The sequence below is a fragment of the Balaenoptera musculus genome, chromosome 7 (genome assembly GCF_009873245.2).
Source record: "Balaenoptera musculus isolate JJ_BM4_2016_0621 chromosome 7, mBalMus1.pri.v3, whole genome shotgun sequence".
NCBI lineage: Eukaryota > Metazoa > Chordata > Mammalia > Artiodactyla > Balaenopteridae > Balaenoptera > Balaenoptera musculus.
The window spans coordinates 105,311,945-105,455,378 of record NC_045791.1 but is presented as its reverse complement, the minus strand read 5'-3'; the positions used below and the strand labels follow the sequence as shown (position 1 = coordinate 105,455,378).

Below are 143,434 nucleotides of genomic sequence, written 5' to 3'. Positions count from 1 at the left end.
ACTCTGTTTTCCATCTGGGTTTCCCTCCTCTTTCTTTTCTCTCCTCCTGCCTGCCGGGTCTCCTTTCCCAGCTCAGCACAGACTTTTCCTTCTCCAGGAAGCCTGCCCTGCTAGCCCAAGCTGGGGAAGCTGTCCTCCCTCCCTGCCATTGTCTTTTTGGCCTACAAAGCTAGTGCCTGCTGCCTGGGTGGAGGGAGGTCTTCCCTGCCAGGATGGAACCCCACAGGCTGCACGGATGCTCAGTGAATACTTGGGGAATCAGTGGATGGATAATTGACAAATGACAAGATTCCCTACAGAACTGCCAGGCTCCTAAGGCCCAGTGGCCTTTTCTCTCTCCTTTGCCATTAGGAGGAGTTTTCACACTGAGCATTCAATAAAGTGCCACAAACAGCTCATGTTCAGCTGCTCAGTGGGTCCAACTTTCCCAGGCCTGGCCCCTGCAGAGCAAGAAGGAGCAAACCTCATGAGTGAAAAGCAGGAAGAAGTGACCTGAGTCCCCAGTCTAGGCCTAGGGGAAAGAGAGAACCTTCTCTGCAGCTTCCTGGGCAAAGAAACCGAGGAGGAGGTGAAACCTTCAGTTGCCAAGGCGGTCATGCGCTGACTCTCTCCTTCCCTGAAGGTGCCTCCAGCATCATCCATCCCACCTCCCAAGCCCCAGCTAAGCAGGAGCTGCTCCATGGTCTGCCCCAGGGAAGCCTCATGCCGCAGTTAGCTCTTCCAAGATCTGATCTGCCCCAAATGACCACAGGCCAGTGGTCAGAAGTGAGGGTTCACCAGAAGATTCCTCTTCCAAAGAGGGGAGGTAGATTCCCAGGTGTTGGTTCTGTCCACACTGGGGTGGGGTCAGTTTATTGTATTTAGTCTCAAAGCTCAGAGAGGAGACCTAGATGGTTACCCAGCTGTCACCAAGAAGACAGGAAGAACCAGCCTGCAGATATTCGGACAGAAGGAGGTGCCCATGGGACACTGGAAGCTTCCAACCTGTCCTCAATAAGGGGTTTCAGAGGATGGACCTCTTGCTCCCTGGAAGCCAGTCCAGTGCCTGGCTCAAGAATCAATCCGGGGCTTCCCTGGTGGCACAGTGGTTGAGAATCCGCCTGCCAGTGCAGGGGACACGGGTTCGATCCCTGGTTTGGGAGGGTCCCACATGCCACGGAGCAACAAAGTCCCTGCACCACAACTACTGAGCCTGCGCTCTAGAGCCCACGAGCCACAACTACTGAAGCCCACAAGCCACAACTACTGAAACCCATGTGCCACAACTACTGAAGCCCATGTGCCACAACTACTGAAGCCCGCTCGCTCTAAGGCCCGTGCTCTGCAACAAGAGAAGCCACCGCAATGAGAAGCCTGCGCACCGCAACGAAGAGTAGCCCCCAGTCACCACAACTAGAGAAAGCCTGCGGGCAGCAACGAAGACCCAACACAGCCATAAATAAATAAATAAATAAATTTATTAATAAAACAAAAAAAAGAATCAATCTGCCTGGCTCCTTAAACCTGTATAAACAAAGCAAGTCTCAAAGAAGTTCCAGATTGGTAACATTCCTCTTTGTCCAGTAGACAAAGAGGAGAGGGGACTTCCATCGTCCACCTGGAGCTCCCTCCCTCTTCCCCTTCTTATACCTCTTCCTTTCTCCTCTAATGAAAGACTGGTGCCCCTCTATGGGTGTTACCATGCGGAGGCAATCAGGCTGGCTGCCCCGAGGTGATGAGTCAACTCACCAGAATACAAAGGATGCCCTGCTGATGCCTGGATCATCTTGGAGTTCAGGAGATTCTGCTACCCCACACTCAGGCCTCAGGTGTAGGTTATTTCCTAAACAAAGGGACCTCCACTTTCCGGCACAGAATGCCAGGGTGGGAAAGAGAAAGCAGAGGGTTTGGCATTGCCTCCCGGCTCTGGGCTCAGGCTTTGCTGTGGGATCCACCGCATGACACTTGGTTCTCCTGGCCCCTCTTGATTCCTGTGGCGTTCCCGCCGGGGGTGCAGCTTCCTTTCCCCGAAAAAGGTCGTGCCTTTTGGGTGCCTCCAACCCTCAGGGTAGTCTTGGCGCTTGGGGTCCACAAGCGCTCCCCTACTCTCCGCTCTCCAGCCGAGTCCCCTGCTCCGGAGGCAGGGGAGTCATAGATTCCTGCATCTCACTCAATTCTTATGGTTCTCTGCCTCTGCGGCCCATCCCGAAGGACTCCTCTGAACCCGAGGGACCGGGACGCCCTGCCCAATGAGAGGGAATCGTGAGCAGCAGCGATACTTGGGCGTGTTCCCACAACTATGGTAGGGACCACTCTGCGGCAGAAAACGCGAAGGCGACCACCTGTCACGGCTCACAGAAACCAGACTGGGCTCGGCGCTGGGTAAAGCTCCCTCCCCAGACTGTGCAGGTGCACAGGCCACTGGAGCGGACAGCCCCACGCTGCGGATCCTCGAGTGGGTGCAGTCAAGGTCAGGCGCGCACCCGTCGGTGCAGAAGGAAGCCATCTGGCGGGTCAGACCCGGGGACGTTCTGTAGGGCCGGCCCGGGCTGAGGGCGCACTTAGAGCCACAGCGGCGGGACCAAGATGCTGCCGCACACACGCATGAACACTCGCATCTCGTTCGCGTTTCGCTCCCACACACACCCGCAGGCGAAAAGCTCGCACTCTCCGGCGAAGGACTTGCGCTCTCCCCTGCGGCCCCGGGCAAACCCCGCTCTCTCTGTGCCTACCTCCCGGACCTCCGGCCCCATCCTCTGCCTCCCCAACCTAAAGGCGTCGGTGCGATCTGAATTACTGTCCCGGCGAGCAGGTGAAAGGTGGAGCCGCAGCGCCAGGCCTCGCGCCTGTCAGGTGCCCCGGGAAGAGATTGGCAACAAGGCAGATCTGCGTGGATTTCGGGCTGTGCCAACTTTCTGGCTGTGTGACTTTGGGCAAGTTACTTAATTCCTCTGAGCCTGTCTTTGCACTTGCAAAGAGGGAAACTGATCCTTTCCAGGAAGAGCGTGTGTGCTGAGGTCCAACCTTGTGCGCAGGGCAGCGGGCGCACGAACGCTTGGCATGCCAGGGCGCGCTCCCTGCAGTTCGAGTTCCCTTGTGCGCGCCGCTTTGCAGCTTGGAGCGCAGTCAGGAGAGAGCCCGCCGAGCCGCGGGATCCCTCCGGGGTGGGATGAGGGTGGGGGCAGAGGGGGAGCCCCCGCGGACCCCTCCCGGCCCTCGGCGCGAGTGCCATTGGCCCGGGCTGCCCTGTGGGCGGGAGGATGACATCAGCGGCAGGTTGGATTATAAAGGCGCGAGCGGAGCCGCGGGCTCAGAGCGCACCCAGCAGGCGCTGCGCAGCACTGGGATCCGCACCCGCGTCGCAGCCCGGCCAGCCTGCTCCGCGCTCGCCTGCCCGTCTGCCCGCCGGCCCCGCGCACCCTTGCTGCCGCCGGTCTGCGCCCAGCCACCCCACGGGCACCATGCACCTCTCCCAGCTGCTGGCCTGCGCCCTGCTGCTCGCGCTACTCTCGCTCCGGCCCTCCGAAGCCAAGCCCGGGGCGCCGCCGAAGGTGGGTGCTGTCGCAGGGACGTCGGAACTGTGAGGGGCGGTGGTAGGGCTAGGGGGTCTAGGAGGGTGTGGCCCGCCGGAGGGAGCAGAGGGGGCGGGAAGGCGGCTCTCTCCCTCCCCTGAGATGTGCGCGGGTGAGAGCTGGGGAGCCCTCGAAGCCCGGACTCGGGAGAGCATCGACAAAAGCGCAGCCTCTGCCTCAGTGTGGTCAGCCCGGAAAGGGGCAAAGGAGAGGAGGGCAAGGGGCTCCCCGAAGGAGCGGACAACGGCGGCCGCGTGGCAGGTGGATGCAGGGCCGAGCCGTCCGGCACCTCTGGGGGCGCGCTCAGGACTCGAAAGGGACAAACCGCGCTGGCCCGAGTGTCGGGCTGGAGCACCAGCGGCCCCGCAAAGTCCCCCGCGCTGCCGCGGTGCGTCCCTTCACCTGCGCGTTCTTTCCTTCGGACAGGTCCCGCGCACTCCGCCAGGGGAGGAGGTGGCCGAGCCCCAGGCTGCGGGCGGAGGTCAGAAGAAGGGCGACAAGACTCCCGGGGGCGGCGGCGCCAATCCCAAGGGCGACCGGTCGCGACTGCTCCGGGACCTGCGCGTGGACACCAAGTCTCGGGCGGCGTGGGCCCGTCTTCTGCAAGAGCACCCCAACGCGCGCAAATACAAGGGAGGCAACAAGAAGGGTTTGTCCAAGGGCTGCTTCGGCCTCAAGCTGGACAGGATCGGCTCCATGAGCGGCCTGGGATGTTAGTGCGGCGACCCCTGGCGGCGGTGAGTACCACCAACCCCGGCCGCCGGGAGCTCTTGCACACCCAGCTTCCCGTGAAGCCCCCCAGAACCAAGCCTGCACCCCCTCCCGCAGGCCGGCTCCTCTCTGATCCCCTGGACCTTTCCGCCTCCCAGCCAGACCATCTGGGCACAAGATTGAGTGTGTGTGCTAGACATTTGCCCCCAACACCATTTATCATCCCATTTTACAGAGGGAGAAAGTGAGGGATAAAGTGGTCAGGGAACTTTGGCAAGGTCAGAAATGGCTCAGCATGGATGAACCCACCTGGCTCCCTCTGGAGAAACAGAGACAGCTTGGAAGGGGGGTCTCACCCACCCCAGGACCATAAGGCAACCAGCAACACTGGCCCCAGTTCTCCAACTGGGGGGATTGAGGGCTGATCCTGGGTTAGTGGGAGCAGAGGAGGAAAGGCATACATACAAGTCAAGGGTACGTTGATCTGCTAGCCACTGCATCATGGTGCTGGGCAGTGAGCAGCCCAGTGGTCAGGACAGCTCCCTGGGTCTGTTGTCCCTGTAATGGGACGGACTTGGAGCGATACCTGCCGCCTCACAGTAGGGAGAACAGCCATTTGTTAGCATCACCCGGGAGCATTTCTGCCCCAGAGCATTCTGATTCTTGTCCCTTCTCTAAACCATGGCCATGGGCAAACTGGTCTGTCCAGGGTCCTGACGCTGCTGCAATCCGTGTGACTTCAGGATCGAACCTCAGTGTTCGTGGCACTATTCTAGGGCAAGGAAAAAGAAACGAAAATAAATCCATGTTTTTGCCCCAACCTGAAACTCAACATGTCCCAAACTGAGCCCCGCCCCCCCCCTCCCCCCCCTCCCCCCCCACCCCCACCCCCACCATGCCTAGACTCCATACCTGGGTTTCTGGCATGGCCTCCTCTGCCTCCACCAGGCTGGAAACCCCTGTGCTACCTTCAGCCCCTGCCGGGTGCTGCACCCCTGGCAAGGTAGTGCGGCCAATGTCCTTCCCTCCTTTCCCCACTCCTCTCCATTCCTGCTGCCCATCAGTACCCATGGAGAAACAACATCCCAACCTCTGGAACTGACATTCAGGTGATTTCGAATCTGACCTCCTGGTGTCCAGCCTTGCCTGCAGCCAACTGCTGTCATTCCCTGTCCCACCGTCTTTCTGTCCCACTGCAGGCCAAGCTGTTCTCTCACCCCAGAAGCCTTATCAGTGTCTACACTGTCTTCCCCCAAAAGACAAGAGCGCCCATCTTTGAAGGTCTCCAGTGCAATGCCTGAGCCTTTTTTACTACACAGAAAACTTTTTCACCTGAGCTATGGTTGTTTGTGAACCTATTTACCTCCCCAAATTAACTCATGAGCAACTTAAGGGCCGGACACTAGCCTAAGGTGATCTGGGGCCTGCAGGATACCCAAAGGGGCTCTTTAAAATGTCTGTCAATGACCCGGAAAACCTGCCCCTCCCAGCTTAGGAGCACTCCTCGCCCGCCTGCCCTAGCATTTAGCTGGTGTCCTTCCTCTCTGCAGCCAGACTTGGCCAGGCTGTGTGCTCCTCCTTCAGGGGCTTCGTTTGTCTGAGATCTTGACTTGCCATGATTTTTGCACTAGTGGACCAGCCTTTAGAAGCTACCATTGTGATGGGTTTGTTCTATTCCCTCCTGTCTCAACAATGAAGAGATGGAGCCACAGGCGTCAAATTTTCAATTTGTGAGTTAAGCACCAAGTTCAAACTTCAGAATCCAAACAAATGTTATTCTATGAGTTAGCAGGAGATGAGGTCCTGGCAAATGCCTGGCATGCACGTCCCCATAGACCCCTTGTTCTTGGATGAGACTGTCTGTGGGTACCAGGTGTTCGTGGAGAGAGGTACTCCGCAGGGGGAATCCAGGTTGCTAAGACTTCTTGACCCCTTTGGCCAGGGAAGTTTGTCAACCTCCTGGAAGTTCTCTTTTTGCTGAATGCCCACCTCCAACACCTTTAACCTTCTCCACCCCACCCTCACCCCCAGCCCCGTGAGAAGGCAGAGCATCCTTCCTGCCGCCTGCAACCTCCTAGTGGAGATGCCTAGGGTATCTCACTGGGCTTAAAAGAGAAAGACAGCTTAGGGTTTTCCCATTAATGAAAGCTGTTCCGAGGCTGTGGCCATTTCTCTACACAGGAGCTGACTTTGGCTCTAACCAGCTGCCATAATGACTGTCGCTGATGGTTATAGCCTTGATTATAAAATGCTAATGGCAGGGATGAGGTGTGGAGGATGCCTGGATGAACACGTTGCCCATGGGGCCCAGGGACATCACAGACATCTGTCCTCTGCTTAAACATATGGGACGGCAGAGAAGGGGGTTGGGGAAGAGTTCATCAAGGCCTTGAGGCCCAGGGTCCCTCTGCCCGGACTGTCCTCTGGGAGGGCACCCCCCTGTCTCAGGAGGAAGCCTTCCTCTGGCCCCCGAGCACCCACACACCCATTAGCAGAGACTGGGTGCAGCCCTCAACAAATGACTCTGCCAACTCACGAGCCAGCAAACCCAGCACGACCACTCATTTCCCCAGGGCCGGTGTGACACACCATTTCCTCTGATTCTGAAGGGGACCCTTTCTGAGGAGAAGCCAGCTGGGGAAGGAAGTGCTATTTATGGGCAGCTGTGACCCAGACACTCTGCCAATGCCCAGTGCGTGGCCCACTGTTGAATCTTAAAGCCAGCCCTGGGAGGTGGCTATTATCCCATTTTATGGTTGAGGAAAGCGATACTCAAAGCTATGCAGGGCCATCCAGGAAGTAACATTCAGAGTTGGGATTTGAGCCCAGATTTCCCAAATCTTCAGATGCTTCTCTCCCCCTTCCCTCCGCCATCCCCCAGACACGTAAAGCACCTGACGGAGGGTTTGTATTGTAGCAAAAAACAGAGCTGGGCCGGGGCAGGGGGCAGGGTGCATTTTCCATTCCCTTTCCCTCACTGTGTCTCACTGAGAGCCAAGGGCAAGGCCTGCACTTAGCCAGAGGGGGAGGAGGGCTGGCTGACTCTCTGGTTCCACCTGTGCTGAGGCAGGAAGTGCCAAGGACACAGCAGGCGATGGATGAGGACCTGGAGAGGCGCTGAGTGGAAGGGCCCTTTTTCCTCTGCAGGAAGGCCTTCGTCAGGGCCTGTAGGGCAAATGTGGAGGGATTTTGCCTCCCGCTACAGCAGGAAAGGGAGGAAGGTTCTAGAAGTGCCGTGCAGGCTGGGCTGTCTCAGCTGAGTGTCCCTTGGCCCCTCTGTGTTTCAGGATTGGGAACTTGCTCCGTTTTGCTGAGGTCATCCTTGGTCATCAGCCTCCCAGCATCTGGAAGCACCTCCAGCGCAATGTGGCTTTTACATTTCTTTTTTTTTTTTTCCTGGTACTGGGAATACACAACACCAGCTGTTTTATTATTATTTAGGGAGGGGGGTATGACTTTATTGTTTGTTTTTTTTTAATGAAAAATAAAAAGTTATATATTATATATATTATATACACAAAACACACACACCTACACCGACGTGATGACAAGGGACAGTTTTTAAGAGACTGACAAAACCAGCTGTAAAACATTGCTGTTTGTAAATTCATGTCATGCATAAATGTATTTATGTTGTAAAGCTATTTATATTGTTTATAAAGAGATATTTATAAAAATTTTATTTATGTAACTAAATGAAAGAAGTCAATCATTGTAATGTTTTTGTCTTAACTAGTTGAAAAATGTAAAAAAAAAGTCATTCCATGAACATCTTGAAAGCTGTCTTTATTTACTCATTGCACCTTTTTTTTAAGAATTAGTCTGAGGAGGAGGGAGAACGCGGAGACAAGGCTTTTGCCTCTAAATAGATCTAGCAGCCGGTTCCCGATTCTGGGTTGATTTGTATCAGAATCCCCCGGGAATCTTGTTAAAAATACAGATTCCTGCCCCTATCCACCCTCTGATCTACTGACTCCGACCTCCAGGGATAGGATTGGCCATGTGGCTTTTGTCCCAAGTGATTCTGACCAGCTCGGCCAGGTCAGGAAGCTGCTCAGAGCACGGGACAGCTGAGAAGTCAGATGCGGTGAATTAAATTAAAATTGAATTTAGCTGACTGAGGGCCTCTAATTCTACTCCATCTTCTCTCTGTTATTAAAGGAAACAACTCACTGAAAACCTCCTTTCTGCTTTGGGGAGATTTAGAAGGTTTCCATATATCTTGCGGAATCTGGTCTGGTTACCTTATGAATCTCAGCTCCGGGAAGCATGGGACGGGTCGTTTTTCCTCGTAGCGAGGACCAGGCTCAGTGGGGGCCTGAGGCCAAGGATTTCAGAAAGAAAGAGGACGTATTATCAGGTTTCCTATTTGCATAGTGCAGTGTGCTTTTCGAGGGGGTTGTGTTTTCTTTTCACCTGAAGCTGCTAACAATTATGGTTCCTGAGGAGTCTTGCATGAGAAATTATGACTATTTAGAATCTCTTTTCCTGAAACCAGCAGGAAACTTAAATAATTCCGAGCTAATCTCACTCCGTCCTTCGTACGTGGCTCTCCTGTGCAGCTCCCCCTCTGTCTTCTGTCCCTCGTTTGCTGAAAACAAGGACTAAAAGAGCCTTTGGGGCTGGTTCCACCAGGTGAGCACGACCCCTCCCAGGGGGATTGGGAGCAGTGTGGCCCCAAAGACATGGGGTCAGCAGGCCTAGCCGAGTATCTCCAGAGGAAATTTGGCTCTGGTGGGAGGGGAGGTGGCCAGTGGCACCTGGCTTTTCTGCTGGCATCCGAGCCCCTGACCTCTCTTCCCTCAGCAGCAGGTTCTCAGGTGGGTCAGCGGCCGACACAGTGACCTCACCTGGGTGAGGAAACAGCTTTGAAGACATGTTCCAGCTGGGGAAGACGCGCCCTTCCCACTCCTCAGCTTCCGCCACTGCCCCAGGGCCCTTCTTTGGGCTGAGCTCTCTACTGCGTGGCTATCTTCCTTCTCTCACCCCGCTTCTGTGGCTCAGAACTCAGGTGCCAGGTCAATGAGGGCGAGGGCCCCCAGCACCCAGGGCTCGCCAGTGCCTCAGTTCACTGTGCTGTCTGTAGACCCCGTGCCAGGGGATGCTGAGGGGCGTTGCAGGAGCAGGAAGGCGGTGGGCACTCTGTGGGCTTTGCTGATGGTGAGGCAGGCACATCTTCCAAAGCCCAGAGGCAAAAGGGGCAGAGAATTCTGGGATTCAGGGAGCCGCCACCAGAAGCTAAATCTTTTCTCCATGGACAGTACCTGGGTTGCCAGGATCCTCAGGCCCAAGCGACACATGCTCTCCTCCCAAGTAGCTCTCATCCCTGAATTAGCTGCAAACAACATGCACGACTCTCTGTTGCCAGTTCAGCCTCCCGCTGGTGGAGGCCAGCCCCTCAACCTGTTGGCGTAGGACGTCGCCAGAAGGCAAGTCCTCCTTGACATCCAAACCTGAAGTCCTCCGACGGCTTCCTCGGCAGCTACGGGGACACGTCATCCCAGCCACGAGTTTCTGCTGGAAAGCCGGGGAAGGACCAACAGAGAGTCCATCAGTACCAGGAAAAGTTTTGAAACCTCCAGAGATTACCCGGGTGGTGGTACTGCCCAAGGCTTCCAGTAGCTCCGGGCTGTATCTTGGGCTCGTCCCTCTGCACGAGCAACTCGCCTCCAGAGCTGCTGGAGACCCTGCAGCTTCTCTCACCGGGGTGAGCACAGCAGCCCCGACCAGCTCAGGGGATGGGCCTCACTGGAGCCCTGGTCCTCGGGACGGGGCCGGTACCCCTGCACTGTTAGATGGTTCACTGCGAAAGGCCAACAGGGTTAGGCAGAGGCGAAGAGAGATACAGGTGCTGGAAGGCCTCAGGCCTGGGGGTGTTCCGGAGGAAGCCACTCCCTTCCCCGAAGCACTCGGTTATTGGGGAGTCAGGCTGGGGAATGGGGGAGTCTGCCTGGTGCTACAGCTGGTGGCACGGAGGAGCCTGGCTCGGCAGGACTGGGCCCAGGAACCCCACCTCGGGCTCCCGAACACACCTGCAGGAGAGGCCCCGTCTCTCGAGCCCGTGCCAGGGAGGTACCACCCTGCGCCCACCATGGAGGTGAGGCAGAGCTTCCAGGTCCTCCGCCAGGCAGCTTCCAGGAGTCTGCCTTCCCTCCTCTGCCTGAGATAGGAGAGGTCCTCCCCTGGTGCCAAACGCGTGGTCCAAAATGGGGCTGCGCACAAGCAGGGGAGGCTCTGGGGGTGATCAGAGGGGCCACGATATCCGGACACAGCCAGAGCCTTGCTCTTCCATAGGAAGAGCTCTTCACCCAGGCGGGTGGTGGGGAACGGACTGAGGAGCCCCAACCCCAGTTAGGGAGGGAGAAAAGTCAGGGTCCCATCAGAAATGTGATTTGACTCAGACGGTTTACATGAAGAGGCTTAACCGAAGGGACCATCTACAGAGGTGTGGGCCGGTGTGACGGAGGAGCTGGTGGGAAGCCCGGGATGAAGGGAGAAACTGTCCTGGGGTTGGAACTGTGCCACGGTGCAGGGTGGAATAAGGGAGAAATACCCCAACTTCTCTCCCCACCCCCCCAGCCTCTCGCTTATGCCTCCAATTGGCTAAACCCACCAGGAGCCAGGCAGCAGGGGAACCCGGGTCAGGTGGCCTGCAGGAGTCGCCTGCCAGGGTGGGTAAGGTGGGAGGCAAACAGAATCACAAAGCACAAGAGGGATTTGACTTGAGGCAGGGGTCCGGCACCTTCCTCTAGCAGGGATGAGGAAGACCTGCAGCAGGTATGGGGGCTGATATCACCTCCCTGGAGGCAGCTGATTCTCTTGATTGCAGGAGACAAAGGATTGACTGAGTCCGAAGTGTGGGCACTGTGTGAGTGGCAGCTCCTGTTCTAGGAGTTGCCCCACATTCACACCTTTACTGAGCTTGGCTGGAGGGTCACTGGTGCTCCCTCCATACCACCTACACCATCCACGTCCCTCCCTCCATGCCCCACTGAAGACTGATAATGATGTTGGAAAAATACGATTTTTTTCTATTTATCCTTATAGTTTTTCTTTTTATTGTTATTATTCTTTATAATTGACTTACAATATTATATTCATCCCAGGTGTACAACATAGTGATTTGATATTCTTATACATTACAAAATGATCACCACAATACGTCTAGTTACCATCTGTCATCCTACAAAACGATTACAATATCACTGACCATATTCCTTATGCTGTATATTACATCCCTGTTAATTATTTATTTTATAGCTGGAAGTTTGTACCTCTTAATCTCCCTCACCTATTTCACTCATCCCCCCACAGCCCTCCCCACCAGCAACCACCAGTTTGTCCTCCATATCTATGAGTCTGTTTCTGTTTGTTGCGTTTATTCGTTTATTTTTGAGATTCCACATATAAGTGAAATCATACAGTATTTATTTATCTTTATATTTTGGGCTTCCCTGGTGGCGCAGTGGTTGAGAGTCTGCCTGCCAATGCAGGGGACACGGGTTCGAGCCATGGTCTGGGAAGATCCCACATGCCGTGGAGCAACTAGGCCCGTGAGCCACAATTACTGAGCCTGCGCGTCTGGAGCCTGTGCTCCGCAACAAGAGAGGCCGCGATAGTGAAGGGCCCGCGCTCCGCGATGAAGAGTGGCCCCCACTTGCCGCAACTAGAGAAGGCCCTTGCACAGAAACGAAGACCCAACACAGCCAAAAAAAATTAAATTAAATTAAAAAAAAAAAGCTATCTTTATATTTTAATAGTCATATAGTTGTTATTTATTCAGTGCATAAAGGTTCAGTATTAATATAGGTATTAGATAGGAAATGTGAGGTTATGCTGCAGTAACAAACAACAGCCAAAATGCAGTGGCTTAAAATATTTATTTCCTGCTTGCACAAAGTCTGTTACGGAGCTGAGCAGTCCTTCAGGGCAACTCCTTACCATACAATGGCTCAGTGCTGCACCTCCAAATCAAGGAATTTTTCTTCAGTTGATGCGACATGGAAGAGAGCCTGCTGGGAGGTCAAGCAACCAGGGGCTTCTACCCAGACAGGATGCCCGAGACTTATAGTCACACTTAATTGGCCAAAGCAAGTCACGTGACCATGCCCTACTTTGAGGGGCTGAGGAAGTGCAGTCCTCCCTCGTGCCCAGAAATGGAGGAGACCTGCACTTTAGCGAGCAGGAGCGAGCACCTACACCCACACGTAGCCAACACTTAGAGTTCCTTCGCTGTGTGCCATACACTCCCTAGGAAATTCTCCTTTACCTGATGTGAACGTTATCAGCCCTACTTTATTTTTATTTGTGCTTGATATCCTTGCCCAAGCTTTGATTCTTTCCCTCTCTGGTATTTTTTTTTTTAATTTAGATGTGTTTGTAATGCATTGGATTAAAATATATGTAATTTGAGACGTTCTGCCTTTTCATAAGAAAACTAGATTGTTCACATTTATTGTCATTATTGCTCACGCTTGGCCCAACTTCTTTATCTGAATTTTGACTTTGTGTTTTTAAGGTTCTTTAATTTTTTTGTTCCTTTTAATTGAATTTTTTTTCTTCTGTAGACTATGGTGCTTGCTTTAATCTTCTGCAATGATTTGGAAAGTAGACATCCTGTTTTTAATTCTGTTAGTGGTTCCATTTAGTTTTTCATGAAAATTATTAAACCCACATTTATATTATTACCAGAATCAAAATCACAAACAATAACTTTGAGCTCCTCCACAAGAGAGACAAAGAATTTAGCCCATTTGCTTCTCCCCTGACCTCTTCTGCCCTTTCTGGGTCTCCATTAACATAATCTGAGGACAGTCTCCTTAACTGGACTGTTACAACTACCAAAACAACCTCACTCCAAAATACCTCCAGCTTTCTTTTTGTTCCCCCATGTCCATCAGATATTTTGACTTTCCACCCTAACGCCCTTCTCCAGACACGGCCCCACTGCACACGTCTTAGTCTGGGCTGGCTTCTTGCCCCCTGCCTGTTCTCCGTGGCTGCCCGGGCCCCTCCCACGGGTGTGAGGTTTGAATTTCAGCCCCTGTGTTGGGTGTGTGTGTGCGTGTGTGTGTGTCGGGCCAGTGTGGGCGCTGTGCAATACACGGGGCAGCATACGTGCGCTTCCTCCCCAGAGTTTGCCCACCCTTTCATTTCCCGAGCGGCAGTGCAGGCACCGGCTCTGCGCTGCGCTCCCGAGAGGCAAACGGAGCTGCCGCGCATCCTTCTCTGGACGACGAGCCGCAGATCCGGAGCTGGAGAATGGACAGACCTGTCCTCTCTGGGGCTGGCCGGCTCTCCGAGGCATCTCTCCGAGGTCTTCTCTCGCTTTGTCTCATCTGCTGGGGCCTTAAGGCTTCGGCTATGAGCAGGACAGAAACAGGGTTCCAGGGGTCCTAGTTGTTTGATCCAAGAGGGTCAGAGAAGGCGCTCCACTCGTATGGACACCAGGGGGCGCGACAGCGCTGGGAGCATCAAGGGCTCCCCTGGGACAAAGTCAGACAAGCCTGAGGGTGCTGGCGAGAAAGGCTGGGCATCAGAGTGCCGCGTGGAGCGTGTGTCGATGGGGGCAGATGGACCCCAGGCTTGGGTGCGCAGGCTGAGATAGGGGACCCCGGGTGGGCTTTGAGCCCTGGAAAGCGCTGCGGGGCTCCCTCTCCCGGCTTACTGCTCGGGTCAGTTGGTCTGTGGACACCGGTACTGGTGTGAATTCCGGGTGTGAGCAAAGAAAGGCGAGGCAGGCGAGCCGCAGCCGCCGCCAGGGCTCAGGCAGCAAGGAGAACTGGGAGCTTTAGACAGCCTCCTGCGGAAGGATCTACCTCTGCTCGGATCTACCTCCTTTTCATGACTGAAAGCACCCCATCAGTAAAAACTTGGGTATAATTAGGTATCTGAACATTAAGTACAAGCACGTCTGTGTTAATAAAAGTATGATAGTATTATATACACACATACTTTCTTCCCAGGCCCTGGGATGCACCCACACCCCCTCCACACCCCCTCCACACCCCCAGTGGAGAGAATTGGCCCAAAGAGCCCTCAGCATCTTTCCATGGAAGGCCTGGGGTTGGGGGGGGGCTGCTGTCAGCCTCCTGCATGATCCATGACCCATGAGAGTGGAGGAAGCTGGGCCCAAACTCAAAGAAACGGTTTAGATCATTTCTGAGGCTTGAAATGGGATGACATCTGGCAGGATGTTGGCCAAATGGTGACAACAATTACCTCGAGATGAGGGATTTCAGGTGGCTCTGACTTTTTATTTCTTGTACTTTTTGGTTGTTCTTGCCTTGTTTGCAATGAAGAGGTATGTATACATGTACATATGCGTGTCTATATATGTATGTACATGTATATATACACATAGAGATGTTCACAGCAGCGTTATTCATAATTCATAACCAAAAAGTGATAACAACCCAAATGTCCATCAACTAGTGAATGGATAAATAAAATGTGGTCTAGCCACACAACAGAATACTATTTGGCAATAAAAAGAAACAAGGTACTGATACATGCCATAACATAGATGAACCTTCGAAACATTATGCGAAGTGAAAGAAGCCAGACACAAAAGTCACATATTGTATGGTTCCATGTACATGAAAGGCCCAGAACATGCAAATCTACAGAAGCAGAAAATATATTCTGAGTGATTGTCTAGGGCTGGAGTGGGAGGGTGAGGGGAAATAGGGAATGATTGCTAATGGGTATGAGATTTCTTTTGGGGGGTTAAGAGAACAGTCTAAAATTGATTGTGGTGATGGTTACACCACTCTGAATATACTGAAAACCATTGAATGTACATTTTAAATGGGTGAAGTGAGTAGTATGTGAATTATATCTCAATAAATCTGTTATATAGAAAACAATAAGGTTATTTCAAAAGGGAGAAGAATTTCAAAAACTCCAAGAAAGGAAACTCTTAAAATAAAATCAGGCTCTCAGAACCCAGCCCTGTGCTTGGCTGGACCTTTTCCAGGAGGGGCGTTTCCTAAGCTGCATGCAGAGGGGGGTGGACCAGCACCAGATGTCAGCTGACCTGGGCCCCTTTCCTGGCACCATCCCCTCCAGCTGGGAGGCTTGGGCAAATGAAACCTCAGCATCCTCTTCTGTAAAATGGGAGCAATAATAGTCCTACCTCGTGCGGCTACTGTGAGGATGACCTGAGATGATGCGTGTCAGGGTCTTTGCTCTTTGCCTGGCACATGAAGAGCTACGATTACTAAAAGACAAGGTGTATGCACACTCCACCACCTGAGTGCCTGGCTTCCCAAACTGCAAACAAAAGCCCAGTCCCATGAACAGTGATGCCCAAATTACCACAGCCTGTAGGATGGTGCCTCCTGCCACAATCACCCCACTAATTTCAGGGAAACCCCAGAGGCACCACACACTTTCTTTCCTTGTCCTCCAGGTGGACAGTCGATGGCACACAAGCCCTCAAAGGGGACACTGGCCAAGCCATGCTGTCGAAGCCCCCCCAGGAATGCTGCTTTGTTGGGCACAGAAACCCGCCACTGAGGCCACCTGAGCTCTCTGGGGCTGGGGTCGGGGAGGCCCCGGTCCCTGAGCAATGCTGCTGGGTCAGATCTTCGTGAGCTGCTCCTTCAGCTGCTGCCACCAGCCTCTCTGGCCTTTCGGCCTTGAGGTCAATCCATGTGGGGAGGGGCAGGGGTGGAGGGTGACAAGTGACCCCAGGCCATCCCCTCCTTCCTCATCACACCATTCTGTCCGTCCTTTGCTTTGTCCTTAACAGCCAGTCCAACACCTCCCAACACTCCCCCAAAAATCCTTTCTCCTTCAGCCAAGCAGCAAAGGTCTTTGTGCCTATTGACACCTACTAATGGGTGGCCAGAGGGGTCATTAGCTCCCCGGTCCACAAGAGCAATCCCATTTGGGCAGAACCAAGATGCTCCCCCAAGGTGGTTGCGAGTTTCTCAAGGGCAGGGATGAGGTCTTTCTTGTTCCAATGTTCCCAGCAACTAGCCCAGTTACTGGCACATCACAGATGCTCAGCGAAAGTTTGTGGCAGCGAAGGGCAAGCTGAAGGCTCCTGTGCTGATCCCTGCAGATGGGAAGTTCAGTGACTCTCCTGGGTGAGACCCCTGGGGTGACTCTGGGGGGCCACTCACTGAAGGGACGGGGGCTGTGAGCAGGCCGCATTCTGTTATCAGTAAATGAAGCCAAAGTGGCTGGCCTGGGGGTGTGAGCTTCTGTCCCTTGAGATGGTCCCGGAATCACAGAGTGCTCAGGGCGGCTCTCATGCAAAGCACGTGGTAAAGGAGAGAGGCCTCCAGGAAAAGCCCTTCTCAGAACTGGGCTTACTCCTTGTCCATCTCTGCTCAAAAGCAAGAGAAATGGCTGCTCAATCTCTGTCATTGCCGCCATCAAAGTTTTAAGACTTCCTTTATCACCCTGAGAAGCCCATTTTCCCTGGCTCACGGCTTCCATCTGTCTTCTGGCAATGTTCCCACTCTGTGGTCTTTTCCTGTGATGAGAAAGTCTCTCTGACCCTTTGCACTTATGACAAACATCTTTGGAGATGTGTGGTTAAACAAATATCTTTGCCCCTCTGAGCCTCAGTTTCTTAATCTGTAAAATGGGGATAATACCTAATTCATAGGGCTGTGAGAAGACTGGATGCCCTAGTAATGTCTTACCTGTTGTCTCAGTTAATACTTAATAAATGGCAAGAATAGCAATAAAACGTGCATGGGCTACTCTGCTAAAGTGCATTGAATACAGGGGTGAATATGAAGCTATAGTCTTTCCTAGGTGATAATTATTCCAAGTAAAAACATATTTCATAGAAACAGAATTTTAAGAAGTGTACCTTAAACCACCTCAGTAGAGAGGTTTTAATTGATCTAATGCAGAAGCAAATGCTGTCGAATCTACTTTATAAGGACATCCTCGATCTCACCACATCTTGCCCCTCCTCTGCTCCCACTCTGCTCAAACCACCTCTGTCTCATGCCTGGACAACCACAAGAGACTCCTAGTGGGTTTCCCTGCTTCTAATATTACTCCCCTCTCTTCTCCATAGAAGCCCAAGTAATATTCCCACCCCAGGGCCTTTGCATTTGCTGTTCTCTCTGCCTAGACAGCCATTTCCCCAGATATTCTCATGATATATTCACTTATTATTCAGATCTCTGCTCAAATGCCAACTTCTCAGCCAGACCTTCCCAACCATCTTTTCTGGAATAACTTCCCATCTTACCACCCACACACTGGTTACCCCCTCACCCTGCTTTATTTTTCTTCTGACATTATATTATGTGGTTCTTTGTTTATTGCTTGCCTTTCCCACTAGAATGTAAATTTTGTAGGGGCAAGGTTTGTTTGGTTAACACTGAAAGTCTAGCATCTAGACTCTAGAACATGATAAGTACTCAATAAATATTTGTCAAATGAGTAAATCATGTGTACTGCTGAGTCCTAGATAACTATTCAGTTACAAGCAAGTTTAAAAAATACATAACTTAATGGAAGTGCCTTTTAGCCAGTCCTGAAAATATAGACTGCTCTTTTACGTGTACATCCTATTAAAAACCCTTCAAAGCCCTACGAAGAGGAAGAGTGTCTGGGTATACCAGGGAGGTGTCTGGGGGTTTTGCAAACTACTCAGAGAAACTGCTGAGGTATGAATCGTTCTCAGGAAAGGGAACTCAGGGTCATGAGGGAGAAAGCTGAATGCTCCTGGGAGGTGTCAGAAAGCTCAATCCACCAAGTCATCACTGGACCCCTGTCCTTCTATGGGAAGCTCTAACAGGGCACCTCCAAGAAAGCCTTCCCTGCTTGGAGCCCACTGTTCTGAAGGTGGGTTCAGACGCCCTCAGGTGCCATAACAGCAGCCAAACACTCTTTTTGAAGGGAGATCGAAAGGGAGGCAAATAACTGGGTCTATTAGAAGTTTCTTTTTTTAAAAAATCAATGGGCGGGGGGAGGGGGCTACTTCCCTGGGGGCGCAGTGGTTAAGAATCCGCCTGCCAATGTAGGGGACACGGGTTCAAGCCCTGGTGCGGGAAGATCGCCCACGCGCTGCAACTACTGAGCCCATGCGTCACAACTACTGAAGCCCGCACGCTCTAGGGCCTATGTGCCGCAACTACTGAGCCCATGTGCTACAAATGCTGAAGCCTGCACACCTAGAGCCTGGGCTCCGCAACAAGAGAAGCCACTGCTATGAGAAGCCTGCGCACCGCAAAGAAGAGTAGCCCCCGCTCGCCACAACTAGAGAAAGCCCGCGCACAGCAATGAAGACCCAACGCAGCCAAAAATAAATAAAAAATTAAAAAATAAAAAAATCAATGGGGGTGGTGGCTACATTTGTCAAAATGTATTGACTTTAACTCATCGGACACTTCCAGTGGATAGACTTATCATATGTAAATTATACCTCAGTGCATTTGACTGGAAAATAACAACAAGAAAAAAACAGGTAGGGCTTCCCTGGTGGCGCAGTAGTTGAGAATCCACCTGCCAATTCAGGGTACATGGGTTCGATCCCTGGTCCGGGAGGATCCCACATGCCGTGGAGCAACTAAGCCCGTGTGCCACAACTACTGAGCCCATGTCGCTGCAACTACTGAAGCCCGCGCGCCTAGAGCCCGTGCTCCACAACGAGAGAAGCCACCGCAGTGAGAAGCCCGCTCACTGCAACGAAGAGTAGCCCCTGCTCACCGCAATTAGAGAAAGCCCATGCGGGGCAACGAAGACCCAACACAGCCAAAAATAAATAAATAGAATAAATAAATTTATAAAATAAAATAAATAAATAAATAAGAAAACAAGAGGTAACCAGAGGGAGGTGGGGGAGGAGAGACACTGATGACAGGCAGGCTCTCATCCCAGGGGCCCCGCCCGTGGACTTCAGGAGAAGGGAAAGGGAGGCGCTGTCTCCTGCTTTCTATAGAATACAAACTTTCCTTAGGAGATAATCTTTGTTGCTGGCCCATATGCTTTTGCATTTCTTTATGTTCCAAACAAAATAAGTGCTGTGAAGGGACTTCCCTGGTGGTCCAGTAGTTAAGACTTCACCTTCCAATGCAGGGGGTGCAGGTTCGATCCCTGGTCAGGGAGCTAAGATCCCACTATGCCTCGTGGCCAAAAAACAAAACATAAAACAGAAGCAATATTGTAACAAATTCAATAAAGACTTTAAAAGTGGCCCACATCAAAAAACAATTTTTTTAAATAAGTGCTGTCAAGTACATTCTACCACCGCCACAACACTGGGTCGACAGGTAAGCAGGGACTGGAACAACGGTACAATTTGGCCCAAACATGGTGGCATTTAAGGTTAGCCAATAATTCCCAACATATCATCAGTCTTTCCTTATTCCAATAAAAAAACGAAAGAAAAAGAAAAAAAGAAAGTGTAGAGGGGTCTCAATGTCTGTTGCAGGTCCTTAGAGAATGGAAAAAAAGCTGGCAAAGGCAGGGGGAAACCGCAGCCTGCTGGTGCCCTCTGGCGGTAAAGTGGCAGGACTGCATGGGATTACAAAGGTGTAAACCAATGGTTCCCCAACTAGAGCTCATCGGATCTGTTAAAGCAGAGCTGGCTGGGCTCCACCCCCGTTTCTAACTTGGAAGGGTGAGTGGGGCCTGAGAATCAGCGTTTCTAACAAGTTTCCAGATGACACTGCCACTGCTGCTGCTGTTCCTGAGGCCACACTTTGAGAATCACTGGTTTAGGTTTATCCACCCTAACACCTTGCTTGTATAATACTAAACTGCACGCTAGGAAATTAATTAAAACAGCATTTTTCAACATCTCAATAGTAGTTTATGGGTGAATTTTTGGTGGTTTTCAATCTTCCAAATTTTGTAATGTGGCTGTAACTTTTTTTTTTTTTTAATTTTAGCAAAACAAAAAGACCCAAAGCACATCACTCTTGTTGGAGAATTGTTACATCGCTCTTCCAAGAGGCAGGCACAGGCCACTTTTGTGAAGATGGACTGGGCACTTCATAGCTTGGCCCTTCTTGGCCACTCTAATAGCCTTCTGTCTAAGGCTCTGTTCTTGCAAGGGCCCTACTGGGTGGATGAGGGTTGTACCCCAACCCTGTGGGGCTGGCTCCACAAATACAGGCCGGGTCCCTGGAGGAGCCACCTCTCCCTCTGAGCCACCTCTCACCCTCTGCCTGGGGCACTCCAGACCCCTCTCCTCTTGCTGCCCCCAGGCCGTTGCTCTAGGCTTCTCCCCGCTGCTCCTCCAGGAGCTCTTGAGCCCCAGGCCCAGTCTGCTGATGGTCAGGTTTGGGCTACAGATGAGGAGACTCTCAGTTCTCACTGGCTCTGCAGAAGGAGACCGCTCAGCACCTCAGGGACTGGCAGAAGACGGGCTGTAGGGGCAGGGGCGGGGCTTGGAATCAGCACCGCCAAGGCCACAGGGACTTTCTCTATCAGTCCTCTGGCTCTCTCTAAGGGTCGGCGTGTTCTCTCAGACCTGCTAGGACCATGAGCGTGGCAGTTCCCATACCTTTCCCCTCCCAGCTCAACCATCAGAGAAGGTCTGGGGGCTTGGGCGGGGGGCACTCAGGAAGGAAGACTCTGAGGGTCAAAGACCCACCTCGGGCCAGTTGATTGTGGCCGGATTTCAGAGGTCTTTCAGAGGTCTGTGCCTCGGGATGGGGCAGACAAAGAGTGTCCCAGCAGCTGGGTGGGAGTGGCACACAACTCCCCTGGCTCCCAGGAGTTGGAGCTTGAATTCAGTCCAACGGCAGCGCCCGAGCCAAGGCCCAGTCTCCCTCCGTGGCTGGCTGTTCCTCCGGCTGTGGCTGACATGAGCTGACTGGGCTCTGCACACGGCTGCATGGCCCCTTCTCGCAGCAGGTGGGGTGCTCAAGAATGGGTGCCTCCAGGTGCTCTACGCCACCTGACCAGAGCTGAGGGGCCCCTCCCTCTGCGGGTGCTGGAGGGAGTGGAGGATCCCAGCCGGAGGACAGAGCTCTCGGGGGGCCTCAAGTGGCCAAAATATGGAACTGTCGCCCATCCCTACCTCTTCCTCACCAGGAGCTGCCATGGAATTTAAAATTTTTTGCAGCAGTTTCATTGAGGTATCATACAATTTGCCATTTAAAGTGTAAAATTCACCGTAGAATTTTAAGGGTTACTTTACAACCTCTGGAAGTGGCTTCCACCTTTTAATCTCTGAAATACCCATCATTAACAAACTCCAAGCACATCTCCAGAGGCTTATGTAAGATATTTTTGCAACTTATCAGTGGTTATTAAATAAACAGCTGATGTCAAACAGTTCATCCTTGTCCCGTTGTGCCTCCCGATTCAGAGGTTCAGCGTTAGGTGAAAGGAAGTGAACTGGTTCTCAGCTTAACAGCTGGCAGCAGAGATCCCCTTGGGAGAGGCACTGCCTTTGTCGAGAAAAACACCTTGATATTTTGAGAGAAAGGTGAGATTTGAGAACATGGAAGGCGTCAGGCATCCGGGCAGCAGAGCTGGCTGAGTCGTTCTGTCCGCGGTGGGGACCACGGCAGGGGGAACAAGGAGGGACACTGACGCAAAGCGGCATCCAAGGGTCAGTTTGAAGTTGTCCTGCTGACACGTAAGTCCTCCTCCTGCGGCTCGGCTTTTGGGGGGAATGGGGGATTAAGGAAAGGCCAGGGTCCACGCTCAGCAGTGACCTGGGGAAAGCAGGCCCCATTGGATGCTGCAGGAATCTAGCGCAGACCCCTCAGAAAGTCCTCAGCATGTGGAATGCGCCCCGAGTTGAGCTCATATCAAGTCCAAGGGGCGAAGGGCACCGCCACCTGATGCACATGCACACCCCCTGCAAGCTCACGTGTACTTGGATACAGATGGGGACAGGTCTGTAACATTCTAGGTGTGTCACACAGCTGTTTGCCTTCCTTGAGCCAATCATTAGCATCCGTGTCAAAAAAGACAATGTTTTAAATCACCAAGTAACCGGTGTCCTCCCAGCTCCCTTCCGTGTCTCCCTCCTGTGGCCCGATGTCCCCACACCCCTAGCATCTACTCCCCTCCATGTGGTCCCTGAGACCGTCAAGTGCTGGGGTGTGACTGGGCTTGAGCCCCGGGCCCGCTGCTCTGGGAGCCTGGAGGGCACCGTGTCCTGCAGCAACAGCCAGGGGTGCAGAGGCACGGGCTGCTGATGGGACTGGGCATGGAAGGCAGGAGCCGGGTCTGGAGACCTGGCTGGCACCTCCTCAAGCCAGCAGAGCCCCCTCAGGCAGGCCTCCGTCTGGGGCACATGCTCGACCACACCCCCCGGGCGAGCTGGCCCAGGACTCCCAGTCAGAGCTGTCCTGAAGCCAATTTCCCAGAAGCCCCACAACTAACGTCCTCTGTTTCTCAGGGATTCTCCAAGGCGTTGGTCAGATTTTTTTCTTTTAAACCTTTGAAACAAGAGGGTCTGATTACCTTCCGCTTTGCCCAGGCCATTGTCATGTTCTCTTCTCCAAGGTCAGAGCCCTGGCCCCTCTCCTCCTGCAAACTCAGTCAAGGGACACAGGTGTCCTTTCCTGCTCTCCTAAGGTGGGTGGGCGCTGCCCTCAATGAGTCTAAGGAGGTTTTCTGATACCTTCTTAAGAAGAAGAGGAACAAAATATAAACATAACTTCTAGCAGGGAACCCTGACATTCCTATAATTCTAAGTTTAATTTTCAGGCAAAAATGGAGAACATTTTTGTGTATTTTAAACTACAGTTTGTGTTTATTAAATTATCTGCTTTTTATACCGTTTGGATTATTTAAAACATTGCAGTTGTCGTATATTTTATACTTAAACTAGCACAAACATTACTTTGTCATATGTGAAAAATAAATTTAGAACCCCAGATCCACGCAGGCAGGGAATTTTGTCTATCTTGCTCATCTCTGCGTCCCCAGTGTCAAGAAAAGAGCCTTGTCGCATAGCAGTGGATTAATTGGTTAATCCACTCCTTCAATACATATTTGTTGAAGGAGTGGAGTAACCAATTAGTTAATCAATTTCACAAATTTAAAATACCTTTGACACCATAACTCACAGCTTCCTTGCCATACTAAAGAAGTAATACAATGCAGTCATTCTCACATTCTTTTTAAGACGTTTTATCTATCAGTGTGTCTTACCTTAAATGGATGTAATGTTTTATTAAGAATCAAGATTGTAAATTCTTATGGCATTAAATTTATCTTCCCTGAAATGAGAGCATAATATATTAGCATTAATAATTCTGAAACTTTTGAACTGATGAAAATTCACTGGAGAAAAATCTAACCAGGTTGGCTCTAAGAAAACCGCGATGTAATAAACATTCAAAAAACTACAAGTGAACCCCTGATTTTATCACTTACTATCTCTGTGACATCTCACTGAACCTAGGGCTCCTTATTTGTAAAATCAATAACATAAGACCTCACCTTCCTACTAAATGGAGCTGCTAAAGATCAAGTAGGGTCACACAGGAGAGCATTTTGTAAAACACCACTCAAAACTAAGCCTCCCAAAGAATATGTACGGGTATCTGAATCTGCATACAAAAAATGGATGTCTTAATTTTTTTTTAAATCAATCAGATAGTTAAAAAATAATTAGATATTAAACCATTGCTATCGTTTGTATTTCTTTGAACCTCACTGCTTGTTTATTGGCCCTTTATATTTCTTCCTCAGTGAATGATCTGTTCTTATTCTTTGCTTGTTTTCCTCTTGGGTATTTGCCTCCTAACTGATTTCAGTAGCTTTTAAGCTGTTTAGCATATTTACTCCTTATCTGTCATGTATGTTGCAATTATTTTCCCCAGGTGATTTAATTTACCAGATGAATGTTTCAGATTTTTATATAGGTCAAGTTTATCAATCTTACATATATATAGGCTTTTGATCAATGCTTAAAGAAAGATCTCCAAATTCAAGATTATAAAGTATTTTCCTTATATTTTTGATAGATTTAGTTTTATTTTTAAATATTTAATCCATCTGTCATTTATTTCAGCAAAAGATGAACAGTAGGGAATCTAACCTCATTTTCCCTCAGTGATGAGCCAGTCATCCCCAGGTCATTAATTGGCTAATCCGTACTTTCCAGACTAATCTGAATTGCCACCTTTTTATCTCCTAAATTCCCACTTGAACTTGGAGTCAGATCTGGACTCTGTTCTATTCTGTTGATCAATCTGTTTATTTCTATGCTAGTATGACACTTTTGATTTCTATAGGCTCAGTAAATTATTTTAATATCTGATAGAGGGTGAATCTCACAGACATCAATCACGCTGATTGAAAGGAGCTAGGCACAGAAGAGAACTTTCTGTAAGATTCTACTCAGATTAAATTCCAGAGCAGGTGAAACTAAACTCATCTATAGTGACAGATCAGCGGTTGCCTGTGTCAGGTCTAGTGTGGGAGGAGGGGGGATTTGGGGGAAGGTTAACTCTAAAGGGGCATAAGGGAACCTTCTGGGGAGACAGAATGTTCTATATTTTGTCTGGGTTGCAAGAGTATACATTTGTCAAAACTCATTCAATTGTGCATTTAAAATGTAAATTATATCTCAGTTAAAAATACATGACAGGGCAAGTCTCCTCCTTATTTCATTGCTATTTCCAAAAATTGCTTTTCTATGCTCTTATAATTATTCTTCCAGGTGAATTTTAGAATACCTATATAAAATTAAAATTTTTTTCACTGGGCTCTTGATAGGAATTGTGTTAAATGTAGTTATCAATTTGGGGTAGAACGGACATCCACAAAGACTTTCCATCCACAAAAAGGATACATCTCTTCATTTATTCAAGTCTTCTTTGGTAATTTTTTGCCATTTTGGTAAAAGTTTTTTTGGTCAGGTTTTGGTATTGGGGCTGCCTCAGGGGTTATGGCTCCATATTCATTCCTAATTCTGCAGACTTTTTCTTTGTAAAACTTGCCCACAAGTTTCATCATGTCAAGGAATGAGCCTCTTTTCCCCTTTATTATGTATTGACACCATATGCAACCTGAAGTCTATTTTGAAAAAAACGAATCTATTGGAACTGTCTCTTTTTTTAACCATTTCACACTGTTTTAATTATTGTAGCTCTACGAAGTATTTTAGTATCTCTTACCAAGAGATTCTGGTAAATCCGTTGAGCATTCTAAAACTCCTCTTTTCTCCCTACCTTCCCTGCTCCCTCCGGGCATCTGGTAGAATGTCAGGAGATAATGACATCATTTCGGAAAGGTTTCTCTGTGCGCCACTCAGTTGGTTGGCAGCTGTTTGCTGTGTAGGTATGAGGGCCTCCAGTCTGTCAGGCCTGAAACACATTTACCTTAATAAATGTCTTTACCACATGCTGAGGAATCCTGAAGAGGAGCCTGGGACTCTGGGACCAACTCAGCCAAGAACACTCTGTTCCATCTTCCATCTTAATAACGAAACGCTGACTGCCTGCTAATAGACGCACATTTATTTTAAATATATGAATAGGATGATTGTTTAAAGAGACCTCCAGCTGGTTAAATTTTGGTTCCTGCAATAAAACTCTCCTCCAGCACATTCTCTGGCTTTGGGCCCTGGAGGGCTGCAGGTTCTCTCGACTGCACTGCTGACTGTGGTCTCGAGTGTTCAGGTTTTCCGGTGGTGGTTTCCATGCTCTGAGGCAGGGCGTCAGGAGCTGCGTTGGCCTCAAGAGGACTTCCTCCATGATCCGAATGCTCCACTTTTAAAGCACTCTTGCCAGATAGGAAAATTTTTATTCGGTAAAATATTTTCAATGAAACATTGGGCTATTTTCCTTTGCCATGATCAGGCAGTTCCTCTCTCCCCCTCTCCTTTGAATGCGTTGACTTCTTGATGCCCACCTGCCAGTGAAAGAAAGGGCTTCAAGAGCTCTAAGTCACCACCAGGCGTCGAGGCAGGGCTTTCCCAGGCCTCCTCCAGCAGGCTCTCAGGTTCAGTTAGCAGGCATGGCCTGGCATCCAGGTTGGTCTTGTCAAAGCTCCCAGACCACTGGGCCTCTTCTCTTTGTCTTGGTGGTCCCTTTGAGGGCTTTTCCCCTTGGCTTCCAACATCCTCTCCTCCGTACCAGGAGTCACCTGGGTCCTGTTAACATGAGGATGGACCAGAGAGAGTGCCTAGTGGTGGCATGGGGGTGATGCAGGGCAGCCAGGACTGTGCAACAGAGGAATCTGGGTAAGGAGCAGGTAGGGCTGTGCCAGACACTGCTTCTAACACAGAAGGATGGAGGACCCAGGACGGGGCAACAGGGTGAGGGAGAGTGTGAGAGTGTGGAAGCATCGCTGAGCAATCTGCTCTCTGAAGACCCGAGTTCAGAGGAAGGAGGGATGAATGGGACTGGGTTGGTTGTCTTCATGAGGTCTGGGACTTAACTAGGTGGAGTAGAGGGGCTCAGGTGGGAATGTGCAGGTGGTTCAGATGTGGCTGGAATGGAAGGTTGGCAGAGAAAAGAAGAGGGAGATGAGGTTGAAGAATTGGTTGCAGTTCAGGTGAGAGGAGCCTTCACTCCAGAGCCAAGGAGAGTGGACTTCACTACACAGACTCACTCCTGCTGAGTCCTGCTGGGTGACAAACACCTTCAGAAATCTCAGTGGCTTAGAACAGCAGCCATCTAGTTCACATTCACAGGTCTGCAAGTTGGTTGCAGCAGCTCTACTTCAAGCTCTGGATTGTGTTTAGTTCTCCTCCGTGTCTCTCATTCTGGAACCAGTGGCCACCTGGGGTATGTTCTTTCCATGATAAATAGCAGAAAGTGCAAGAGGGGTGGGTGGCAACACATATGCTCTTTGGAACTGACTTCTGCCCACATTCCAATGGTCAAAGCAAGTCACATGGCCAACCCCAACAGCCATAGAGCAGAGAATCACACTTTGCCTACTCTAGTTGGGGGCAACTCAGCATCTCCCTGCAAAGGGCATGAGTCAGAGACTGGAAACAAAGATCTCATTACTGCCATCACCAACCTACCTTCTTCAACAACTTTAGCTCCTGGTTCATGAGTGGCCATGTGGCATAATAAAAGGAATGCCTAGGGAGGTCTGGGGTCCTGTATTCTAACTCCAGCTCAGCAAATCATTTCGTCTTCAGGACCCTCCATTTCCCTCCTCCTCCACATAAGATGTTGTTTTGGTTGGTTCCCAAGATCTCCTCCATCTCTAGCCATCATGAGTCTGCAATACTCAGATAGTTCCATCTGCCACAAGCCTGATGGCTTTGGATCAGATAGAGACCAGAGGCGGGAGACCTGTGAGATGAACGTGCAGGAGTGCAGGCATGGAATGGAAAGAGAGGAGTGAGTTTGCAAAGTGTCAGGAAGGAAGAATAAAGCTGGGTGTTAAGGAAATTCTAACTTTTTTAAAAAATTTATTTATTTAATTTATTTATTTTTGGCTGCGTTGGGTCTTTGTTGCTGCGCGCGGGTTTTCTCTAGTTGCGGTGAGCAGGGGCTACTCTTTGTTGCAGTGCGCAGGCTTCTCACTGCGGTGTCTTCTCTTGTTGCAGAGCACAGGCTTCAGTAGTTGTGGTGCACGGGCTTAGTTGCTCCTTGGCATGTGGGATCTTCCCGGACCAGGGCTCGAACCCGCGTCCCCTGCATCAGCAGGCGGATTCTTAACCACTGCACCACCAGGGAAGCCCTAAGGAGAGTCTTATACTTATCTTATTCTTATACTTATCCCCCTCTTACAGATGAGAAAAACAAGGCATGTACCCTAGTTCACTAGGCTGATGAGAATTAGAATAGGGATTCAAACCCAGATAGCCTTGGTCGAAATCTAATATTTCCATGAACATTCCTTCTTCCAAAGAGGTTGCCACGGGAACTTAGGATAAATACTCAGGGGTCTGAATCAAGGGAAACTGGGACCATTTTGCAGGTGCCTGGAACAGGAAGTAACCATGAGACCAAAGGAAGAGAAAGAGATTGGGAGAAAACAGTTTTTAAAATTCAGAAAATAAAACAAAAGGGTGGAAAGCTTTAAAAACCCTTGAGGATTTCTCTGAAGTGTTGAACTATGGAGAGTTGAGAGAGCTGCTGATATCATTTCATCCCCACTTCAGCTCCTACCCGGCGAGGGACTCGCGTTTGCTGTGGGTTCCCGGGATGGTCTGTACTCTGTTCCTGACTCTCCTCTCACACGGACAGGCCCGTGTGTGGGGCCAGGTGTGGAGCCTGAGCACAGCTGGCTCTAATCTGAGGGGCCTTCTGCCATTTTAAGATGACCTCACCCCATTCCCTTGACTTTTCAATATGCAATTCACGACGCTTTTCCAAAATTCGGGTAATGATTTATTGGTGTTTTTTCTTGCAGTGTGAGGTTTTTTGTTTGTTTAGGGGCTTAGGTAACTGTTCTTGATAGGGGCGTTGTAAACGTATCTACTAAAGGAGGGAATCAAAAATATCACTTTCTTATTTCTACCTTTCTGGCTGTACTTCAGTCTTGGCCGAAGAATTCCTCTCCACCCTCCTGTATCTCCCACGTCTACCTTTGAAAGACCAGTGGAGAATGAGGGGCCGATGGCTTAAGTTGTTTTGGCGGGAGCATGCCTGGATTTGAAGCTTGCCTCTGATACTTAATAGCTATATGAATAGGAGAGTGTACTACACGGTCAATCCCAGGAGCAGCAGGGAACCCTGTTCCTGTTCTAAGGGGAATACCCACTCCCTCGGTCCTTTCTGAAAGAAGCAGTTCCTAGTAAGGGTGGCCATGTGCTGTGCTACCCTGGCCACAGCTGATTGGCCAGGGTGGGCATCTGACCCATGAGTGCCGGGCACGAGAGTGGAAATTCATTAAGCCAATCAGATTTCCTTTCAGAAATCTTAACTGGGGGACTTCCCTGGTGGCACAGTGGTTAAGAATCTGCCTGCCAATGCAGGGGACACAGGTTCGAGCCCTGGTCCGGGAAGATCCCACATGCTGCGTAGCAACTAAGCCCGTGCGCCACAACTACTGAAGCCCATGCGCCTAGAGCCCGTGCTCCGCAACAAGAGAAGCCACCGCGATGAGAAGCCCACGCACCACAATGAAGAGTAGCCCCCGCTCGCCGCAACTAGAGAAAGCCCGTGTGCAGCAACCAAGACCCAACGCAGCCAAAAATAAATAAATAAAAACCTTGAGGATATTTTAAAAAGAAAAAAAAGAGTGGGATTCTTTAAAAAAAGAAAGAAAGAAAGAAAGAAATCTTAACTGGTAAAATAAGGAGCAAATCGTGCAGTTAGTTGGTCGAGAGATGCGCCGGGGACCAGGCGCTGGTGAGCAGCGAGGGAGCCTGGCCAGGAAGCCGCAGCTCCTCTTCCGAACAGACGACAGAATGCCTGGTGCTGGAGCTGCCTTAAATCCACAACTCATCTCCAAGTGCGGGTACACGGGGGTCCCGTGCTCGGACACTTCTCTGTCCTGTTCACAAAGAAGCCACTTTCGCCTGGGGTGGGGGAGGGGAGAAGGAGGCAGCCCGCTTGCGGGGCGGGAGAAAGAAGAGCGGGACAGGTGATGCCGCTGGCAGGTCCTCGGTGCCTCTGAAATGTGGGCTAGGGGAGCCCTCTGTTTAGCAGAGAATGTTACTGGGTTTGGGGTGCCCAGGGAGGCCCAGTACCCAGTGTGGCGGGAGTTAAATTGCGCAGCATAATGAGGAGGCCGAGCTTTAAGGAAGCAAAGGGGGACCCCGAAAATGGCATCAGGAGAGGTTGGAGGCACCTCCTCAGGCGCTCGGGAGGCTGCAGGCTGTCAAGAGGGGAACACGGGGAGTTCCTGGCGGTGGAAACCTAGAGGATTTTTTTTTTTTTTTTTTGCAATAAGTAGTTTCCATTTTATTTTTTCTCTTCATACTTAGCTTTATGGGCTAAGGTGTACGTCTCCTTTGTGTCTATAGCAGGTACCCCGAAGTCATATAGACAGGGTAGCTTAATAAGTATTGCTGAAGACGGACCAGATTTTATTAAAGAAATCTATATTAACTACCCTGACAACATTTTCACATGCGGCTCCAGGTAATTTCAGTTGAAACCTAGAGGATTTTTAAGACTACAAAAATATTCACAGTGAAACAGTTTGTGCCACCGTGAGTTAGACCCCTTTCACCGTCCAACACCTTCAGTAAAATAGTACAAAATAGCCATTTAAAAGATGCCCCAGAAGACAGAGCACCTGAGAGTTTCTGGATCACTCAACGAACATCCACTGCCCAAAGCAGCTGGAGCAAGCCTCCTGTTCCTGGCACTGAAAGAGTCTGTGGCAGAACCTTGCCCACCGTGGGCTGCAAGGACCAGGGAAACAGTGTCTGCTGAGTGGCCAGCACAGTGCCTGCACACGCATCACACGGAAGTTAACCAGGACCAGTTCCAGAGTATCCCCTGGGCGGAACACGCGACAATCATAAAAACAAAGACGGGACTTCTTACCGGGATGAGCAACGGCCTTGTTGACCCAAGGGCTGAGAGGGCACGTGCATTTGTCAGGAGAAAATTAAATGGCCCTGAAGCATCTTCATCAGGTGCTAAATGCCTCAAAGTGACCACAGTGCCACCTGAAAGACAAACGTGCTCTGGATTTTGCATGGCCCAAGTTTCCCGAGCCCCTGTCTCAGGATGGGAGTAACCCGTATTCCCATGGGAATAACGCCCATCTACTCCCAAGGACCCTCTCCTTTGCAAAGTTCCCTGCAGGCATTCTCCAGCCAACCCCGGAGGTTACCACACATGAGCTCCTGGATAATTCCAGGTGGCTCCTGCAGGGTGTGTGACAGCCACCCCACCTGTACCAGGTAGGCCCTGACGTCTCCCCTCAGCAGGGCCTTTGATGCCCTGGATGCCTCAGAGGGCCAGAGCTGCATGAGTGTCCACTGCGCCGATGACACTCGTGGGGCTGCGAAACATCCCCAGAACAATGGTTCAGACGTGAGCGTTAGAGAATGTGTCATTTTGCTCCTTGACCCAAAAATGTCAGAACCCCCAGCTGAAAAGGTGGTCAAGGCAGAGGACGGGAGCGAGCTTCAGCACTGCTAGCGAGTTTGGCCCAAGGAGCACAATCATAGACTCGTTCCCCTACAGGAGAAACGCACGCCTCCTTTACTCCTTCATCCAACACACGTGCTTCCAGGGCTCTGACATTTTTACACTGAACTTGGCATTTCCAATCCAGATTTTGTGACGGGTGCTCTGGGTGTCTTGTGACAATCAGTGTGCTGTCTGGGACACAAACTGTGACCTGTTCACCAAGCGATGTCCCCTTCCTCCCAGGCATCGCTGGTTGTCACCGCCCAGCCTCCCTGCAGTCAGGTGCGGCCTTATGACTGAGTTCTGGTCTATGGGATGTGGGCAGAATTGACACGTGCTGCTCCCAGGCCTGGCCCACGGAAAGCCCCCGTGTGTGGTCCTCCATGCTCCTCGCCCCTCAGTCAGCTCGATGTGGACAAGCATGGTGACCCCGGAAGCGACGTGCTGAAGAGAGCAGAATCCTGGGTCCAAGAACCAGTGCTTGGAAGAGAACCAGCATGCCAAGCACAACACCCACTTTGGACTTTCTAGATGTTTGAGCCCAATGTATTTTGAGGTTTATTTGTTACAGCCACTAGCATTATCTTAATTAAACCAGCTGGAAGATATATTTGATCGTTAGAGAAAATGTCGTTCTGTTCTAAAACTTTGAAACTTAGATGTGTTTGTGGTAAACATCTGTTTCCTTTCCAAAGTCTGCGCAAACTAATTTGATTTTGCAAAATACTGAAAATTAGCCTGTGGTGCTAAGTGCATGGAGAGAAACAGAACGATTTGCTTCACCAGCTCAGCATACAAAAGGGAGTCACATCTCTCTGAATTTCTAATTACACGTCCGCAAGCTTCTATTAGCAGGAAGTTCAGTACTTCTGCCTTGAGACCCCCCCTAACAGATAACTGCACACCAGACAAGGACAGTCAGCTGCCATCTTTGCCACTGAGGCTGCCACCCAGTGTCACTGCTGAAAACTGGTCCCAAAGTCTGCAGGATGCTGTGGGCCACTGAAGTGATGCCCCTGCTGGTCCTGACCCAAGGGTACCCCTCTTTTGGTCTCCAAGGCCTCAGTTTCCTTAGGCCATCTTCACCAGCTTGGAATTCTCCCCAAACCTCCACACCAGCAAGGTGCTGGACTTCCAGCCTCAGCCCACACTGTGCCGGGAACCACACAGTCCTGTCAACCAGGCAACCTTGGCCAGAGCCCACTAGATGACCCTACAAGCCTCCCTAACTTCCAATCTCAGGGAGAAGGGGCTGGGGTCTCAGGAGGCCCTTGGTTTGCTTGTGCCAGAACTCTGCACACCAGGGAGACTAGCAGCTCTTAAGCCTGTTCTTCACCGACCCCCACCTGGAAAATGAAAGCCCACCCTCCTTCCATCGTAAAACAAAGGGGCCACCCAGTGACTCTCTGCAGACCCAGGTCTACTCCAAGATGTCCTGTCTCAGCTTGTTCAAAAAAGCAGCTGGGAGCTTTTTCTTCTCCATTAAAAAAATTGCTGCACATTACACTGAGCTGAGGGAATGGATGATGAACCCCTGGGAAGATATTTATTTCCATTTTGCTGCAAAAACATGCAAGCAGACTGCTGAGAATCTGATCCCCTCATTTTGTTTGTAAAACATGTTTTGTATTAGTTCATTCCTTTTTCCAGAGTATATTAATTTGCATTTGGTCCTTTTTAGAATTTGGCTAATGACATTAATTTTTTTAAGGCTGGCTGTAAGGGAACTTTCCCTGCAAATAAACATAATGTTAAATCCTCTAAAGAACCAGCCCCAAAAGAACTTGTGAGCCCATCATAGCCAATCTCCCCTCTCGGTGCCCCAACTATACCCAGCCCAGGGCACCTGATCCCCAAATGCTCTGGCCTGGGAGCAGGCAAAACCTATTCTCCATCAGGGTGAAATTTTTTAAATTGTTACCAAAAACAAGCGAGACAGAGGGAAAGTAAGAAACAACAAGCAGTGTAAGTCTAGATGGGTTTACAAAGTACAGGCGTGAGCCCCATGCTAGGGTGCACTCACTGCTCACCGCAAGATTTGCACCTCCCTCTCCCTGGATACAGGGTCTGCCGGGTGCTTTCCTGATTTTGAGCACTCTCTACCCCACCCCAAGTACTTCCGGGGACTGGTCGGGGCAAGACCTCCAGTCAGGAGTCCATGTCCAGTGGGTGGCCAAGAGGTCAGCAGAACCCCCAGGCATGTGATGAGAGCCAGACTGCCTGGTGGGACCTGAGCCCCTTCCTCCATCCTGTCCCACTTTGCCCCACTCGGCAGAAGGACCATTTCCTCCCACATGCTATTGATTAAGTTTATCAATTCTCTCTCTTCTTCTTCCATTTTGTTTAAATTTATTACTTCCTTTTTCTCCTTTCTCTTAGTTCCTAACTTAAAGGGAACAAAGTTCGTCAGGTATCGACTTGATTTATTGTTTCTCTTTTTTTTCCCTCCCTAATATAAGCACTGGGAACAATAAATCTCCTCGAAGTACTGCATTGGCAGCATCCCAGAAATCGGGAAATGTCACTTGCATGGTTTTGTTCTTTGAATATTCTGTGGCGTCCTAAATGTCTTCCCTAACGAAAGGTTTATTCAAGAAAGGATCTGCTCTGCCAAATGCAATAAAAAACAGCTGAAAAAGAGGTTCAACTAGAGGAAGGAAAAGGAAGGAGATAAAATTGTCATTTGCTGATAATGTGATTTTATTCCTAAGATAATCAAACGAAAAATTCTTAGGATTGATAAGGGCTTAGTTAAAGTGAATGGATACAAAATAAACATTCAATTCCTTTCCTCTATACCAACAATTAGAAAATAAAAGAGTTGGGGGAAGACACCTCCACGATAACAACTGTGTAAGTAAAATACCCTAAAAGCGAGTTTAACAATAAATATGCAGAAACTATATGAAAACTGAGAGTCATAAAAGAAGACAAGGAAATACAGAGACATGTCATGTTCGTGGGAAGACTCAACGTTGTAACGATGTCATTTCTTTTCAAATTGATGTATATATTTAAAGCAATGTTAATCAGAACCTCAGTGGAAGCTTTTGGGAACCGTGCCCAAATGATTCTGAAGCTCATCTGGAAAAATAAAGAGACCAAGAGACATACCTTTCCCTACCTCTCCTGCTGGGCTGGGTGAGGCGGGCCTAGATGGCAGGGGTGAGAGGTGGGCAGGGGTTGGGGGGACAGGCGGGGACAGAGGACCGGCCCCCACTTGGGGCCTTGCCGTGCCTGAGCTTTCAAAGCTCAGAGGAGACTTGGGTGTTTCCCACTGAGGAACACGCGAGTTTATTTTAGTCGTTCAACAAATATTCACTGAGCTTCAGGCACGATTGTAGGAACCAGGGATGGAGCTCTGAACAAGACAAAGCCCCTGCTCTGAGGAGCTTTAGGATGTTAGTTGGGGAGGCGACAACAGACAACGAACTTGTGTTAGCACATCAAGGTGCTGTGAGGACTTTTAGCCAGAGCCAGTAGGCAGGGCAGCCACTTGTGGGAGATGGGCTGGTTGCTGAGGGGTCGTGCAGGGTGAGGGCATCTCCAGAACTGGACCCATGAGAAGAACGGGCAGGAGCCAGGCAGCGGAGGGGCTGGGCAGGACCCCAGATGCCATCCCCTCCTCCTGGCTGCACCCTCTTTACAGAAGCCTTGCTGCCCTGGAAGGTGTGGCCACGCCCACTTCGTGAGCCCCTGACCTGCCGCAGCCAGACAGACTGTCTCTCCAGGAATTTGAAATCAGACCCATTGACTGAGCAGAGTCCTTGAGTAAAGGGGCACTGAGCGGTGGGAGTGGGGGGATGGGGGGGTGAAGTGAGGGTCAGAGGGCCAGTGGGCAGGCTGGACCACCTGCCAGCTGAGGAGTGGGGAGCTGAAGGCAGGAGCTGGGGTTCAGGGAAAAGCAGAAACTTGACTGTCCCCAGGAGAGAGACAGAGAGACAGACAAAGACACAAACAGAGAGACAGAGAGGGACAGAGACAGACAGAGAGATAGAGAGGGACAGAGGCAGAAAGACAGAGAGATGGAGACAGAGACAGGGACAAGAGAGAGACAGAAACAGAGAGACAGAGAGACCACCCATGACTTTCCAGGGGCCCTGACACTCAGCTCTGTGGGTCTCACAATAGATTCCATGAGAATCCATCTTTTATCAATTGGTCCCCAAGTGACCAATTCACCAAACGTAGCTAGTACACTGATTTTCCAAGCACTGTTTTAGGGAATATGCTTTTTAAATAAATATTTAATATTCTTCTTTAATATCTTACCAGAATTGTAAGAAATGTTCAAATTGTTGAAAACTAGGCCAATTTAGTCTTTTTGACTTCACTCTTTATATTAAGATTTTTCAAATTTATAACATTTCATATAAGAATTTTCAGTTTACACTGATTTCTCTTGAATTCTTTTAAAAGTTATTTTCTGTTTTGCCAATATTTAGCATCTTTAGGATTCTTGTGCCAATTTCTCTGAATGACAATTTGATGAATTTAGCAAATGTACGGATGTATCAGACACATTGCTTCTCGCTATTTATAAAGCTGACAAGCAATTTGTATTTCATGGAACAAAACAATTTGTATTTCATGTATTTCAAAAAGATTTGAAAGCAATTTTGATTTTGTCTTCAGATGGCATTTTAAGGAACATTCACTTTGCCTCTGCCTCAGAGCAACGGAGAGAAGGAGAGACAATAGAAAGGAGATCAGGGAGGCTGGGACAGGAGGGGGAGGAGAACCATGAGCAACGGAGAAAGGGGCGATGGATATTAGGTGCACGTGACGGCTGTCAGGAGCAAGTGGGGGTTACCGCAGACACGCAAGGAAAGCAGAGCCGCCTGCAGGAAGCGCCGGAGGAAGGGCGAGAGGACTGTCCAGGCCCCCGCCGCCTTGCAACAAACCCCATATGAGTCTTTTTTCCTTGCAGCTGGAAAAACCAAAGTAGAGCACAAGCAAATGAAATATTTACCTAACCCCACGCACATGTATAATTAGGTTGTTTCTGCTTTTTCTTTCTATTATAATAATGTTACATTCGATATAATTGGGCTTTGAGCTTTCACCATGTTTAGAATTATTTTCTTAGGATAGAATGCCTAGAAATTAGTGGGTCAGAAAGTTAAAACACCAACGTTCGTGCCAGAGGACTTCCCCACTTGGGGAAAAGGGATTTTACCAGTTTACACCAGCAATGTCTGGCAGAGCCTGTTGGCCTGTACCCTCAATGCCCAGTGAGTATTTGCTCCTTAAAATATCCTATGGTGGGGCTTCCCTGGTGGCGCAGTGGTTGAGAATCCGCCTGCCAACGCAGGGGACACGGGTTCGAGCCCTGGTCTGGGAAGATCCCACATGCCGCGGAGCAACTAGGCCCGAGAGCCACAATTACTGAGCCTGTGCGTCTGGAGCCTGTGCTCCGCAACAAGAGAGGCCGCGAAAGTGAGAGGCCCGCGCACCGCGATGAAGAGTGGCCCCCGCTCGCTGCAACTAGAGAAAGCCCTCGCACAGAAACAAAGACCCAACACAGTCATAAATAAATAAATAAATAAATATCCTATGGTTTAGTGATCTACAGCTGCTAACAATGGGAGGGCAGCTGCGATTTTGCTCTTGAAACATATATCAGGCCCTATGGCCAGCACCTAGTCTCTCCTGTCACGCACGTCACAGATTCTAAAGGAATGAAGGAGCTATGTCTTCCGGCAGCGTTCCTGCATTTGAGGCGTCTCCTTCAAATCCAATCTGCAAACGCTAAACCTGGAGATGTGCATTCCCAAAACAAAGGCAGTGGCTGTCGAAATCGTGTGCCGTTAATATTCTCAAGAAGCAGGCTGACTGGAAGAAGACGTCCTGTCGTGGAGGGAAAAGAAGTGGTGGGAGAAGCCCGTAGTATAGCTTCAAAAATGGAAAGTCTGGCAGGAACAACAAAATCTCATGCAGGTTTATTCTGAGAGTGAACAGAGTGGATGGAAGACCTTCAAGTCAGTTGCCCTCAGCGTTCTCTCTCCTGCAGATAAAGGGGCTGGTGATGGCCGAGTCGGGTCAAAAGGGTGGGCAGCGCGGGGGCCTCCACGTGGACCCTGATGTCTTAGTACAAGTGACTGTCCTCAGCAAACAGTGGACAAGTGCAGAAACCATGTTACGTCTTAATTCAAAAATCCATGTTGGTTTCTGCTTTGAAATGCTCTCAATTTAGTGATCTGATATGAAGATGCAAATTCTTTCAGAAAACAGTTTTTGTCTGAGAAAAGTATTAAAATGGTAGGTTTTTAATAGTTTCTAGGAGAACTGCTACCTCCATGGCCCCCTCTCAATACATGAAGAAAATGCTCAAGGAACAGCTTTTGGCTTCATGCTGGTCCAAAGTGAGAAACCACTGTCAGTATCTGGGTGGAGATTCCCAAAATCCTCCAGTTCCAAGCTGGTCCCTGTTGGAATCCTCGGGCTGGGGGACATGGGCTTTGTTCCTGGGTCTGGCCGGGCTGCCCACATGCTGACGGTCAGCTGTTTGGAAATCCTTAGGCATCCACCCAGGAGACTCTGTGTGACCAGCAGGAGGGCTCTCAGAAGCCAAGATCCTCGAGGAAGGGGCAACAAGTTCTCTTTGCTGGGCCCGGACCTGAGCCTCCAGATTCCACCAGGCCCCCAGACCACAGGAGAGGCTTCGCCCACCCAACCCAGACTCCCCCTCCCAGAAGTTCTGTCACTCCTGGTCTCACCTGCCTTCTGAGTCCTGGAGGAAAAGCCAGGAACAGTAGGTGGGGAGACAAGAGCTTGGAGGCCAGGGGATCACATTCCCCTAGAGAAGGGCAACACCGGCAGCCAGAGCCAGGACTTTGTTCCTTGAACCTGGACAGCTCGGGGAAAGTCTTGCTCTCCAGAAGGAAGGGACGCATCGTGCATTCGTTCATTCATCAAGCATCTACTATGTGCCATATACTCCGCTAGGTGCTTCTACAATATGAGGGTACATACAAATCTAATTTAAAAATTAATTTTAGATTTCCCTTGGTACCAAAAGGAAAAGAGAACTTCCATCCTCTTTAGCATTCCCTTTAGAAAACGTGAAGTTGGAATGCTTTCTCTGTCTCTGAGATGTATGTAAATCTTTTTAAAAGCCAAATGAGCCTGTTGCTAGTTTTGCAGTTGCAGGGGGTCTTGAAGCCATCCCTGAAATATGAACATCAAGAAGGGTGGCCCCCTTCTATTTGTCTCTGTGGGAGTTTTAGCCTAGGTGCTTAGCTCCAGATGTAACTTCCTGCTGGTTGAAAAGATCTGAGCTGTTTTATCTTTCCTTCAGATAAAGACAGCTAACATGTATGTAATAGGTTGTATCTGCTTGGCTACATGAAATGGTGAGATTTCTTTCTGTCTTTGCAATCTCTTTCGTGGATGCCTGTAATGTGCATGCAGCCTGGTTCAATGTTTATTCAATAGTAAAACTGTTTTCTTTCTCTTCTACCTCTGTGGAGAGTTTTTCTGGGTTGGCAGGTATCTTAGTCAATTTGGGCTGCAATAGCAAAATAACATAAATTTATTTCTCACAGTTCTGGAGGCTGGAAATCCAAGATCAGGGTACAGCATGGTCAGGTTCTGGTGAGAACCATCTTCCAGGTTGCAGACTGCCAACTTCTCACTGTGTCCTCACATGGTGAAAGGGACAAGCTAGCTCTCTGGGGTCTCTTTCATAAGGACACTTATTCCAATCCTGAAGCCTCCACCTTTAAGACATAATTACCTCCCAAAGGCCTCATGTCCTATTACCATTACCTTGGGGATTAGGTGTCAACATATGAATTTGCGGGGGGACACAAACATTCAGACCATAGCAGCAGGAGAGTTTATTTTTAATTACTTGCCCAACAATTGGGATGTAGCAGTGAACAAGGCAAAAATGGTCCATGCTTTTAGAAGGTTCCAATCTATTGGTTTGAGGCAAGATGCAGACAACCTTTAAACACTGAGGAAGTGAACATAGAGTTAAGTATGGGGACAACCCTGAACAATAAGAAGGTCCCTCTTCCCAGGGCCATCCAGGCCCTTTTTCCTGGGGGAGAAGGGCAGGGAGGCCTGTTACCAAGAGAGCTTCTCCTGGGTTATTAGCAGACCAGCACTGGAAGTGTTACCCGGAATGCAGGTAGAATGAAGACAAAAAAACCAAAAGAAAACTTGACTGACTGTAAACTCTGCTGGCAGAAGGAATATGCTGTGCTAAGATGCAAAGGAAGAAATCACAACAGAAAACATGAACAGATGTGATTATATAGGAATTTACAACTTCTGTAGATTTTTCTTTTACCTTACCATAATTATAAGACTTATCCAAGTATGGAAAATATTTACAGCAAGATTATGTAAAGGGTTCATAAATGCTGATCAAAACACTAAGCCCGGGACTTCCCTGGTGGCACAATGGTTAAGAATCTGCCTGCCAGTGCAGGGGACATGGGTTCGAGCCCTGGTCCCGGAAGATCCCACATGCCGTGGAGCAACTAAACCCGCGCGCCACAACTACTGAGCCTGCGCTCTAGAGCCCGCAAGCCACAACTACCGAAGCCCGCCTAGAGCCCATCTCCTGCAACAAGAGAAGCCACTGCAGTGAGAAGCACACGCACCGCAACAAAGAGTAGCCCCCGCTTGCCGCAACTAGAGAAAGCCTGTGCACAGCAACGAAGACCCAACACAGCCAAAAATAAATAAATAAATTTATTTTAAAAAAACAAACAACACTAAACCCTTAAAAATAAATGGGCAAGGGATAAAAACAGACCCTTCTCAAAAGAGAAAACACAGTATAGGAAATATATTCCACCCAGAAATAAAAACATCTGCAACTTAATCCAGCAATGAGAGACTATTTCTCACCTGTTATCAAATATAGTACCTGTGAAGGGCAGGTGCTAGAGGTAATACAGAGAGGAATGGAATCTAGTGAGTCTCTACGAGCCTATCATCCAGAGGGTGGTGAATAAGGGATCAGACAAGTGCCCTCTAGGAATTTAGGTAAGCGCCTTAAGAGAGGCCCCATGGTGAGGTACAGAAGGAGAGATGCCCTGGGTGGAGGTTCAGTTTTGGGGGGAAGTTTTCAGGGAGGACTTGGCCTTGAAGGAAGGGGAAGACGAGCAGCAGGAGGAAGAGCCAGATGACAGGAATATATTCACTTGGGCTGAAGTGTTGTGAGAGATAAAGCTGGAGAGAGAGGGGTCGCCATACTGCAGGGCATACATTCACACTTGGGTGGGGGGGGCAGAGTGTAAGGCGGGGTCAAGCTCACACCCTGGCCCCAGTTCCCAAAGAAACAACCCTTCCCTGTCCTGCAAAGAAACCTCCAGACCTCAGACAAGCCACAAGCCCACTGCCCAGAAGTAAGTCCTGCCCTGCCTAGGCCTCCACTTGGGGGCCTGAACACCAGACCCCAGGGGACAGGTGAAAAGAAGAATCATTGTTTTGGACGCATATTATTTGTAAAGGAATTTAGCTACAAAGGGAGCACATTCTTGGTGAAAGTTAGGCTGGTTTGTTCTGTAGCACTGTGACTCTCCTGTTTGCACTGGAGGGCCATACACCTTCAAAGAGCTATAAAAGGAAAGCTTCGGTGCCAGAAAATAAACTTTCAGTGTGCCATTTAGTGACAAAGATAATGAAGTTTTTCAATGACAGGGTTCAAGTATAAGTGGGGTATTGTATGCCCATATAAATTATGGCTGAGGCCAGGTTAATTTTTTCTAGGGTTACATATGGATGAGAAAAAGGGTGTTAGCATTTTTATGAGGTCACAGAATGTCAGGGAAGATTAATGTCTCTGGTGAACTATATCATGGATGGAATTTAATCCCCCAGATGCCTCTGAGAGGAAAGCTCTCTGAGAGGACAGCCACCCACTGTCTGCCATTCTTGTGTTAGAGAACTTGCTAAAAAACTTACCTTCCAATGTGGAGGCCCATGGACTCACTCCTCATGGCAGAAAAGGACTGGTAATCACCTTCCTGTCCCTTTGGGATGCTGGACCAAACAATGAGAAGTGCACATGCCTGTGACCATACTCACTGTCTTCATGGGATTAAAGTCACATTTCAGGTCCCATACCCAGAGGCCCTGCGATAGTGCTAGATTAGTTACAGATTAGTGTTTGACAGCATTCCTCGGGGCTTACAATAAGGCTTTCCCCAATTCCCCAATAATGTGGAAGACAGGGGGGAAAAGATTGCCCTCTAAGTATTATCAAAAAGAGGCTGGAGGGCTTCCCTGGTGGCACAGTGGTTGAGAATCTGCCTGCTAGTGCAGGGGACGCGGGTTCGAGCCCTGGTCTGGGAAGATCCCACATGCCGCGGAGCAACTAGGCCCGTGAGCCACAACTACTGAGCCTGCGCGTCTAGAGCCTGTGCTCCGCAACAAGAGAGGCCACGATGGTGAGAGGCCCGCGCACCGCGATGAAGAGTGGCCCCCACTTGCCGCAACTAGAGAAAGCCCTCGCACAGAAACAAAGACCCAACACAGCCAAAAATAAATAAATTAATTAATTAATTAAAAAAAAAAAAAAAGAGGCTGGAAAGAATACCCAATCAGGACTCTGTCTGATCCATCCCTGACCACCACCATCCTCAACAGAAAGAATGGCTAACATTTGTGTACAGGTTTCTGTGTGGACATATGTTTTCTATTTTCTTGGGTATATACCTAAGAGTGGAACTGCTGGGTCAAATGAGAACTCTAATTTGAACTTCTTGAGGATTGCCATATTGTTTTCCAAAGTGGCTGCACCAGCAGTGTATGAGGTTCCAATATCTCCCACATTCTCACCAACACTTGTTATTATCTGTCTTTTTGATTATAGCCATTCTAGTGGGTGTGGAGTGGTATCTAATTGTGGTTTTCATTTGCATTTCCCCAATAAAAGATGTTGGGCATCTTTTCAGGTGCTTATTGGTCATTTATATATCTTCTTTGAAGAAATGTCTATTTGGATCCTTTGCCCATTTTTCGTGAGTGGTTTTTTCCTGACACAAAACACATGGTGTCTTTTCCAACCTCACTTTTCCAACTTTCCAACACCAACTGGGTGTCCTACAATTTAATCCTATGCTGGCACTAACTACCTGGAGTGAGCATCAGATTCCACAGGTTTAAGAGCTCAGTCCTGTAAGACTGGCCCACTTCAGACACCAGCCACAAGTATCAAGTCCCCAGGTCACCTATAATTCTGTCCAACTTGGCTACAAAGTTGGATGGAGGCTCCCACCTGCCCCAGGTTCAATGGTTTGCTAGAATGACTCATAGAACTCAGGAGAATGCCAACGAGTCCTGAGCACAGGGGCCTCTGTCCCTGTGGAGATGGGGGTGTGCCACCCTCCTAGCATGTGGATGTGTTCACCTAACTCAGCAGCTCTCCAAATGCTGTCATTTAGGGGTATTTATGGAGAACTGTGCCCATTGGTGATTAACTCAGTCTCCAGCCCTTCTCCTCCCTGAAGGTTCTGTGTGAAGCTGAAAGTTCCAAGTTTCTAATCAAGGCTTGGTCTTTCTGGGAACCAGCTCCCATCCTGAGCTACATAGAGGTGCGCCGGAAGTCACCTCATTAGTAACAAAAGATGTTCCTATTACCCTTATCACTCGGGAAATTTCAAGGGTTTTAGGAGCTCTGTGCCAGGAATTGGATTGGATTATTTGCCTTTTTATTATTGAGTTGTAAGAGTTCTTATATAGTCCCTTATCAGGTATAAAATTTGTAAATCTTTTCTCCCATTCAGTGGGTTGTCTTTTTCTTGTTGGTATCTTTTGCAGCACAAAAGCTTTTAATTTTGATGAAGTCCAATTTACCCATTTTTTTCTTGGTTTCTTATGCTTTTGGTGTCACATCTAAGAAGCCATTACCAAATAAAGGTGATGAAAATTTATCCCTACATGTTTTTTTCCTAGAAATTTTATAGTTTTAGCTCATATTTAGGTCCATGATTCATTTGGGGCTAATTTTGTATTTGGTGTGATGTGGGTATACAACTTTAATTTTTTTGCATGTGAATTTCCAGTTGTCCCAGCACCATCTGTTAAAGACTGATTTGTCGGGGCTTCCCTGGTGGCGCAGTGGTTGAGAATCCGCCTGCCAATGCAGGGGACACGGGTTCAAGCCCTGGTCTGGGAAGATCCCACATGCCACGGAGCAGCTGGGCCCCTGAACCACAACTACTGAGCCTGTGCATCTGGAGCCTGTGCTCCCCAACAAGAGAGGCCGCGATAGTGAGAGGCCCGCGCACCGCGATGAAGAGTGGCCCCCACTTGCCGCAACTAGAGAAAGCCCTCACACAGAAACAAAGACCCAACACAGCCATAAATAAATAAATAAATAAAAATTAAAATGGAGATTTTTTTTAAAGAAAAAAAAAAAAAAAGACGGATTTGTCTTGGCATCCTTGTGAAAAATCAATTGACTGCAAATGTGAGGTTTATTTATAGACTCTAAATTCTATTCCATTGATCTATATTTCTGTCCTTATGCCACTACAACACTGTCTTAATCACTGTTCTTTTTAATAAATTTTGAAATTGGGAAGTCCTCCAACTTTCTTCTTTTTCCAGATTGTTTTGGTGTTCTTGAGTTTTCATATGAATTTTTAAGATCAGTTTGTCAACTCCTGCAAAGAAGCCAGCTGGGATTCTGACACGGATTACACTGCGTCTGCAGATCAATTTGCGGAGTATTGGCATTTTAATATTAAATATTTTGATCCATGAACATAGAATGAGTTTCCATTTATTTGGAATTTTAAAATTTCTTTCAATAATATTTAAGAGTATAAGTTTTACACTTCTGTTGTCAAAGTTATTCCTAAATTCCAAATAATTTGGTGTTATTGTAAATGAAATTGTTTTTTGTTTGTTTTAATTTAATTCATTTATCTTTGGCTGTGTTGGGTCTTGGTTGCTGCGCACGGGCTTTCTCTAGTTGCGGCGAGCGGGGGCCACTGTTCGCTGCAGTGCGCGGGTTTCTCATTGCGGTGGCCTCTCCCGCTGTGGAGCACGGGCCCCAGGCTCGCAGGCTTCAGCAGTTGTGGCACCGCGGGCTCAGCAGCCATGGCTCACGGGCTCCACAGCGAAGGCTCAGTAGTTGTGGCGCACAGGCCCAGTTGCTCCGCGGCACGTGGGATCTTCCCAGAACAGGGATCGAACCCGTGTCCCCTACACTGGCAGGCGGACTCCCAACCACTGCGCTACCAGGGAAGCCCCCGAAATTGTTTTCTTAATTGCATTTTCATATTGTTCACTGCAAGTGTATAGAAATACAATTGATTTTTGTGTACTGATCTTGTATCTTGCAATCATGCTGGATTTATTAGTTCTAATGGTTTGCCATACTTTTTTTTTAACACTGTATGATAACAACAGAAGTTAGGAAAGCTTCCTCAACCCACCTCATTCCAAAAGCTCCAAAGAACTAATTTCACATAAAAAACGAGGAATACAAAGTATCAATGTCAAATATCATCCAAAGTGTCTGTAAGAAAAAGAAAAAAAAAAAGAGACTAAGGAGCAGAATAACATCCATACAATGAACGAAACTATACCAACTATACCAAATCAAGAAAAACGACGTTATAAAATTTAGAATTAGAAAAACTCAGAAGTGAGATGATAGCACTTAGGACAAATTTAGAAATAAAAGAAAAATAAACTCAGATATAAAGAATCAGAAGAAACACAAGAGTGAATCAAACGATGCCTCATGAGAAATAGAATGTGAAAAGTAGAAATTTTTTTAAATCAAAAAGAAAAGAACACATAAAAGGGATTTAAGAGAAAATCATAAATATTGGAAATAGGCAGAGGAGTCCTAAAAATGAAATTCCTAGCAAGGGAACAAAACAAATACTAAAAACTAAAATTCTAGGAAACTTTCCTGAAATTTAAAAAAAAAAAAAAAAGGAAAAAGGAAAAAAACTCATTTGATACCTACATTGTACTAGCCAGGATCCATTTAGGAGAGGGAAACCACAAAGTAATTTGAATAGGGAAAGTCTCACATAAAGAATTACTAACTATAACAGCAGACTGGAATAATGGGGGAATGGCTAGTAAGGAGTAAAAGGAACTCTAAAGAATACAACATAGCAGATAAAGGCAGAAGCCTCTACACCTAGGGCTGAGACAGAGGAACAAGAAAAGGTCCCTCATCCCAGGGCTGAGACTAAGACCTTGGGAGGGGACACAGCTGTCACTCACTGAATGGTGAAGTTTGCTGAGGCTGTGAAGCCACCCAAAGGGATGCCAAGGGAAGCTCCCCAGGGGGAAGTGCTCTGTGCTGCTGATCACCAGGCACAGCTGGAGCTAAGAGCTGCATGCGCTGCATTAATCTGGTGCATGAGGCACGCTAGAGTGAAGAAGGGAAACCCCTTCCTCCTCCATTGCTCCTAGAGCGCCCTCTACTGACAAAGTTTAACATTGGGCCAGCTCTCAAAAGGAAAAATAGGTACAAGGTCCACCTCCATGATTGATTGCACAGAGGAAAGGATGGCTTTGGGAGCTGAGACACAATAGATTAATAACCGGTACATATTAATGTGCATATCAGGTATTAAAAGAGTACATGATATACCAGAGAAAACTGACTCAGAATAAGCAACACCAAGACATATTTTAGTAAATTTACTGGATATTAAAGGGGAAAAATCCTTTAAACATCGATGGGGAAAGGAACAAGTGACTTATGAGAGGACGAAAATTAGATCATCATCAGACTTTTCAACAACATTGCTTGGTACCAGAAGGAAATGGTGTGACCTATCTAAGAGGGCAAAAGTGTGAGCCAAGGAAAACTGACTTTATATCCAGGGAAACTATCAAGTATAAAAGGTACAAACTGTTATCAGTGTACAAGAACTCAGAGAATATTGTTCCTATGAACTCTTCCTGAAGAATTTACTAGAAAACAAGCCTCAGACTGACAAAATTACTTGACACTTCAGCATAAGAAAGCATAAGAACTAGTGGAGTTCTAGTAAGAACTCCACACATAAATTGTGTGGAGTGACAAAATTAATAGGCAATAATAAAATGTGAATCACAGCACAGTGAAAACAATGTATGTCACCATTTTGGACCCCCACGGAAGTAATGGATCTAGGGGCTGAACCTCCAAGGCTAAGAACACCCAGAAAGAGAGGCAGTTGATGAAGGAACACATCACACTACAGTCTCGTCAAAAGGATAGAAGCTGGGTCTGGTCGAGCCTCTAGATCCAGCTGACAATGGGCAGCAAACACAGAGGGCAGAAGAGCATGCTGAGAGGTCCCATGAGTGGGCAGCCAGCAAAATCCAGACTGTGGGAAACACTGCAGTCAAATGGCCTGGATTCTTCAACCAATAAAATGAAAGGAAAAGAAAGGGATGAAGGAAGAACCTGTGGATTAAAAGAGGTAAAATATGTGGGGTTTTTTTAAAGGGGGCAAGACTGAACCACAGTCTAGGCATGCACACTTGGATGATGAAACTGTAAAGAAACAAAAGGAAGTGACTGCAGTAAAAGTCAGGTAGTGGTCACTCTGCAGTGGCAAAGAGGGGCTGGGACTGGGACAGGGAATGTGGAGGAGCTGCTGGGGGCGGGGGGGCTGCAACGTTCCACCTCTTGGGTTACAAGAGCATTTGGGGTGTTTGCCTTATTATACTTCATTAAGCTCTACATTTGTCTTGTAGAGTTTTCTGTTATCTATTTCATTTCACAATAAAAAGATTTTTAAAACAAGGAATGTTTAAGAATTGATGCATATCTATTAAAATACGTCACATACCACAATGGTATGAACAGCATGCTTGGAGAAACGCTGACCTTTTCCATAAACCTGAGTATCTCGAGGCGCTAGAAGCCACCCTGCCCCAGGAGAGCCTCTCTCTGAAGACCTCTGTGTCCACTTGGAATGGATGGACTTCATGGTGGTGAGTAGGGAGGAGTACAGCAGGAAACTGTTGTCTGTACTGGAGAGCAGGAGGGTACAAGGGGCAGCCAGTGGGCATGGAGTGGTAGGGTTGGGGGGGGGTCCTATCGAAATGCATCCCTAGCCCTACTCAACATATGCAGCTGAAACCCAGGATCCTGCTTCAACCATAGCATCTCCTCTGCTGCCCACTGGGCCCCTGCAGACCTACACCAGGCCAGTGGGAGTGACTAGAGATGCCATGACCAGGTTAACATCCTGAGGCATGTGGAGACCTGCAGCAGAACAGTGTTTTAGAGACATAAGCTGCTACTGTGGTAGAGACCTCCTGTCCAGCAATCACCGCCCCCCCGATGCAAGAACTGCACACCCATCCCAGTAATCGTGTCTCTACTATATGATCCTGTCCTCCGGGTCATAGCTCATTTGACCAGGGAGGGACTCAAGACTCCATGCCAAAGATGGAGGACACCTGTGGTCTACTGTTCATCATCTATTTCCCCTCTCTCTGTAACATCACCTCAAATTCCTTTTCAGACACTTCCCCTGTCCCATGTGGTCAGGGTGGACACTTCCCATCTGAGATTAGATTAAAGCAATAAATTATCCCAATCACCAGGTATTCATGGAGGGGTTAGGAGTCCAGGCATGAGCCAACCAATGTATCTCATTCTCTTGGCCCTGCGATTGGTTGAGACATGGGCACTTGACCCAGGCTGGTCTAATCAGAATGAATCTTACAACTTCTATAGGGAATGATGAGATTCCCCCCACTCCCTCTCTTCTTCTGTGTGATGTGGGGTGAGGATGAAAGGTCTGGAATCGCCACTGCCACCGTTGGGATCTTGAGGGAGGGTGCCTGAGAAAAAAGCCAGAACTCAGAGGTGCACAGAGCAGTGGCCGGTACAGAGAAAAGGAGTGAGCTCTCTGATGACATCCTGAACCGCTGGCACCGGTTCAGTCATTCCTCTGGATTTTATTACATGAACCAATATTCCTCCCCTTCCTTTTCTTTCTTTTTTTTTTTTAATTGAGCCGGTTTGCATGAGGTTTTCTGCACCTTGTAATTGGATGTTAGGGTTAGGAATGTTGAGGCTTCAAGTAACAGAAAACTCTACTAATGATGACTTAAGCAAACATGGGTACACCTTTTGCACAAAACACAAAGTCCAAAAGATGGTGATCCAGAGCCGCTCATATAGCTCAACAATGTCACGCGTGCACGCACACGCATGAGCACATGGAATCCGAACAAGGCCTGAATTATATCAAAGTCAATTTCCTGGTTAAAGTTATGTGAAATGTTATCATTGGGGGCAAGTGGGTGAAAGGTACACAGAGCCTCTCTACTATTTTTGAGACTACTTCTGAATCTACAATTATTTCAAAATTAAGTGTTTTCTAAAATAAGATATGTAAGTGCATAGACAATTCTGCGCATGATTTCAGGGGCTTCGCATCTCCCTGAGGCTCACCTAGCTTCCTACGGTGAAAGGCTGGGGCAGCATTCACTGGCTCTCTCCTCTCTAAAACCTCACATTCCTGCATTACCACCTGGGCCCTGCCTATTAAGCTGCTTCAATTTCCCAATGAGACAGAGAACAAGACAGCTCAGAGAGAGAGGTTGGCATATGTGAAATTTATTCAGATACCTTTCTGGCGGGTGGGGGCACATTTGTATGCACACACACATCCCATACTCTGGCAACAACCTGGGTCTCCCATAAGACAGAATTCATTTACCACTCTGGGACCTACAGTTTTATCCTTTCAAAGTCATCTTCTTGTCCCTAGCCCACCTACAGACTTTCAGACAAATAACTCAATTTGGAGAGGAAATTAACCACATTATCTGTTCTAAGTTCCCCTAGTCCATTGATGCCAAGGCCCCAGGGCCCAGGCTGTGTCTTTGTCCAAAATATACTGTTCAGGTTCAGGCTCCAGCACTATCCCCTTGGCACCCTGATGCACTGCTGCCCTCTGCTGGTTGTTTCTAGGTAGTACTTAAAAATTCATATAAAAAAAGCAACGACTCCAGTGGAGAAATGAGTAAGGGACAAGAACAAGAAAGTCACAACAGAATAAATGCAATGGTATAATCAGCATATGAAAAATATCCTCACTGGTAATTAAAAAGATGTAAACTAGGGCTTCCCTGGTGGCGCAGTGGTTGAGAATCTGCCTGCCAATGCAGGGGACGCAGGTTCGAGCCCTGGTCTGGGAAGATCCCACATGCCGCGGAGCAACTAGGCCCGTGAGCCACAACTACTGAGCCTGCGCGTCTGGAGCCTGTGCTCTGCAACAAGAGAGGCTGCGACAGCGAGAGGCCCGCGCATAGTGATGAAGAGTGGCCCCCGCTTGCCACAACTAGAGAAAGCCCTCGCACAGAAACGAAAACCCAACACAGCCAAAAATAAATAATAAATAAATAATTAAAAAAAAAAAAAAAGATGTAAACTACAACATCAAGGAGATAATATTCCCCTCAATCAGGTAGGTGGATAATGGAAAAGAATGACAATGTCTATCTAGTGCTGTCCAGGGCTGGGAACACATGGCTTGTCACAAGGCACACATAGAAGCGATCACCTCAGCAAGGCACCCTGGGCTCAACTGAGTCTCAGGAGTGGGAAGCGTTTATGCTCCTGGCACCTGTAACTCACTCGGGCTCTGGCACCCTGGCACCCTGTTGTGAAGCTCTGGCTTGCACAGCTTGGGGGAATGTAACTGAGCAAAGCTTTCTGGAGGAGTAGTTTGGTTCCCTGTAGCAATGGCCTTTAAAATCCAAACTACTCTGAATCTCAAACATTCCACTTCTAGGAATTTCTCCTAAAGAAGTTATCAGACAATTGAGTGAAGAAATTATAACCAGAAGAGCCAATCTTCATGCCTCCACGTTCTCAGGCAAGGTGCCCCCATTCTCCCAGAAGCCAAGTCAAAATTCACAACCAGGCATGTGCTTTAAGGCTGACCTCCGAGAGGCTGTCTTTGTTGCTTGAAACCCTTCCCCCACCTTCCCTCCATACTCACAGGAATGGGGCCAGTTTTTAGTTATTTTTCTCTTATTTATTGCCCATCTCCCCACAGAACAAAAGCTCTGTGAAGTCAGAGATGCAGTCCAGGAGTTCCAAGGGGTGATCAGCAGCGGGATAGTGACCTGAGGCCCCAGGACCCAAATGAGCGCTGAGGAGCTACAGTGTTAAAGTGACCCAGGTGGATGAAGGACCACGCACTCGCCTCCCAAACATGCTAGAGGAAGGTGACAACCTGTGAAAACAGAAGAGTGACTTCTGTGTTATGTGTGTGTAAACCTCTGCGTGAACAGGGATTTTTTTCACAGGGTTATTTATAATAAAAGACAATACTGGATGACCCTTTACAAATTGACATCCACAGGTGGAATTCAAAACGAGGGAGTAGGATTATTCTTATTGACAACTATTCCAGGTAGCCAATGCTGAGTAACAAGCCACTCCCAAGCTTGTAGCTTAGACAACAGCAGCATTTATTTTCCTCACCAATCTGCAGTCTGCAAGGGCTGGGCAGGGAGAACTCATCTCTGCTCCATTTGGCACTTGCCTTGAAGGCTGGACACTGGAATCACCTGAAGGCTCACTCACTCCCAGGTGGCACCTGTACTGTGAAGACCCTTTGGGCATCTCTCTCCCTCCTTCTTTCTCTCCTCTGCTCTAGTCCCTGTCCCTCCAGGTGATGCTCCAGCAGGGTAGCTTCAGCAAAGCCAAGGGATCCCAAGGCATGCATCCCATGAAAGACAGAGCTGCATGGAAGCTGCGTCCAGCTTCAGATGTCACTCAGCATCACTTCTGCCACATTCTATTCAATAGAAGTGTGTCACTGAGACAGGCCCACATTCAAGGGTAAGGGAATTGGGCTCTCTCTTTTGTGGGAGGAGTGTCCAAAAATTTGTAGACATATTTTAAAACCACCACAGCATGGAAAGACATTCACAATACATTAAGAGAAAAAAGCAAATTACAGAACAGTGTGAACAGCCTGGCAGAGCTAGTAGCCCCTTTGCTGTCCAACCACACCTAGGCCCAGGACCTAAACCCGGCCACCTCAAGCCTCCCAGCCTCCCAGCCTCCCAGCCTCTGGAGGTGCGGCCATGCCTGAGCTTCAGGCTTAGTCTCTGAGTCGGACCTGGATATAAACCCAGCTCCACCATGTCGTTACTCAGAGCTGTTTCCTCAGGAGTAAAACCAGAGTTATAACAGAACCGACCTTAGAGTTGCCGTGAGGATCCAGTGAGCTACCCTAAAAGCATTTAACCCAGCACCTGGCACATAACACGTGCTCAAGTGCTGTGGCTCCACCTGCACCAGCCTCACCTGGTGGAGGCTACACACCTGGAGCCAAGCCCCTGGGTGAGCAGCTTGCGGCAATGACAGGATGCCGCGCCACGGGGGTGAGCCCCCAGACAGCAAAGTGCGACTCCCACTCCCCGGAGCTCTGGGTGACCACAGGCGCCACCCTCCACCCGCAGCAGGACCAGACTGTGCGTCCGCTAGTTCCCTCCCATAGGACAGGCATTGTTCTGCGTGCTGAGCACCGCGCCAGGCAACGCAGACAGGAGAGGAGAGCACAGCCCCTGCCCTGGAAGAGCTCACACTCTGGCAGCGGGTGCAGATGACAGAACACAGGACTATACTGCAGGCAACAGGCGGGAGCACAGAAAAATATGTGGGGCACCAAATGGTGCAGAGGGAGGCATTATCCTCGGCAACGAGAGGTTACAACAGGGTTTCATGGATGAGCATGTGCCAGGTGGACGAGGAGGAAGGGAGGAAGGAAACCCAGGCAAACAGCACAAAGGCAAAGAGGTCATACGGGGCAGATGGGCATGGTGCTTTCTGAACAACAGTTCAGGGAGACTGGAGACTTGGGGTGAGGAGAAGAGGGACACGTGACACACAGCTTGAGCGATTTCTCAAGCTCTGACAAACTTGGACTTCATGGAGGGGAGGACGCTGGAGAGTGTGCAGCAAGGACTAACACTGAAAGAGGACTTGGGAGGCAGTGGGAGGCTGCTCTGACTGCAGGAGAGGCTGCCGCCATAGAGCAGGGAGGTACGGAGGGGCTGAGAGACGACGGAGGCACGGGGGAAGCGGGGGAAGGGAGAGGCAAGGAGATGAGGGTGCAGGGCTTGGGGAGGAGGCAGGACCAGCCAGTACAGGGACAGAACACTGGGACGTGGCAGATTTGGGCTTGCAGAGCTATCAGCCTATTTCCTGGGGTCCATGTTGAAAGATCTCCATCCTAACCCAAAATCATCAAGATAGAGCGTTCTGAAATGAAGTGTGCTATGATCCTGACCACCAGTGGAACCCAAACATCTACAACAAAAATACGAACATCAGTTAACAACCACTAACACCTGTGCTCACGGCAAGTCTGGCTTTGCCTCCTGTAATCCTCACAATCCCCCTAAGAAGGGGTGTTGCTATTCTGCTCCCTTTGCAGAAGAGGGAAGAGGCCAGAGCGGCAGGTCACACTGCCTGCTACAGGTCTCTTTCCCCTAACCATCAGGGCACACTGCCTCTCACTGGCCCTGCTTCACCCAAGACTTCAGGTGTTCAAGAAACTTGTCAGGAGACTGAAGGGCGCTTTCCCTGCACCATCAGTCACCATTCAGTTCACATCTCATTCTGAATGGCCAGCAGCCCAGCATGACCACTGCTTCAGTGGGAACACCCTGGTGTATTTACTGAAATGACAATGTGGTCCCTGGACTTAATATATATAGTACTTTATCATGTTACGGAAGCATCTTTTTCTTAGCTTCCTAAAAGATTTTATTAGGATTGTATATCTAATTTTATAGAATTCTTTTCATCTATATTCATAAACCAGATTAAGAGAAAAAAACCTATCTTTGTTAGATTTTGGTAATAAGGCTCAACTAGAAACTTTTTTTCTTTTTTTTTTTTTTTTTTTGCCGCATGAGGCAGCTTACAGGATCTTAGTTCCCTGACCGGGGATCAAACAAACCCAGACCCTCGGCAGAGTCTTAGCCACTGGACCGCCAGGGAATTCCCTAGAAACATTTTTTTTAAATTGAGTTTTCCATTCCTTCTTTTTTTACAAAAACCTGTTCAGCCTATGATGATGAAAGGAATCACTGAATCCTTTAATAACAAGAATTCACCCAGTAAACAATATGAACCCAGAGCCTTGTTAGAGATACATCCTCAGTAGCTTTCAAATTTCATTTCTTGATTTTTAGCCAGTTCCAGTATTTTATTTCTTGAGTGAATTACACTCAATTTTCCAGAAAATTCTTTTTATCACTGAATTTCAGATACATTGATAGTGGGTAACATCTTATAGTTTTAAAATCCTAACTGTTCCCTTTATTCATTTATTGTCTTTTATTAATTAGATTTTCCAGGTATATATCTTTTTCATTATTTAAAAAACCCTCTTAGACTAACTTTTGATCTTGCCAGTTAATTTGTTTCTGCATTTATCTTTATCATTTCCTTCCATATACTTTCCTTAATCTTATATTTTTTAGCTTTCTTTGGCTGCCTTCCTAGTATATAATGGGTATCCAAAGAGTATACTGAATGAATGAATGAATTTTCAAAGACGTGAAGTGGCAGAAAAATGGAAAAAGGATGGGTTCAAAAAATATAAAAACAGAATTGTCAGGATGTGGTGAATCAGACACAGGGTAGGGAGGAGTTAAGGATGAACCCCAAGTTCTGGCTCAGGTAACTGTTTTATGGACTGAATTATGTTCTCCCCAAACTCATATATGTTGAAGCTCTAACCCCAGTGCGACTGTATTTGGGGCTAGGCCTTTAAAGAAGTAATTAAGGTTAAATGAAGTCATAAAGGTGGGGCCCTAATCCAATATGACTGATGTCCTTATAAGAGGAGGAAGAGACACCAGGGATGCACATGCTCAGAGAAAAGACCATGTGAGGACACAGTGAGAAGGTGGCATCTGCAACCAAGGAAAGAGGCCTCAGGAGACACCAAACCTGCCAACGCCTTGATCCTGGACTTCCCAGCCTCCAGAACTGCGAGGGAATAAGCTTCTGTTGTTTAAGCCCCCTGGTCTGTGGTGTTTTGTTGTGGAAGTCCTATAAAATAATACACTTGGTGAACTGTGGGCACCATTTGCTGACTATATAAGCAGACCTGGGAGACAGCAAGTAGAAATGCCCAGTTGTCTGTTGACTATACGTGTTGGCAGAATGAGCCAGAGATAGAGATTTGGGTGTTATAAATGGAAGTGGAACACCATGGGATGTTTACACAGAAGTAAAATAAGAAAGTCACAATGAAACTCTAGCAAACATCTCCACAGGACTCTGAAGGAAGAGATGCCCCTGAAGAAATTTTAGAATAGGCAGAAAAACACAAGGAAAACCTAGAGAGATTATTGGGGCCGTGAAAACTAAGAGAAGAACACATAAAGAAGTGGACTCAACATTGCCAATTGAAACATAAAGATCAAGCCAAACAAAGACCAAAAAAGTTAGCAAGTTGGAGATCTATGGTCTCCTTGACAAGAAAACCATCAGCAGATGGCTGGCAGTAGGAGTCATGTGGCAAAGGATTCAGGTGTGGATGAGGGAGGAGGTAGAGACAGAAAGGGTAGACAACTCTCAAGAAGCTTGTTTGATAAGAAGAAAAAAAGTGGTGACTGCAAAGGGACATCAGGCTCAGGGAGGGTCTCCTTAACATGTAAAGTTCTCCATCACATACAGCCACTAGAGAAGGAGAGGCCAAAGACACGAGCGAAAACCCTTGGGAGAAGAGGTGAGGCACATCAATACCACACAGGTGGACAAATGACACTCCCATGGAAGGAGGGTTGCCTTTTCCACTGTGGTAAGAACAAAAGTGTAAAGGGTGGATGTAGATGATTCAGTAGGTGGAAGACAAGAAACTGAGGGTTTCCCCACCTACTGTGATTTTCACTCTGAAGTAGGAATACAGTCATCTGCTGAGAGTGAGAGGTATGGAGTAATTGGTTTTAAAAGAACAGGGAGGGCTTCCCTGGTGGCACAGTGTTTAAGAATCTGCCTGCCAATGCAGGGGACACGGGTTTGAACCCTGGTCCGGGAAGATCCCACATGCCGTGGAGCAACTAAGCCCGTGCGCCACAACTACTGAGCCTGTGCTCTAGAGCCCACAAGCCACAACTACTGAGCCCGCATGCCTAGAGCCCATGCTCCGCAACAAGAGAAGCCACCGCAATAAGAAGCCCGCGCACCGCAACTAAGAGTAGCCCCCGCTCACCGCAACTAGAGAAAGCCTGCGGGCAGCAACGAAGACCCAACACAGCCAAAAATTAAATAAATTTTAAAAAACAAAAGAACAGTGAAACTTACCAGCTATAGGGAATGAGTGAGAGCGGACGAGGGGCATATGATGGGATGGCCCAACAGCTCTGAGGAGCCAGTTCAGAGGCGAGCGTAGTGGCACCACCCTGCAGCTGTGTGATTTCCCCAGCGGTTGTATGAGGTGTTGTATGAGGCCCCAATCTCTTTAGACCTTCCTGTGTTTCTCCGCCTGTTCTAAAATTTCTTCAGGGGCATCACCTCCTTTAGAACCCAGCTGAAGGTATTTGCTAGGGTTCCGCTGTGACCTTCTTATTTTACTTCTATACATTCTCCATAGGTTATATGATTCACCCCCATGGTTCCAGCCCATTTCCTATGACTCGAAAGTTTGTAAAGGTAACTAACGGGATGAATCCATAGTAGGGTTTTGCTAGGAAAAAGCAATGTAAAAACAGGCACAAATGACCCCAAGAAGATCTGGGCTGCCTCCTATCTTTGCTCTCCCCATCACTTCATTGTGGGTTTCATCCTTAACCAAAGGACAACAGTTCTCACCCCTAATAGACCCAACATTCCTTTTTTATAATGAACACGCATTATACCCACTTTTACTGCCCTGAGGTCATTATAAATAACCTGCTTAACAGACATAGGTTTAAAAGATCCATTTAATGCCCTCAGGGTAATGTAAAGGAAATGTAAAATGAAATTTATAATAAAAAATATATTTCAGGGCTTCCCTGGTGGCGCAGTGGTTAAGAATCTGCCTGCCAATGCAGGGGACATGGGTTCGAGCCCTGGTCCGGGAAGATCCCACATGCCGTGGAGCAGCTAAGCCTGTGGGCCACAGCTGCTGAGGCTGTGCTCTAGAGCCCACAGCCACAACTACTGAGCCCACGTGCTACAACTACTGAAGCCCGCGTGCCTAGAGCCCGTGCTCCGCAACGAGAAGCCACTGCAATGAGAAGCCCGCACACTGCAACAAAGAATAGCCCCCGCTTGCCGCAACTAGAGAACACCCGTGAGCAGCAATGAAGACCCAATGCAGCCAAAAATAAATAAATTAAATAAAAATTTAAAATATATACATATATTTCAATCTGCAAATCTCAAGCATAACTACAAGAAAAGAATTAATAAAGCAGTCAGATGTTCATGGCTGTATACAGATCCCCAGGAAGACAGGTACAATCAAGTACTGAGCAGGGTATGCTATAATTGAAACTCAAACACAGGAGCGCTATGACATTCCATTAGGTCCAGTAAAAATCAACCAATTGCTACATTAAAAAAACAAAAAGTTTTGAAGTCTCAAGCTATTAGAATAATGACTTTTAAGTACAAAAACTGGAATGTGGTTTGGTTTCAGGCAACCCAGCACATGAAAGAGAAAACAGCAAATACGTAAAATATCACAAGCTGTTTGTCATATTAGCTTCTTTGATAACTACCCTTTCCTATCACTCTAAAGTTTGGGGATGGAAATTCTTGACCAGTGGTGGTCATCCTGGATTTGGAACACAACAGCCTGTACTTGGCGGCTTTGACCACCTCCCTAATGTTACCCAAGAAGAACCATAATGCCTCTCATCTGGAAAGAAAGTAAAGAAGGCCAAAGAGGACTTCAGGAAGCAGACAGCTTAAAGAAGGTAGCCGCAGCTGCCGATAAGCACTGCTACCAAGCGAATTGTTTCATACTGCAGTGTCTCCTTCCTGACCTAAGATGTTTCCCTGTTGCTGAGGACACCTCTTCTGGACACTGTATTTTTATGTGGAACACCTATGCACATTTCAGACCCAAGCCCAGCTGTCACAGCATGCTAGACGGGAAACTGCAGAGCTCGGAGGCCAGGCCTCCTACCAGAGTCCAACAGAGCAAAGAACATTCCAGCTGTTCCCACAATTCCTGGAGCCCCGCTGCCACACTCTCTGCTCCCATATAAAGTGGCTGGGTGGGTTTGGGAAGCAGAGGCTGCGATGTGTTGGGTGTCAGTTAAGAGCAAGATGAGCCCTCAGAGGAATAAGCAGGTAGAAGGGTACCAAGGGTCAGTTTGGGGAGCAAACTCTACATCAGAATGCAACACAGAGAAGACGGCAGGGCATATAAGTAAGGAGATCCAGGAGTCTTCGCTTTAGCACTGCACACCAGGGTACTTCTCACATGTAAAGTGAGGATGACTGTAACAGTACTTACCCTTACCGACCTCAGGAGACTGTGTGGTGGAAGGGGTTCAATGACTTACTGTAGATGAAGACATTCTGTAGAGCACTTTACGAATGTTGTTCTTATTACTGTCATTACTCTTTTTAAGGAACGGCAGACCCATGGAGAAGGTGAACCTAGAGCTTCCTAGGGCCTGGGGCAGTCAAACAACTAGTGGTCACACGTTTCATACAAGTGAGTCACGCTTCCTACCTAGTCTACTCCCCAGTGGGAAAGATAAGGATGGAAGACCACTTACAAGAGTGAGAGTGACTGTTTTGTGTCTAGAAAGACTAGTTGGAAAAACCTGTAAGGCTGGGAGGTGTTTTTGAGAAATATGTTTCTAAAAATTTCCCCAAAATGTGTTCCACTAAATATTACCAAAAAAGGATTTGGTGGTGAAATCAGTGTTGGGAACAGGCTTCCTCCCCCAGGCCTTCTTTGTGACCTTAACAATGAATTTCCAGTGAGGATATGGGATGCAGGATGTGCCGAATTTATTTAACAACAGAACCCCTTTTCCACAGAGCATCTATCAAAGGGTTTCATGAAACATACTTTGGGGATTAAACCCTCCAGCTGGGCATAATGTTATATGGGGACATGAATCATAAAAAGGGAAACAAGAGTATTTTGTTAACATTCGATCAACGGTAGGCAGCTGTTGGACATTTAGGAAAAAGGAGAAATCCATTTTTTAACCATGGCACTGAAACAGTATCACATTTTCCCTGAACCACCCTAATTCTAGCCCCTCAAGATCTACCAGCTATGCAACCTCACATTCCACAGTCACATACATTAAATCTACTTTTATTTTTTTTTCTAAAATGTGCTTTTTCTCTCTTTAATATCAGTCCAGGACCTCCACCTCCCCTTAAAAAAAAAAAAAACACCACCACACGCACACATACACACACCCCACCCTCCAACCAGGTGAAACTCCCCGGCGATCAGTCTATAACAAATATTGACACGAGGGGGAAAAAAAGCATGTTGAAATGTATTAGAATCAGAACCTGTACAAAAAAAAAAAAAAAATTAAAATATAACCTGAAACTGTTCAAGTTCAGAAAGGCTAGTCAAGTCCTTTTCTCTTGCCAGGAGAATGCCATCATCAGAGGGCTCTGGGTCACCAGCCAGGGAGGGTGGGAAGAAAGAAACAGAAGCAGCAACAGATCCTTCACCAGATAGAGGGGCCTCCACACCACCATCCCCACCACGGATGCAGCCGGGAAGAATTAAAGATCTCGGGAGAACGAGTGTTGGCAGACAGCCCCAGTGGGCAGCCGGGGCCTTCACACCAAAAACCAGTCTGAGTAGTCAGAGGCAGCAGGGAGCGAGGCCAGCGGAGAACACCAAGCCGGAAGAAACGTCCGCCACCCAGCAGACCCGCAGCGACCCCTACGGGTGCTCAGATTCCAGAGGTTAATCAGCCCGGTGCTCCCAACTAATGAGAGATTGGAGCTGGGCGTAAGAGGCTGAAAACCCGCAGGTTTAGTAAACATAGCCCAGCATCACATCCCTCCATGGCCTGATCTGAGCTGCCAACAAGGGATAAGGCAGGAGAGGGAAAACAAAGCATTTTGATACCTGGCTAGAGCGCCTGCACCATTGTGGGTACTCTGGCACATGGGGCTGGAGAAGGAGTGCCTCCCGTCACTCAGAGAGGGGCCTCCTTCGCAGCCATCCCTGTGGGCCAGTGAAAGCTGCTTCCAGCTTATGACCAGCCGTGACAAAATGACACGAAGCAAAAGAAAAACTGGGAGGGATACAAGCCCTTAGACAGAGACAAGAACCTCCTGGAGGGAAGCTGGGCAGTGTCTGGCCCTGTTGGGATGGCATCCGTGGAGCCCCTGAGTCTGAAGGGAGCAACTGGGGAAGAGGGAGTGGGAGAGGGAAGGGAGTTAACGGTTCTTCTGGAACAGTACCAATGTGGGGGGAGGCGCTGGTGAGGGGACGGGCAGGTCTGGAACTCATGGAAGGTAGAGAGGGGAGGAAATAGGCCCTTGGTGTCCCCTCCCCACCTGACCCAGGCCTGGTGAGTGCCAGCTGCCCCAGCCGGCCCTAGTGGCGGCTGGAGACCAGACCTTTCACTTTGGACATCTTCTTAGTGGGCTGCCTCTGCTCAGCGTGGGGGGGACACTCTCGTTCAGCCAGCTGTTGCTCCATCTCCTGAGCTGAGGAGGACGCGGTAGCTTTGAGTGTCTTCTTGATGTTGGTAACCTGGAGGGAGACACAGAACTGGTGTGGTCAGCTTGTAAGCGCCAGAAACTCACTGCAACTTGTTCTCGCTATAAGGGGGGCCACTCAGGGAAGAAGCCAGAATCCTCTGCAAGAAAATCTGAGATTATCTTCAGAATCTCAGATGGGAGAAACAAGCAGGGGCTGCTCGTGGAAGATACATGGAAATGAGTCAAGCAAAAAAGTGGAACTAATGCTTTCTTGGTTGAAAATGGGGAATAAGCCAAGTGGTAGTGGACCATTTGGCAAAAAGGTACAACACAGCAAGTGGAAGAAAGCACTGGTTAAAATGGCCATAGAAAAAGAAAGGGTGACACAAGATGCTATACTCAGCTCACTACTGTTCACATAAGAAACCACAGATATTTTCACCAGAACTTTGGGAATACAATTCCCAAATTCCCACGAGCCCTTCTTGAATAAGCAACTAGAGGATAAACTTCAGCCAACTAAGTGACAAATGACAAAAAATGTAGTAAAAGAAAAATGCGACCACAGTACTGTTTTCAGCATTCCTTCCTTCAATTAACAGAGAGGCTCCGAAATACTTAAGCAACTCCTAAACATATCCTATGCAATATCTGTGGACTGTTCTAGGATGAATGTTCTACCATTTTTTAATTAGTTCCCAGTTTGTTTTTCACTTATGTATGGTGCTCCTGTGAACAGCCCTCTATGTTTACCTTTGCATACTTTTGTGAACACCTGTGGAGGACATATTCCTAGAATTGAGCTTTCCACATCAAAGGGTTTACACATTTTACTTTAGTAACTATTGCTATACTGCCTTCTGAAGAATGATTGTACCAACTTGTCCTTCTACCAATTGTGTACTCCTGTGCCCGTATTTATACACATTCCCCAACACCAATTCTAATGGATTGTTCATGCCTTTGCCCTTCAGCTAGCTGAGGTGTACTGGTGCAGAGTGAGGTGTATGTTTGTCATAAGAAAGTAAAGGCGGGGATTTCCCTGGTGGTGCAGTGGTTAAGAATCTGCCTGCCAACGCAGGGGACACAGGTTTGAGCCCTGGTCTGGGAAGATCCCACATGCCGCAGAGCAACTAAGCCCGCGCGCCACAACTACTGAGCCTCCACTCTAGAGCCCAAGAGCCACAACTACTGAAGTCCACGTGCCTCGAGCCCATGCTACGCAACAAGAAGCCACTGCAATGAGAAGCCCGCGCACCACAACGAAGAGTAGCCCCCACTCGCCTCAACTAGAGAAAGCCCGCGTGCAGCAACGAAGACCCAACGCAGCCAAAAATAAACAAATAAAATTTTAAAATAAATAAATAAAAGAGATATTTGTTTTTGTTTTACTTCAGCGTATTTTGATGGCCTTGGGGGAGAGATTAAGAAATGTGATTTCTCCGTTATCACCGCTTTATAAAATAACACTCCAAGGTTTGTCCAGTTTGATATGTTTTCTAAGCATTCATTCAAATGCCTATTTACCTCCTCAAGCAGCTTTTTCTTACAGAAACTATCTCCCAGTAAGCTATTATTTCAGGTGCTCAGTGACCCTGGTAAGCCAGAAAAAGAAATGAGACTTACCCCAAGGAAAAACCTGGTTTGTTCTGCACTTCTGACACGCCACTCAAGACCCTGTACCTTCCTTCCCTTCCACAACATGTGCCCTCCACTAGAGCCACGCTAGTCCCCGGCCTTACACCCGGAAGCAGTCATTTCTTCTGTCTTGTTGCCTTTCCTGCACCCTGTTATTCCAGCCTGGACAAGCCTCCTCCTTCGCTAGCCACCTCTGACCCTACCTCTTCCACAAACCCGTCCTGACCACCAGCCTCCCCTCAACCTATGTTCCCTGGCAGCGCCCTCTCACTCTCGGATGGTGGCCTCCTGTGTGCTGTGTCTCCTCTGTGTTTCAGGGGTTCACATCTAGCTTCCAGTAAGACTACGTACTGAAAAAGTCGAGTCCTCCACAGTCAGGTAAACATGCCATAGGGAAAAAGAGGGCTTCTTGGGCAACTGTCTCTTAGCCTAAGAAATGAGGCCCTTTATCTTAAACAAGGCCTCAGCCTGGATGGTGGGAATGACGTGGCTCACAGTGGGTCCTATTATGGATATGTCGTGCTCAATCAATTTGATTGTTAGCATTTTAAACACAGGGAACTCACAAAGTAGACTGCTGAGCCAGTAACAGACTCTCATAGTTGAAGGGGAGTTAAGAGTCAACTAGCTTTTTGTAATAGCTGTGCAGGTCTACCTGCAGATAGCTCCTTCCGGGACCCAGGAGTGGCCACTCATGTAGGTCCACCAGTTAAGCCCGCCCGTCTCAGCTTCAAGAAACAATCCTGAGAAGTCTAACTCCTCTTTCACAGAGCTGCCCTTAAAACGATGACTAATATCCCGCAGACTTGTCTTCTTTGGCCTAAATGCCCCTGATCCTTCTAATTTTCTTCCTTGAGTAGTCTGGCTTGCAGGCCATCCCCATCCCATTACCCCAGATGACCTAGAGTTTGTCAAGCCCCTCAAATCATGGGCCTCAGGAATTTTCAGGTGGGACTGCGCCTGCTAACAAAATCACAGCCTAGTTCTACTAGAGACTTTAAATATTCAGGCAAAAGGAGAAAGAAGAGAGTCTTCGGGTAGGAAAACCTCTTTGAGCTATGGGGCAGGGCAAGGGAAGACAACAGAAGTAGAGTGCACAGTGGGGAAAGGGCTACATAGAAAAGAAGAACGGGGAGATGGAGAGAAGCACTCTCCAGGAAGCACCGAGAAGCACACTCTTGGTGCACTCCACAGCCAACAGGCTCAAGATCTGTCACTAACTTAACTCCTGGGGCATTTTCTACATAAAGAAAAACAGAGCTTACTTTGTCCAATTATGCTCTATTACCTACCTGACTGGAACACAGCCTATTTTGTGAATGCAGCAAGAACTACAGATTGACATTCCAGAGAACATCAGACTTATAAGCACACTGAAATATAAAGAAAAATACACTCCAAAATCAAATGTAAATGAGGAGGTGCTTTGTGGAGGTGATCATTACCACCCCTCCAGAGTATTTGCTCAGAGGTAATGAAACAGCTCATAATGTTATTGTTCTACCTCCTCCAGGTACGCTGGAATTGTAACTAATTATGTGTTATTTCTGTGAAAAACTAAAAGGAGAGAATATTCTTAGGCAGTTTGTGATAGGGCTGACTTCGTTAAGAGGGAAGACTCTTAAAGCTAATACTCATCGGAAGATAGCTGCTGTATAAGATTTTGGGAGAAAAACGTCAAGTTTTCCCCTCTGGGAACAAGCAATCTAACTTAAGGACAAACAAATGAAAGATCAACTCGGTTGAGAAAATGACTAAAAAAGTTAAGTCAAGAGTAATGGAAGCATAAATACAAGCAGAATAGGACAGAATTACAGCTGTGTTTGTGGTAGATCTGTTTTATTTCCAAGTCAACAAATACTTAGTGAGCACCTTCCATGTGCCTTCAGCTGGGGGACGGTCAGCATCCGACACATAGTAGCCAGATCATGCATTTGTGAATGGAAAAACTGTCAAGGCTCTGGGCTTTGACCATGCTCCCACTCTTCTCATACTTGTCTGTTCTAGATTTCCTAGAAGATTATTAAATTAGTAGACTGTTTTAATTGGTAGTGGAGGTGACCTTGGCGGTTTCCTCAAATTTCTTTCTCTCAAACTTAATCAAATCCTTACTGCCACCTGGTGGCAGCATCAGGCTCTGCCAGCAGGAGCAGCTGTGTTTTCCAGCAGTGGGCCGCTGAGAGCAAATCCAGGTGTGCTGGCTCTCATTTAATAACCATAATTTAAGGAGCCCACACTGTTGTCTACGTATTGGTCGTGCCTCAACATTAGGCAGTGCCTTCTTTCATCAGATGCCATTCGTTCTGGAAATAAACTTGAGCCATTCAAAATTCTAAAACTAGTATCATCCAGTTTTGCAAACGACCACAGTCAAGCCCACCACCTGCCACACAATTAGCAACAGCCCAAGCACAATGGGGCAGCCAGTAGCGATCAGGCTCCTCCTCCTGGGCCACCAACCAGGTTAAAGAGTGTTTCAGGCTATCCCAGGTCAGGTGGGCGTTTCGCCTCCAAATCTACTGTTTCCAGGGTTTGATGTACAGGGAAGAATCAGTGAATACTGTCCTACTTTGCTCAGACATCAATCCCAGGTCAGAGAAGAGAGCAAAATATTCAAGAGGGGGATCACAGAGCTTATTAGAGAAGCAGCAGGCTTACTTTCCTAATTGCATCTGTCTTTGATTAATGCTAAATTAAATATAGTTCACACTTCTTTGGCTAGAAGTAGAGTTAAAAATTTACAGTGGATGGAACATTCACAGAGTAGGTATGCATATATATACAGGGATGTGTGTATCTGAAATAAATGCACTCTAGTTCATGAAAGCAGAGTTCAGCAGTCCACTCACACTTATAGGGTGTGCCTGAAATACAAACACTCATTTGAGCACCTATTATGTGCTCATTAGGCATGGGACAAGGAGCTGGTCTTACAAAGACCAGGTTTTATTTTCAAGGAGTACATACAACAGAGTAGGGGAAATCTTCAAATTTTACGAATCCCCCTTAGAAAGGCACAACTACTTATTTCTTATGTTCCTTAGCTGTAACTCTGGGTCCCATTCTGCTACACTCTAGGATACCTGACTTCTAAAATTCATTAAATACCATTAATGCTTCAAGCTCCATCACGCCAGAAAAGGACTTTCAGTGCTAAAACTCTGATCTTCAGGGCTCCGAACAACTTGGGAGATGGCTCCACAGGCGTCCAGGCTAGAGGCAGACAAACGCCCATTAACTCAAGGGCTGGAGCCTGCGTCTCTCCCAGAGGCTAAAAGTGTCCCGAACAACCAGGCGTCTAACACCACAATCACACTTTTGTCTTCACTTGCATTTCATCCACCGAATTTTTTCCCTCTTTCAAGATGAAACATATCATGCATTTTAAAAGGTTACAACATACACATACAGATTAGAGAAGAATACAATGAACACTGTGCACCCACCACACAACTTAAGAGGCAGAGCAGCACCGGGGCCTTGAAGCCCCATGTGCCCCAGCCCAGCCGCATCCCTCCCTCTGCCCCGCCTGGTAACCACCATCCCTCCATCCATCTTTAAGACCCATCCCCAAACTCGTTTCTTTTGCTCTACAGCTGCAAAGTGCGTGTGAACTGAGGAATTACAACATTCTGCTCTCCGAGCCCACTCACCCTCTGGTGACCAGGGATCAGAAACGAGACGGACAGCACCAAGAGGAGGGCCTGGGTCGCACTCACCTCTACCCCAGCACCTCACCCAGTGCCCACCAGTGAGTGAGTGCTGTTTCATCTACGCCAAGATCACAAGACAAGGGACAAACAGGGATACCCTGGAGTGGGGACAGGCGTTCTCTTCCTCACCTCGGCCTCTACCTGCTGCTGAGTTCGGCTGTGGGTCTCCTTGTACTGGTTGGCTCTCAGAACTTGCTGCTCGATGCCCAGCAGGACTGCCTCGCAGCCATCACACCTATGTAAGAGATAACCAGCCCTGAGCCGCAGAAAAGCCTGGTAGTTGTCCCTCAGCCTCCCAAATCTCCCTCCCCGATTCCTTAGAGACTTCCCGTAACACTCCGTCTGCCAGGGCTCTTGCCCCTTCACTCCTTCCAAAAGACAGGTGTTTCTGAATACATAACACAGGGCATACGGAAACAAACATGGAGGATGTGGGTGGTTTCTTAGAATACAGCTTTAATTTCCAACCTTTGTATCCCATGGGAAAGCTTCACAGAATGTGCAATTAAAGGAATTAGGCGAGACTTCACAGGTGGCACTGATTAATCAGTTTTCTCAACAGAAAAAATTATTTTCTAAAAGCACCCTATTTTGAAGATTGCCCTTTTTCTCAGAAGTGTGTTACTTCCCAACTGCCACCCCCTCCTCATTATATCATTTTCCCCACTTTTTATTTTGAAAATTTTAATACATTAAAAAAAAAGTTGAAGGTATAGTACAATAAATAGCTACATACCCTCCACTTTAGAGTCAACAGTTGGGAACATTCTGCATATTTGTGGTGCCACTCTACATACCAATTCTGTTTCAAATCTAACTCCAATGCCTAAAAACAAGTTGTAAGAATTTGTACTAGTAAACATCCTGGAATGGCGGCTAGAATAGCCCCTCTGGGTGCAAACACATTGAAGCCAGACTACGGAGGTGAAAAACGGTGTCAGTCATCTCAAAAATGGAAAAAGACAGCCAACTTTAGTGGGACTGGAAACCTAGATGTTGTATGCCAGACCATTTGCATGTTAGGGGTGTTTTCTAAGTTTATTTCCCATTTAGTCTGACTTCACTGTTTTAAAATCTTTTGAAAGTTCCTGCTTGTGTCAGATGTTGTAAAGGGAAGGTGTCTGGAGTCACACTTGGGACAGAACCTGGGGTAAAGGGTGGGCAAGTACATGCCTGGGGATCCAATAGTAGCTGAAGTGAGGGAAACTTAGGGGGGGCTGTGGACCCCCAGAGGGTCAAAGATGGGCTGTACATCCCCGGATACACACCTCTAGAGGCTAAGCCAGAGAGTCAGCCTGTAGATCCCCGGATACGCACCTCTAGAGGCTAAGCCAGAGTCAGTCTGTTTAAAGACAAAATGAACCCCACCCCTCTGCACAAAGTCTGCCTACTCTGCTTCATGACCTCCAACGTGCCATGTGCCTGCCTGGGAACACACTCTCCTCACCTCCAATTATACTCTCACCCTGGCCCTCCTTCACAGCTCAGTCTTGAATAACGCCATAACAAATCCATGTAGAACGTGCGACAGCTCTTGCGAACATCAAATTCCATTAAAACAGAGTACGTGCAAATGTTCCACTTCCTTTTATATACCAGAATACGGTTATCAAATATTCTGTATATGAGTCTGTGTTCCAACTTAGAATAACCCATTCCTTGTCTTCAATATCCTTCACAATGTTTTACAAACACTAGCCCAACGTTACTGATGCTGAACATGGTTCTCTTATCCAAAGAATCTTACCAACACTAATTCCCAAGCTTGGTCAAACACTGAGGGTGAGTTTGCAAAGCACAGGATCAGTGTCACACAGCGAGGCTTCAGAGGCTCCACCTGCCAACTCTGGGCATTTTACAGCCTGCTACTAAATAGCCCCCAACTGCATAGGACAAGAACTATTTTACAACCATGGCACTAGGAGGCCTGAAGTGATTCCTACTGCCACACAGCTGTAGTCACAAATGCAGCCCCACTCCCTAGCTTGCTGTCCCAAGGCCCCAGCTCCCAGGCAGCCCCAGCTGATACCTGGAGACCACATTTCCCCAAACAGAGGCATAGAGGGCATGCTAGGTATCCCCTCCCTAAAGAGGGGGGCACCTCCTTCTTTGAGCCTCACCATTCATGCAAGGTCTTGACAATATTATTGATATCTCTCTTTCGGATGTCACGGCCAATGCAGAAATCCACTTCCAGCAGCTGGTTTCGCTGATCCAGCTTGCCCTGGATGATATCAGTGTAGACAGCCTCGATGATGAGGTCTTCCAGTTCCCGGAGATTCCGCATCTCCAGGTCCTTCAGCAGCACGGAGTAGGGGATACACTATAGATAAGGTACATGTGATGTTTACAAAAACCATTGCTAAACATTAAAGAAAATTCAGGTTATTACTCAGATAGCCAACATATGCCTCAGGGCTTTGGGAAATGCAGTCTAGTGGTAATTATTAACATCTATGGCAACAAGAGATGGATAAATGAGCTGTGAGACCTGTGGGATCCAAACAGGACCCACAGCATCTAGGAATGCGTTCTCCTCCATCCTCTGCCTCCTGGACTTTGTTCAGCTTCCAGCTTTCATGCTCTGAAGCATACTCTTAGAGATCCTAAAGACTCTTTCTAGAGGAGAAAGGGATATCCTCAGTATCTGGCACTCTGCTGCCTTTTGGAAGCTTGCAGAATTTGTATAAAACGCCAGATCATCAAAAGAAACTCCAAAGAATCTCAGACACTGGAGAGACAAACTGGCTGCTTGCCCAGCAGAGCACAATTAAAAAAACTTACAGGCTAACGCATCCACCTACAGGTGGCCAATGGATACTGCAAGCTCAGAGGTCATCCTGAAGTTTACATGTTTTCTTGGTCTCTTATAACCAATGTCAATTCCCCAACAGTAGTCCCGTAATGGACTGTACCAACATTCTGCATGACTCCAAGACAACTGGATATCTAAATATCCAGTTTTCTGTAAATCCTATGACACATCACTATTAGTTTGAAAATTAACACAGCAATCAAACCTGCAGAAACAGGAGGAAGATGTATGCGGAGAAGAGGGCAAACATACCTGGGGGGTTTTCTATGACTAAAGGTCTGAAATCCAGGGTTGGTACAGGGGCTTAGAATGACAGGTTGGACAAAGGATTAATCTCCGAAATATACAAGCAGCTCATGCAGCTCAATAGCAAAAAAACAAACAACCCAATCCAAAAATGGGCAGAAGACCTAAATAGACATTTCTCCAAAGAAGATACACAGATTGCCAACAAACACATGAAAGGATGCTCAACATCACTAATCATTAGAGAAATGCAAATCAAAACTACAATGAGTAATCACCCCACACCAGTCAGAATGGCCATCATCAAAGAATCTACAAACAGTAAATGCTGGAGAGGGTGTGGAGAAAAGGGAACCCTCTTGCACTGTTGGTGGGAATGTAAATTGATACAGCCACTATGGAGAACAGTATGGAGGTTCCTTAAAAAACTAAAAATAGAACTACCACACAACCCAGCAATCCCACTACTGGGCATATACCCTGAGAAAACCATAATTCAAAAACAGTCATGTACCACAATGTTCAATGCAGCTCTATTTACAATAGCCAGGACATGGAAGCAACCTAAGTGTCCATCAACAGATGAATGGATAAAGAAAATGTGGCAAATATATACAATGGAATATTACTCAGCCATAAAAAAGAAACGAAATTGAGTTATTTGTAGTGAGATGGATGGACCTAGAGACTGTCATACAGAGTGAAGTAAGTAAGAAAGAGAAAAACAAATACCATACGCTAACGCATATATATGGAATCTAAAAAAAAAAAAAAAAAAACCCTTCTGAAGAACCTAGGGGCAGGACAGGAATAAAGATGCAGAGGTAGAGAATGGACTTGAGGACACAGTGAGGGGGAAGGGTAAGCTGGGACGAAGTGAGAAAGTGGCATGGAAATATATACACTACCAAATGTAAAATAGATAGCTAGTGGGAAGCAGCCGCATAGCACAGGGAGATCAGCTCGGTGCTTTGTGACCACCTAGAGGGGTGGGATATGGAGGGTGGGAGGGAGACGCAAGAGGGAGGAGATATGGGGATATAAGTATATGTATAGCTGATTCACTTTGTTGTAGAGCAGAAACTAACACACCATTGTAAAGCAATTATACTCCAATAAAGATGTTAAAAAAAAAAAAAAGAATGACAGGTTGCAGAAACGAGGGGAAAAGTCACTCCTACTCTTTGCTACACTTGAGAAGTTCATGATCAGGACAAAAAAAAAATCCAGGTCCTCATTTCCTAACAAAATAGGCCTCCCACCTGAAATGCCCAGCTGAGAATCAGAAATTTGTGATTAGGTCAGATAAAATAATTTTAGCAAGTGAAACAGCAATCCAAGAAAAAATATACATCTCTCCAGCTCAATCACAGAGGGGAAATGCAAAAAGCAAACTTTTTCAAAGGCACAGCCCCATAAAAACTTAGACATTTAGGCTGGGATTGGGCAGAGAGCCAAAAATCAACTATAAATTAATCAAACCTGGATCTTCTTTGTTAATGGCTATGAGCAGTTGGTTGCACGTCTTCTTCTAAAAAGAAGAACTCAGAGATATAGTGGAGTGGTATCTTACAGAAGGTTAGGGTCAGAAGTTAGCATAGAAGGCAAAAATTCCAATTAGTATAATTAACCTTGAAAATCTCCAGAGGAAGGCAGCATATTAAAAAATCTATCTCTCAGTAAGTTCAACATAGCAAGTTTTTCCTCCAGCACGGGAACAGTTCACTGTGCACTGAGCAACAGCTGAAGCAGTTAACTTGCCTTGAGGTGCCTTGCTGTTTGAAAAATCTGTATCTTGAAACAGCAGTCTCCTTTAAGCATGGCAAAATGCTCACAGCACGTGGGGTACCACGGCATGCCAGAATTGAGACCTGCTGATTCACAATCACTCCTGGGCATACTTTTCCAAATGGAATGGTGAGTAATTATCTACACTATTTTAACTGTTATCTTTTTCTCTTTTGTCCTTTGCCAGGCAAATTTTATGCACTTATGATGCAACTCTACTGTGTGTAGCTGGGAGTTCCCACACTGATGCCAACGAGACACCTGCCTCGAGGCGAGGAGGAAGACAGGAAAGGGTGTGGACCGTACCTTCATCCTCGACGCCAAGCTCACGATGGTAAGGTGTTTCAGCTTGTTCTGCTGAGCTGTGCTCAGTTCTGGCAGGCTCTCCTTGTTGGCTGCTCAGTCCCACCCACCACAAAAATCAAGACACAAAATAAAATTAGGATTTCTTCATGGAATAAGCGCACCAACTCCCCACATCAAACCTACTACTGAATCACTGTCATGATTCTGCACTTATTCACTAGGCAAATGTTCCATAAGCACCTCCCATCTTCTCTGAAATACCATGTGCTTCCAAAGAAGACAAAACTGAATCTCTACACACAAGAAGCTTAGTCTCCTAAGAAGCCGGGCATGAGTGCACAAAACGATATGACAATTCTCTTACTGGAGTACTATTTTCAACATGTCTTCACTGAGCATCTCTTATGTGCAAGGCACTGTCTTAAGTGATTCAAGGGGAACAGACGGGCCTTGTCAGGGCTGCTACACTCCGCAACTCCAGGAGCACCAACTACCACCCAGAGTTGTGCAACTCACTGGTCCTGGACTTGTCCTCAGTCTTACCATCCAATGTTTCAACAGCTACAAATGCAAGAGAGCTACCAGAAGAAAGGTACAAACTACCAGAAGAGAACAAGAGGGTGAGGAGGAGGGGGAGAGGCAAAAAGGGAGAGAGAGGGGGAGAGAAAAAAGAGAGAGTGCAAGTGAGTGCAGTCACACTGGGGAACTGGGGAGGTACAGGAGACAAAAAGAAAGAAAGGTGGACTATGAGATGATCCTTGAAGGACAGGCAAAATTTTAGCAATAACAATAATAGCAACAGCAATGGCACCAGCCAAGGCAACATATACGGCAAGCTTTACTTAGTGTAAGTGCACACACAGATCCGTTATTCATCTATACACACATCCGGTTAGTCCTCACAACAGCCCCACAAGACAGATTCCAAATGTCTTAAATTCCTTATCCATAATGCTCGATTCCAAAAAGGTGAACCCACACTGCTTTTTTTCCCTTGAGCACCGTGCTGAAATTCATTTGGTGGTAATTCCTGACCTAAATTGAGTTAGGCTTTTTATCCCACTTGTTGTGAATATTCATTTGTTTTGCTGCAAAACTGTGAATGTGTTTGACTACCGGTGCTGCCCACACCTCTCAAGGGTGTTACATAAAAAAGTATATGCATCATATTACCTTTTTAAAGTCCCCAAAATTCTAAATTATGAAACATCTAGCCCAAGAAGTGCAGATAAGGGATTGTGGACCTTTTTATTACTCCCATTTTACAGATAAGGAGACTGAGGTACAGAAGATCATTTAATTTGCCAAAGAACACACAACTATTGAAGTCGACACAGAATATAATGCAAGAATCCTGGTTCCAGAGTCTGTAAAATGCTGCTCTTTAGTGACGATGGAAACAAAGGATACACTCATTGGAACAAAGTGAAGGTCAGAAAAAGCTGGCAAGTGGCAAACTGTCCAGTCTGGCAGCAGCACCAAGTAAGTAGAAGTGACCATGGAGAAAGAAAATGAGAAAAAAGGGGAAGTCGAGGACATAGTAGAGAAGACCCTGAGTCATACCACTAAAATAAACTGCCAGGCCTATGTCATATCACTAAAATAAACTAGGGAAGCCAGACAAAAATGGCTTGGGTGGAAGGTAAGTTAGTGTTTGGACATTCATGCACCGCATTCCTGACATTTAAGATTCTAATTTATCAATACAATGACTCAAATGATCTACAAAAGAGAATGGGGTAAGTAGATTACGGAGTATTCGATTATGGAATATTAAAAATGACTATAAAGACTTAAAACATGGATAAATGCCTATGAAATAAGTGAATAAAGCAAGATATAAAATTGTATACATAATCTAATTATACCTACATATCAGAAAGCATAAGCACAAGGAAGAAAAGTCCAGCACCATAATGCTAACAGTAGTTTAATGGTAGTACAAGTGACTTTTCTCCCTGTTTTCCAAACTTTCTTCAATATGATGATAGTATTTAGATAATATTTACAACGCTTAAATACTTTACAAAGTATTCTGACATTTCACAACACTCCAAGTGTTCTACAAACACCAGTCCTCAAGAATCTCATCTGGAAAATAAACAAGGGCTCTATTTATGGAGGAGCATAAACACAGTCTCCATTTACCCACTGGGAAATAAAACGCGGGAACGAAAGTCCTCATGGGAGGTCAGCTACAGAGCACAGTAAAATGAGAAACAGCCAGGTTAGGAAGTTCCCACCCCATGTTATATATATCCCAGACCTCAGTGACCCTCGTGAAGGCAACATATCCAGACAGAGCAACATAATTAAGAAAAGTCTTTGGAGGATCTTAACCAACTCACCTATGTAATCTGGGTATGTTCCATAGGCAAACAGGTTCAGCAACTGCAAATAAGCAGCATTACCTCCTTCTGCAAGCTGAGGAGGAAAAAAAAAAGCAGTTCACAGACCGAGCTACCAAGCACTGCAGTGTTCAGGAAGAGGGCAGGTGATCACGTGCCACAGTTCTGTACCGTTTTATCGCTTGATCCCTGAGGTCCCTTCCAACTCTTTGAGTCTTTGGGAAAAAATAAATAAGGTTATTAAGGCCCCAAGTTTAATTTTTCTTTCTCAGGAATACATGCTTTATACTGCACATCGCATGCCCAAGGAACTACTTTTGTCACACAGACGCATGCGCACACACACAAAGCAGCAAGCACTGGGAGCAGTTCAAGTTTTCTCAGGATTCCCTTACCACCAAAACAGACTGGAGGGACTTCCCTCGTGGCACAGTGGTTAAGAATCCGTCTGCCAATGCAGGGAACATGGGTTCAACCCCTGGTCTGGGAAGATCCCACATGCGGCGGAGCACTAAGCCCATGGGCCATAACTACTGAGCCTGCGCTCTAGAGCCCACACACAACAACTACTGAGCCCGGGCGCCTAGAGCGCGTGCTCCACAACAAGAGAAGCCACTGCAATGAGAAGCCCGCACACCGCAACGAAGAGTAGCCCCGCTTGCCACAACTAGGGAAAGCCCGTGCACAGCAACAAAGACCCAACACAGCCAAAAATAAATCAAATACATAAGTTAAAAAAAAAAACAGACTGGAGCAGCCTTGTCAATATACCAGCTTGGCGGGTACAGCACAAGTCACTATCAATCCAAACTGAAAAAAGTACAGGGTTGGCTCCAAGCTTCAGAACTACACGTGGACCGTGAATGCTGGAGATTAGCACAGCATAAGGTGTGACAGAACAGCCCAGCTGGGACAGGAAACCAGGATATCAGCCCCAAATAAAAATTATCATTAAAATTACTTATTTCTCGCTAATGCTAATGGCAAAGAGCCATCTGCAGAAAAAAAACGAAAGAGATACTGTTCTGCCAGGAACTGCTCTACTCTGCTCTGCTGCCAGATACCGTAACTGGGTGTTTCCCTTACTCACAAATATGTACCTGTTACTCTTCCAATTTACCAAACTCAATAAAGTCTAAACAAGAACCAAGTGGTATTCTGTGGACACCAACAATAATACCACTTGATTTTAACCATCTTTTAAAAAAAGGTTTCCAAAAACTACGTCTGTAATTTCTGACCACTGAAAGGCAGCTAGCTTATTCCCAGCTCACATATGGAAAAAAACAAACTATGGGAAGATAAGGGTGATTTGCTAAGCACCCCAATGAGAACTCTGGCATCCAAATACCCCAGCCTACTGTCTCAGGTTACCGAGAACCTCCTGAGGCCCTGAATCAGAAGTGGAAGAGACCATCAAATCCAGCCCCCACTTTTCAGACAGACGATTACAAAACTAGCCATAAAAGACTATTTTCTCTAAAGCAGACACTCCAAAATTTCTCCCACTGGCCTAAGTCAATAAGGTCTTTCTGGCTTTAATTTTCATCCATCTCCTCTTACCCAAACTTCCATGTGAAACAACCACTTGGCATATTCATTCAGGCTTTTCACAAACCTGAAGAAACACACTACCCTTTGGTCATCTCTTCTTTTGAAAAATGATGAGCTATCAAGCCATGAAAAGACAGGGAGGCAATTTAAATGCAATATTACTAAGTGAAAGAAGCCAAGCTGAAAAGGCTCCATAGGTATGATTCCAACTACACGACATTCTGGAAAAAGTAAAAAGATCAGTGGGTGCCAGGGATTAGAGGGGAGGAAGGGATGAAGAGGCAGAACAGAGGACTTTTAGGGTAGTGAAATACTCTGTATGATACTGTAATGGGACACGTCATTATACATTTGTCTAAACCCATAGACTATAAAACACCAAGTGTGAACCCTAATGTAAACTATGGTCTTTGGGTGATAATGACGTGCCAGTGTAGTTCCACACTGGTGGCGGATATTGGTAATGGGGCAGGCTATTCATGTATGAGAGCACAGGGTATATTAGAACTCTCTGTACCTTCCTCTCAACTTTGCTGTGAATCTAAAACTGCTCTAAAGAAATAAAGCCTATTTCAAAAAAACCTCAGTTTTCTTAAATTTCCCTCACAGGATTCCTTTTCTATCTCTGGTAATTAAATTTTTACTGAAAGCCTACTGTGTGTCAGGCTACATAATAAGCTCTAAGGAAACAATGGTGAGCACAACAGACCTTACCCTCACAGAGCTTACAGTCTAGCAAGCCAGCCTGACATTAAATAAAAATTTACAATGAAAAAATAAAACTAGGTCTTTCTGTTTCCAGCTGTTGCAGGGAGAGGAAATGATGCCACATCCACACATCTGTAATGGATGATCATGGGGAACTGCTCAAGTTTACTAACCAAGAGGAATAAGCAGATGTACAGGAGCAAGTCCAGTAACGTGAAGACCCATACTCCTTCTGCTACAACGGGCTGATTCACAGCAGGGCTACGGGCATGGAGCCGGCAGCCAATGGCAAAGGTGTCCTAGTGTCATGAAGAGAACTGGCCAGCAAAAGTCAGCCACCCCATATGTGTGGACCACCATCAACAAGAATGCCTGGGCGACGCTCAGTAGCATCGTGCACATGATCCTCAAGAACAAGTACTGCCCAGATCTGCACGTGGTGGCCGTCAGCAGAGCGGGCACCACCCTGGGCAGCCAGGAAGAAGCTGTGATGGTGAAGAGGAAGCCAACCCACCCCACCAAGAGCTCCTGAGCACATCCTCCAAAGTAAAAAAGATGTCACCAGACTTTTCGATCAATCAATATAAAAGTATCGATCAATAAATATAAAAATATCCAAAATGGGAAGTAGAGTTTGAAAAAGTATAGGTTGCTTTACACGTCTGTTCCACCTGGTTACTCTTCACCAGATCTTCTCATTTTTAAGGCACAACAACCAAAAGTGATACCCAAGGTTTTAAAAACAGCATCAAACAAGCAAACAAAGCAAAGGGACTACTTCCCAGCTTTTCATGTCATATCTTTTTTACACACCTTCTTCAGCACAACACTGCCCTTTTCACAGGAACAATATATTCTTTTTTTTTTAATAAATTTATTTATTTTATTTATTTTTATTTTTGGCTGCTTTGGGTCTTCGTTGCTGCACGCAGGCTTTCTCTAGTTGTGGTGAGCGGGGGCTACTCTTCATTGCAGCGCACAGGCTTCTCGTTGCGGTGGCTTCTCTTGTTGCAAAGCACGGGATCTAGGCACGCTGGCTTCAGCAATTCTGGCACGTGGGCTCAGTAGTTGTGGCTCATGGGCTCTAGAGCACAGGCTCAGTAGTTGTGGCACACAGGCTTAGTTGCTCTGTGGCATGTGGGATCTTCCTGGACCAGGGCTCGAACCCATGTCCCCTGCACTGGCAGGCGGATTCTTAACCACTGTGCCTCCAGGGAAGCCCAACAATATATTCTTTATTCATGCCCATCTCATGTTCAATAACAAACATTTTCTGCTATGTATGTACCTGACCAATTTTCAATGTCTATATTTGCACTGGAGGTTTTTTGTCCCTAAGAATGACTGAAACTACCCCTGTTAAACATCAGTCCATGCTTATACTCTACTTTTCTAATTTATTAGGTTCAGTTGGATTTTTCCCCTTTCAAATTACTAGCAACCCAATCTAAATTTGCCCCAAATTCAGATGAAAATATTGACCAGAAGGAGCCCAGGACATCATCCTTGCTCTCTTCCCCTGCCTCACCAATTCCTCAAAAGGATATCTCATGGGTCCACAATGCTTCAGCACTGAAATTCCTTGGAAACCTGGAGAATCACAGGAAGGTTGAGAACAAAGAAGATAGAAAAATTGTTTAGAAACTGCTCTTACCTCCTGCACATTGGCCAGCTCCAGCAGTTCTCCGAAGACATATACTCCAGGAGCCTCCAAAACTTGGCTTATAAGAGCAGTGAGGGCTGAGCCACTGGTACCTTTGGCTAGTAAGATAAACTGTTCCAGGAGGTTACTTGAAGGTTTCTGTTCACCTGCCATTCTCTGGTCTTGAGATCTGTCCAAAGAAAAGTATTTCAGTCATTATTCCTTCTCCTTTGCAAAGTCTATACCTATTTAATGCTGGATCAGACATCAGAATACCTTAATTTTACAGTATTCAAAAAGAAAAAAACAGCTCCTGAGTCCAGATCTCACTTTGTGAGATGGGTAGCGTTTAACTGGGAGTTAAAGGGATTTTGTCCTTATTCTGAGGTTTGAAACACATTTAGTAAAAGCCACTTCATTCCATCTGGCCCTTTGCCAAAGGCAGCACCTTCTAAGCCCTTAAACCTAACCAGGACCTAAAGAAACACACAGGAGTATCTCAGTAGGTGTCGTATATCTACCTCATTTTTAGACTCTGGTTAAGAAGCAGAGAATCTTGCCAAAACACAGAGGCAGCAGATGTAAGCAAAAGCAATCAGTTACAGCTTCGGTGTGTCATTAGAATCCCACCTACAGTCAGATACAGATAAGGAAGGACAAAAAGCAGACAAGAAAGATGACCCATTTATCAAATAAGTCATTGATCAGATAGAAAAAGGGGGAAATCATCTTGAAAGATAAGCAGCAACATATTCAAACTAAGAAAATACACACATACATGCTGTGTAATTCCATGAGGAAAATCCCTTTATTTGGCCTCCTACTGATATGTGACATTTTACCAAACACGACTTCAGAATTTGTACAAAATCTCAAGAAAACAATAAAAAGGTTTGAGAAAACAATGAAGATATAGTATTACCATCCTGAAGACATTAGGACAGGAGGGTCCCTCAACTGTATAATCTACTTACTACAAGCTGGGTGTGTGAACACACACACTGCGTATCTATTCTACAGGAGTTCTCCATGAGAAAAGATTACTCCTCCAAAAATGATATATACTGGGCAGTGTGACAAAATGAAGAAGTATAGTAGAGTGAAAAAGACAATAAATCAAAAAAGGTTAGCTTCGTGCAAGAGAAACTAAGTTTTCCTTTGGAGGCAGGCACCAAGAGTGGCAGCCCTTTCACAGTATTACAAAAGCAAGTATGTCTTCATCCAGGGTTACCTAAGAAGGTCTTGTCGGAAACAGCAAAAATGAAGTGCTAGGGAATAAAGGTTGCTGAGGGAAGGGGAAACTGGGGGGAGAGGGTAGGAAGGAGATGCCGGGGGAAGGTGATGGTTAGGAGAGGAAAAACAAAAACCTCGCTTCCAAGTGGACACGTGCGAAGACATTGAATGACAGGGCGTGGAGATGGAGAAGGGACAGAAAAACGGACAGAACTTCGGTCCCTCAAAAAAAACCTCGGCCTAAGGAGCAAAGCCCGCGGGGGCAAAGAGATGAGGAGGCGCCGATAATCGCTTTCTTCTGGAGTGGGAGAGCCTGAGGAGGCGGCTAGGAACTCAGGGGAGATGAATTCCCGTCCTAGGGGGAGGCGCTATTTTGATGGACGGCAGAGGGGCCAAGCCTTTACGGGTGGGGAAGCGAGAGCAACCGCGGTGCGGATGCTGAGACTCGCGGACTGGGGTGGACTTCAGGGCGGGTGGCGTGTTCCAAGCAGAGCCGCGAGTGCAGGGGGATGAGCCGCGGGTCGCGCTCCCTGGAGCGGGGGCGGGGCGGTGTGGCCGAGGGCTTTTCGCACGGCTGGCGCTAAGCCTGACGGCCCAGACGAATCTGGCACGCCGGGCCCCACCCTCTCGCCGGCCCCTACCTGTCCTCGCCGCCTCTCCGTCCTGTCGGTCGCTGGCTTGGCCTCCCGGCGCCTGCCCGCAGGTTGTCAAGCATCCATGATCAACCCGGCGTCCGACGCTTTTCTGCCTCCGCCGACCCGTTGCCCTTCCGGCTCCCCCGGAAGCCTCCCGCCGCTGCACTCGAGTTCCGCCCACACTAGGTTCCCCCGCCGCGTTTGCAGCCTCAGACCTCCAGTGCGGCCCCGGCCGGGGAAAGTGGGTCCCGAGCCGGGCTGTAGCCCAGGACAGGGTGGGGGCCCTGAGGAGAGGAATATAGCCTAGGCAGTACTTGGCCCCCCAACCATCGCCATCACCATCCTGGGCCCTAAATCCATCCTCTTTGGCGGAGCTTTACCCTCAGAAGTTCCGTAGGGCGACTGTGGCTACCCTCGGGGTACAGAGACATACTAAGCCTAGTAACTACCGTTTACTGAGCGTTTTTCTATGTGCCAGGTGCTGTACATTGTCTCACTGAATTCTCATAATAACTCTAGGCCTGTAATATTATTCCCATTTTTCAGGTGACATAACTAAGCCTAAAAATCCAAAAGCCAGGGACTTCCCTGGTGGCGCAGTGGTTAAGAATCTACCTGCCCATGCAGGGGACACAGGTTCAAACCCTGGTCCGGAAAGGTCCCACAGATCATGGAGTAACTAAGCCTGTGAGCCACAACTACTGAGACCGCGTGCCACAATTACTGAAGCCTGTGCACCTAGAGCCCGTGCTCCACAACAAGAAAAGGCACCACAATGAGAAGCCCTCACACCGCAAAGAAGAGTAGCTCCCACTCGCTGCAACTAGAGAAAGCCCTCGCGCAGCAACAAAGACCCAACACAGCCATTAATTAATTAATTAATTAATTATTTAAAAAATCCAAAAGCCGCTAAGTATCAAAGTCTGCTTTGAGGGCTTCCCTGGTGGTGCGGTGGTTAAGAATCCACCTGCCAATTCAGGGCACACGGGTTCGAGCCCCGGTCCAGGAAGATCCCACATGCCGCAAAGCAACTAAGCCCATGCGCCACAGCTACTGAGCCTGCGCCCTAGAGCCCGCCAGCCACCACTGCTGAGCCCACGTGCCACAACTGCTGAAGCCCGCACACCTAGAGCCCACCAGCCACCACTGCTGAGCCCACGTGCCACAACTACTGAAGCCCGCGCACCGCAACAAAGAGTAGCCCCTGCTCGCTGCAGCTAGAGAAGGCCCGCGCGCAGCAACCAAGACCCAACTCAGCCAAAAATAATTTAAAAAAAAAAAAAAAAAAAGTCTGCTTTGAAACCCAGGCTATCTGAAGCCAAAGACCATGTTCTTCATCTTTATTCAGAAAATATTTTAAAATAAGCAGAAGATGGATTGAGCCAACAATGGTTCTGTGACCAAAATGACATTCGTGGCGTTGCATTTGGTACTTACCAACTCCCCTGGAAGATGGATAAGAATGCCACGTAACTGAACACTTAGGCTGGTTCCTTTAAAGCGTATACCACAGACTTTCAGGTCTTGAAGATGAGAAAAAAAAACCCTGTTTACCTTTCGTGCATTCGAGTGCAGAAATTAGATGCAAAGGAGCCGAGCACCAACACATTCATTTATTTTAAAAATTTCTTTAGCACGTATTATGTTCTAGAAGTTTATATGAAGATAAGACAAGGTCCTTGCCCTCAAAAAGCTTCAGTGTGTTAAATGCTATGTGAGAGAGATGACAACACTTTGGAAGCACACAAGAGAATGTGTTGGGGAAGAGAAAGTGGGCATCTTATGGGCAAAAACGGGAAGAAAAGAGGGCAGTGACCATAGTCACAGAGGCCTGCACTGTGCAGCATATACTAATGCAGAGAAGAAACCCACAGTGACTGGAACCCAGGGTTCAAGGGTAAGAAATGAGGGCTACAGAGCTGGAGTCAGGTCATCAAGTTTCTTGGAAACCACATGCACAGCCCTATACTCAGTAAAAACCTAAATACAGCAAAGTTCCTACCTGGGAGAGCTCAAGGTTCCTGGGAGAGACAGGTCCATCTGGCTAGGACAGATGATGCCACAAGGAGCCCCAGGGGTACAGATAAGGCTCTCCTGGCTGTGTCCTGGAGAGGGGTGATTTAAGGAAGGCTTCTGGAGGAAATGAGGCTTGAGTTGAGCCTGGAAGAATGAGCAAGCAAATCAGAAAGAATACTAGCCATGTAAAAGAGTTTGTTTGTTTGTTTAACCTTAAGGGCACTGGGGAGCTATTTAGGGTTTTTAAGCTGTGGAGGGGTCTGAATAATTGCCATTTTGGACACTAGCTGCTATAGGAATGGATTGGATGTGGAGAGAACTGGAGGCTGGGAAACGCTTGAGGTGACTGATGTATTCCAGTTAAGAGATTGTGAGATCTTGAACAAAGGTAGCTGCAGCTGGGCATGAAATAGAAGGGTCAGTGTTGGAGACATTTAGATACCTTAGAATCTATCAGACCTGGTGACCAGTTGAATGCAGGGATAGAGAAGGAAGATATCACCCAGGATTCTGGCTGGGGAGGCCAGAGCTGTCTGGAGGTGGTGTTAGAGAACGGGGCTGCAGAGGAGAACGAGCAAATTTGGTGGTGGAAGGAGAACAACTAAGTTCTGTTTAAGTTCATAAATATTCCAGCTGTGCCTCCACGTCCTCTAGAATAATGTCCAGACTCCAAGGCTGAAGTTAAAGCCCTTCTCAGTATGCCTCCCTCCTACCTATCCAGCTTTGTCTCGCCCCACCTCATTAGAGCCCAAACTCCATGCCTTTCCGGCCTAACAGGACTCACACCTTCCCTCCCTGACACCAGGGCCTATGCTCAAACTTGCTCTCTCTTCCTTTTCGCAGTGCTCTTCCCTCATATTTGTCTGTTAAAATTCCACCAACCATGTAGGCAAAGATTTAAACAATGCAAAAAGCACTAATCATAAAAAGGAAGCATTGAACTATGGCACTTGATTAAAATTAAGAATTTCTCTTCTCAGAAGACACCAGTACAAGACTAAAGAGGCAAGCCACAGACTTGGAAAAGATATCTACAAAGCATGTATCGGACAAGGAACTCCATATCCAGACTATATAAAGGACAACAAATCAATAAGATAATTAGCCCAATTAAGAAAGTGGGCAAAAGACTTGAACAGGCACTTCACAAAAGAGGACATCAAGTAGCCAACAAGCATATGACAAAGGCTCAACACCAAAGACAATGTAAATGAAAATTATAATGAGATACCACATTTAGCCAAAATGGCTAATATTTTAAAAACTGACACCACCCTCTATTGCCAAGGGTAAGAGTCAACTAGAACTCTCTTATGTTGCTGGTGAAGGTGAAAATTGGTACAAACATTTTGGAAAACTGGCAATATCTACTATTGCTGATCGTATGCCCTCCACACAAGCCAGCAACTCCTCTCCTAGAAATAAATGCATGAGTCCACAAAAAGAAACATTTAAGAATGTTCATTGCAGCTTCGTTAATAAAAGCCAGAAACTGGTAAATGAAAACCTAAATGCCCATGAACAGTAGAGAAGATAAATGGTGCTACATACATACAGTGGAATACTACTTAGCAATTAAAAAAAAAAAAGCTACTGCTACATACAACATGGATGAATCTCACAAAAATATTGATGAACGAAAAAGGCCAGACTCATATTGTACTTACTGTATGATTACATTTAAATGAAATTCAAGAACAGCAAAATTGATCTATGGTAATAGAAGTCAGAAGAGTGGTTATCAGGATGGAAGGATGCAGCACTAACTGGGAAGGGTGCTGGAAATGTTCAATATCTGGATTTGGGGGTTGGTGACCGGTGTATACATATGCAAAAACTGTGCTCTTGCTGTATGTGTTACACTTCATTAACAAAAAAGATTTACAGATAAAAATTTTTAACACAGAAAAAAATCCTACCCATGCCACCTCCTCCATCAAGTTTTGCCAGCTGAAATATATCTTTCCATGGGGGCCTCTGTAGCATTCTAATATCCTTTCTTTTGTGCCACTCATCACAGTTCATCTTGAATTTCAGTGGAGTCTCTTTATTTCCCTAACTAGATGGTTATCTTGCTTGTGGCAGTGACCATGCCTTTCACCTTCTACCAACAGAGAGTCTGGCAAATAACAAAAGCTGAAAAAGGTGTTTGTTGAATTACATGGAAAGAGAACTTGGGTGGGTGCCCAGATAGGCAAAAGGGGTACAGGAAGAGGAAGGAAGGCCTAGGAAAAGAGATAGCAGATCTCCAAGGAAACCTTAGCTTACGCTACAGTTTTACCTCGTTTCTGAAATCATATTAAATGTCACCTTGAGTAACAAAGAACAAATCAAAATACCAAGTCTTACCTAGACTGAGGATAAACAAACATTGCACTCCTTCACTTGCAGGAAAGCCACCAAATAAATGCTTACCTAATGTCGACTTAAGAAAAACGCACAACCTAAAAGTTGCGAGTTATGTTTTATTTGGGGACCTTACTGAGGACTATAGCCCAGGAGACAGCCTCTCAGATAGCTCTGAGGAACTGCTCCGAAGAGGTAACAGAGGAACCAGGATACAAAGGAGTTTTTGCTGAAAAGAAAATATGTAATTGAACATCAGAAGATTACTGCTAATCAAAAAACAGACATCTCAGATAAATGATTTTAGTGCTTTTCTATGTATGGGAAGATGCAAGTGTCTGAGCTCATTGAAATTATTCCTTAGATATGCATCTTAACTATCTGGGGCAAGTACCCTGTTTTTCTCCATCCTGAATTCCCCTCTGGGCCCATCTTCAAGGGTGGCTTCAGTGGCTGATGGCTTGATGGTGGCCAAAATTTGTTGTTGTTTACTGGAATGGCAGGCAACATTGTTTACTGAAATGGCAGACAACACCTCTGGGTGTTTCAACGTTGATGGGAAGACTTCACCAAGGAAAGATCGCATAGCCATGCTGCTAAAAATATCATCACCCTAGTGTAGTGCAAAAAGCCCAGGCTGCAGGAGACTTAGAGCCGAATTCTAACTCTGCCTCAACTTGCTGTGATCCCTCAACAATCTCTTTGCCTCTCTGGGCCTCAGTTTCTTCATATGTAAAAATAACAGGGGTTGGATTAGCAAATTCTCTGAAGTCTGACTGTACTGATATTCTGAGCATACAATCGATATCTCTCTCAGTCCAACGCAGGAGTACACCAGAAACCCCTGCAAAACACCTCAACGGCGCCCCAGGCCAACGAACAAGTACGACTTGAAGAAGTCATTTTGTGATATTATCTTTCATAATTTAATCAGTGTTTGTATTTGTTGTTTCATCCTTACCATGATTTGCAGGAGATTTCTGAGTTCCATGCAAATAGAAGTTACCTCTCTGTGGGCTGTCATCTCTTGAGGCTGAAGAGGATCTTCCCGCCTGCTTTCAAGTCTAGGGATTCAGAAACCACGAAACCTACAAGCAGGTTCATGAACTTGCGCGCACTGCGCGGCACACTGGAATCTAAGTTACAGAGGAATTGAGTGCAGGGAATGCTGGGATTTGTAGTCCCTGGGCTTTCTGTTGCGTGTTGGGACCTGTGGTCCCCCCGGGCTCTCCCCTGGAATGCTGGGAAGTGTAGTCTCCGCCACATCGCACAGGGCAACCTGCCGTTATCTCAGAGCCCTACTGTGCCCAGCGGCAGGAGCGGGCTCGAAGCGAGCCTCTGCAGATCTGAAGCCAACCCCCCGCTGGGGCAAACTCTAGGCAACAACACCAAATGAAAATTTTGTCCTACGGGACTTCCCGGGGAGGGCCCTTCCCATTGACGCTCTCCGTCCCCCTGCGAAGCCGCTGTGTATTTCTATTGGTTGATCAAGATGCCAATCGCCGAGGTGGGCTTTCCATTGGCTTCAGAGCGGGCGCTCCGAGGCTAGAGGGAAGAAGAAGGGATCAGGAGCGGGAGCTGAGGGAAAAGAGGCCGGTCCAGGTCTGGCCGCTGCCGCTGCTCGCCCGAGGTCTGCAGGCCGGGCTGCGGCTCAGTCCTCGGCTCCTGGGCACAGTCTACGAGGCTCCGGCAGGCCAGCGTGGGAGAGCCGCAGGCGGCGGCCGCCGCATCATGTCAACCAAGGACGAGCGGGCCAGGGAGATCCTGAGGGGCTTCAAACTGTATCCTCCCGGGAGCGGGGCTGGGCCTGGAGGACTTGGGAGGCGGCCGCTCGCTGAGGAGACGGGCCGGGGGCAGGCCGCGCCAGGTGGGCACCCCAGGAGAGGGCGGCGGGAAGGGAAAAAAGGAACGCCGTCCCAGGCCGCCGGCGGGACCCGGCGCGGGAGGCGGGGAAAGGGGCGTCCGGAGAGAGGGAGGGGACGTTGATGGGAGCCCCGTGGGTACAGGCTGAGGAGCCGCGGAATTGGGCTGAGAGAGGGGCCGGGCGTCGGAAACAGGTGTCGGGAGGCGCGCTTGGGTCCGAGAAGAGAGGCCGGGAAGGGGTTGCGGCCCTCAGGGGAGGGCCGAGGGGGCGCGGTGGGCTGGCCTCGAAGCCTAGCTGCCTCTTTGGCGGGAAGCCCACCAGGGCAGCAGGGAAAAGTGACTTGGAGCGAGTGACCTTGTGTGGGACAAATGCAGACGCTGGTGTTGAACTCTCTCGGGCTCTCCCCTCCTCCCCCCCCCCACCCCCCGTCTTGTTTCCACAACTTCTCTTGCTCACTTGCGGCTCTTTCCAGGGTTGGAGCGGAGGAAGGTGGGGACTGAGAATTCCGAGGTGGACCTCATCTTAACTCTGTCTTGGCCCTTGGAGGCACTGGACGGTCGCTGCTTCCCCCTCAGCTCCTCAGTTTTCTTTCCAGCGAAATGAGAACCCTAAATTTGTGCGTGCGAAGCCTTGAGGAGTTATGGTTTTGCACTGGGACTCCTGGCAAAGGTGTCTGCTCCCTCGATTTTGTGTGGTTAACGCGTAGACATGGTGGAGCTGTCCAGCAATTATTTGATGACGTTGGGGACACGGTAGCATTTAGCAGGATATAGAAATCATTGCCTCAGGCCCGTGGTGGTGCCGCGGGTGCAACCTTCTCCCCTTCCCGTAGTGAAGCTTTGTGTTTTAATGGAATGTTAATCTGTGACCATATGATGCAGATGAAAAAACGCAATCTCGTCCATTCCAGTCTTACATTTTCCTGCTGACCTTAATCTCTTCTTACATCCTATGGCTACAATATGGAACACTCTTAAATTCGTCTCTCAGTGACGATGTAGGGCTCCTCTCCTGGAGGTTTCGTCAAGCACCGTTCTCTGAGCTGCCAGTGTGTTTCCACAGTGTCCATTTCACCCCTGCAAATTTTAATTGCTTTGTCATAATCAGAAACCAAGTTGGTAGTAAGTTTTAGAACACAACAGCAAAAAAGTTACAGGAAGTTTTGGATGTACAAATGAAATTTTTCAAATGGAAGCCGACCTGCTGTGCTTTTTTTTTTTTAAGGGAAGGCCTTTAAAAAAGGCCTTTACATACTGCCATTCATGATGAACTTTCAGTACTTTTATGCAGTGATGTTTAGTAACAGCCTCTTTTATAGCTCCATGTACCTTCCCCTGTTTCTCTTCATAATAGTGCCTATAAGTAGATAGGCATGGCTGAAGTATTAGAAAAGCTATGACATGGATTTTATTTTTCCCTTAAGTAATTTATAGTATTACTGAACGTTTATGCTGTAAACAGTAAACCGGAGACTATGGAGAATTGAGAGATTTCACAAGCCATGTTTTTGTCTGGAGTTAACATTGTTGCTGAAAGAGTCTTTTTAATGGCTTTTGAACACCCCAAAAAGGGAAAGTTTGAGCTTCTCACCGTCAGTCTTGGCTCTTTTTTTTTTTTTTTAAAGAAATTCACGTTCTTTTATTTATTTATTTATTTATTTTTGGCTGTGTTGGGTCTTCGTTTCTGTGCGAGGGCTTTCTCTAGTTGCGGCAAGTGGGGACCACTCTTCATTGCGGTGCGCGGGCCTCTCACCATCGCGGCCTCTCTTGTTGCGGAGCACAGGCTCCAGACACGCAGGCTCAGTAATTGTGGCTCACGGGCCCAGTTGCTCCGCGGCATGTGGGATCCTCCCAGACCAGGGCTCGAACCCGCGTCCCCTGCATTGGCAGGCAGATTCTCAACCACTGCGCCACCAGGGAAGCCCCTCAGTCTTGGCTCTTGAACCTTGTTCAAGAGAACCTTTGGCTCTTGAGAAAGAGGCTAAGGGACAAATATGGAAAAGACTAGAAAGCAGAATCTGTGTCATTTAGTGCATCAAGAAACAGGTTTTCAGGGAAAATTTGACCTGGGCTGATTACATCACAAGGGAAGCAGCCACCAAAAAACAGTTAGCATGGGAGCAAAGGAATGCTCATCCTCTGGTGGCCTTTATTGGCATCTGAGAATTAAGAGAGAAAAGGAAAGGAGTTCTAGGATTTGTTACTACCTTCAGGAGAAAATAAAATTAACGTTTTAGTAAGAAACTACCTGACTATTGTCCACCTTTTATTGCATAAATTGTTTTTCTGAACTTTCAGAGCATCTGTTTCTGAAGAGTTTTTACTACAAAAAGAAATCACCACTTTATTCTACCAACAATGTTGATAATACTCATTTGCCACATTGACTATGTTGGTCTTTTTTATTTTTGTCAGTTTGAACAACAGATGACATCTTGTTTTAATTTGTATTTCCCCGATGCCTAGATCCCTGGAGAGGTCATATAGGATAGTGGTTCAGTGCTATACTGGCCTGTAGAGCTATACTGTCTGCATTGGAATTCTAGCCCTGCACTCCTGGTTGTGTGTCCGTGAGCAGCTTCTTTAACTGCTGCCACAATTTCCTCCGCTGTAAAAAGGGATAAAAATAATACCTTATCTCCTAGGGTTGTTGGGAGGATTAAATGAGTTGATATCTAAAGCACGTAGCCAAGCTCCTGATGCCTAGTAAGCATTATGTATTAGCTATTATGGTTGTTGTTGTTAGTAGAGAAGTCACAGAATCTTCTGTTTGGCCATTTCTTTTTCTTCGTGAATTGCTTGTTGGTATTGAATTGTTTATTTTTCTTACTGCCCTATAGGTGTTCTTTCTTGTAATATCAATCCTTTGCCTGTATTGTATGTTGCAAATGTTTTCTCTCAATGTATTGCTTGTCTGTTTTTTGTTGAACAGAAATTTTAAATTATCACTTCAAATTCATCAGTATTATTCATGTGGCTTCTGAATTTTGTGTCTCGTTTAAGAAGACCTTCCTTATCTTCAGGTTAATTAAATAGCCTATGTTTTTTCTCTTTGTAATGTTTAGCTCTTTAATCCATCTGAAATGTATTTACACAGATGGTATGTCGTAGAAATCTAACTTCCTTCGCTATTTGGATAGCCAGTTGCCCACTACTGTTTACTAAGTAGTTAGGCCATCCTTTCCCCTCTGGTTTGAAAGCTGTCTTTGTCATATACTAAGTCTCCATAAGACATGGGTTTATTTTTGGAATATTTCTGTTTCATCGATCTATTTATCAATTCCCATTCCTTTCCTGTACGCATTAGTTCAATTATTATAGTTTTATAGTATGATTTAGTACAGTTTACAATAGGATTGATATGTCATGAACAGAGTTATGTGTTTGAAGTCATATTATAAGTTCCTTGTAAATATTCATGCCCTTTTTATACAAATAGAAGCTTACCCATGTGCCCATAATAGATACTCAGTAAGTATGAATAACATACTTCATAAATCAGGGATAGTCTTTGTGTCTGAGAGAATTCAACATAAACTTTTGTATTTGTCATAAGTCTTTTCAAAAATAAAATACTTAAAAAAAAGTTTTTTTTTTGGCCACATGGGCTTGTGGGACCTCAGTTCCCTGACCAGGGATCAAACCTGTGCCCCCTGCAGTGGAAGCTCAGAGCCCTAACCACTGGACCGCCAGGGAATTCCCAAGACTTCTTTTTCACATCATCTCCACCCCTCTGCTTTTAGCTCATACACATTGAGTCTTACATTTCTTTCTTGTTTGTTAAAAACATAACATTTTGTAATTATAAACTAAAGTTGTGAATGAAATATTACTTGGGGAACAAGTATGATTCTCCTGCAAGGTTTGGAATTTGAGTATTTTAAGTAGCTGATATGGAGATTTTGTTTGTAAATCCTGCATTCCCCATTTCATTCATTCAACAAAGGTCTTTTGGGAAACTGCTGAACAGGCACTATGCGCTTAAAGGACATAAAAATGAAGAGTCACAGACCCTTCTTTCCAGAAGTCTAACCATCTTTGTGTCTGTTTAGAAGGGATATCTTCAAAAGCAATGCATTTTTAAAAATAGTATTGAATTTTTCTTTTACAAAGTCCAGCTACCTAGAAATGACCTTTGTTAATATTTCAATATAGCCTTCTAATGTAGCTAATGTTTAATGTGTTTCCTTTTATTAAAATGGAATCATAAGTATTATTTTGAAACTTTTTAACTTAATAAATTTACCACGTTCATAATTTTCGAAGATAGTTGCTTTCAGTTGCTTTCAGTGACATAGATTTGTCACTGAAAGTCTTCTTTTTTTTTTTTATAAATGTATTGATTGATTGATTTTTTTTTTTTTTTTTTTGGTGTGTTGGGTCTTCGTTTCTGTGCGAGGGCTTTCTCTAGTTGCGGCGAGCGGGGGCCACTCTTCATCGCGGTGCGCGGGCCTCTCACTATCGCGGCCTCTCCCGTTGCGGAGCACAAGCTCCAGACGCGCAGGCTCAGTAGTTGTGGCTCACGGACCCAGTTGCTCCGCGGCATGTGGGATCCTCCCAGACCAGGGCTCGAACCCGTGTCCCCTGCATTGGCAGGCAGATTCTCAACCACTGCGCCACCAGGGAAGCCCCTGAAAGTCTTCTTATACTAGTTTTTTAGTATAGGCTGTAATGCCCTGTTCAGCCTGTTCAAATTACTTTTTCCTCAACATAAATCCATAATTTTATTAATACCAAGAAACTGACACATTGCCATAAGAAAGGATTATGCTTTTATGATTTCATTATTTTTGATCCATCTGGAATTTGCTTGGGTATAAGGTATGAAGCAGATTTAATTTTTTTAAAGATTAGCTAATTGTCTCCATTTCTTTCTTTACTTATACTCCAGATATTAATATAATATCCAGAATATAAATGACTGCCTGCAAATCAATAAGGTAAATATTTAACTCAAAATGGGCAAAGGATATGAACAAATAGTTCACAGAAGAAAGATGCAAATGACCAATGAATAAATTCAGAGATGTTCAACCCTATTAAAACAACAGACTATCCCTTTTTTCCCAATTAACTGACAAAAATTTAAAAGACTGATAATATTCAGTGTTGGCAACTATTGCGGAAAAGGGATGCTTCATTTGCTCTGTGTGTGTGTGTGTGTGTGTGTGTGTGTGTGTGAGAGAGAGAGAGAGAGAGACCTTTATGGAAAGTAATTGATATCTATCAAAAGTTTACGTGTAAGTGCAGTAAAGCACAGAGCAGTCATCAATGGACTCTAGGTTCAGACTTTATTACCCCCGCCACTGTGACCCAAGGCAGAGCACTCAAACTCTGAACCTCACTATCCATTTCATTTCTTTAGAGGGTTGATATGAGGATTAAATGAGACTGCATATAAAATGCTTAGTACAGTGCCTCACACACAGTAATAAATGTTAACTGCTGTATTATTTTTTATTAATACTTAATATTATTAACGATAATAATAGAGTTAATATTTCTGTAAAACCACTTATTTTTCTGAGGTATAGCCAATGACTTCATGCTGTTATTCTCTTTCTAACTGAGCAACTGTAATATCTGTTTTGCCTCTGAAGAGATGATTCAATTGAGAAGCATTGATGTGTACCTAGTGTTTATCTTGTTTTCTAGCAACTAATCACATTCCAATTTATGGCAGGTGAGCAAAAAAAGAACCAGTTTGGCTCAGAAGGTTTCTGAAAGCACCTTTCACTTGTGTTCTTGCATTTCCTCTCCATAGTTTGCTCCTGGATCTCCCACATTCTCTTTCTCACAGCACCTTGATCTTTAACTTTACCTCCAGTCAAAAATAGTTGGCTTTACATCTTCTATTCACTTAGCTTTCCTTGTTAAGAATAGTAGACTGTTGAACTTTTCTTGAATGTCAGTATTGCCTAAGAGGTGCCTTGGCCAAGTGTTAAAAGTGAGTCTGGGGTTTATAATTCCTAAAATATAGTTTTTATCTTATCAACCCAAATTTTGGGAAAGCAACCAAAACATACCACCCATATAGCCAATAAATACACAGATTGTGTTGATCACAGATTGTCTAGTAATAGACTTCATGTAGATTGTGATCAGTAGTTTGTTCTCCAGAATCCTCCTGCATGGGCTCCGAGAAGTTGTAATTGTTATCCTGAATGGATTAAATGACTATAACGTCCTATTGATTTTGTTATTTAGGATTTTTAAACAGGAATTGCTGCTTTTGCATTTGGGGGAGGAATTTGGAATATAATTAGATACTTATAGTCTTCTTTAGACCTTCTAAATTTCTTTCCAGGATTGTGTTTCTAGTGAAATATTATATTAACCTCTGGAAAAATGAAACAGTATGGTAAGACTCTCATGGAAAATTCTGGTTGTATCATCACTGTATTTCATAAAGGACTGTCAATAGGGCTGAGGTTTGCCAGCTCTAGGTTCTTATTAGGCTTGACCTCACTTTTGCCTCACAGGCTTCACTTGTCAGCACTCTGCATCCACAAATCCCCATGTTAGAGGAGGCCTTGACTTCTTAAAGTATGGACCTGTCCCTATTCCTGAGCTTTAGCATCATAGGAAGATATTGTAAAGGCAAGGCCATCTTGTCTAGTAATCTGACTGTTCCAACCATTGCTTAAATGCTTAAAACTGAAATTATCAAGATTTTAGGAGCAACATCCTTCTTTTGCTTTTGATCTGCTGATAATTTTGAAGCTGAGAGGAAAAGCAAATATATTTCCTTATAGTCCAATATCCATAAAGACCTCAGTGGATTGGACTAAATAAGCACGCTGTTTATAGAGGAATTTGCTTAGGCTGCAGTGAGTGGGGAGGGGTACAACAAAGTGGAGCTGGTCCAGAGGAGAGGCACTTGAAACATGTCAGTACAATAACTGGAGAACTGAGGAGGATTAACCTGAAGATGAGTTGGGCAAAGGATATGAGTGTTCTAAAGTTTAAAAAACTGTTCTAGGGGCTTCCCTGGTGGCACAGCGGTCAAGAATCCACTTGCCAATGCAGGGGACACGAGTTCGAGCCCTGGTCCAGGAAGATCCCACATGTCACAGAGCAACTAAGCCCATGCACCACAACTACTGAAGCCTGTGCGCCTAGAGCCCGTGCTCTGCAACAAGAGAAGACACCGCAATGAGAAGCCTGCGTACCGCAACAATGAGTAGCCCCCACTCGCCTCAACTAGAGAAAGCCCGCGCGCAGCAATGAAGACCCAATGCAGCCAAAAAAAAAAAAAAATCTGTTCTAAAGAGGAAAAAGTAAATGTGTTCTGTGTGGCTCTCAGAGGATACAAGGTTAGAAGTTACAGGGGACAGAGTTTAGCCCAGTTTTAATAATTAGAGTTACCTGAAGAAAAAAATTGTTTCGGAAAATATTTTAAGCACCAGATGGATGCCTGTCCATCAGGAGTATTGCAGAAGGAAATTATGTATGCATCAGATAAGGCATTAGAGTAGATAAACTCCAGAAGGACTCAAATCCTTTCAGCACTGCAATTCTTTGATTTGGTGACAACCTTTCTTAGTTAACAAGGACTGTTTTCAGCAAGTATTTCTATAAAGGTATGTACTACACCTAAAATAGGCAAAACATTTTTTTGTGTGATTTGATATAATTAAAGCATGATATTGTTTCCTTTTTGTTTTTCAGACAACTCTTTTTAGATTAATACTACTCAGTGTTAATGATATATTTTGTTTAGTGTATTGCAGATCCACTGATTTCAAAGTTAGGGAGAGCAATATTTGCCTCTGAATTTGGATAAAGTCTGGAGAACTAAACATAAATAGCTCTAATATAAATAACACTTTAAATATAGCCACAAGAAGAAAGGGGATAGCATAATAATATCTGACATTCTTGTAGTCTTTTTCAGTTTTTCAAAGCACTTTCACGTATTATTACATTATTACAACTCTACACATTATTATCCATACTTTATAAATGGGGGAAATAAGGATTGATGAGGTTGTCACTCAGATAAAGTCAGACCTTAATTTAAACCTTGGTTTGTCTTTCTACAAACTACTGTTTTCTATAGTATACCATGATTCCTCTCTGGAGAATTTATTTTTGTTACCATATTATCGATTTTGAGTTTAAAATTTTTCCTCAGTGTTTAAGTCACAGATTTATTTTTCACTTGAAAATTATTCTCTTCCATAGTGATCACATCCCCTATATTCTTTGTTTTTTCTCAACTCTCAGATACAGAGGGCAAGATTTAGCTTGGGATAAGGAAGAAATTTCTAACAATTAGAGTTAGCTGAAAAAAAAGACATTTTCCAGAAACTATTTAAGCAGCATGTATTTTTCTGCTAGGGCTGCCACAACAAAATACCAAAATACAACAGACGTTTATTTCTCAATAGTTCTGGAGGCTAGGAAGTCCAAAATCAAGGTACTGACTGATTTTATTCCTGGCTTACAGATGTCCACCTTCTCCCTGTGTCCTCACATGGTAGAGAGTGGATGGGCAAATTGTAGGAGTCATAACTATACCATGTGTGGCACCGCTACCTGTCTGACTGTTCTACTTGGAAAAGGTGGTTCATAGATCACTGCAAGAAAAAAAAAATTTTTTTTAAGGGACTAAATCTGAGAATCAAGCCTGATCACTTACTTTCATGGAATAGGAAGTAACAGACTTAAAAGCCTTTGCTTTTGAGCCACCTTCTGTGAGAAGGATAAAGGCAGAGGCCTTACTGCTGCCACTTATCTGGTGGTTCATTCAGACATTTGTTAGCAGGGTCTATAAGTGCCAGGTAATTTGCTAAACCCAAGAGATACGAAATGATAAGCCAGTTTCTATATCCAAAGAACTTTTATGAGGGAGGGAGGGAGAGACAGAGATGATAACAATCAAAATATAGTGTGATAAGTGCCTAGTAGTATGAAGTACTGTGGAACCTCAGAAGTAATGTGGGACCTGCTGCTGGAGGTGTTCTGGAAGACTTCAGAATTGTCATTTGGATCGGATCTTGGATGATGAGTAGCTGTTGAGCAGTTTAATTTTAAAGATACTGGGGAGGACTTCCCTGGTGGCGCAGTGGTTAAGAATCCACCTGCCAATGCAGGGGACATGGGTTCGATCCCTGGTCCGGGAAGATCCCACATGCTGCGGAGCAACTAAGCCCGTGCGCCACAACTACTGAGCCTGCGCTCTAGAGCCCACGAGCCACAACTACTGAGCCCGTGTGCCACAACTACTGAAGCCTGCACGCCTAGAGCCCATGCTCCACAACAAGAGAAGCCACCGCAATGAGAAGCCCGCACACCGCAACGAAGAGTAGCCCCCGCTCGCCACAACTAGAGAAAGCCGGCGCGCAGCAACGAAGACCCAACGCAGCCAAACATAAATACATACATACATACATACATAAGTAAAAATAAAGATACTGGGGAGTAAGAGAGGAGGGAAAGTGATGGCATGAAAAATGAGGGAAGAGGGCTTCCCTGGTGGCGCAGTGGTTCAGAGTCTGCCTTCCAATGCAGGGGACACGGGTTCGAGCCCTGGTCCGGGAAGATCCCGCATGCTGTGGAGCAACTAAGCCCGTGCGCCACAACTACTGAGCCTGCGCGTCTGGAACCGTGCTCCGCAACGAGAGGCCGCGACAGTGAGAGGCCCGCGCACCGCGATGAAGAGTGGCCCCCACTCGCCACAACTGGAGAAAGCCCTCGCACAGAAAGGAAGAACCAACACAGCCAAAATTAAATAAATAAATAAATAAATGTAAAAAAAAAAAAAAAAATGAGGGAAGAGAGGGTTTCAGAGGGGAGTTGGGGTCAAGAAGGAGGAAGAATGAGGATCAAAAACAAGTCCTTGAAATTGCTGGAAATTTCATTCACTCATTGAATATTTGAGACTACTGAAAGTCCCATAATACTTTGTAGGTCACTGGTGATCTTTTTGAGAATAGCAGATTTTGAGAATAGTAGCTATTTGGGGAAACAGATTAACTATCATTTGCCAAGATTAAAAAATGGATACTAGATGAGGAAATAAATTCAGCAAGAATAGATTACTCTTCCAAGAAATCTGGTGACTTGAGAAAGCAGAGACTAGGGGAGTAGCTTGAGTAGGTAGAGAGATTTTACTAAAGGATGGAAGTCACTTATTTAAGCTTATCCAGCTTTGTGCAAGTTGCTTAACACCTGTAAAACAAAGATGCTTGCTCTGTCTGCCTTACAAAGGTGTTATGAAATTTGAGTGGAATAATATATGCCAACTAACTTTAAAAACTATAGCTCTATAGATGTATTATGCTTACTATTACATTGTTAAAATTATTTATCTTTGTTTCGAAGTTCAGGGTTGCTTTCTATTTTGCTAATTTGTAAGTTTCAGGTTTCGGGGTGTTGATAAAGGCAGAGTCTTAGTGATCCTTGTTTTACTCCAGATTAGACATTTGAAACCTTCTTCACAATTCTGGGAAGTAATTATGGCTGTTGGAGTGATAGCAAAATAAGCCCCCTACAAGACACGTATGTCCCATTTGAAAGCCAAAATCATCTTTGGCTTTGCTTTTTTTTTTTTAAAGATGGTTGTAATTTGAGGAAGTTGATTTCTCAATACTGTAGCATTTTTAAAGCTAGGTAAAATTCAGGATCTCCAAATGTGGATTTCGATAGGATTTAAGGTAATATCCCCATTCCTCTGAATAATGTATAAGAAACAGTTGCTGATCCTTTTGGGAATGCACCTTAGGAAAGTGCCTTCTGTTATCTCTTCTTCGATCAGGAGGTTCTGGGAAGCAAATAAAAATGCAAAGGGAGTCTCTATGAATCTCTTTGGTTATGTCTATTCTAGTTTGTTTCTGAGCAGTTTCAGGCACATAACTGCACATATATCAGTAGAATAATAGACCTACTAGAAAAAGAAAGGTTTGTTTCATTGTTTGACTTTGCTAGTGAGAAGACTGTGTTATGTTTCAAATAGCGATCTTTTTCTCATTAACTAAATTTCTTGCCTCCACTGTTTCCCAGACCAGTTTGAATTTTGATTGTATGCTTTCCAAGCATAGTACCTCTGCCAGGGCCAGAGTATTATTTCACAGGCATATCACCACTGATTACAGTGCTGCATATTATGTTTCAAGGATACTGAAACCAGGTTTCTCAGGGATCCATTTGTATTTTCTCACCTTGTCCCCATAAATAGGAAAAATACCGCAGGGAAAAATCACTGGGAACTTATTGGTCAAAGAAAGATGTTTAAATGCCCATCAATTAGAACTGGTTCTTAAAATATACTAAAAAATAGGATGCTCTGTATAACCAATGCTACTGCAGGAGGAGCCTAAGAGGAGGGCTTTGATATTTAAGAATTAATGAAAGTGGGAGTAGGAGAAGGAAGTGAGTTCAGAGAGTGAACAAGGAGGAGAGAGTCTGAGAGGGGAGAGATCATAAAGGCAGAGTGTTAAAGGACAGAGAACAAGAACAAAAAGAAAAAAACACAACCAAAAACTAGGTAAGCAGAGCCAAGAAAGACATTCCTATGATGAAAATGTTCGGGATACCACTAAACAGAAACTCCCTTTGTTTACTGCTGGTCATTGCAGCTGCTTCCACCCCAGAGGAATGAGGGGGAAGTTTTTCTTCATGCCTGTGACCTTGGTATTGGAGCTTTGCCTCCTATTACTCAGGTCTGCCATAGTAGACATTAGCATATGTCATTTGTGCTTAGTCAGCCATTCTGCCTGAAAATTCTAGCTACCTTGAAACTCCTCAGACTACAGGTGATGAGCCTCATGCCCATGTATAATTTACAGGTCCTCTGCCAAGTCGTGAATCCAACTTCAGAATGGGCTTTTAAACTAGAATGTGTTTTTACCTGCAATTTAGCTTCCTGACTTAACTGTTCTCCTTAAGGAGAATGGGGGTTTTTTGGTTTGTTGCTTTTTGGTTTTCACTGAGCTCCAACTCTAATCTGGCCTTTCCATAGCCTGCTGAACCCTGAATGAGCAGCTCTCCTTGTTTGGCTTCTAGACACTCTTCAGTGAGCCTTGATTTCTGGTTGCTCAGCCTGAATGAGAATTCTAATCAACCCCTCTGACTTGCTCTCTGATGCTCAGTGTGGTTTAACACATATTTGAGAGGCAATTATGTGCTGAGCACTGAGAAGAGAAGGATAAATAATATAGTGCCAATGGAATTTCACCTGCAGACTTATATGCACGGTATGTTCTGATAAGTACTGTGACGCAAGTATAAACAAGTGTGCAGGTACACTGAGGAGGAATCAAAACTTTGCCTCAGGGTGTATCAGGGAACGTAATCAGAGAGGTTGACAATAGCACTGGGTCCTTAAGGAGAGTATTGGAGGGTGGGATGCCCATTCTGGTGGGAGCGGAGCATGGGTCTGCTAAATACTCAAGCAAAAGAAGATATTGTCTTTGGGAAGTAGAGCAATTAGGGATGGCTGGAGGATAGGCTGTGCCTAGGAGCTAGGATAGGAGGTGACTGGAGAATACAAAGGAAGGCAGAGACTAGACTCGGTGTCTTCCTTCCTCCAGTAAGCCTTGAGTTACCCTCTTAACTTCTTCACTCCAGACTTACAGCAGTTCATTATACCTGCTACCCTCCTGGTTGCCTGTTGATTTCCTGTTCTTTATTAAATTGTCCTTTCTACTTGACCTGCCTTCCTATGTCACCCTTCTCCATTGTTCTTTTAACCTATTATTAACTTACAACCTTTTTTAAAAATCAGTATTCCCAAACCTATTTACAAAGCCTGAACTTATATGTTCCTCAGAAATGTGTGTGTCTGAGGATGGAAGTATTTTTATTTTTTTATTTTTGGACAGTCACATAGCATTAACCGTGCCCATGTCAAGCAAGAGCAGAGGTCTTTCTGTCCTCTAGAACAATGCTTCTTAAACTATTACTGGTAACAAACCAGGTTTTTACTTCTAATCCTTTACAGACTGATATTTTTATAAAATAACTAAAATGAATTATTAGAAAAATGACATAGAAAATAAAAGTCAAAAATTTTATTATTAGAATCAACATTCAAATTACTCTGCTAAATTGCTATTAAAATTTTTAAATACTTGTCACATACATGCACTACCAAATGTAAAATAGATAGCTAGTGGGAAGCAGCCGCATAGCACAGGGAGATCAGCTCGGTGCTTTGTGACCACCTAGAGGGGTGGGAGGGAGACGCAAGAGGGAGGGGATATGGGGATATATGTATATGTATAGCTGACTCACTTTGTTATACAGCAGAAACTAACACACCATTGTAAAGCAATTATACTCCAATAAAGATGTTAAAAAAAATAACATTTAAAATAAATGAATACTTGTCGCAAACTGGTAACCAATGCCTTCACAAACCAGCATCAGTCTGTGGACCATATTTTGAGTAACACATCTATAGAATCCCCAGTACAACTTGTGCCTGATACACAGTAGAATTCAGTGCATGTTTGGGGAATAAATATGTGGATGAGAAGGTTAGCGTGATTATAGTAGTAGGAGGGGAAAAATGATAGTGGCAGCTCTCTTTGGAGAGTTGAAGGGAAATGATTTAGTGAGAAAGTAAAGAGTACTGTAGTAATGTTACCCTCCATGTAAAACAAACTTTTTGTCATCACTCTCTGAGCATTGTTCCTTTGGCTCTCTAGTGAGGCAAATATGTACTAGTAAATCACCTGTGTGAATTTATGAGAAATATTAGTTTTGATCTTGCCAAAAAATATAAAAGTTACTCTGAATGTTTGCAGAAAAAATGTCAACCTGCTTATCTGAACTAGGTTTTAGGAGCAGTTCTACAGTTGGCAAGGATTGATTTCAAATACTAACCCCTGCTCTTTAAATGAAAGTATTTCTCTGTGTTATAATGTGGACCATACTGCCAAATGCTTTCCCTGCCTGAGATTTTCTCATTTCCTTTTGCATCTTCTCAGAAGATTAGCTGAATAGGATAAGAAGTCTTTATATCAAAAACTTTGTAATAAACAAGCCTTCTATGTCAGTTAAGATAATTTCACATTGCTTATAACACTGCAAATTTTCAGTACTTAAAAGCAAATTGTAAGGTCTTGAATCCCTAAGGAATTCATGGCATCATTCAGGGAATAGAAAAGCAAGAGGTGTACTTTTTAGTATTTGAACACATAGCTGCATTTCAAGGAGATCATTAATTTGAAATATTTAATTAATTGAATGCAACTTATAACAGGGAAGTTTTATTATCATAAACAGAGTTTTGTTTCCATTGTGGATCAGTAAAGTCAGCCCTCCATATTCGTGGGTTCCACATCCCGGGATTCAACTGCATATCAAAAATATTCAGGAACAAAAATTCCAGAAAGTTCCAAAAAGCAAAACTTGAATTTGCCATGCCAGTAACTATTTACATAGCGTTTACATTGTATTAGGTATTATAAATATTCTAGAGATGATTTAAAGTATGCGGGAGGATGTGCATAGGTTGCACGCAAATACTATGCCATTTTATAAATAAGAGTCTTGAGCATCCACAGATTATAGTATGACAGGGGTCCTAGAACCAACCCCCTGCAGATACTGAGGGACAACTGCACAGCATCAATAACTCAATACATAGTCCTTATTCTCGACTAACCATATCCCAAGAGAACATTGTTAGGAGAGGCAAAAGGAATATTTGGGGATCTGCCTGCCTTTCTCATCCTCTCATCAGTTTCCTCAGCTCTTCTAGCGCTGGAGGCCTGTCCTCACAAAGATACCCAGCACCTTGCAGCTGCCTGAAGCCACTTCTTTCCAAGAGTATGTAGTGTGGACAGGCCTCTGCCTGAATGCAAGCTATGTTTACTAGCTGTGAGTTCCTGAGAAAGGTGTTTAACTTCTGAGAGCAGTACTGTTTCATGTGAGTGTCATTATTAAGTGAGATAAGATTGAAAAATAGAAAAGAGAGGGGCTCTTAGGACAGTGCTTAGCATGTGCGTTGAATGTGGGTACTCAGATATTAGTTCTTTTACCCTGCCTCCTCTTTCTTTGAAAGACCAGCTTTAAGCGATTGATGTAGCCAGATGCCAGATAAGGCTGGAAATATTATTCACCTTTTTCCTGGCCTTGTGTCTGCAGTTCTCAAGTTGAACAAGACTGCTAGGAAGCTAGCTCTGAGAAAGGCAATAGTTAGGACTTTCTTTATCTGTTTGCACTGGTAATGAATCATAGATTAAGAATTATTTGACCTTTACAGCATTGTTAGGCTACTATAATCAGCGGGGTTTCCCTTAGCCTTTGGAGATTTTATAGAAACTCAGAAGAGAGACAAGAACCTCAATCTGAAACTGATTTCTTTTCCCCCAATCCTGACTGGACTGGATTGTCCAGCAATACCCCTTACCATTTGAATGTAGAAGAGACCAACCCTTCAACTAGTACTAGATCTGTTATCTGGACATTGTTGTGGCTTTATTGATTTGATATAGTTAGAGTGGTTCAGTAATTTCTGGAAAGCTTGCCTAAGCTAAAAGAAATTGTGTCTCTAGGCACAGAGCCTGTCCTCTGTAAATATGTCATCTATCCCTCAAGGATATGTAAAGATCAAGAATCAGGGACCCCCAAAAGTAAATGAGTTCTGACCTGTGGAATACACTAACAGCATTATCTGAGCTGGCATTCCACACCAGAAGGCATCCTGTATTCTGCAGTGTTTGAAGTGCCTTTCTAGCCTCGTGTCCTGGAAGAACTGCTTGTCCTGTACCACAGGCTTAGGGATCATGACTTACTCTTCTTCTGTCCCCCAGTCTTGAGTAGTTTCTCCCTGGTACAGACTGGGCATGCAGGAGGCCTATTTATGTCATATAAATGTTAAGAGAATGGATGTTGAAATCAGGTACTCAAAAACCAACTTTATGACTTATTGGCTTTGTGACCTTTAAGCATGGTACTTGCCATCCCTAAACCACAGATACCTCATCCATACAAGGGCTATAATAATAATACCTATTTCATAGGGTTGTGAGGATTAATTTAGATGTGAATAAAGCACTTAGCCAGTATCTGGCACTCAACACATGTTAACTATCACCATTATACAGTAAATAAGTGCTGAATATAAGGATCAGTGGGACTATTATGGTTGTGCATGATTCTGCCAAAGATTCTTACATCCCAGAGATGTGTAACATGAATCATCTGGCATCAGAATTCTTCCATTTCTTGGTAAAGTCTTCCCCTTTAGTTTCTTCTGTTTATTTAAACAGAGGTTTTCTCAGATATGGCCCATTTGATAATGTCTGATAAAGTGTACCAGCTGATTCATATAATGCCCCAGATAATTTTATATGAAAATTTTCCTATTTTATTGGTTTTAGAAATTATTTTGAAGGAATAACAGTCTGATGGTGACTTATGAATACTTTTATATTAAATACTTACTTTGTCATTCTAAAAAATATGCTGAACATTTCTAATTTCCATGGGAAAGCCCTCAGGAAAAAAAAAAAATCCCTCCCCCTTTTTGTTATATCTCTAGTGAAGTTTAGAAATTCGAAGAAGAGTATTGCCAAGAAGCTGCAAAGAGACCCCATGTTTGAGCTTCCCATGATCTTTCTGCACACAAAGAGAAGCACTTGGGCAAGTAGTCCACTGTTTGTTGTTGGTTCCTAAAGCACTGCCAGGGGAGACTTATGCTCCTGGGGTCTCATATGTCCCAGGAGGGAGATGATGGAGGATGATTATTAATCTACACCAACTTCAGTTTATTATCTGTACTGGTTCCCAAACATGTTTTTGACAATGAAATATTCTGCAGGTCCTCTTGTGGTGTTTCTCTATCCATTTCCAGCACGGCAGCCAAAGATTTTATTTTTTCCATTACAATTTTTTACACATTTGATTTTTTTTTCTCACACTGCCCTCCTCTCTTGTCTTCTAAGCTTGCTTGCCCTCCTTTGTGCACACAAACTATATAAGCTCCAACGACTGGTTTCCCCTGAAAAATGTAGTTATTCCAAACTTTCTTGCAGTCCCCTAAAATCTTATTTCCTAGAAACATCTTTTTCTCCTCATATCAATTCTTTGTTCATCCACTGTAGATTACCCCTCCCTGTCTGGTGGCATAGAATATGGGCTTCAGTGGCTATAATTTTTTCTTTCCATTCTTTGAAAGAGTTTTCTTTCCCAGAACCCTACAGGTACTCAGAGTATGGTCCCTGAGCCAGTGCAGAATCTCAGGTCCCATACTGAACCAGAATCTATATTTTGACAAGATCCCCACATGATTTGTATGCACATGAAAGTTTAAGAAAGCACTGCTGTAAATCATGTTTTGCTCAAAAGGGGGAAAGCTGTCAAGTAGTGGTTCTCAACCCTGGCTGTTCAGTGGAATCACCTGGGGAACTTTGAAAAATACTGATGCCTAGGTACCATCTTCAAAGATTCTAGTTTAATTGGTCTGGGGGGTGGTCCAGACATTGGGAATTTTAAATGTTCCCCAAGCAATTCTAATACACAGCCAAGGTTAAGAACCACTCTAGTGCATGAATCTTAAAATTTGCCCTAGTTTCCTAGAATAGCATTATATGTAAATCAGTGCAAAACTAATGACTAAGTAAAAGACTATGTTTTTTACATTTACATTTATTGGGAGGACATATATATATACACATAGAAAAAATTGGAAATATAAACACTAAAATATTAAATGGTAATCTCTGGTTTATAGGATTACAGCTATTGTTTTTTTGTCCTCTATTTTCCAGACTTTCTATAATAGCCATGAATTCTTTTGGTAAAAAATCCTCATGTGTGTATATATACTTTTTAACAAATGTGATCACATTATACGTATTTTGTAAACCTCGTTTTAAAAAAATGTTTATCCTTTTTCACACATCAGTATACTACAAATATTTTCTCATACCATTAAATATCATTTACATAGGCTTTTATATTGTTTAAAGTGAATCTTGACCCAGGATGACTGGATTTTTACTTAAAAGATATGTTTATATACTGACTAGAGTCTTTTGAGAGACTGACTGTTTAACTCTTGGAAACCTTTAGTGTTTGGAAGCTTTCCTTGTCCACAGAAGGGAAGATGTTTAAATGGAGATGTCAGAACTGCAGTGAGGTCAGATCAGTCCTTCCCAGAGGCTTTTGCAACTGTCGTCAGTTGAGTACCAGCATTTTTCTGAGCGCTTAAACCTAACACATAGAACTTGACTTTACCATCCCAGAAGATGCTGTACCCTAGGGAATCCTTAATGATGTTTGTCTCGCAACCTGTGTGTCCTATTGGAGGGCATTATATTTCTGAACTTCCTCTTCAAATCGTTTTTGGTTTAGTTGGAATTGTGCTTCAAGACAACTAATATCTATTACAGTTTGAGTTTCCTCTGCATTAATGTGTACATTTTGATATGAAAAGCTGGAATATCCTTTGAGCAACATCTTGAAAACATCAGTGGTGTATAGTTGGCCAGGCTATGTTGTAATTAAAGAAAGTCAAGTACCTCTTTTTTCCTGAACTTGGGAATAAATACCAGTCCTCCAGCTTCAAAAAAAAAATGATCTGCCTATTCCTCTTGGCTGTTCTATTCCTAGCCCTGTCCAGTTGCACTGTATGGGAAAGGAATAATTTTGCTAGTGGTCTCTTTACAATCAGAAGAAAGGAGGTGCAGTTGGGGAACCTTTTAAAAGATGCACAGTAGCTGACTCTGCAGGAGAAAAGTTCTGCTTGTCATCTTTTTACTTCATTTAACCTTTTCTCTACTAGACTCTATATATAAAAGGTTCAGAAATGTACAGTTTTTAATTTCAGAGAAATAGGCTTAATGTTTTATTCACAGATTTGTAGTTCTGACTAACAGAGCTTTTAAACTTAGCAGTACTTCTGAGGAGAAAGATTCCACAGCACTTCACAACCTAAAGACTTCAGGAGCTGTACCTACTGACTAAGGTCATGAGGGGATGTGTGTCCTTTGAGTAGTGTTTGATCTGAGTTTGTGCCTAACCTGAGACAGTAGTGCTATCGACCTTGGCTATCTTGCCTGGTTATGCAAATCAGGAAGAGAGGCGACACCTGGGTATGGCACAGTATTGAAAGATGATACAGGTTAGTGAGTGGATATTCAGCTTTGGAGGCATGTTTTAGACACTGATACTTATCTTATCTCACAAGACCTGATCACAAGCAAGCCAAAGATGATACTTTGTACAAGCCTCCATTATAGATAGTACTTCTCACATTGCATTGTAATTATTCTTTTACCTGGTGGTTTTCCCTACCTGGAGGAGAACTCCAGAGCGCATGTACAGAGTCATGTCTTATTAGTCATAGTATATCCTAGCCCTGAGCCTAACACTCATAAATGTTCAGTAAACGTTAGGCAGATGAAATGTCCCGTCAGCCATGTTATAATCCAAAACCCTTTGGTCATTCAAATGTGGATTCACTTTTTTTTACCAATTGTAAGTTGATCATTACTTAACACCAGTAACTGTTTAACAACTGTATAGTAGATGACTATTCTGGACATTCTGGAGGGAAAATAAAGAGGAAATAATTGGGAAAACTTCTATCTAAAATTACATCAAAATTTGGGGATTCGATTTTTAGATCACATTTATTTATGTTCAGAATGGTATTGTGTTTTGGAGGATGTGCATATACTGCACTACGTGTCCTTATAGTGCTTTAACTCTTAAATAAGATATGAAAACACAAATTAAGAAAAGAATATTTCCCTGGCCACTGATGTTAGTATATAAGGTAAATTAAATGGATGAGGTACATGTTTGATGTTTGGATGCCTAGCAAAATTATTGCACAAAAGCATTATTTTGACTTCTTAGCTATTAGTCAGAAACACTGTGGTAGTCAGCTTAGAATTTGTTCATCCTGAGTAATTGTTTTTTTTTTTTTTTAATCTACTTGTTTCATTTCCTGATTATTTCCAGTTTCTTTTTAATTAATTAATTAATTTATTTATTTTTGGCTGTGTTGGGTCTTCGTTTCTGCGCGAATGCTCTCTCTAGTTGCGGCGAGCGGTGGCCACTCTTCATCACGGTGCGCGGGCCTCTCACTATCGCGGCCTCTCTCATTGTGGAGCACAGGCTCCAGTCGCGCAGGCTCAGCAGTTGTGGCTCACGGGCCCAGTTGCTCCGCGGCATGTGGGAGCTCGAACTTGTGTCCCCTGCATTAACAGGGAGATTCCCAACCACTGCGCCACCAGGGAAGCCCCCTGAGTAATTGTTTTTTTGGGTTTTTTTGGTCATGCCATGAGGCTTATAGGATCTTAGTTCCCCAACCAGGGTTGAACCCGGGGCCAAGGCAGTGAAAGCACTGAGTCCTAACCACTGGACCGCCAAGGAACTCCCTGAGTAATTGTTTTTTTATTTTTTAAAAATGAAATATATGATTGAGATTAGTGTAGAATATATGTTATACTACATATTAAACTATGTTTCAATATGTACCAAATTGCTATTTCAAATTAGTTCCTAACACTATATGTAAGAGAATATTCAACAAGAAAAAAATTGTATTTACTAAAGGAATATTCTATACAAAAGAGCAATTTCTTTATAAACTTAGAAGGTGGCTTAGTAGAGCAAGACCTGGGTTCTAATCTGTCTATACTTCTCACTAGCTGTGAGGCTTTAAGTGCCTGTTAATGTCTCTGAGGCTGTTTCTTCATCTTTAAAATGGGGGTGATACCTGCTTCAAGAGGGTCAGCTGAGATAATAGGTATAAAAGTGATTTATGAACTTTAAGGTACTACGCAAATGAATGATGGATTTCATTGATGGCCTTAGTAGATTTGATAGCCTAATTCTGTATTTTTTTATTATTATTAAAGCAATGGTTCAGAAAACATTAGGGTGGAAGGTGGATTTGGCATGAGAAATTACTACTAAGCTTTTCCTATATCTAAAGAGTTCATATGCAAACCATCCCTTTTTTGTCATTTATAAAATAAAACTTCAAAAAAAAAAGGTAGAACAGGTTGTGTTAGACTCTTCCACTCGTGTTTTTTTAATTTGTTTCTAAGTTTATTGAGATAGAATTGATATATAATATGTTTTGGTTTTTTTATTGAAGTATAGTTGATTTACAAAGTTGTGTTAGTTTCAGGTGTACAGCAAAGTTATATATATATATGTATATTCTTTTTCAGATTCTTTTCTATTATAGGTTATTACAAGATGTTGAATATAGTTCCCTGTGCTATACAGTAGGTTCTTGTTGTTTATCTCTTTTATATATAGTAGTGTGTATATGTTAATCCCAAACTCCCAGTTTATCCCTCCTGTCATGTGTTTCTTTAATTTGTTTTTCAGAATAGATCCAGACCAAGAATATTTTAACTTTATGCTAGATCCTTTCTAGTCCTACAGATTCCTTTTCCACATACTTACCAAGTGTCTCTCTGATTCTTTTCTGGATTTTTGCTTTTTGAAACATTTTATGACCCTTTCATTAATTTTGAAGGCTTTTTCTGATATCTCTGTAGTTCTTTTTAAAGTACATATCTAATAGCTTTATTAAGATACAATTCACCCATTTAAAATGTACAATTCAGTGGTTTTTAGTGTGTTCACAGTGTTGTGCAGCCATCAACACAATCACTTTTGGAACATTTCATCGCCCTGAAAGAAACCCCTGTTCCCATTAGCAGGCATTCCCCGTTTCCTCTACCCTCCCAACCCAGCTCTAGGAAACCATTAATCTACCTTCTGTCTCTATAGATTTGACTATTCTGGATATTTCATATAAATGGGACCAAAGAATATTTAGTCTTTTGTGACTAGCTTCTTTCACTTAAGATATTGTTTTCAAGGTTCATCCATGTTGTAGCATGTATCAGTACCTAATTCCATTTTAATTCCAAATAGTAGTCCATTGTGTGGATATACCACATTTTGTTTATCCATTCATCAGTTGATGAACATTTGGGTTGTCTTCACTTTTTTTGGTTATTATGAGTAATGCTGCTGTGAACATTCATGTACAAGTTGTTGTGTGAACATATGTTTTCATTTCTCTTGGGCATATACCTAGGAGTGGAATAGCTGGGCCGTATGGTAACTCTGTTTAACCTTCTGAGAAACTGCCAGACTCTTCCAAAGTGGCTGCACCATTTTACATTTCCAACAGCAGTATATGAGGGTTCCAATTTCTCTACATCATCATCCACGCTATGTCTTCCTGAGAATACTTATCCTAGAGGGTATAAAGTAGTATCTCGTTGTGGTTTTAATATGCATTTCCCTGATGACTAATGATGTTGAACATCTTTTCATGTGCTTTTGGCTATTTGTATATTTTCGGGGGGGGGTTTTGAATTTTTTTTTTTTTAATAAATTTTTTTTTTCTGTTATTCATTTATTTTTGGCTGTGTTGGGTCTTCGTTGCTGCATGCAGGCTTTCTCTAGTTGCGGCGCACGGGGGCTACTCTTCATTGCGGTGTGCAGGCTTCTCATTGCAGTGGCTTCTCTTGTTGCGGAGCACAGGCTCTAGGCATGCGGGCTTCAATAGTTGTGGCACGCAGACTCAGTAGTTGTGGCTCGCAGGCTCTAGAGCACAGGCTCAGTAGTTGTGGCACACGGGCTTAGTTGCTCCGTGGCATGTGGGATCTTCCCGGACCAGGGATCGAACCCGTCTCCCCTGCATTGTCAGGCGGATTCTCAACCACTGCACCACCAGGGAAGCCCCTTTTTTTTGAATTTTATTTTATTTATTTTTTTATATAGCGGGTTCATATTAGTTATCTGTTTTATACATATTAGCGTATATATGTCAATCCCAACCTCCCAATTCATCCCACCCCGCCACTTTCCCCCGTGGTGTCCATACGTTTGTTCTCTACATCTGTGTCTCTATTTCTGCCCTGCAAACCGGTTCATCTGTACCATTTTTCTAGGTTCCACATATATGTGTTAATATACGATATTTGTTTTTCTCTTTCTGACTTACTTTACTCTGTATGACAGTCTCTAGATCCATCCACATCTCTACAAATGACCCAATTTCGTTCCCTTTTATGGCTGAGTAATATTCCATTGTACATATGTACCACATCTTCTTTATCCATTTGTCTGTCGATGGGCATCCAGGTTGCTTCTATGACCTGGCTATTGTAAATAGTGCTGCAGTGAACATTGGGGTGCATGTGTCTTTTTGAATTATGGTTTTCTCTGGGTATATGCCCAGCAGTGGGATTGCTGGGTCATATGGTAGTTCTATTTTTAGTTTTTTAAGGAACCTCCCTACTGTTCTCCATAGTGGCTGTATCAATTTACATTCCCACCAACAGTGCAAGAGGGTTCCCTTTTCTCCATATTTGTATATTTTCTTTGGAGAAATGTCTGTTCCGATTCTTGTCCATTTTTTAACTGGGTTATTTGTCTTATTATTGAGTTGTAAGAGTTCTTTATATATTCTGGATACAATTCCCTTACCAGATTTATGATTTGCAAATATTTTCTCCCATTCTGTGGGTTGTTTTTCTGTTTTCTTTTTTTTTAATACTTATTAATTAGTTATTTATTTGTTTTTATTTTTGGCTGCGTTGGGTCTTAGTTGTGGCACATGGGATCTTTGTTGAGGCATGCAGGATCTTTCCTTGCGGCATGCAGGCTCTTCGTTGGGGCCCATGGGCTTCTCTCTAGTTGTGGTGCATGGGTTCCAGAGCGCGTGGGCTCTGTGGTTTGCAACATGCAGGCTCTCTAGTTGAGACGCACGAGCTCAGTAGTTTTGGCACACGGGCTTAATTGCCCTGCAGCATGTGGGATCTTAGTTCCCTGACAAGGGATCGAACCCACATCCCCTGCATTGGAAGGTGGATTCTTTACCACTGGACCACCAGGGAAGTCCCCTGTTTTTGCATTTTCTTAATGGTTTCCTTTGAAGCATAAGAGTTTTTAACTTTGATGAAGTTCAATTTATTTTTTCTTTTGTCACTTGTGTTTTTCTAGTCTGTCATCTAAGAAGGCTTTAACTAGCCCAAGGTCACAAAGAGTTACTCCTATATTTTTTCTAAGAGTTTTATAATTTTAACTCTTACATTTGGACCTATGATCCACTTTGAGTTAATTTTTATGTATGGTGTGAGAGTTGGGGGTCCAACTTTATTTTTTTTGCATGTAGATAGCCCATTGTCCCAGCACCATCTGTTGAAAAGACTATTCTTTCTCCCATTGAATTGTCTTGGCACCCTTGTTGAAAATCATTTGACCATAAATGTGAGGTTTATTTATGGACTCTCAGTTCTAGTCCATTGATATATATGTCTATCCTTATGCCAGTACCACACCATCTTGATTACTGTAGCTTTGTAGCAAGTTTTGAAATCAGGAGGTGTGATTTGTCCAACTTTGTTTTCTTTCTCAAGATTGTTTGGCTACTCTGAGTCCCTTGATTTCCATATGAATTTTAGAATCAGTCTTTCAATTTCTGCAAAAAAAGCCAGCTGGGATTTTGATAGTGATCAAGTTGAATTTGGGAAATATTGCCATCTTAATGCTATTTGAACAGTCCTCATAATTCTCTTTTGACCTGCAGGAGAGAATAACAAAAAGCATTGTAGAGAAAAAAGTTCTTTGCCCTCCTTCCACAAGCAAAGAGCCTCTGAGCAGAATTTGACAAGTGGATGAATGAAGGACGAAACCTCAGAACCCCTGTTGGTCATCCATCAATCCCAGTCTCCCAACTCAGGGAGTTAACATACACTGAGCCTTAGCTCAGTGTATGTTAACTCTCCGAGACATGAGAAGTTTGCTTTTTGTTGTTGTTGTTTTGTTGTTTTGCTGTTGGTTTCTTTTGTCTGGTTGTTTTAGAGGAGTTCTTTAACCTTTATCAGCCAAAACAGTTTTATCTTTAGAGTTAGGGCGATAAAATTTGTAGGTTTCACTCAGAGGCAATGCTTTTTCACAGTCTGAAAACTATAGGCTCCTAAAGAGGCCTAATGTGTAATGATTCCACTGGAAATCAGTCTGTAAACATAATTATAGTATCAGTTAACGTAATGGTTCATTTTTGTCTTTTTTCAATTCTTACCAAAAAAAAAAAAATTCTAATTGCATGTACTGGCACTGTCATCAGAGTGAAGAATAAATTAATAGTGGGGTCTGTCCTTCCCTTGCCCTTTAGGGTTTTGTCTTTCTGACTCTTAAGACTCACAGTCTTTTAAATGTTACCTTTGGGAAAAGTTGGCCTCTTCTGTACCCAGAAGGCTTGGCTCTTTCTATTAAGAACCTCTCTTTTTTTTCTCCTCAGAAAGGTGCTTTTTGCTGATGGAAACCTGGTTTTTGTTCTTGATGCCTTATGGCATGATTTCTGACTCTGGAAATGATCTTCCTCTCTTCTTATAACAAAACATGGGGCTGCTAGTATGCCTTCTTTCTGAAAGTCAAAGGGTCATGGTGGTCCCTGGAGGAAAGCCCAGGCTCTGGCTGTTTGGAGAGTGATGCTGAAGCCGGATCTAGTGACAGTGCTCAGTTCTCCCTGGGAGAAATCTCCAGGTGAGGGAAGTCCAGACCTGCCTCATTAGGACTGCCCAACGATCATTCATGAAAGTCCTAGGCAATTTTCAATCTTAAAAATAGATCAATCAAAGAATCACCTGCATCTTCCTTCTACTCTTTACTAGCTGTTTAATATTAGGTAAGGTTTTTAATATCTACAAACTCAGTTTTCCCATCCAGAAAGTGAAGTGATAGAGCGGTACCTAACTCATGTGGTTTTGTGTTTGTAAAGCACCTAACACAGGGCTTGGCACATTGAGTGTTAAGAAGTATAAAAAGTTTAAATAAAGAGAGAAAACAGCAGTGCACACAAGCTATTACCAGCTAGTAAGAAAAACTTTACACTCAGAGAAAAGAGTGTGTTTGGACAATAACAGTGAATACTAATCTAGTGAGTTTCCAGGCACTACTACTAATCTACTGTGTTCCAGGCACTGTATTAGTTTTATGTACATCAGTTCTTACTGAATCTTCACAAAAGTCGTAAAAGTATTTACTACATTTTGGAGTTGAGGCAAACTAAGCCTTAAGAAGCTAAGTCCAAGGTCACAAATGACAGAGCCATGATTATAACCAGGGCTGTGAGTTTCCACGCCTGTGCTTTAACCACATTGTATACTGATGAGGGAATGAAACTGAACGTGAAAGGATGCTAGACTATGGAGAAGTAAAAAGGAAAGGGTGTTTCGAGTGTGAAATCAGCTTAGGCAAAGCACAAAAAAGGTTTTGGGGGTGGTGTCACATTTAGGGACAGGTCTGTGATTGAACCACTTTGGCTGGAGCAGATGTTTTGTTTTGTTTGTTTTTTTTATGTGGGATCTTCCCAGACCCGGGCTTGAACCCGTGTCCCCTGCATTAGCAGGTGGATTCTTAACCACTGCACCACCAGGGAAGCCCTGGAGCAGATGTTTTTGAAGTGAACCAGAGACACCTCAGGGTGGCGGATGAGTGTGTGTGTCTTTACTTGATCCAGTGACAGTAGAAAGCACTGAAAGGTTTTTGAGCAGGGAGGAGACCTGATCTAAGTGATACTTTAGAAACAACAGTCTGGCAGTAGTGTGCAGATTGGATAGGGGGGAAAAAAAATGTGAAACTGCATTTTTTTAATTAATTTATTTATTTATTTATATTTATTTTTGGCTGTGTTGGGTCTTCGTTTCTGTGCGAGGGCTTTCTCCAGTTGCAGCGAGCGGGAGCCACTCTTCATCGCGGTGCACGGGCCTCTCACCGTCGTGGCCTCTCCCGTTGCAGAGCACAGGCTCCAGACGCGCAGGCTCAGTAATTGTGGCTCACGGGCCCAGCTGCTCCGCAGCATGTGGGATCTTCCCAGACCAGGGCTCGAACCCGTGTCCCCTGCCTTGGCAGGCAGATTCTTAACCACTGTGCCACCAGGGAAGCCCAAAACTGCATTTTAATGGAAGAAAATAGCAGGACTTGGTGACTGACTGGAAAGGAAGGTCAGAAAGGTCAATGCCCAAAGAAACAAAGCCCTTGGGCAATTTTGGCACCAAAATAATTTTGTAAAGTCGGAAACCTTGAGAATAGGCTATAAATGACTCAGTGACTCCATAAACTTCCTGTACCCTCCCCAAATGCAGGCTCCTCCAGGCACCGGTCCTTTCTGGTGGTCTCATCCCCTTGCCTTATACTCCACCCAGGCCTCCCCAACACCACCCTGTCAGAAAACCCTTTTCCACTCTAAAACCAGCCTCCTCCCTCCAGGAGCTCTTCCTGGAGCCCTCCCTCCCGCCTGCTTGCCTCTCTGAAACCTTGTCCTCCCCCAAGGAGGCACCTCCCTTGGAAACCCTGGGGAGACACGGCTCTTTCTCCCTCACCTTCTCTGAGGGCCAGGCTCAGGGGGCCAGTCTGACAGGTGAAAACTTGCATTTCCCCCATGTTTTGCCTAGTGTTCTTTTGAGCCATTTTGTCTTTTTCTTATGTAAGTGCTCCTTGTATAGTAAAGACCTTGTCCCTTTGCTTGTCATATTATATTTTTCTAGTTTTTCATTTGACTTAACTTTGTTTATGATGATTTTGAGGTAGCAGGTGTTCTATGGTTTGACTTTCTGAGATACTTTTTAAATTAAATTAACTCAAGTAATAAACAAATATATTCTTCCTGTAAAAACTTAGAACAGTTTGAATAAACTAGTCTGTTTTGATCTCTGTCCCCAACCCTAGTACTCTCCCTCTCTGGCTGAAACCACTCGGGTCTTGAACTATTTTTTATCAAATTATACACTCTTTACTCTTTTTATGATTTTTTTCTTTTGCATGTCTGTTTAGAGGGCTTTTTCATCCTTAGGTCACATAAATATTCACCTATATTTTCTTTATATCTAATTCTTGAGGCCAATTGTAGTGTATTATAGTAAAGAATGTGAGATAATTAGCCATTTTTCTTCAGTGATTTGGAATATAGCATATAGTATAGAAGTTTAATATACGCTGGGGTCACGGCTATGTTTTCTAGTATATCGGTCTGCCTATTTTTATGCTAGTTCCAAACTAATTATTGTAGCTTGAAGTATTCGTTAGTGTACTTCCCACTACTACTACCACCTACATGTTCTGCATGTTTTTTCATCCTTGAGGTTTTTGAGGGGCCTCCGTGTTGCATCCTCCTTTGCCATACTGTTACCAACTCTTTTCCCCTCCTCTCGAAAATAAAATTCTTTTTTTCTCTTAAATTTTTTTATAAGGTACCATTACTTTTCTAGTTACCTGGGTCCAAAACCACCACCAGCTGTTTAACTCAGCAGCTGGTTAACTGGTTAACTCTTCTGCATCTTTCCCCCACCCCGAAACCTATAATTCTCAGCATGAGAGATAAACCACAGTCAAAGGAGGACAAGAAATCTCCTCCTTGTGACCCTTTCTACAGTTTCTCTTTAACTTCACTTGGAAATAAGGCCTCTGTTTGCCTTATTTCCCTATTGAAATCTTTGTTATGTTACTGAATATCATTTACTCTGTTACCAGTAAGGGAAAAAACTAAGTGATAAAGTTTAAACATAAGTAAAGTAAAACAACAATGGGATATTGAAGGCCATAAAGAAAAGCACAGCCTTTGAGTCTTAAATGCTGTCTTAGAAACTAGTAGTGTGGATGTACATATGGGTGTCTGTCTATTTTTTTATTTTTAAACTTTGTTTTGAAATAATTTTAGCTCACAAGAAGTTGTGAAAATAGATCAGTGAGTTTCCTTGTACCCTTCACCCAGTGACCCTCAATGATAACAGCTTACATAGCCACAGTATATTATCAAAACCAGGAAATGGACATTGGTACAGTACCATCAGCTCTTGTTTTCCCTGGGTAACATACGTTCTAGGATTACCCTGAGAGTCCATTTGGTGAATAACCGTGCAAGACAGTTGTGGAACCAGCTGCTTTTCAGCTATCGTATTTACAGTCAGACTCAGCAATGTGTATTAAAAGAAGTGAGAAGTGGAGCAAAGAAACAGAGAGGGTAACAAGGAAGCTAGTGGACCTCCTTGTTAAAGCCAGCTCTACAGAATTTCCTTATTTTCCTTCCTCTGACAGACATTTCCATGTTCCCCAAGTGGCCAACCAAAAGTTTCATGGAATAGCAGATTGCTTGTCCTGTTTGGTATGTTCTGTCCCCAGTGTTACCCTGTTTCCAGGGGAGGAGCCAGGAGTCAAGTTAGGCAGGGCAGGGAATCCATAACCTCTGCTGTTGTTTCAAGTCAAAAGCAAACCCTGTAGCCCTCCCCTGTGGCTTCTGACTGAGACAAAGGAAAATAATGTGACAGCAGCCTCCTCTGCCAGCAAATACTAATATAGCAGAGAATTTCAGGTTCTCTTGGTTGAATAAAGTTAGTGCTGCCCTGGAAGTTGTTTCCCATATAGATAATTTGGTCTTGGCCCTTGCTTGAGGTCATATTGAAAGTGTATGCTAATTATACGGTGTCATTGATGTGACAGTAATGCACTCCAGGTTCTTTGGCTTAAAAAAAGGAAAAAAAATGTAACTTTATGAAGACATCAAAGGAATTCTTTTTTTAAGAGAGAGGTCTTGTGTGGTAGGGAAAGATATATTACAGTGGTGTGACAAATTAAGTTCTGGCTTTTAGGTGGTTCAGATCTGAAATATGATTGTATCTAAGTAGGGTATAATCTTCAGAAGTTGTTATCTAATATGACTGACATTCTTTCCTATCACAGTGAAGACTTACCATGGATGTGCCCTGCCTGAAGAAATCACAGTAAACAGAAATTCACTTATAACTCTCAAATTAGGGCTTTAAACATTAATATTACAGAAAATTTACTCCATTTATAAGTTAACTTATTTGGTACCTTTAAAACAGTAAATTCCTGCAGAGCGTTTTAAACCATTTAATTTTTTTTAATTTTTAAAAAAACCCTTCGTTTTCACACAACTGTTTTAAATTGCTAACATTAAATTCAGCTGTATAAAAAAGCAGGCTCACTCTTTCTCTGTTTTTCTTTCTCTTTTTCTCTCCCCCTCTCCCCCCTCCCCCCCCCTCTCTCTCTCTCTCTCTCTCTCTCTTCCTCCCTCCCTCCCTCCCTCCCTCTCTCCCTCTCCCTCTCTCCCTCTCTCCCTCTCTCCCTCTCTCCCTCCCTCCCCTCTCTCCCCTCTCTCGCCTCTCTCGCCTCTCTCTCCTCTCTCTCCTCTCTCTCCTCTCTCTCCTCTCTCTCCTCTCTCTCTCTCTCTCTCCCCACCCTCTCTCCCCATCCCTCTCCACCTCTCCACCTCTCCTCTCTCTCCCTCTCTCTTCTCTCTCTCTCTCCTCTCTCTCCTCTCTCCCTCTTCTCTCTCTCTCTCTTCTCTCTCCCTTTCAATCTCTCTCTCCTCTTATATTAAGGAATCTCACAGGATCTTAGATGTGGTACCTTTTTCTAGTTAAGTGTGTGCATTCAAATGATCAGCAAGCAGATATTTATCTTTACAAATTATCCAATCTCTAAAACTAGTATGAAAATATAAAGGAGACTGTGCTATTTATTTCTAATAATAATTGCCCATTTAAAAATGATTCCTTATTGTAAAGCAATTATACTCCAATAAAGATGTTAAAAAAAAAAAGATTCCTTTGTACTCCGTCACATTTCAAGCTAATAGAGCTAATGGTCTTTGTTTTCTCTGACATAGTTTAGGAATGTGCCCCTGTTTTGACTTTGGTTGCATCTTTAAGAGATTACATTTTCCAAAGTTTATAATTCTAAACTGTTACTAAAATGGCAGGAAAAGATTATTTCTAGAATTTGATTATTTTTTTAGGAAGACTGAAAACGGTAACCAAGTTCTAAGTAAATAAGAACGGTACAGTAGGGACTCTCCTGGCCGTCCAGTGGTTAAAACTCCGCACTTCCACTGCAGGGAGTGGTAACTAAGATCCCGCATGCCACAAGGCACGGCAAAAACAAACAAACAAAAAAACCCCAACTGTACAGTAACTCTAAGATACCTGTTAATAAGTGCCATGAAAAAGAGATAAATTGTACTTTACAAAGTAGAATAAAAATAAAATGCTAATTAAGAAATAGGTCCCTTTTTTGCCTTAATTCAAACATAATCCTAAAATAAAAATCCTTCCTAAGAAAATGTACCCTATAAAAAACTAATATTGACTACCCTTATGTAGAGTACCCTAGACCTAATAATTTGTAAGCGATTTCTTCATTGTTCATCCTTCTTAGCCCTATTACCCCCCCCTCCAAAATAAAATTTTTGCTAATTACTTTTGGCACACTGGAAAGGTACTGACTGATGTGACACAAAAGCCAGGAACTCACAGCCAAAGATTTCCCTGTTTCTGCTATAAACTCAATGAGTGGGAACACCTCTGCCCTCAAGAAACCCATAATCAAATTAGGGAAACAGTAACTAGTACACAAAACACCTGCTAAAAGCCTATGAGAGTTCAGAATAAAGGGAAGTGTAATGGGGAGCAAGTACTAGAAAATCAGACAGAGGAAGACAAAAATAGGCATTGAGGAGGGCCGTTTGGCAAGTAGAAGCTCATTTTTAAATCTTGATTCGTTCAGAGATGGCTGGTTATAGTGTCTGTTTTAGCCAGGAGGTACAAACATGTGGCCTGGTAATTCTGCCCCTCTGTTTAAAGAAGGCACACACCGCTGCCTTTAGTGAAGTGAAACTAGTGACACCAGAGTTGACATGGCAGAAGCTGCTGCAAAGATTAATCTGATCTAATTCAACAGATCCTACTGGAATTCTCTCCTTCTGCAGAAGTTACTATATATTAGAGTAGGGAGGAACCCAGGCCCAAGTCATCACTAAAGAGAAAAACTTCCAAAGAAAGAAAGAAATTCAAGTGACCTAGGGCATGAAAAATTAGGCCTGTCCTTTGGTTAATAATTAGGAAGTGATTTTTACCGAAGTTATTTGTGCTTTTATTTTTAAGTAATATACAGATTAAAATTTTTTCAAACAGTATAAAAGGTTATATAGTGAAAACAAACTTTTTTGCAGTTTAAAAGCTGGACTGGGGCTTCCCTGGTGGCGCAGTGGTTGAGAATCTGCCTGCCAATGCAGGGGACGCGGGTTCGAGCCCTGGTCTGGGAAGATCCCACATGCCGCGGAGCAACTGGGCCCGTGAGCCACAATTACTGAGCCTGCGCGTCTGGAGCCTGTGCTCCGCAACAAGAGAGGCCGCGATAGTGAGAGGCCCGTGCACCGCGATGAAGAGCGGCCCCCACTTGCCACAACTAGAGAAAGCCCTCGCAAAGAAACGAAGACCCAACACAGCCATACATACATACATACATACATAAATAAAAAGAATGTAAGCAGACAAGAATAGCATTAAAAAAATAAAAAATAAAAAAAAAAAATTAAAAAAAAAAAAAAAAGCTGGACTGTTTTTTTTTTAAATCAAGTGGAGGAATAAATTATATATGAAATAGGGAGCCTCTACAGGCTTTAAGTGGGAGGAATAAAGCAATGACAGTGGGAAGTGAAGATTTCTGGCAGTTTGCAGGTTTGGTCAGAGAAGGAAGAAACTTCCTATAAAGACTTCTGGATTTTTCATCATATTAGACCTTTCCCACTCCTAGATTATAAAAAAGATTCCCACATTTCCCTTTGTATTTTTTCCCTTCCTTCCTCCCTTTATTCCTTCCTTCCTTCCTTCCTTCCTTTTTAAAATTTGATCTATCTGAAATACATTTTAATGGAAGGAGTGAGGTAGAGATTTAATTTTTCTGTATGGCCACCGTTTTGTCCTAACACTATTTATTCAGTAGTCCATCTTTTTTGCCGCTGATTTTAAATGTCTCTATTAATATATACTAAATTCCATATGATTTTTTCTATTCTCTTCCATTGTTCAATTTTCTGTTCTCTTCCATTGACCTGCCTGGTCACATTCAGCTCTACATACTATTTTAATTACTATAGCTTTATAAGTTTTAATATCTGGAAGGATGTATTTCTTGTTACCTTTTTCTTGTTACTCTTCAGGATTTTCCTGATGATTCTCATATTGTCCATATGAATTTTAAATTCAGTTTACCTGGTTTTTTAAAAATCCTATAGTTACACTTATTTGGATTGCATTAAATTTACAGCTTAATCTTTATGACATTAATTTTTCCATCCAAAATTAAGGTCTTTCCATTTATTTAATATTTCTTTTGTGTCCCTCAGTTGCATTTAGAGTTTTTTTTTTTTTTCTTGCAGAGCTTACAACTTTCTTGATATGTTTCTTCCTAAGTATTTAACTTTTTTGTTGCTTTTGCTTGTGAGATTTTTCATTCCATTATATTTTCTGCTTTTTGTTAATATAGTATTAATTTTGGGCCAAGCATCCTTATTTGTTTATTATTTACAGTAGGTTTTCTTTTGATTCTTTTGGGTTTTCCAGATATATAGTCATATCACTTGCAAATAATGATAATTTTATTTTCTCTTTTCCAATTTTTATATTTCATATTCTCGTCTCTTATAATTGTGTTGTCTAGTACCTCCAGAATAAAGTAAATAATAGTGGTGCTAGAAGGTATCTCTGTCCTACTTCTGACTTTAAAGGGAATGCTTCTAGTGTTTCCCCATGGCTTACTTTATACATAGCATCTTTATTTCTCCTTACTCAACACTTCTTGACCCATTCTCTTCCTTGAATACAAAATATTTCTTTTCATCCATTGTTAAAAATGTATATTCCTCTTCCATAGCCTAATAGTCTCCCTCAACTCTGCATCATCCAAAGACTGCAAACTCAGGATATAGGAGAATGAGCAAACTAAGGGAGACCTGAACTACTAATGGTTGAAAGAATTAAAAGCTATATTTTACCTGTGAATCACTTCATGAGCAGTCAGCTTCACCTAGAATAGGAGCCAATGACTGAAACCAGAATTGCATTGGCTTGAGCAGTTTGGTGTTTCTAGAAGTGCTGAAGACTTAAGAGTTTTTCTGGATCTTTTTACAAATAAGTTGTTTTTCATTTCATTAAGAAAAAAACATGGTAATTTTAAAAGTTGTAATAGAAACAAGGGTGAATTTTAATCTTTGGAGGAAAGGGTAAGAAGGAGCACGAAGACTAAGACAGTTGTTTTGTCGTTGCTTTATTCCCTTTCATGGGGAGGCAGCGGGAATAGTGGAAGAAGCTTAAGCTTCAGAGTCTGACCATCATTCCAAATCCTGGGCTGCTGCCTCTCAACTGTGTAACTTTGGTTAGGGTACTGAACAGCTCTGCTTTGTTGCCTTTCTCTTAGTCCCATCACACGATGAGAAGCTGCCATTTTTTGAAACAAGTTTTGCTGTACAACATTTACGGCATTATATGAAAAGGACAAAGGGTGTTTCCTTCTCTCGATGGAAGTAAAGACTGGTCACACTTGATGTATTTTAGAGAGATTTTCTTGGGGTGATATGGGTGCCTTTGCTCTGCAATTGGTACATCTGGGGCAATTATAGCCAGCTTCTGCCAATGATAATTATTGTGTCTTTGTTACTCCCATTTCCCTCTGTCATGGTTGCCTCCACAGGGGTCCTCTAAGCTAAAGAAAGGTTTCTTCCCACCTCCTTTTATCAGCTTGTCTGGTGTGGCCTTGTGGTGATCATAACACTTGATTAGGTCTCCAAAAGGCAACTCAACTCTCTTGATCTTTCTGGTTCCTCTCCTGAGAGACTTCAAACAAGTGCCCAAGCTGACCAGAGAGCATAGAGGTGCATGGGGCATAGTATACTCACTGTGCCTAGATGAGAATGGGGTACAGGAAGGGATAGGAAGGGCTGTGAAGCAGAAAGGGAGACTAGAGACATGTTTGTGCCACAATGTAAAGAATTTTAAATGCCAAGCTAAGAAGTTAGGAAGTTTTCTCTGAAGTGAAAGTCTTTTGAAGGTTTATGAAGAGGAAGTAATGATATGATCCAGCTCGTACTTTAGGAATGTAACTCTAGTCACAGTGTATTAGATTGTAAAGGCTAGACAAGTGGTACTTCAATTTTATTGCACATAGAATTGCTTATTTATTTATTTATTTTTGGCTGCATTGGGTCTTCCTTGCTGCATGCAGGCTTTCTCTAGTTGTGGCAAGCAGGGGCTACTCTTAGTTGCGGTGCGCAGGCTTCTCATTGAAGTGGCTTGTCTTTGTTGGGGAACACAGTCTCTAGGCGCCCGGGCTTCAGTAGTTGTAGCACGTGGGCTCAGTAGTTGTGGCTCGTGGGCTCTAGAGCGCAGGCTCAGCAGTTGTGGTGAACGGGCTTAGTTGCTCTGCGGCATGTGGGATCTTCCTGGACCAGGGCTCGAACCTGTGTCCCCTGCATTGGCAGGCGGATTCTTAACTTGTGTGCCACCAGGGAAGTCCAGAATTGCTTTTTAAAATGAGCATCCCCTGGGACTTACCTGGTGGTGCAGTAGTTAAGAATCCGCCTGCCAGTGCAGGGCACACGGGTTTGAGCCCTGCTCCGGGAAGATCCCACATGCCGCAGAGCAACTAAGCCCGTGCACCACAACTACTGAGCCTGCGTTCTAGAGCCCGCGAGCCACAACTACTGAGCCCGCATGCCACAACTACTGAAACCTGCGCACCTAGAGCCCTGCTCCGCAACAAGAGAAGCCACCGCAATGAGAAGCCCACACACTGCAACAAAGAGTAGCCCCTGCTCGCCGCAACTAAAGAAAGCTCGCGCACGACAACAAAGACCCAACACAGCCATATAAATAAATTAAATAAATAAATATTTTTTTAAAGTGTAAAATGAGCATCCCCAGACCTCACCTGAAAAGATTCTGATTAAATAGGTCTGAGATAAGGCCTTGGAAACAGCTTTTTTAACAAGATCATCAAACCACACTTTAAGAAACAATGGACTAGAGATTGAAGGAGAAAAATTAGTTGGGAGGCTATCGTACCAACAATATAAAGGAGAAAAAAATACTTTGAGAGAACTAGCTTTAACAACAAGCGCCAATAGAAGAAAAAATCATTTTCTAGTGATTTTTCTCAAATAAAAAAAAAATCTACCTAACTCTTAGTTAATACATATCAGTGTAAAATGTGAGTGAAGTAGAAAACCAGAAGGAATTAAAGTTAGGTTTTATTTGAAATTCTAAAACTAAGGGAGCCATCCCTGCCTTTATTTTTTCCAGGTTAAGCTACTCAAACCCCTAAATACAATTTCTGCTTTCTGTATATCTAATATTTAGTATATATGTATTTACAAGTATAAAGTAGAATTAGGTCTTACCTGTTCTCTTAAACAGATGAAGATGGGAAAAGAAATGCTGATTAATATATGAGCAACAAAAAGCACTGCAACAGATTTTCTAGGAATTATAAGGTTTTGAGTGAGTAAAACCAAAGTCAACCATTAACTAATACAACTAACTTCTAATTTTTCCCTTATTGAATATTATACAGCATTTAAGATAATATGCTTTTATTAGAGAATTTGAAATAGCTCAGAACTTACTTCCTTTTTTTTTTTTTTTGCTTTTTCCAATCCTGAATAATTATGATATAATACTGTCCTACATTTGTATCATGTTTAACACTTTATAAACCATTTTTGTAGGCATTTCATATAATCCTGCAATAACCTTAAGGCTTTGGTATTATCGGTAGTTGACAAACTAAAACTCAGGCAGGATAAATGACTTATCTAAGATCACACAGCTATTATGTGGTAGAAATTGAACCCTAATCCAGGTGTTCTGCTCCAAACCAATTTTGTTTTCCTCTGTCAGCTTTTCCTTGTGACTATATACTAATATACACTGTGGTCTCTATCTTACCCCCACAATCCAAATGAATCCCTGAGACTTATAGGTGAACATCTTAAATAAATATGTTTAAACAGATCACTTAGTGTTGAAACATTTTCATGTTGTAGATAAAAATTTAGGTATCAGAGCACAGTCATTTGATAATAAAACCAACTGGACTGATATAAATAAATAATTAGATTTAAAAATAAATGGGAGAAAAGACCAATCTCCACTGCATAATTCCAAATAATTTATATAGTTATTCTTACCATAGGGAGGTGGAGTGTAACTCCCACCCCTTAATTTAGGCTGTGTACAGCAACTACCTTCTAAGAGTAAAATATGGAAAGAAGGGCAAAAGACTGTTTCCAGTGGAGAAGACTGACAAGCACTACCTCAGCCAAGCGATTGAGGTCAACATCAACACTGATAAGTCATGTTGATAGTATGTACCCTTGACACGATGTGATGAAAATGGCACTTTACATCAGTGACCTTCCTCCCCCAAACCCACAATCATGAGAAAAAACATCAGACAAACCCCAATTGATAGACACTCAGGAAATACCTGACAAGTGCTCCTCAACAAGGTCATCAAAAACAAGGAAAGTCTGAGAAATTCTCACAGCCAAGAAGAGCTTCAGGACACATGACAACTAAATGTAATGTGGGATCCTAGGACAGAAAAAGGACATTACATTAAAACCAAGGAAATCTGAACAAACTGTAGACTTTAATTAAATGATAATGTATCAGTGTCGGTTCATTAGTTGTGACAAACGTAAATGTTTATGATAAGGGAAACTGGTGTGGGCTATATGAGAACTCTACTATTTTACAGCTTTTCTGTAAATCTAAAACTATCCTAAAATTAAAAGTTTATTTAGGGACTTCCCTGGTGGCGCAGTGGTTAAGAATCTGCCTGCCAATGCAGGGGACATTGGTTCAATCCCTGGTCCGGGAACGTCCCACATGACACGGAGCAACTAAGCCCGTACGCCACAACTACTGAGCCTGGGCTCTAGAGCCTGCGAGCCACAACTACTGAGCCTGCGTGCCTAGAGCCCGTGCTCTGAAACAAGAGAAGCCACCTCAGTGAGAAGCCCGCGCACCGCAACGAAGAGTAGCCCCTGCTCTCCACAACTAGAGAAAGCCCACGTGCAGCAACCGACCCAATGCAGCCATAAATAAATAAATAAAGTTTATTTTTTAAAAAAAGACTAGAATAGAATAACACTTGGTCAGCCAATTCCCTTCTTGGTGAATTGCTATGAATCGAAATGTTATATATCTTCCATCCTTAGATTGGTGTCAGGATTGGAGTTAATATCATTAGAGAATCATCTCAATATCATTGCAAATTATCCAGCTTGAGTATGAATTATCTTGAAGGAAATGAGTAAAGTTCTTTGGTTTTAAGTAAAGAAAACCCACAAAATTATCAGAATAATGCCCAAATATAAGGTGACCCTGAGTATAAGACAATTTCTTATCTTTCCAATGAAAAAATATTTTTACATATTTAAGATCATAATTTTAATAAAATAATATATGAATTTAGAAATATTATTTCCCTCCACTTGTCCCTTTTTATGAAACAATGTTGCCTAAAATTTTTTACATGCAACTTTGATGTCAATATTTGGCACCTAGTAGGTTGTCAGTAAGCATTTATTGAATGAATGATAGTTTGAGATCATTGAGATATATGGAGAGCCCTGGATCACTCTGTGAGGATCCATTGAAGGTTTTTGACCAGGAAGCTAATACACAAAGGTGGAGTGGTATTTAGCCTTTTCTCAGGGGAAGTGGAGATATCACAAATCTGCTTAAGGGAGGCCAAGGTGTGGCCAGGTGTTGGCCTAGGGGCACAGACTTAGGAGTCAGGCAGATGTGGATTTAGAAACTGCTGGAAGCTGAGTGGTCCCAAGAGTCTCTCTGAGGAGGTGCCACTGAAGCCAGGACCTGAGGGTGTAAAGAGTAAGGGCAGAAACTCTCGGACGGGCATCACGCAGGCAGAAGAGACTCTACTGTCTCAGAGACAGAGGAAGGAGCCCACTGTGACCAGAGGATAGTGACTGGGGACCTTGGAAACCACGGAAAGGACTCAATTTTTTTTTTAACTGGAAGGGAAAAAATGGGATTGACATCTAATTTGCAGTCCTAAGAAACCACTTCCTTCTGTGAGGAGAATGTGTTGGAGGAGGAGTCAAGAATGGAAGCAAGGAGGCCAGATTGGAGATGATAATTAATAATAATAATAATAATAATAGCTAACACACTGCTTCCTAAATGCCCAGGGACTGTTCTAAGCACTTTACATGAACCAACTCATTTAACTGTGCTTCCCAGTTAGCACCCTCTTTCATTCTCAAAAGTACCACAGATTTTTTTGAAGTATAGTTGCTGTACAATATTATATAAGTTACAGGCGTACAATAAATATAGTGATACACAATTTTTAAAGGTTATACTCCATTTATAGTTATTATAAAATATTGGCTATATTCACCATGTTGTTCAGTATATCCTTGTAGCTTATTTTATACCTAATAGCTTGTACCTCTTACCTCCCCTACCCCTATATTGCCCCTCCCTATTCCCTCTCCCCACTGGTAACCACAGTTTGTATGATAAATTCCAGGAAACTATGAATCAGCCAATTAACGTTTTCAGAGGGGCTTGATAGTTGGAGTGCTCAGTCTCCTCTACCCATCATTTTCAAACCATTCTATGAAAGCCACTAACCAAGACAACTCTACAGTACAATATGAAAGTAGGAAAAACTGTGGAATCTCATCTCTAAACTTCCTGAGGCCCCCCTTCCTTTTTGTTCCCTTCTGTCTTAACCCTGTCTCTTGGTTCTGAGTTTATGTGGGCATTTCTATTTGTCTCTTTTTCTCAGTGTCTTTTTTTTTTTTTTTTTTTTTACTCTCTCCCTTGAGTCTCTTTCCCTGTTTGTGTGTGTTCTGTTTCTATCCTCTTTACCCTCTTTGCCTTCCCCATTCCCTCTCTCTATTCTCTTCCCTTCCCCTAATCTCACTCATTCTTTCTTCCTCCCTCAACTGGCCGGTGAGGTACTGGCATGTACAGTGAATCTGTTCGGCTTAATATATAAAAATTGATACTGACTATTTCCATTTAAAACTAATTAAGGCTCCCAAGGGCCAGTGTACTCCTTCCAAAATGCTTCTATAGATGATTGTTACAAAGTATTTTAAATCTTTTTATCCCAGTTCCTGCATACACATCTCTCGAGGAAATTTACCTAGTACCCCACTCATCTAACTGGTTTCTTCCAATCCCCACACCTTCCCTTCCCACTCCACCACCACCTCCCGACTGCCTTCTCTACCTCAGGTCTGTCCCCAGCTCCTGCGCTGGACTGCACCTAAATCATACCAGACCACATGTTGAGCCAAGTGTCTCTCATTCTTCCATAATGTTTGTCTCAGTTTCTTTCCTTTGTTACCTTTCTAAGGCTTGATGCTTTACAAACTATTGCTTTTGCTCTGAAGCTTATTTTTAAGCTGCTCTTACTTTTAGGTATGAGTGCTTCTTTTGCCTGCCTACTTCCGAATAGCAGCTACCAGGGACAGCTCTCTTCCAAGCAGAGGCTCCCTTAGTAATGAGCATTCCTTTGTGCTCATCCTGCATATAAATCACCAGGGAGCTTTTAAATGAGAAAAGACCTGGCTGACCCAGAAGGTGGTATTTATAAATAGTCCTCCAGCCCCCCCTCCTTAAAGCTTGTCCACCTAATCCTCTCCTCTCTCAAGACTGGAAGTGACTTGACCTTTGAGTCTTAAAACTCAGGCTCTTTTTCTTTTAAAACTCTGGTTGGCAAAAAGCTGTTAAAAATGTTCTCAGCAGGATGATGATCAGTCCTCAGAGCTTGCCTTTCATTTCCAACATTTTTAGCCAAATATGCTTCCTCTTCTGTGGACCAATTTTTCACATTGTTATTATTTTAAGACACTTACCTCAGTAATTTTTATTTCTTTTTACTGATAGGCTATCATGGATTTGTATTTTTATGATGTAGAAAGCTGTTCCCAAATGACTGCATCTCTATCATGAACTAAGAGCCTTCCTTTTCACTCCTAAAATCACAGAACTTGGAGGGGCTCTAAGTAGCCTCCATCCCAGCATCACTGGATAGAGCTCTGTTGTATTTCCCTAATGTTGTATTATTTACTGAAGCTGAAATCTCATAGGTTTTTGTTAGGATTATGAAATGAAGCACATGATGTAGACACTAATAGATAGTGTCTATTTACCTAGTACCCCACTCATCTAACTGGTTTCTTCCAATCCTCACACCTTCCCTTCTCACTCCACCACCACCTGCCAACTGCCTTCTCTACCTCAGGTCTGTCCCCAGCTCCTGCACTGGACTGCACCTAAATCATACCAGACCACGTGTCTGATTAGGGTACATGCAGGAGCTGCCTAATTGTTGAATTGGCCAAAGATTTTTTTTTTTTACTATATTTCCCAAAAAGATAATTAAGTCCTTAATCTGATTATTTATAAAGAGAAGAGATGCTTATATTAGACAAAACATGTGTTTTTAGCAGCCTCTCTCCCTTGTTAAAAAATATAGGAAACTTAAATTCACTATCCACTAACTATCAGAGAGAATACTCTAATTTGAGGCTGTTTTCTTTTCATCCCCTAACAGATTGAAGAGTAAGTCCTGGTCCCAGGCTTTTCTTTGCTGACCTGGGCCAGGGGTAGTAATGCTTTTTGTAGAAGCTACTAGGTCTGATCCATCTGTTGCTTTGTGGGGAGAACCCCTTCCCCAAGGCTTTTCTTTTTTTTTTTTTAATTTTATTTATTTATTTATTTATTTTTGGCTGTGTTGGGTCTTCGTTTCTGTGCGAGGGCTTTCTCTAGTTGTGGCAAGTGGGGGCCACTCTTCATCGCGGTTCGCGGGCCTCTCACTATCGCGGCCTCTCTTGTTGCGGAGCACGGGCTCCAGACGCGCAGGCTCAGTAATTGTGGCTCACGGGCCTAGTTGCTCTGCGGCATGTGGGATCTTCCCAGACCAGGGCTTGAACCTGTGTCCCCTGCATTGGCAGGCAGATTCTTAACCACTGCGCCACCAGGGAAGCCCCCAAGGCTTTTTTTGCAGTAGTTTTGCTGGAATGTCGTACTTGCATGTGAGCCTGGAACTTTTGAAGTAATTTTAGTTCTGTTATTTAATTTAAGAAAGTTTGGTGTCCAGTGTGGCTGTATTTGTACATAAGAGACTATCTGTAGAAAAAGAATAAAAAACGTGTACACAGCAGGTTGAATAAGTACTGTGTCTTCTGAAAACCTTGGGCTTAAATGTCTAAGGCAGTTCTGTTTAGATCAGCACTCAGCGTGGACTTGCTAGAGCAGTAGTAGCTGTTGCTTTATTTCTCCAGTTGGGGAAGCTTTCTCTTAATATATGGAGACTCTAGAATGGGGAAGAATATGTGTAGTAATTAGAATTGTAAGAGATGGCCTAAGCAAGTATGGATACTTTTGACTTGCTTTTGGATTCAGTTGTTAAAAAAAAGTGGAGTGTAGAAATATGAAACAGAGGAGAGAAAACCACGTAGGTACAGCAGAGCAGCAGTATTCAGCAATACAATGAGCATACAAGGAGAGTTTGTTAGGATTACACACACGGAGAGGAGAGTAGCACAACCAACACAACTTCAAAGCAATGGTGGGTTCATGTCGGGGGACAGTGCACAAACAGACCAAGGGCATAGGAAGCTTGGGGTACCCATCACATTCAAGGCACACTACTGGATAACCCTTGGTTCTCTTTTGTGACTTTTTTTATATAGCAACAAAACTTAGAAAGAATCTCTCCAGAGGGTTAAATGTAGTACCATTATGTACGTAATGGTGCTAATCAACTGTGTTGTTCAGGGTTCCTCACTGCAAGCTACCAAACAATGGGAAAGGCCCTCAAAGGCTCTCTGGTGCTTTCAGAACTGACTGCAGTTGGAGGAACAGGGGGAACACTGCAGAAAAGGTGGGGTTGGCACTACCTGCTGCCCCACCCTGAAGAAATGCTGACTTTTCCTCAAATCCTTGTGTGACTACAGCTTCAGGGCCCCAGGTGTCCAAGCCTAGCTCACATGCTTGCCCCCAGCTGCACCATGACCAGGAGAGAAGGATCTGGATCTTCTAGTTGCTGTAGTGCAAAGCAGTCACTGCCTCCCATGGGGGAAAGGAGGCTGCAGGGTGCTGGTTGGGAAGGTTTGGTTGCTAGACAGCAAAAAAAAAAAAAAAAAAAAAAAAAAGGCATGTAAACTGTATCTATCTGAAGCTCAGTGTCTTTGTAAATATTAACCATCTTTCTCAGGCTCAGCCAGCATGCATGGAGAATATTAATTTCATTTTCCTTTAATGATTTGTTCATTGTTTTTAAAAACAAAAACAAAAAAACTTGGGACTATCTTTTTAAATTTAGTCTTTATCAAAGTTGTGTGTGTACATCAGTTAGAGTCATAGTTCTACCCAGTGTCTAATGAAGAACAGCATTCCATGTGCTCCCATTCCTATTTTCTACTCCCCAGAGAAAACTATTTTCAATTCTTTCTAGCTGATTTATTTGGTATTTATCTTGATATTTCTAAATAGCACACTGTGGTTATGTCTTAATGTTTCCATTTTGGGCATTATTTATCAACTTCCCATGATGGAAATGAGTTTTGTTCTTTCTCCACACTTTACGCTTAATCACACATACACTCTCTTCTCCTTCCCCCATCCTCCCAGGATAATTGTATTGGATCCATAGCCTGTCTTTTTATTATCACTACATCAACACTGTTTGCAATGAAGCCATGTAGTGTACTGTGACTACTACTTTCTCCCAGTACCACCTTTGATTTTTCCCTGATGTTAATAATTGTCTTGGTTTTTTAATTCATTTGCTTCAATTTTCTATACTTCTCACTAATGTGACCTCCAAATCTCCCCTAACTGAATAAATCCTCTTTCCATATAAACACATTAGATATTCTATGAATTTCGTCTTTATTTTTAATTTCATCTTCTTTTAATTTTTTTTTTGGCCGCATTGGGTTTTCGTTGCTGCGCACGGGCTTTCTCTAGTTGCGGTGAGTGGGGGCTACTCTTCGTTGCAGTGCGTGGGCTTCTCATTGCAGTGGCTTCTCTTGTTGCGGAGCATGGGCTCTAGGCATGCGGGCTTCAGTAGTTGCAGCAACGCGGACTCAGTAGTTGTGGCTTGCGGGCTCTAGAGTGCAGGCTCAGTAGTTGTGGCGCACGGGCTTAGTTGCTTCGTGGCATGTGGATCTTCCCAGACCAGGGATCGAACCCATGTCCCCTGCATTGGCAGGCAGAGTCTTAACCACTGTGCCACCAGGGAAGTCCAAATTTCATCTTCTTAAAAGGAAATCTCTTCCTAAGTGTTCTGACTTGCTCCTGTCTGGACCCTGGACCAGTCACCCTCCAGGCCTGCTAAGGAGCTATTGTCTTGGGGTCTCCTTCAACATCACTCTAAGGACCCCTTTACCTGTCTCTTGTTTTAGATCCCTTGCTTCCTCGATTCAGTGTCATCCTCTTCCTTGGTCTTCCCTGTCATTTTGAAGGAGCATGTTACCGTTCGTTTCTTGAGAAAGTAAAGGTTTTTTTAGTTTTAGGAATCATTTCCTTGAGAATTTTAAAGGCACTGCTCCATTTTTTTCTGTCCTCCAGAGTCCCTGTTGAAAAGTCTCATTCATTCTGATTTTGACCCTTTGCGTAACAACTTATTTTCCCTCTGGAAGCTTCTCTTTAACCTTGATGTTCTGCAAGTTCACAATGATGTGACTTGGGCCCTTGCTGGACTTTTTCTTGAATTCGTTTGTCTGATGACTTCCTCTCCTTGGTGTTTTCTGTTCTTTCTCAAATTCCTGCTAGTTAGATGTTGGACCTCTTGTACTGATGTCCAGTTTTTGCATCTTTACTCTCCTGTTTTCTATCCTTGTAGTCTTTTTCTTTTTCTTTCTGAAATAATCTCTCAACTTTGCCTTCCAACCCTTGCGTGGAGTTGTTTGGTTCTGCTATCAAAATGTATATTTTCCTAGAGTTTTTTTTGTCCTCTGAACATACTTTTTTTATTTAATTGGTATTGTTGATGCATTTATTGTATGATGAGCAATACAGAAACAAGAAAATATAAATATGTAAGTTAGAAGGCATTTTCTGACTGAAAGAGATTATCAGTTGACCAGTCTCAAAAGTTTTAACCTTGAGCCAAAGAAAAATCACCTAAAATGCACAAAATTCAATGGTATACAATTTTTAGTACAGTATATATAAGGATTATGTTTTTTTAAGATTTATTTATTTTTTATTTATTTTATTTTTGGCTGTTTCGGGTCTTAGTTGTGGCACACGGGATCTTCGTTGAGGCATGCGGGATCTTTTGTTGCGGTGCACGGGCTTCTCTCTAGTTGTGGTGCATGGGCTCCAGGGCACATGGGCTCTGTAGTTGTGGTGTGTGGGTTTCAGGGCACATGGGCTCTGTAGTTTGTGGCACTCAGGCTCTGTAGTTTGTGGCACTCGGGCTCTCTAGTTGAGGTGCATGAGCTCAGTAGTTGTGGCACACGGGCTTAGTTGCCCCGCAGCATGTGGGATGTTAGTTCCCTGACCAGGGATCAAACCCATGTCCCCTGCATTGTAAGGTGGATTCTTTACCACTGGACCAGCAGGGAAGTCCCTGTAAGGATTATGTTTTGCTGGTTGTTTTTGTGTTTGTTTTTAATGCTCATTTTTAAAAGTTTGTATCTTCCTCTGTAGCCTTTTTTTCCTCTAAGTTGCTTTTTTTTCCTCTTTGTTTTGGTCTGTCTTTCATAGTAAATGCTTTCTTGAGTTTCTAGTGATCCTTGGTTATCTTCTCATATTTAAGAGCAGGCCACTAAAAAGCTACGTGAGAGGTCTGGACTTGTGAGTCAAGCTTATGGACTGTGATCTTCGCTGTAGGGCAATCTGCCTGAGTCATTTACTGGAATTTCTCTCATATCTGTTTCTTTAGGTCTTTTATCTTGGCTGGTCATATTCTGTTGGAAAATTTTAAATTTTGCACTGTTCATTTTCTACCTCGTTCTTGCAATTTCTAGATGTGTACAGTCTCTGAGTTCTCATGTTGTAGACAAAAATATCTCCCCTGGGTTTCTGCTTTTTCCTTTAAATGCCTTTTGTACTCTCCTACACATTCTTTTTTTTTTTTTTTTTTTTTTTTTTGGCTGTGCCGGGTCTTAGTTGCGGCATGCAGGATCTTCATTGCCGCATGCGGGATCTTTAGTTGCGGCATGCAGGCTCTTAGTTGCAGCATGCGGGATCTAGTTCCCTGACCAGAGATCAAACCCGGGCCCCCTGCATTGGGAACATGAAGTCTTAACCACTGAACCACCAGGGAAATCCCTCTCCTACACATTCTTATTTGCTTTCTTGGCACTTAGCAGTTAGGCCAACTTGCTAAAAAATAAACAAGAGTTGATAGGAGCAAATCTGAAACACCTAGAGTACAAAGTAGGAGTCACTTCAGTGCCTTGTTTTTCCTTAATATATTGATCAGAAATTGGATGAACCTTCGGGATGCTGAGACAGGGAAGATACTCTGGCAAGGAACAGAAGACCTGTCAGTCCCTGGAGTGGAGCATGAAGGTACTTTCCACCCTTTGTCTGCACAGGGCTGATGACGCAGAGCAGGCCTAGGCATCAGGGAACTGAGTTAATGGAGACCCACCAGGGGATGGGCCTCTGCAGGCACAGCACGTCAGTCCACGTGGTGCTGAGATGTCTAGTTTCTTTCTTATGTTTCTTTCTCCTACTTCCCAAAACCCACTTCGTGCTGAAATTTTAGCATTAGAACATACCCAAATATACAAAGTAAGATCTCAACTTTTTTCTGAAAGAAAATTTGTGTTTTTATCTCCTTGAAATAAAAGAAAAACCAAGGGAACAGAATAGAAAGAAGGTTCCCATTCAGCCCCTTTCCTGATAAGAGGATCTTGGTAAGGCCTTTAGATGCACTAAATCTGTTGTTCCTTGAAGATCTTTCAGTCAAATGCACTGGCCCAGTTTGGGACCTCTGCCTTTAATTAAAGTGTAATTCTGTTACCAAGGCACTTTATGAAATTTAACATAGATAATATACGCTCTAAATCATCTCTAAGAAGCTCCCAGAAATGCTTTCAATATTTCTTTTTCTTTACCAGCCCGTGTTCCGAAGAAAATCCTCAAGTGCAAGGCAGTGTCTCGAGAATTGAACTTCTCTTCAGCAGAGCAAATGGAAAAATTCCGCCTGGAACAAAAAGTTTACTTCAAAGGGCAGTGCCTAGAAGGTATTCTGCTGCCAACATGCCTGAAATCTGGGCTTAGGGACAAAATCTGGACAGGGACAGAAGTCAAGACCCAGTGAACTAAAGCACTGCTTTGATAACATTTATTTTGCAACTCAGTTTGTGATAGGGTTCCTACACCCTGGCAGATTGGGGAGCCCTGGCGAAAAGAAGCAAAAACAAAGCTGGCAACTACAGGGGCTCTGAGCCCAACAGAAGGGTTACTGACCCTGGAGGGCCTGAGGTTGGTGCCTGCTTTGTCACTGGCGTGGTATTATAACATGGTCACAAGGAAGCTGCTGGTTAGGGCCTGGTACAGTGCTCTCCATACAGTCTTGTACAGATTTGACTGGCAAGGCCACTCTGCATTGAGTTTTTACCATGAAGTCTAAGAGTGTACATATGTGTCTTAGAGCTGAAATTCCAAGTGAAAAGGCCTATTCTGTACTTCCGTTTATATAATTTACATCCAGCCTACTTCTAAGAAAATATTGCTGGTCCTAGTCCTTTAGATCCCAGAGCATAGGGAGCAGGCCTCTAGTGTGGTTCAGGGGACAGCCTGAAGGGGGCTTCCATGTCCTTTCTTGTGCCTCTGGCCTGGGAAGTTTCTGATGGCTTCAGTGGTGGGTCTTGGGGTAGGAAGAGACTTGCTCTAAAGGATGGGGACATGGAGCCCTGAGACTCTGCCCAGGGCGCCAGCTCACCTGCTTTTCCTTCTTCCTTCAGAATGGTTCTTCGAGTTTGGCTTTGTGATCCCTAACTCCACAAACACCTGGCAGTCCCTGATAGAGGCAGCGCCCGAGTCCCAGATGATGCCAGCCAGCGTGCTAACGTGAGTGAGCGGGCCGCAGGAACTGTGGAGGTGTCTAGAAGCAGGAATTTCAGGCACGTGGGACTCGTGGTCCCGTTCAACAGGCAGGCAATCTAGGTTGAGAAGAAGGGTAAAAGAGTATCCAGGGGTATCCGAAGTTACAGCTTACTGACTTTTGTCATGTGAAAAAGACAGTGTGATAGAATGAAAAGAATTAAAAACTTCAGATTAAACCTTTAGACTAAATTCCTGATTAACCCTGACTAGCTGTGTAATCTTGGACAATGTACTTTACCTCTCTGGGCCTTATTCTCCTCCTCTCTAAATGTAGAATTAATAATTCTCTCTCACAGAGGTATAGTGAGGATAAAATGAGATGATATGGAAGGAAACTGGCATATAATATATATTAAGTCTATGCTAATTTGCTCCCTTTCCTTACTATCAAACTTCTGGTACTCTGTACTTTGTTTGAATGGCCTTCAGTGGAATCTGGCAAAGTCCTAATTCTGTTTTAGAGGATAATGTTTGGTTATAGTTTTTCAGAGACTAGCTTACAATTTTAATAGATATGCTTCCTGCTCAAAGAATAATTAGTTTGTCCTTTGTCCCCAAAAGTCAGTCAATAACTGCCTACCTACCATTTTTCTCTTGGGAAAAGATTTTAGTCTTTTAGAAGTTTTAGCAGTATTGCCTAGTAACAAATTATTCACACAGATAATTGTGCAATATTGGATCATCTCTTTAAACAGGTCCTTTATGAAAGCCACATTGAATTTGTAAATAGAGGTTATTTATGTTATAAGTCTTGAATAGATTTTTAATTTGTATAATAGTAGGTATTTTTATATTCCATCAACCAGTCAGATCTTGAGTTCCTTATTTACCTATTTTATAATTAATTATTAGCAAGAAGATATCTGCTGGATATTAATTACCCTGGGAAAGTACAGTGTCATATGTAGAAGGGCATTTTTTAGATTTTGTTAACCATTATTTGACTTATTCTTGGCCAGGCCTGATTTCTTTCAGGTATTAACACCACTAAGTCTGTGATAACATATTTAGGTTATTTAAGTTATGTCTTACTTTTTAGAACCCCAAAGTAGTACCACTGTTGCCTTTAACTCAGTACAAGAGTAGTTTGATTTGGAAACACTGAGATAACCACCAAGAAAAATGAAATTGCACACTGTATACAATACAGGTGTATTGTTTGGGGTTCTTAAGCCATAAGCCATAGAAACTGACTCTGGCTTACAGGACAGTGTTGAAAGGGTAGGGCTGAGACCTGAGAAACTCGAAAGATGCAGGTGGCAGGAACTGTGGATGGTTTCCTCAAGGAGCAGCTGTGGGAAGGATCTTGCTCAGGGAAGAGAGTCTGATTGGCCCAAATTACATCCTGTGCCCACCCCTTTGCCAGGCGAGGGCGGGGCCACTTGGTTGACCCATGGACTGGAGATAGGGTGGTTCCCCAAGAGAAGAACAGAGTGCTGTTACCCAAAGTGAGGAGAATAGATGCAGGACAGGCCAACCCACAGCTGTCCACCAGAGTAAGTTATGTAGGAAAAGATACGTCTGCAGGTTTCCATGTGAATCAGAAAGTCAGTCATATTTATAGGCACCCCTGTGTGCAAAGCACTCTAAGGGCCTTAGGTGTACTGTGGATTAAGACATGCTCCCTCTTATGATTTCTGAACTTGAAGAAGACCTACCTAGTCACATAAGTTAAATGTCATGTTAGACATCTAACCCCATATGGACATAGATTTTAATATCCCCAAACCAAGGTTATAGGTGAGTGCATGTCCACAGGCCCAGCAGACCCAGATTGAAACCACTTTGTGGAAATGAGATCTGTTGTCTAACACGCTCACTCTTTCGCCCTCTCTTCTTACTTATAGTGGAAATGTTATCATAGAGACAAAGTTTTTTGACGACGATCTTCTTGTAAGCACATCCAGAGTGAGACTTTTCTACGTTTGAGAGAAGAATATGTGTGCATTTCAAGAATTCATTTTTTTAGGGGGAAGGAGGAAACTGTCTACTTTTTTCATCTATACATTTGATTTTTGACACTTCCACCCCTAATTCCCTCTACGGCAAAACCCACCTGCGGCCACCAGGGGACCAGCTCTGTGTAGGTAACCTGATGGCTTTTTTCTCTCAAGCCACCATCTTCAACTGACCAGATTAAACTCCCAATCCCAGACCAGGGCAGAGGGCATGCCTCAACTCCGTGGAGTAGACATGGGGACAAACACATACCACAAGCTGTTCCCGTCACCCTCCCTGCCTCCTTCTTGGGCCCTGCAGGCAACACATCTTCCTTTGGCCCCTGGTTTTGGAAAAATTCAAGTTCCTGACCCACGTTTAGTTTTTTCCTACCATTTCTATTTCATACATTCTCATACATTTAACTTGTAAAATAGACTGTGATATTATTGTTACATAGTGAATTAAAACATATGAATTAAAATATTCCTATGTCTTTAGCATGGCATTGCTCTCATCTCTCCTTTTTTTGGAATGTGAACCTGGCTCCATGATGGGAAGAAAGACATTTAACAGACCAGACCGTAGGATCACAGCTATATTTTACTCCAGAGATCGACTGATAGATCTTGTGGTTCCTGAGTGCTTCAGTTGCTGCTTTCCAAGAAGGTACAACATACCTGAACAAGACCCATGACCTTGACATTTGTCTTTTAGATGTGATATTTCGTGGTTCTCTTCCACAACGTACATGCACCCTCTGCTTGTTTGTACTGTTTTTAACTTTTTCCCTTCTTTTATACTGTGCATTTGTTCACGAGATTTCCAGAAAGGTTAGAAGTTCTAAGTTGGTAGAGTAAGGACTCTTATTCCTAAATGAGAAACTAGAAGTTACAAAATGAAGAAAAGATCTCCCTAAACTCAACTGGAGAACAATGGGAAGGCATCCAGGATGGGGTGGGATGCTGAGAGGCCTTAAAACCAGTGGTCAGAGGAAGCCCATGTGGCAGAGAAGTAGTTATATCTGCAGTGCTTCCAAGTCTGACAATAGAGAGAAAACTAAAAAGGGCTCTCTTTCAGGAACTTACCTCTGAGCTACCGGTAGCCTTCACTGTCCTTTATAAAATACCAACAATTAAGTTTTCTGGTTCCTCTGGTAGTAAGGTCTGAGGCCAGACGAGGGAAAATACACCAAGAGATGGGCTCTCCTTGGTGTAGCCCCTGCTCCTAGATTCCTGCTCTCCTTCCATCTGTTACCGCAAAGGGCCTGTTTGCATATGTGGGTGGGGAGGAGAAGCAGTACATTTTTAGTATACTATTGCCGTCTTTCAGTGATGACTCCATTCTTCACATTAGATCTGTTATCTTCAAAAGCTAATTTTTTAATACCAAAGGTTGGATTAAAAAAAAGAAAAACAAGGTAAAAGTGAATCAAGCTTTTCTTTTGCTTTCCAAAACTGCCATGTCTTTTCTCAGAGTGAACCTGTCTCCTTCCCTTTTCCTAGACTATATCTTCTCCCCAGAGTCCCATCAGGGAAGGCTGTCAGGGGCCTGGATACATTCTGATGGAGAAAGGACTTCCCAGGGAAGGCTTCTCCACCCGCTTAGACCTCCTTCACTGCCCTTCTCCACTCACTCACCCGGCCAACAGTCAGGGACACACTTCTTTGCTAGCCGCTCTGAGAAAAACAGAAAGAATCGTAGTCCAGTCGTTCTCAGAAGCTTGCCATCTCTCCAGGTACGTGTGCTCAGGCAATATTGCTCATTTTATCATGAAACAAGCAAGGCAAAAGAAGCGTGTGCTTCAGGCACAGTACTGATCAAGGGGTTCCAAGCGCGGGTGGGATTTGAGCTGATGGGGAGGATGGCTGAATGCTATGGTGGGAGGAAAAGGGAAGTGGTACAGGCCAGGGAAGAAGTCAGGCAAAAGGAGAGGGAGGACACGGGAGCTGCAGGGACCAGGGCCCTAGGTAGGTTAAGGTCAGCCCTTGTAGGGTGGGTGCTGGTCCAAATGCCTGAAAATCTGGAGGGTTTGTGGATATATTAAAGGCCACAAGATGTTACTGGAAGGAGAAGCATACAGATCAGGCCTGGCACAGTGTACAGCCACTGGTTCTCAAACATTCATGGCACCTGCCCACACCCAGAGGTTCTGACTCAGTATGTGTGGGTCCCAGAAATCTGCCTATGGAAGCACCCCAAGTGATTCTGCTACAGGTGTTCTGTGGACCGTATTTTGAAATACGGTCCACAGAGGCATTTAGTGAATATTAGAGACATACCTGTGTACACTGGTGGCCGTAAGATAAACTGAGATCTCCAAGCATGCTTAAGAAACAAAGGGTGGTCCCAGTTCTGACCTGTGCCAGTGAGGGGAAGCTTTCAGTTGCTCAGGGCAATCAAGAGGAACTTTAGAGTCTTCAGAGGAGAGGACAGAAGAATCCCAGGCAGCATGGCCTTTGAGAAAGACTTGGGAGAACTTAGAGAATCTGTCAAACATAAATTTCTATTTAGAGAGTTTTGGTTAAGGTTTCCTGTGTGATGTGAGTAAACAGTCTCGTCCATCTTCCCATCTGTGTTACTGGCCAGTGTGCTGAGTCTGGCCCTGGTTGGGCGTGAGGGGGTGGAGGAATCACAATCTACCAAAGAGGATCCAGCCACATTCAGGCCACACTTACAGGCCTGTTACGTGTACCACTAAGATGTCGTGTGAGGCACAGGCCTGCCTTTCCTGAGCTTTGTCCCTAGTTGAGCAATTATAAGTGCCTGCCATAAGAGAAGGACAAGGTGGGCATTTAAAGGAAGAAGAGATTACATGCAGTTCTAGAAAAATCAGGAAAGCCCTCTCTTCTCTGGATCCTTCAACTCTCAGCCTACAAAATATGTTCAAGTTGCCCTAAAAAAAAAATAAACTTTTATAAATAAGGCTTTCCTTCAATCCCGCACGGCCTTCAGCTCCTGCTCCCTCCTTTTCTTTCTCTACAGATTCAAACTTCTCGGAATTGTCTCCACTCACTCTTTGCACCCCCTACCTCTCATTGACTCCTCAACCCACGGCTTTGTGGCTCTGGCCTGTGGCTTCCTCTCCTTCGAGGCGTCAGTGAACTCCACTGAGCCACTGCCCCCGTCCAGTCCTTCTTGCTTTATCTGCTGGGACTCTGGGAGCCCCTTTGCTGAGTGTCTGCTCCTTGCCCCTTTGCAGGCTCTTCATTTTCTTCCAGCTGCCTTGTCCCTAAAATGTTTGTTGGTGGATTTGGGATTTTTTTTTTTTAGCTATTATATATTGAGAAAATGCTTCTGCAAATTCTTCTTTTTTTTTTTTTTTTTTTTTTTTGGCCGCACCTCGCAGCATGCAGGATCTTAGTTCCCCACCCAGGGATCAAAGCCATGCCCCCTATGGTGGAAGCTCAGAGTCCCAACCACTGGACCACCAGGGAATTCCCACTTGTGCAAATTCTTTAAGCATTATACATTCACTGCATGCATATTTATTGAGCACTTTTTATGTACCAGACACTGTTATAAGTGGTGGAGACACTTGTTGGACAAGATGAGTGAAGTCCCTACCATTAGATTCTAATGAGAGAAGACAGAAAGCAGATAATTTCAGATAGTAATCAGTGCTCTGAAGAAAACAGGACAGTGCAAGGGCAGCATGTCTGAAATGAGGAGGTGAAGAAACGGAAAGAAGTCAGCATTCAGCTTTTGACCCCAAAACAGGATTGACGAGTCCCCAGCAAGCCAACAGGCTGGAAAGCCAGGATTTACTCAAAGGAAGAGATTTTTTAAATCCCTTAACCTATCATCAACAAAGTAGGAACCAGATGTGCCACACTTGATACTACAAAGGACTCAGGGTATGACAGGGAAGGCCCTGCCTTGCGGGAGGAGGGACAGCCTCCCCTTCCACCCTGCGAAGGATGGAGAGGAGGAAGCAGGGCAAAGAGGCCCAGTGCTGATGTCCTTGCTTTCCTCCACCCCTCAGGCCTGGATGGAAAGGCTGGATAGAAGCATCTGCCCAGGTGTGGGGGAAAGAGGAGAACTTCCTAGAGGTTAGTGGGGAGGTCCGGCTGCCCCGCAATCCAGTAGACAGAGGCCTATTCACTTAGCTTCATAACCATCTCCCCCATTGTGTCCTCCATCCCTACCACCCCGGCCGCAGTTCCTATAACCATCTGGGGCCGGTCCAGCTGATGGCATGGCCTCCCCTTGTGATTTATCCTTCACATCACAACCAGAGAGAGCCCCAGGATGTGCATCTGCTCACCAATTCCTGGGTATTGTCGAGTTTATTTTTAGAATTTCTTGCTAGTGTCCTGGTAATTGTTTTGCAGCATTCAAAATGCACTGTTAAAATGGTCCTCAAAGTGAAAACATTAAATGGCTTAGCAGTTCTTTTTGGTGCTTTTATTTGGTCTGAAACTGAGCAGCTTCAACTATAGCTTTGAATAAACTGAGGGATGCAATACAGTGGACTGAGAAGCAGAAATCTGGTAAATATATTTGGTTCCCAAGCCATACACTGAGGCACCCCAGGGCACTGCAGCAAGTTCACAGGGGTGCCATAGGATCTTTTAGTTTTTAAAGGAAATGCAGTGATATGGGACATCTGTCGTACACTGCTCAAAATCAACGTGAACAGGAAATGAGGGGAGTGGTGTCCAATCTGATTCCAGGTTTGAGAAGCTGTGCAGTGCCCAACAGGCACACACACTCCGTTAGTAAGTCACTGTGATGATAAATGAAGTAAAAATGTTTTTTTCTTTCAATCTATGTGGCTTTTCTTTTTCCAAAATAATACGACAGCTACTAAGTTAGGATATGAATACTTAATAAGTTGTTTGGACCTAACTACTTAATAAATAGAATTGTTAGTTATTTGTTTTGACCTAGTTGCACCGTGAAAAAATATTGCTGAGACACAAAGATTACTGTAAACAAAGAGCATTCGGGGATCTTTGATAAAGCCCTTAGTTTAAAATTATGCCTTTCAGAGGGTTAGAAACACCCATGTAGGGACTTCCCTGGTTTCCCAGTGGTTTTCTGTGCTCCCAACCTCAGGGGCCTGGGTTCAATCCCTGGTCAGGGAACTAGATCCCGCATGCGGCAATGAAGATCATGCATGCCACAACTAAGACCCAGCACATCCAAATGAATTAAATAAATAAATAAAATTTTTTAAAAAAAAGAAAAGAAACACACACGTACACAAACATCACGGGCAGCAGTAGCATCAAATGCATATTGACCACCCAGCTCTGAACTCTGAGACAGCCTTTGGTTCCATGGAATGCTTTTTTTTTTTTTTTTTTTTTTTTTTTTTTTTTTTTTTGGCTGCTCTGTGTGGCATGCGGGATCTTAGTTCCCAACCAGGGATTGAACCCAGGGCCCCTGCATTGGGAGCGCAGAGTCTTAACCACTGGACCACCAGGGAAGTCCCCCATGGAATGCTTTTATTTTTTTTTAATTAATTAATTTTATTTTATTTACTTTTGGCTGTGTCGGGTCTTCGTTGCTGCACGCGGGCTCTCTCTAGTTGCAGCGAGCAGAGGCTACTCTTCGTTGCGATGCGCGTGCTTCTCATTGTGGTGGTTTCTCTTGTTGCGGAGCTCGGGCTCTAGGCGCACAGGCTTCAGTTGTTGTGGTGCATGGGCTTAGTTGCTCCGCGGCATGTGGAATCTTCCCGGACCAGGGATCAAACCCGTGTCCCCTGCATTGGCAGGCAGATTCTTAACCACTGCGCCACCAGGGAAGTCCCCAACCATGGAATGCTTTTAAATTCTTGCACTTATTGAAGGAAATGTATTCAAAGTAAAAAAAAAAAAAGGCATTTACTCAAATTTCTTAGAATGACTTCATAAGTGACTTGGTTTATTCAAATCATCCCCCAAATAACTCCTCTCAATTACAAGAGGATAAGCAAGATTATTGTCACTTGAATGTTTCATATATGTTATAATTATTACTTTTGTGTTGGGCTAAAGTGTGTATTTTGAGCTATACAGTACGCTCTCTGAATGGTGCACAGGACACCCCTGTATAATCAAGTCGTACATGATTGGTCTACCTATTTACAGAACTGGAGTGGTCTACCTATTTACAGAACTGGAATTTCATTTCACTGTTTTGTGTTATTACAGAAGCTGATAATAGTCATTGGTTTTCTTTCATGGTACATTGTTGGTCATACGTATCGGTTACTTGGGGCCCAACCCTTGGCCAGAATTGTAATCCACATTATCTCTTCTGGCAGATTGTCTACTGATTATTACTCTTTTAATTGGCTTGTATTCAGCAACGATCTATAATGCATCTGGTAGAATTAGGCTAAGGTTTTTCTTGGAGGGTTCACATTTACTTAAAAGTAGACGTTTTATGATATTGAAATGGTTTTATGACCATAGTGATCCTCAAGCGTTTCCAGGCTCAAATGATATCATTATGGCACAGAATTCTGGGAGCTCAGTTGTGGATTTGGTGGCGTTTTGAAGGAGGCACACAATCATTTGCAGAGGAAAACCTTGCCTCTGTCCACAAACACCTCCTCCGCCTCCCGGGGAGTCAAGTAGCCACTGGGAGTGCCCACTGAAAAATGTCATTGCATAACAAGAGACTACCATTCAAAAGTCAAGGGACTTCCCTGGTGGTGCAGTGGTTAAGAATCCTCCTGCCAATGCAGGGGACATGGATTCGATCCCTGGTCCAGGAAGATCCCACATGCCGCAGAGCAACTAAGCCCGTGCGCCACAACTACTGAGTCTGCGCTCTAGAGCCCGCGAGTCACGACTACTAAAGCCCACGTGCCACAACTACTGAAGCCCGCTCGCTCTAAGGCCCGTGCTCTGCAACAAGAGAAGCCATCGCAATGAGAAGCCTGCGCACCACAACGAAGAGTATCCCCGGCTCGCCGCAACTAGAGAAAGCCCGCGCGCAGCGAGGAAGACACAACACAGACAAAAAAAAAGTCAAGTCACTGTTGGTGATTTTGGCAGGCGCCCCGAGCAGAGCAGGAAAATAACAGAAAGCCCACCCACCTAATACTGGGACACGTTTGGTGCCAAGATCAGTTAATATTCTTTCTTTAAAATGGATTCAGACCACACTGTCTCCAAGGAAAGGAATGAGCTTCTCCTGGGGAGAGACGCTCACTGCGAGGCTGACTAGTAGAGCAGCTCACCGGGGACAATGTTGACAGAGGGGTCAGAATTGTAGAAGCCACTGTCACTTCCCCCTGCGACTGGAACCCACCCTTCCTCAGCCCCTTCAAGGCTAGGTGACTGCCCAGCATCGCTATCCAGCAGGTCACGGCCCCAGGCTCCAGTGGAAACCACAAGAGTCAGACTTGGGACATTGGAGGGAGAGTGGCAAAAAGGACCCAGAGAATAACTATGTGAGAAGGGGTAGAAGTTTTCCTAGGATACAGAATGGCACTGAAGCTGAATTTCTATGTCAGAAAAGTACGTACATATTTTGTGAATCTTCATATATAGGGTCAAATGCTTTCTAGAAAGGTTTGTACCAGTTTCCACCCTTTGCTGTCCCTCAACCTACTGATACCAGTCACCTCCTGGGCTGTGTTGATAAAGGGCACTGCCATGAGCACAGGGCCTCCAACCACCTGACCACCTGCAGCCGAGGGAGCCTGCGTGAGGCTCATGCAGGCCTCTAAGAGCCAGGCTGTGGAACCGCTTCCCAAGAATCCTTTCCCAAAGTCTGCTTAGTTCAGCAAATATTCCCTGAGCCCTGGTGATGGTCCTTGTTGTGCAAGATCAGCTTTTTCTGGACATGACCGTCCTTCAATATGTTAATAGGCTTTCTGTGAAAAAAATCCAGGTCAAAAAAACTTGGGATGAGCTGCATGCTAAACCTTATTCTTGACGACTCCTATATTAAAAACCCAGTGAGTTCCGTGGAAAGAAGACACTTTGAACACTGTTTAGCCCAGCACTTCTCCAAACGGGATCTCACCTCTCAGGCACAACTTGGGGCAGAGAGACAGTTGGGAGGCACCAGGCTGCATAAAGATGACTGGCCTCACCTCTTATCCAGGAGCCTCCCAGAGCAATTGAGTTAGTTCAATGAGACTGTTTGGCTATGAGGCACAGCTGGGAACACTGGAAGTTCAATGAGTCCCTGGGAGATCAGAGGACCAGAGAGTACTGGGGTTAGAGATGAGGGGAGGGGGCGCTCCAGGCTGGTGATGCAAGAGGGGCAGCTCAGATGACCCTGGGCCCTCCCTTCCCCCCGGCTGGGCATGAGTGGGGCAGTACTCTGCAGTCCTGCTGAGAGATGGGCAGTGAGCTTCACAGCCTCTTGTGAGGCTGATTCACCTCCCTCTGTTCCCTCTCAACCTGGAAACCACACCAGAGAAGCGATCCCCCACACATATGTGCTCCTCCCTCTTCAAGCTGTCTTTGTTCATGGAGGCCTGGTTGGCCTTGGAGACTGGAACCTGGAGCCCTGTATTCTCCTGTTTCCTAGTATGACTCAGAGGCCACAGAAAACCCACTCTGAACCAGCCCAAGCTAGGAAGAAATTTACTGACTTGTATAATTAAAAAGTCCAGAGATTGTTCTAGCTTCAGGCATTGCTGGACTCGGGCTCAAGCGATGTCATCAGAACTTAGGGTTCCTCTTCCTCTTGGCTCAATTCTGCTCCTATCTGTGTGGGCTGCAGCCTCAGCTTCTCACTCAGCTGCCTAAGTTCAAGGCTCAGGCCCGAGTTTGTTCCCTTCCCAGCAACTCAATCAAAAATCTCAGGGCTCACTCTGATTGGATCAACTTGGGTCGTGTGCCAGCTCTGAGCCAATCAGTAGGCATGGGGTGGGGGGAAGGCTTCAGGTACTGATTGGCCAGGACTGAGTCACATCCTGCCTGTGGGGCTTAAG

General features: G+C 44.8%; 3 protein-coding genes and 1 pseudogene across 6 annotated transcripts; 3 read left to right on the top strand and 1 right to left on the bottom strand.

The window, feature by feature from the left end:
- Nucleotides 1-3,297: 3,297 nt before the first annotated feature.
- NPPC (natriuretic peptide C) lies at nt 3,298-8,018 on the top strand. 2 transcript variants are annotated; one of them, XM_036858321.1, is made up of 3 exons: nt 3,298-3,530; nt 3,978-4,288; nt 5,813-6,523. In XM_036858321.1, the coding sequence occupies exons 1-2, from the start codon at nt 3,441-3,443 to the stop codon at nt 4,266-4,268; spliced, it is 381 nt and encodes a 126-aa protein (XP_036714216.1). In that variant the 5' UTR covers nt 3,298-3,440; the 3' UTR covers nt 4,269-4,288; nt 5,813-6,523. The 2 variants fall into 2 exon arrangements, with proteins under 2 accessions (XP_036714216.1, XP_036714215.1); XM_036858320.1 differs by lacking the exon at nt 5,813-6,523 and adding an exon at nt 7,550-8,018 and having other exon boundaries at nt 3,310-3,530.
- Nucleotides 8,019-58,142: 50,124 nt separating this feature from the next.
- Nucleotides 58,143-83,941, bottom strand: COPS7B (COP9 signalosome subunit 7B). 2 transcript variants are annotated; one of them, XM_036858798.1, is made up of 8 exons: nt 83,784-83,941; nt 80,463-80,620; nt 76,605-76,782; nt 72,689-72,764; nt 70,341-70,429; nt 67,306-67,508; nt 65,315-65,420; nt 58,143-59,886 (listed from the first exon to the last, which is right to left on the bottom strand). In XM_036858798.1, the coding sequence occupies exons 1-8, from the start codon at nt 83,844-83,846 to the stop codon at nt 59,728-59,730; spliced, it is 1,032 nt and encodes a 343-aa protein (XP_036714693.1). In that variant the 5' UTR covers nt 83,847-83,941; the 3' UTR covers nt 58,143-59,727. The 2 variants fall into 2 exon arrangements, with proteins under 2 accessions (XP_036714693.1, XP_036714694.1); XM_036858799.1 differs by lacking the exons at nt 80,463-80,620; nt 83,784-83,941 and adding an exon at nt 78,467-78,580.
- LOC118897769 lies at nt 74,663-75,767 on the top strand (annotated as a pseudogene).
- A 411-nt stretch (nt 83,942-84,352) lies between the features above and the next one.
- PDE6D (phosphodiesterase 6D) lies at nt 84,353-135,053 on the top strand. 2 transcript variants are annotated; one of them, XM_036859083.1, is made up of 5 exons: nt 84,353-84,603; nt 130,976-131,064; nt 131,619-131,744; nt 132,468-132,573; nt 134,457-135,053. In XM_036859083.1, the coding sequence occupies exons 1-5, from the start codon at nt 84,554-84,556 to the stop codon at nt 134,536-134,538; spliced, it is 453 nt and encodes a 150-aa protein (XP_036714978.1). In that variant the 5' UTR covers nt 84,353-84,553; the 3' UTR covers nt 134,539-135,053. The 2 variants fall into 2 exon arrangements, with proteins under 2 accessions (XP_036714978.1, XP_036714979.1); XM_036859084.1 differs by lacking the exon at nt 84,353-84,603 and adding an exon at nt 89,580-89,625.
- Nucleotides 135,054-143,434: the final 8,381 nt, after the last annotated feature.

Coding starts and splice junctions, on each gene's coding strand:
- NPPC (XM_036858320.1), top strand. CDS start 3,441: ATGCACCTCTCCCAGCTGCTGGCCTGCGCCCTGCTGCTCGCGCTACTC. Junction 3,531..3,977: donor AGCCCGGGGCGCCGCCGAAG/GTGGGTGCTGTC, acceptor TCCTTCGGACAG/GTCCCGCGCACTCCGCCAGG.
- COPS7B (XM_036858798.1), bottom strand. CDS start 83,846: ATGACAGCCCACAGAGAGGTAACTTCTATTTGCATGGAACTCAGAAAT. Junction 80,621..83,783: donor GAAATCTCCTGCAAATCATG/GTAAGGATGAAA, acceptor TCATTCTTCCAG/GCTCAACTCAAGCCTCATTT. Junction 67,509..70,340: donor GCTTGGCGTCGAGGATGAAG/GTACGGTCCACA, acceptor CCTTATCTATAG/TGTATCCCCTACTCCGTGCT.
- PDE6D (XM_036859083.1), top strand. CDS start 84,554: ATGTCAACCAAGGACGAGCGGGCCAGGGAGATCCTGAGGGGCTTCAAA. Junction 131,065..131,618: donor CCCTGGAGTGGAGCATGAAG/GTACTTTCCACC, acceptor TTTCTTTACCAG/CCCGTGTTCCGAAGAAAATC. Junction 131,745..132,467: donor CAAAGGGCAGTGCCTAGAAG/GTATTCTGCTGC, acceptor TTCTTCCTTCAG/AATGGTTCTTCGAGTTTGGC.